At 38.3% G+C, this 144,179-nt stretch overlaps 1 long non-coding RNA gene across 1 annotated transcript; it reads left to right on the forward strand.

The window, feature by feature from the left end:
* Positions 1–2,899: 2,899 nt before the first annotated feature.
* LOC127449605 (uncharacterized) lies at positions 2,900–59,935 on the forward strand. The gene is made up of 3 exons (XR_007898761.1): positions 2,900–2,932; positions 4,990–5,062; positions 59,863–59,935. It is a non-coding gene; the product is annotated as an uncharacterized LOC127449605 (long non-coding RNA).
* Positions 59,936–144,179: the final 84,244 nt, after the last annotated feature.

A 144,179-nucleotide genomic window follows, 5' to 3' on the forward strand; every position in this document is an offset into this window, starting at 1 on the left:
GTTTTCATTGTGCGTATTCATTGAATTTATTTGCTTTAAAGAAAAGTTAACGTAAGTGAATGAGGGCCAATTTTTTAACGTTAAAATACTCACTTTTGCAACTGTATAGTCGCAAATAGTCGCAAGACATGAACAATATGCATGTAAACATGATTTTAGTGTAATAAAATCACTTACTAACCTTTTCTGTGAAAAGTTATTGCCATTTTTACAGTTTCATTGCCATGATGATGTAATGTCAACAAAACCTATAACCCTAAAATTACTGTAAAAATGACAATTTAAACAACTTTAAATCTCAAATAATACACAAGTTTTAACAGAAGATTTAATGTAAGTGCTTTTATAAAATTATAAGCTTCACATTTCTGCCTTTAAACCCTCCAAAAATTGGCCCCATTCACTTCCATTGTAAGTGCCTCACTGTAACCTAATTTTTCCATTTATGAATGAAATTAATGAAAATGAGGGACGAGTCGAAATACATTTTTGTTGTAATCAATTTTATGCCACAAATGCTGTCGGTTGAGCTTAACTGAACCTGGAACATTCCTTTAAGCATTTAAAATTAATCACAGGTGTTCACGTGTTATTCTCAACTGTTCTAGTTAATTAAAAAAGTTAATAATAATAATAATAATAATAACTATTATTATTATTATTATAAATCAAATATAATAATTAAAGAAATAAGTAATAAACTAAGGTAAAACAAATGAATTAAAATGAAGAATACAATTTATTTAATTAAATTATTATTATTATTATTTTCTTTTAGGGGTAGGTTTAAAGATATTGTGTAATTATAATTAGCGTAATGCTTAAACAATTAAAGTAATAGTTGACCCAAAAATGAAAATTCTGTCATCATTTACTCACCCTCATGCCATCCCAGATGTGTATGACTTTTTTCGTCTGCAGAACACAACTGAAGATTTTTAGAAGAATATTTCAGCTCTGTAGGTCCATACAATGCAAGTGAATGGTGACCAGAACTTTGAAGCTCCAAAAAGCACATAAAGGAAACATAAAAGTAATCCATACGACTCCAGTGGTTTAATCCATGTCTTCAGAAGCAATATCATAGGTGTGGGTGATAAACAGTTTAACATTTAAGTCCTTTTTCACTCTTAATCTCCACTTTAACTTTCACTTTCAGATGTAAAAGTGAAAGTGGAGATTTAGAGTAAAAAAAGGAATTACATTTTGATCTGTTTCTCACCCACAACTATTATATCGCTTCTGAAGATATAGATTAAACCACTGGAGTCGTATGGATTACTTTTATGTTTCCTTTATGTGCTTTTTGGAGCTTCAAAGTTCTGATCACCATTCACTTGCATTGTATGGACCTACAGAGCTGAAATATTCTTCTAAAAATCTTCATTTGTGTTCTGCAGACGAAAGAAAGTCATACACATCTGGGATGGCATGAGGGTGAGTAAATGATGACAGAATTTTCATTTTTGGGCGAACTATCCCTTTAAGGAAATGATTTATTGCAGTGATGTGGGTGTGTCCAGCAAGACAACAAAGTTGAGTTTAATATTATCCAAATGAGCTGCAATGGAACATGGCAACTACCAATGGGAAACTCAGCAAACAGTGTGAATGAGGCATAAAACATTGTGAATATAATCCTTTAGCAATGTATTGTATTTGAGTAAGTGCTTGAAAAATTACATCATCCGCAGGAAAATTAAACAGTTGCATAGATGTTTCAGCAATGTACGTATGCTATCTTGGTACAAATGTTATCTTCAAAAAAAAAATAAAATAAATCATTTTTGAAGTAATATTAAGCAGCACTGATTCTATGTTTTATCTTGGGTTACTCGAAAGTCACATGGCGGTCGCTAACAATAAATAATAATACTGCACAAATGTTTTTATTTATTTCTTTTTTTTTTTATAAGTATTTTTGTTTTGTTTTCCAGTTAAAGAGTATGTGCTGTGTATGTGTGTGTGTGTGTGTGTGTGTGAGAGAGAGAGAGAGAGAGTTATTTCAAACAATTAGTGTCTGTATTACTCATACAGTAACAATGTCTTCAATAAGTAGTCAAGGGCGTAGCAACCGTAGGGGACATGTCCCACGCACTCTTTAAAAAAGGTGATTATGTCCCCCGCAATTTTTCAAGCTAAACCCATATTGAGTTCAAATGGTGGATTTGTATACAGTATTCTTTGTGTTTTGTTACTTTGGGCTGACTGAGCGACCATCCAGCCAATCACACGTGAGTTTCATGAGTCAAAACAACCCTTACATAATAGGCCGTCAGTCAGACAGTCTAATCAATGTGGCTTCGTTCATTTCTACAAAGTTGCTTTCAAAAATGCTCATTTATCCATGTTTTTTATCGGCATTGATGTTGATCTAAATGAATAATCTAGAGATGAGGAACACACAAATGAGAGTTATTCATCGGCATATCGTTCTTGATTGGCAGCATTATGTGAAATGCACTGCAGAAAAAAAAACAAAGGAGAATCCTTCTTTTAAGCATACATTGTAGGTGGAGTTTATATCAGCGCATAAGTCTTCAGTTATGCTTTTTACATAATGTTTGATCGGTTGTTTTTGCCAATTTAATCAGATTACTAGATCTGCGTTAAATATGTGAAGCTATTTTTAATATCAGCTCCTGTTTTTTGTCGGTGTGCAGTCGACAAACTGAAAACGAAAATTTAGTAAAAAAGGACTTAAATATTGATCTGTTTCTCACCCACACCTATCATATCACTTCTGAAGACATGGATTAAACCACTGGAGTCGTATGGATTACTTTTATGCTGCCTTTATGTGCTTTTTGGAGCTTCAAAGCTTTGACCCCCAATTGACTTGCATTGTATGAACCTACAGAGCTGAAATATTCATCTTAAAATCTTTATTTGTGTTCAGCAGAAAATCATACACATCTGGGATGGCATGAGGGTGAGTATTTGGGTGAACTATTGCTTTGAGTTTTTACTCCCCAAAGATTAGTTTAGTAATGATTTATAATCATTTAAGGAAATACATATGGATACAATGTGGATCAAGCTTAAATGTCATTTGTCACTTTACCCATATTCACCCTATATTATAAAAATTGCAACATTTACAATCCACATTAAACATGAAAATACCACTTGATAGAGGTAACACAAGACTGCCCTGAGAACCGAAATTATATTAGACTTTTTAAATTACATCAGAAAACGCTCGGCTTTGGCAGCCATAAATAAAAATAAATAATAATAAAAATACTAAAACTAAAATCTAAACTAAACTAAAACTAACAGACAAACTGTGAAAAATAACAAAAATAAACGTTCTTTTTTTTTTTTTTTGACAATTTGAATATAAAATAGAAATAATAACTAAATAAAAAATCTAAAACTATAATAACACTGATGTAGAAATGCTTTTTTATACATGAAACTCATTATAATTATTATAAGACTATTATTGTTGCATTTTGATAAAAGTCACTCACAAACTCTAGGGAAATGATAGATTTGCTTTGTTCTTATAATGCTTAAAACCTCTACTAAAGTCTCTGTAGGTCTGTAAACATACACATTTTAAAGGATTACATTTTTCTTTTGACTGTTGATTCAGTGACTAACTCATTTCACACAAGACACTCATTAGTCACCACCTTCTGGCATCACCAGAAATGGTCACTGAACGCATCATTAAATGGATCTGATCGAATTTTGGTGAACGTAGTCAAAACACTCGAGCTACTTGGATACATTTAAATCCCACAATGCACAAGCACAGAGTAAAAATAAAATTGTGCACATGCACAATTGTCATTACTGTAATTGATTAAATTACTGAGCTTGTGCTCAGTGTTTTATTGTCATGTGTGAAACAGAAACAAGTGCTCTACAAGATGCCCTTATTTTTGCAGCTAATTTTGCAAGATTTTGTAATTTTGCAATACTTGAATCTTTAAAATACGCCAAATATTAAAAGCATATACTATGTATATATTAATATAATACTTATAGCATATATTAATATATACTGTAATATATAAATTCTACTCTGTAAGTGTTTGGTCTGTGGGAGCCAACTACTGACAGCTGTGTCCCCCCCACTTTTAAAATGACTGCTACGCCCCTGTAAGTAGTATTTTGGAATTAATTTCCATTTGCATCTTTTTTTCTTTCTTTTTTTTTTTTTTTCTCCCCAATTTGGAATGCCCAATTCCCACTACTTACTAGGCCCTCATGGTGGCACGGTTACTCACCTCAATCCAGGTGGTGGAGGACAAGTCTCAGTTGCCTCCGCTTCTGAGACTGTCAATCTGCGCATCTTATCACGTGACTCATTGTGCATGACACTGCAGAGACTCACAGCATGTGTAGGCTCATGCTACTCTCCGCGATCCACGCACAACTTACCACACGCCCCATTGAGAGTGAGAACCACTAATCGTGACCACAAAGGGATTACCCCATGTGACTCTACCCTCCCTTGCAACTGGGCCAATTTGGTTGCTTAGGAGACCTGGCTGGAGCACACCCTGGATTTGAACTCGTGACTCCAGGAGTGGTTGTCAGCGTCAATACTCACTGAGCTACCCAGGCCCCAATTTGCATCTTTCTTAATTAATTCGATATCATCACATTCCTTCCTTTTCCTTTTGAGCATCAGCAGCTCATTAACTGGAAAGATAATTTAGATTGCCTTAAGCTGGATAAAACAGTGCTTTATTATACTGTATGATTCCTGTGATAAGTGGATAATAAGTAGATTTTATTCCATGAGAGGGAAAAAAACGTTTTGATTTAATTAGTGATGTTTGCTCTACACCCTATAGGAACTGTTTAGCAGTGCAGTAAAATGACTCAGAACACTTTAGCAACCAAATAGCAACACTGTAGCAACATGGCAGAGATTTTAGCATGGGCAAGTGCCACTCACTTTATTTTTCTTTTTTTATATATATAAAATGAAAATCTTGTAACAGTTGTGTTTCCTCTGCTGTTACTCAGGGCATTTTGAGACAATGCAAACAGATGTAGAGAGAGTTAGAGACGTGTGGAGACATGCACAGTTTCATTAGAAGTAAGTGACTGTATTGAAGAAACTGAGAGAGAACACACACACACACACACACACACACACACACACACTGCATGAGTAAGCGGGCCAGTTATTATTTGCATGATTTATTGCAACAAGTCTGTGTTTGTTTGTGTAGTGAGTGCTGACACAAATTCTGTTTGCTCACAATATTGTCAGGAAAATTCTGTCATCATTTAAAAACCTCATGTCCCCTTACATATTGGTCTGTTTCACTTTTATGAACTTTTATGTTGCTTTTTTTTTTCTTCTCATTTTAGAACTTGACAGCCAGTATCATAATTAATTTTCGTTGTATGGAAAAGATTGGCCAGTGCAATCTTCAACATTTCTTCTGTGTTCCATGAAATAAATAAAGTCATACAGGTTTGGAATAACATGAGAGTGAATGAATGTTGACAACATTTTCATTTCGCACTGAACTATTCCTTTAAACACATGCAAACTGCTTTAGCCACACAGTGCATTACACTTCAAGAGTGAAAACCAAACCAATTTATCATAATTTGTCTCTTCTAATAGTTCCCATCAAGAGCGCAGCAAGCATTTTCATAATAAACATGCCACAACATCGTCCTTGTTTTATTTTCTGACAAGAGAAAGTCTCACACAACTGAACTGTATAGAATTTAATAGAACGCTAGGTCCCAATGCATGCTGGTTATCTCTGACTGGGTATTAAATAATAAACACTGCAAGTTTAAATGTAGTTACACATTACATGCAACAAATGCACCGCTGTTACAGATATTGCACAATGACATCCGATTACATTGTGTTTGTTATACTATTGATATTAGAGAGGCTTTAAATGCAGACTTAAACTGATAGTTCCACAGAAAGAAAAAAGTCATATGGGTTTGCAACTACATGAGGGTGAATAAATGATGACAGATTAGAACTATTTCTTTAAATGATTGTCTGAAGGAAATATTTTTTGTGCAGTTTGAAATGTACAGCTAACACGTATGCTATACGAGCCTTTTTACACTCTGCAAGGGGAAGAGAGGCGTATATTATGCAAGAGCCCGTGGTGTTGGAAGGGCAAATTACATCGCTGTCTCTTCCAGTGAGCGTCACATTGTCACACTCATACTCTTGTCCTACCCCAGAGCTCATTGTAGACCCGCAGAACACACACGGACATACACGCACACTATTTATCAGCATCAAGAAGTCATTGCACACCATAAAAACAATATTTCTATTCAAGTGTTATTGAGTAAGACAAAAGACATTCAGAAGAACTTTAAAGTCAACATGAAATTAAAATGAACTCTATTTATAACTGATAAATACGTAAATACGTGTTTCTGTTAGCATGATGCTAAGCTAAAAAGTGATATTCTAATTAGCATAAAAATACACAGCGCACACATACACTGGGTGAAAGAGTCTGATAATAATAATAATAATAATAATAATAATAATAATAATAATTGACCTATTTCTCAGCATTATGTTTTTTGGAATTAAATATTTTTTAGAATATGTCTCACATCAAGTTTTATCTTGGCTGATTTCTCCAATCAGAGCTGTGGGTGGTGGTTGCCAGCAGCAATGCTATGTGGTTGCTAAGGTGTTCTGAGTGATTTTACTGTGTTGCTTTGTGGTTGATGTGATGTTCTTGAATGCTTTTTAGCGTGTTGCTACATGTGGTTGTGGAGGTGTTCTAAGGATGTCGCTTTGTGGTTGCTAAGATGTTCTTGAGTGTTGTTTAGTGTATTGCCATGTGGTCACTAAGCTGTTCTGATGTTTTTTTTTTTTTTTAATTTTATGTGTTGCTATGTGGTTGCTAGGATGTTCTTGTGTGCTTTTTAGAGTATTAGTATGTGGTTGCCAAGGTGTTCTGCATTTGAGCATGTTACTGTGTGGTTGCTAAGGTGTTCTTGAGTGTTTAAGTGTGTTGCTATGTAGTTACTAAGGTGTTCTGAGTGTTTTCCAAACTTATTGCTGTGTTGTTGCTGAGGTGCTTTTTAGTGTGTTGCTTTGTGGTTGCTAGGACGTTCTTGAGTGTTTTTTTAGTGTGTTGTTATGTGGTTGCTAAGGTGTTCTGAGTTTTAGCATGTTGCTATGTAGTTGCTATGGTGTTCTTGAGTGTTTTTAGTTTGTTGCTTTGTAGTTGCTAGGATGTTCTTGAGTGTTTTTTAGTGTGTTGCTATGTGGTTGCTAAGATGTCCTGAGTGTTAACACGTTGCTATGTGGTTGCAAAGGTATTCTTGAGTGTTTAAACGTGCTGCTATGTGGTTAATAAAGTTTTTTTGTGTATTTTAAGCATGTTGCTAGGTGGTTGCTAAGGTGTTCTTGAGTGTTTTTTAGTGTGTTGTTATATGGTTGCAAAAGTATTCTGAATATGTTTTTAGCATGTCTCTATTTGGTTGCTAGAATGTTCTTGAGTGTTTTAAGCATGTTGCTTTGTGTTTGCTAAGGTGTTCTGAGTGTTAACGTGTTGCTGTATGGTTGCTAAGGTGTTCTCGAGTGTTTAAGCATGTTGCTATGTGATTACTAAGATATTCTGCGTGTTTTAGCATGTTGATATGTGGTTGCTAAGGCGCTCTTGAGTGTTTTCTAAACTTGTTGCTCTGTTGTGGCTAAGGTGTTCTGAGTGTTTTTTAGTGTATTGCTGTGTGGTTGCTAAGGTGCTTTAGTGTCTTGCTATGTGGTTGCAAAGGTGTTTTTAGTGTGTTGCTTTGTGGTTGCTAGGACGTTCATGAGTGTTTTTTAGTATGTTGTTATGTGGTTGCTAAGGTGTTCTTAGTTTTAGCATGTTGCGATGTAGTTGCTAAGGTGTTCTTAGTTTTAGCATGTTGCGATGTAGTTGCTAAGGTGTTCTTGAGTGTTTTTAGTTTGTTGCTTTGTTGTTGCTAGGATGTTCTTGAGTGTTTTTTAGTGTGTCGCAATGTGGTTTCTAAGGTGTTCTCAGTGTTAACATGTTGCTATATGGTTGCTAAGGTGTTCTTTAGTGGGGTTTTTTAGCATGTTGTTATGTGGTTGCAGAGGTGTTTTGAGTGTTTTTAGTGTGTTGCACTGTGGTTGATAGGATGTTCTTGAGTGTTTCTTTTTGGTTTTTTTTGTTTTTTTTACATGTTGCTATGTAGTTGCAAAGGTGTTTTGTGTGTTCTTAGTGTGTTGTGTTGCTTTGTGTTTGCTAAGATGTTCTTGTATATTTCTATGTGGTTGTTAAAGTGTTCTATGAATTAGCATGTTGCTGTGTGGTAGCTAAGGTGTTCTCAATTGTTTTATGTTGGACGTTCTTCAGAGTTGTTTTTTAGCATGTCTCAATGTGCTATCTAAGGTGTTCCTGAGTGTTTTCAGTGTGTTCCTTACAAAAATCTAGAGGTGCCACAAACTTGCTGCAAACAAATTTTGTGGCAAATCTAGATTTTTGTAAGGGTTGGTATGCGGTACGTTGTTCTGAGTATTTTTTTAGCATGTCACTATGTGACACTAAGGTGTTCTGAGTATTTTTAGCGTGTCTCTATGTGGTTGCTAGGATGTTCTGAGTGTTAACATGTTGCTGTTTGGTTGCTAATGTGTTCTCAAGTATTTAAGCATGTTGCTATGTGGTTACTAAGGTGTTCTGAGTGTTTTAATGTGTTGTTGTGTGGTTCCTAAGGGGCTCTTGAGTGTTTTCCAAACTTGTTGCTGTGTGGTTACAAAGGTGTTTTGAGTGTTTTTAGTGTGTTGCTTTGTCGTTGCTAAGGTGTTCTGAGTTTTAGCATATTTCTATGTAGTTGCCAAGGTGTTCTTGAGTGTTTTTAGTTTGTTGCTTTGTAGTTGCTATAATGTTCTCGAGTGGTTTTTAGTGTTTTGCTATGTGGTTGCTAAGGTGTTCTGAGTATTAATATGTTGCTGTTTGGTTGCTAAGGTGTTCTCGAGTGTTTAAGCATGTTGCTATGTGGTTGCTAAGGTGTTCTGAGTGTTTTTTAGCATGTTGTTATGTGGTTGCTAAGGTGTTTTGAGTGTTTTTAGTGTGTTGCTTTGTGTTTGCAAAGGTATTCTGAGTGTTTTTTAGCGTGTCTGTATGTGGTTGCTAGGATGTTCATGAGTGTTTTTTAGTGTGTCGCAATGTGGTTTCTAAGGTGTTCTCAGTGTTAACATGTTGCTGTGTGGTCGCTAAGGTGTTATTGAGTGTTTAAGCATGTTGCTGTGTGTTTACTAAGGTGTTCTGAGTGTCTTAGCATGTTGTTATGTGGTTGCTAAGGTGTTCTTGAGTGTTTTTCAAACTTGTTGCTGTGTGGTTGCAAAGGTGTTTTTAGTGTTTTTAATGTGTTGCTTTCTGGTTGCTAAGGTGTTCTGAGTTGTAGCATATTGCTATGTAGTTGCTAAGGTGTTCTTGAATGTTTTTAGTTTGTTGCTTTGTAGTTGCTAGAATGTTCTTGAGTGTTTTTTAGTGTGTCGTTATGTGGTTGCTAAGGTGTTCTGAGTGTTAACATGTTGCTGTTTGGTTGCTAAGATGTTCTCGAGTGTTTAAGCTTGTTGCTATGTGGTTGCTAAGGTGCTCTTGAATGTTTTTCAAACTTGTTGCTGTGTGGTTGCAAAGGTGTTTTGAGTGTTTTTAGTGTGTTGCTTTGTGGTTGCTAAGGTGCTCTTGAGTGTTTTTTTAGTTTGTTGCTTTGTGGTTGCTAAGGTGTTCTAAGTATTAACATTTTGCTATGTTGTTGCTAAGGTGTTCTTGAGTGTTTTTAGCATGTTGTTATGTGGTTGCAAAGGTGTTTTGAGTGGTTTTAGTGTGTTGTTTTGTGGTTACTAGGATGTTTTGATTGTTTTTTTAACATGTTGCAATGTGGTTACAAAGGTGATTTAGCATGTTGCTATGTGTTTGCAAAGGTATTCTGAGTGTTTTTTAGTGTGTCTCTATGTGGTTGCTAGGATGTTCATGAGTGTTTGTAGCATGTTGCTAAGTTGTTATTGAGTTTTTAAGCATGTTGCTATGTGATTACTAAGGTATTCTAAGTGTTTTAGTATGTTCTTATGTGGTTGCTAAGGTGCTCTTGAGTGTTTTCCAAACTTGTTGCTGTGTTTTTGCTAAGGTGTTCTATGTGTTTTTATTATGTGCTATGTGGTTGCTAAGGTGTTCAGCATGTTGCTATGTGGTTGCTAAGATGTTCTTGAGATTTTTTTTTAGCATGTTGCTATGTGGTTGCTAAGGTGTTCTTGAGTGTTTTTAGCATGTTGCTATGTGGTTGCTAAGGTGTTCTTGAGGTTTTTTTATCATGTTGCTCTCTGGTTGCTAAGGTGTTCTGGGTTTTAGCATATTGCTATGTAGTTGCTAAGGTGCTCTTGAGTGTTTTCCAAACTTGTTGCTGTATTTTTGCTAAGGTGTTCTATGTGTTTTTAATATGTGCTATGTGGTTGCTAAGGTGTTCAGCATGTTGCTATGTGGTTGCTAAGATGTTCTTGAGATTTTTTTAGCATGTTGCTATGTGGTTGCTAAGGTGTTCTTGAGTGTTTTTTAGTGTGTTGCTATGTGGTTGCTAAGGTGTTCTTGAGTGTTTTCCAAACTTGTTGCTGTGTGCTTGCAAAGGTGTTTTTAGTGTGTTGCTTTCTGGTTGCTAAGGTGTTCTGGGTTTTAGCATATTGCTATGTAGTTGCTAAGGTGTTCTTGAGTGTTTTCAGTTTGTTGCTTTGTAGTTGCTAGAATGTTCTTGAGTGTTTTTTAGTGTGTCGCTATGTGGTTGCTTAGGTGTTCTGAGTATTTTCCAAACTTGTCGCTGTGTGGTTGCAAAGGTGTTTTGAGTGTTTTAGTTTGTTGCTTTGTGGTTGCTAAGGTGTCCTAAGTATTAACATTTTGTTATGTTGTGCTAAGGTGTTCTTGAGTGTTTTTAGCGTGTTGTTATGTGGTTGCAAAGGTGTTTTGAGTGTTTTTAGCGTGTTGCTTTGTGGTTTCTAGGATGTTTTGTGTGTTTTTTTAACATGTTGCAATGTGGTTACAAAGGTGTTTTGAGTATTTTAGCATGTTGCTATGTGTTTGCAAAGGTATTCTGAGTGATTTTTTTAGTGTGTTTCTATGTGGTTGCTATTGTCTATACTTGCTGAGCCACCCAGGCCCCCATTCTTGAGTGTTTTTTAGCATGTTGCTATGTGGTTGCTAAGGTGTTTTGTGTGTTTTTTAGCGTGTTGCTTTGTGGTTGCTAAGGTGTTCTTGAGTTTTATTGGCATGTTGCTATGTGGTTACTAAGGTGTTCTTGAGGTTTTTTTAGCATGTTGCTATGTGGTTGCTAAGGTGTTCTTGAGTGTTTTTAACATGTTGTTATGTGTTTGCTAGGGTGTTTTATATGGTTGCTCTTGGCACTTCATGAAATGTATTTATAATCAATAATAATCTTGAGTCGTCCACAATCTTGGATAATTTTTTTCAAGACTGATACAAGTGGCGTTGCTGTAGATTTAGGCCAAAACGAGGTATCTTAGGAAGGCATCATATTTATGCAATATATGTTTTGGAACAGCCTCTGCATCGAAGCAATAACGCTTTAAAATACCGTCTAGGTACGCAAAACACTAGATTTTGTAACAAAGCTGTACTGTAAGGAAAGTGAAGGTCAAAATCTTCAAAAGAAACAGAATGATTTTTTTTTTTTTTTTTTTGTCTGTCTCTCCATCTCTTTCTTCTGCCTATGGCTATGCAGATGAGTCCTGTGAAGATTAATTAGTAAATTAAGTGAGCCTCCCTCCCTCAGGACTTAAGCCACATCCCCTGCCATAGGAGGTGCACTCAATTAGATCTAAACAGAAGCTGTTTCAAGCTCCTGTGAGGGGAGCTTTTAATTGAATTATCATTAAGGACTGTCCCGATTATTCTCTGTGCATTGTCCTCCATCGTGTTAGACATCATGCCTTTAGCGACAGCTTGTGAGCTTAATGTGAGTAGAAAGAAACACACATGTAACCCCACTTCAACTGCATGACCTGAGATATGGCATTGTGTCAATATTATGATTTTGGCTGTGTTCAAAATCTGGAAAATGCTGCCTTTGTGACTGTATATGGAGGTAATACATAAATAAGGTGCCTTTCAGATTGTTCTGAGAACAGTTTCCCTAAGAGATTCAATCATTCAAAACCAATGTCGGTTAAGCCGTTAACTGATTAGGCAGCAAGGTAGCTGCCTAAGCTTGCAGCCTTTAGTAAAAAAAATTAAAATTGACATTTTAAACATGGATGTGCACACTGCACAGATGTTCAAACATAAATTTAGACACTGCAATGTATAAGTTTAGAGTCAACAGTGTTCATTGTATGTCTGTTTCTGGGCTTGAGTTACTCAACATAGAACATGTCATTAGTTCTGTCATGTAAATGTATGACACACACACACAGGACAGGCTTAGGCATGTTCTTGCTCAATACGATAAAGTATGTGCTCCTGTGAAGAGTCAGTATGGTGCTGTTTGACAGGTGTTATGCTGCAGATGTTTACATTTGTAATGCAAGCTGCTGATAATGAGGATAGATGGATGGATGGATGGATGGATGAAAGTTGAATGGATGGAGGGACAAACGGAGGATGGATGGACAGATGGATGGAGGAAGGATGGATATACATATAAAATAGATAGATCGATAGATAGATAGATGGATGGATGATGGATGAATTGATGGATGGAAAGAAAGATGGATGGACGGAGGGAGGGAGGCAGGGATGGATGAACAGGCAGGCAGACAGACAGATAGACAGATAGATAGATAGATAGATAGATAGATAGAGCTGACCTTGTGTCTGCTTTTAGACTCTTTACATCTGCAACTGATCTCCACCAGACCAAAGATTCTCGGAGAGAGAGGGAAAGAGAATGCAAAAGAGTGTGAATGAAAGAAATAAAGGGGGGAAAAAAGTAGTTTACAGCATGCTGGTACATCCTGTCTTAATGAGAGCCCCCCATCAGTCCGCAGCAGGACAGAGAGAGAGAGAGAGAGAGAGAGAGAGAGAGAGAGAGAGAGAGCTTGTGCTGAACAGAGAAAGAGCAAATAAAGTAGGAGAAATGGAGCAGCCAAGGAAGGGGAGGTTGGCTCTGAGTTTTAGGGGCCCCATAGTGACCCCTGCGTATAGGTGCTTCTCATTAGTTTAAGCCGGGGGAGCTTGTTAACATCACTAATCGCAGAAGGAGCGCGCAGAAAGCGCTGAAATTTACTGCCAGTTTTTTCTTCATCAAAGGACAGCATGTTGTAGAGGACATGGGGGATATTTGTGTCTTTGTCGAAGGGTTTGTGTTGGCAAGACCACAAGATAATAGAGTGCAACAGTAGGGTTCCGGAAGAAGGTTTCTCCATTGAGGAATTTATTTTTATAACGTATAATCCAGATAGTTCCTAATGCTTCATGGAATGAGTAGTGGATTGCCTTATAAATGAATTTAAGTACGCTGTCTTGTACCTTTGTCTCTTTGTTGTATTTCATATACTTTTTTGCTCAATGTTAAATAATGTTCCGATTCATCTGGGAGCTGGTTGGTTTGATTCATGGCTTGAAATTCTTTATTAAAGAGAATATAAATAGGAAAAATACCAAGAATTGTCTTGGTTTGCAATTACTAAGCACTTCCATGTGGTTTATATTCATTACTATGCAGTTTCAAGGGTGTCCTGGGTGGTTGCTAGGCCATTGCTGGTAAATTGTGATTAAATTAGATATTTATTTATTTTTAATTTTGGGGTATGTAATTTTGTGAAACAAAAATTCTGTCAACCACTCAAAAATATTCTACTCCATTTTACACATTTCAGTTTCATAACAAAATTCCATCAAATTGTGAAATGTAAAATTGTAATGTAAAACAATATTAAATTAATGAAACTACATATTATATATATATATAATTCTTTTTTTTTAAATTAATATTACTTGATTGAATTTCATGGAATTTTGTTTGACAATTATTTTTTTTGAGTGTAAGTATGAGCGGTAGTAATAGTGATGCTTGCCTTATTTTATATACAGTACTGTGCAGAAGTTTTAGGCACTTGTGAAAAATGTTGCATAGTGAGGATGTCTTCAAAAATAATGACATAAATAGTTTTCATTTATCAATTAACATCATACAAAGTCCAGTAAACATAAAAAAGCTAAATCAATATTCGGTGTGACCATCTTTGCCTTTAAAACAGCACCAGTTCTCCAAGATATACCTGGACACAGTTTTTCTTGGTTGTTGGCAGATAGGATGTTCAAGCTTCTTGGAGAATTCACCACAGTTCTTCTATCTATTTAATCTGTCTCAATTGCTTCTGTCTCTTTATGTAATCTCAGACTGACACAATGTTCAGTGGGGGGCTTTGTGGGGGCGTGACATCTGTTGCAGGGCTCCCTGTTCTTCTATTCTAATCTTTTCTATTCACAAATGTAATGTTTGTGAGTCTAACATTTATATTCCCTATTGACACACTAAAGCTGAAGATATAAATAACCATCTGAAGACAAATGCTTTTGTGAAACATCTTATGTGCCTAAGACTTTTGTACAGTACTGTATATAATATGTGGTGCACGCATGTGAAAAATGCAAGGTATGTTGAGGAGAGCATCAGGAAGCGTTTTATTTATGGTTTTGAGGGCGTTAGAATGTAGCAGCAATGGCGCAATGAGTCAACCCATTAAAGTTTTACGACAGCACCTCGACGGACAGGATGGTTTGCGTGTTTTTTCCTCGACTGAACGCACACGCATAACAAATGGCTTTCTGCAACAAACACACACCACACACACTACAGACAAGTTGAACTCATTACATTTTCCAAACTAAATACACAAACTGGAGGTTATTAAATGCAGCTAAACTTAAAGTGCTGTCGCAGTGGCCATAAGAAGAAGAGTTGCACTCCTGTAATCCATGAACGTCGCAAAGCCTGCAGCAACTTGTCTTGTTTACCACAGGCATGCGGCGCGCTCCTTCCCGGAGAACTTTCCAAGGCTCACCTTGTCGCATATCTCTCACAGAATGTCACTCAAAATACTGCTCGTAGATCAGTTTTAATTAGTGATGTTTGCTAGAGGTGAGCTGCACGCATATCACAAGACCTTTCAACATTTAATCACATGAAGGATATGAATTGTAGATATCTAGGATTCAATTTTCAACTCTAGGCAGTGTTAACTTTAGATATCTTTAATGCTGTTGAAACTAGTGAGAAAGGCTTTAAAGAATTCTTTAATTACTCTTTAACTTATTAATATCTCAAATCCATTTCCAGATAACTAGTAAGAAATTAATAAAAAATATCTGTAATTGCATTTTAGTTACAAATGACAACTTTTACTAGTTGAAATTCCATTTTTTATATCAAAGATTAACGCTTTTACAAGTGCAAACCTAATTACTGATATCAAAATTAGAATTTTTGCTAGTAGTAATTCCATACAGAATTAGCATTTAACTTGTGAAAATTGAATTTTGCACATGATTTATTGACGAAAGGGCTTGCGATAGTTTGCGTGCACCGTGGTGCACTTCGGATGTTGCTCTCGCTCAGACGGAAAAGTGTGGGAAAACCTAGAGATGTCTAATAGGCGAGCTAATATGATATATATATATATATATATATGTCTAATAAGAGAGCTGCGTTTCAGTTGGGGTCTAAATATAAGAAATATTGGAAACTAAGTGCAAATACACAGGAACAAATTTGTGAAATTATGCATATGCAGTACCTCACTGTAAATTCAGTAATGCAGCTGCGTGCATGAGTAGTCAAATGCGTTTCATGGTCATAATGCCCGTTCTGCGAGGAATTAATCTAACAGTCGGTTATGTCTTGCGTGAATGCAAACAGGTGCTAAAAAAGTTAAGTATGTGTAAATCCTGCTCAGGTAGCGCAATATAAATAGGTTTTGTTCGGCAAGAACAAAAAATTAGAGGGAATATTTGATCAGATTTACAATTTTTACATGATGGGTGAAAATGGGTGAAAAAGTCCCATAGACTTTCATTTAAGGAGGGCCATATCTAGAAACCGGAATGTCATAGAGACTTTTGACTTGGTCTAATATGCTAAAAAGCACTATGCGACCTTATATCAATGCCCTAGCAACCCTCCACCACACCTTAGCATTGTGGCTGTGAGTTTTGCATGGGCAAGCAAGCACCACTCACATTCTCACATTCTGAAAATGTAAAACTGTTAGGATTTGAATAGCTTTTATCTGAGCTGCATTCGGGAGCTGTTACAACCCCCATGCTCAATAGAGTCTACTCTAGATTTGATTGTTCATGGGTCAGCTACTGGGTTTCAGTGCATTGTGGGAAATGTTGTCAGCATGGCTGTGTGCAGAGGGCAGCTTTTGTCACTTTGTAAACTCTGAAATCCTGAGGTGCAGACAGAAGTTGTGTGTACAGAACATGTAATCCATGTGCTGAATCTTATCTGTTGCTTTATAAAATCCCGTCTGTCATTTGTGGGGTGTTTGTTTTTTCTGCAGTCATCAGCACAGGTAACTCACCTTAAAAGAGAGAGAGTGGAAAAAACTGTTTTTGCATGCCTGCGTGCATACGCATGCTCACGCTCACGCTCACATGCATGCGCAAACAAACTCACATATACATGCATGCATGTGTAAACAGGCATGTTGTTATAAAATACGGCAGTCATTCAATGGAAACTTTAAACTGACGTGTGACATTTTTATGATGTTAAAAAATACTTTCTCAGTTTAATATGCAAAGAAAACTAGAAAGTAAGTCATTCGTAGGTTGATTTACCCGAAAAGTCTAAGAGACTGCATTCGTTTATTCAACATGCAGTCTGATATTTCAAAATATCTCAAATTTAATGTATGTGCAGGAAATCTATGAAACCCAGAGAGATGTTTAGCCCATGATATGCTCTGAAGATCCACTTCCTCTATGTTGTATACACTCGGGTCAAAATCATTTTCCTCTGCACTTATTGCTCGTTTCCTTCATCTCAGAAATAATCAAATAAACTATTTGAATGTCTTTGTGTCAAAGATGGCAGAGGTTATGCTTAAAGGGATAGTTCACCCAAAAATAAAAATTCTCTCATCATTTACTCACCCTCATGCCATCCCAGATGTGTGTGACTTTCTTTCTTCTGCAGAACACAACTGAAGATTTTTAGAAGAATATTTCAGCTCTGTAGGTCCATACAATGCAAGTGAATGGTGACCAGACCTTTGTAGCTCCAAAAACCACATAAAGGAAACATAAAAGGAATCAATAAGACAGCAGTGTTTAAATCCATATCTTTGAAAGCGATATGATAGGCGGGAATTCCTTTCTACATCCGTTGACCGTTGAGCGTGAGAGCTTCTTGGTTTGGCGTTCCAATTTCTCCCATTCATTTAAATAGAAGTGGCCCATCTCTGCTAAATAGTATCTGGTTAATAGCCAATTTTGCAACTTCATTACCATTACGATGTAATGTCAACAACTTTACAGCTCATATAATAATACAAATAATACAGTTTTAACCATATTACTTTAATGTAAGTGCTTTTATAAAATTATAAGCTTCACATTTCTGCCTTTAAACCCTCCAAAAATTGGCCTCCATTCACTTCCATTGTAAGTGCCTTATTGCAACTTTTTTTGCTTTGTATTTTGTTTTTTTAAAAAGGAAAAGAAGGGCAAGTCAAAATACATTTTTGTTGTAATCAACATTATGACACAAATGCTGTCGATTGAGCTTAACTTGCATTGAACCCGCAATATTTCATTGAACTATAGGTTTTTAACTGATTTTTCCTTTCCACCAACTTAGACATCCTTGTTTGCCATTGACCTAATCACACTGATTCTAGACCAGTATGCAGTTGACTGTCTACACTCAGCAGACTGCAGCCTAACAAGTTATAATGACTACACTCTGCGGCTGAGGCATCTTTACTCTGCCCATAATTTGTATTGTATGTGTATTAAAACAAACACTGGAAAATAATGTAATTGCTTCCAGTTTTAGTTCCCATATCTTCATTATGCCGGCACAAGCTATTTTTGGGACAGTTCATATTTCATTACACATCAAAAAACAGCACACACCCGTCTTTCTAGAAACTCTACAGCACAGTCTGGCTGTAATTCTGTGATATTTCATGACATAATGAGATGCTCATTGTTACCATGGCACAGTAATCAGATGATAATACTATTGAACTTCTACTGTGCATACTGTACGTCTAAAATCAATTATTTTTTTCATAGTCCATTTTTCATATTTTTCTAGTGAAGGCCCAATTTTGATATACGGTATTGACCGTGGTACTTTATTACTACCATATTCATATACCATGGTATTTACTTCAAGATACTTAAAAAATACCATAGTATTAATACTAGATGGTCCTTTTTTACAGCATTGTGGTGAAGGACCAGTAATAAATATAGAAGATAAACTTGATTCTGCACCATTCATTAATGCAGATGCGATGCTTATTGTCAGTTGTCTATGAAACAATTGGAGCAGCTCGATTTTGATAGTTCTCCATCCCGACACTGATTGTCTGTGAGGGGCCCCGAGGGCCGTTACTCTCTGTGTCTCTCTCTGGCCCTCGTGATGTTCCAGCGGTGGCCACCAGCATCACATATCTGTCTGAGCTGTCATTCACATCAGAGATACGACATTCCTTTGACCGTGACAGTGTGAGAAAGGCGCTACGAGCTCTTTGACGTGTGTCACAGACCAGATTCTGATGTTTAGTCTTGACTTTTTTTTTTACGTTAAAACAAAATGTTCCAGCTATCAACTTTAGTCGGGTCATATTTAATTTGAAAATGAGGCTGTGAGGGATAGACATACAGTCTTTTGTTCATTAGTGTTATATCTTCATTCCAATGTACAAAAATCTTCAGAAAACATAGGGTTGTGAAAATTTGATTTGACCTTAACAGAAAACACATGGAGTGGACTATAATGTATGTTGTTCCCTTACAGCCTCTTTTTCAGTTGCATCAAATTAAATATAGCTATCCTGACTAAGGTCAATTTATGGTACAATTACAATTAAACCTAAAAGTTTCATGTACTTCCATCTTTTTTTTTTTTTTTTCTTCTTTTAGATGTGGTACCATGGTTGCATGTTTTTTCAGACTTATTACATGGCAATACCACGTTTTTTCCCCCCAGGACATGGTACCATGGTAGTATTTTATTAGGCTGTTATTTGCACCCTTATGCAAATAATGATATATGCTATTTACATCCCAGTGCAAATGGTGTCAGATCCTATTTGCGCCCATATTTAAATACTAACATACAGTATGGGCATTATTGCAGTGTGTTTATTGTGTTTATTTAGAATCCCACAGACAAACTACATTAACCTCTACCCCTAAACCAAACCTTAACCTTACCTTAGAAAAAATAACCTTGTAACCATAGTTTCACCATGGTACTTTGTTGTTAATTTACAGTAACCACAAAATTAACCATGGTTACTATATTACTACCATCTTACTGTACTAACACCATGGTTAATTGCATTAAAACTATGGTTTCTGCCAAAAAAAAAAAAAAAACAGAAAAAAACATGGTTACTACAGCATTAGTAATACAGTGATGCAACCTACACACAAGCGATGCCGACCTGTGGGAATGAGTGCGATCGAGAAACCCCGCCTCCGGATCAAACCATTCTCTGCACTCCTCGAAATTCACCGTGAGCAAATCACTTTTATTTGTATCTATTATTTTAAGTAGAATTAAAGGAAATATTAAGAGTGGAAACAGGAAATTGGATGGGAAAAAAAGTGGGACAAAACGCAGATTGGAACTGCAGTCGTTAGGACAACAGTGCACATTCACACACCGTCTTTACACCCCATGCCACTGCAGCAACACCTAATGTTTAGTTTGGCATATATTTCTGTGCTTCCACCACACTATTGGGGTGCAAATAGCTGCACTGTGTGGCAGATGCTATTTACACCGGGGTGCAAATAGACACTCCGTTTTTGGTATTATTTATCATGGGAATACCATGTTTTGGACATGGATATACCATGTCTTTTGGGTATGATAGCATGGCAGTACCATGTTTTATGGACATGTACCATAGTAACACCATGGTATTTTTTGAAGTACTTTGGTATAGAAATAAGTTAAATGTATAAGTTAAGTTAAAATATCATATCATATATATATATATGTGTGTGATTATCACCAATTAATGGTATTACTATCTGATGACATTACCATGATACTGCCATTTCTGTAAGTATTTATTTATGTATTTATATTTGGAAGGATGGGGAATTGCTCTAAAAGGTGGATAAAAAAAAATACAATAAAAAAGAAAAATAATCAAAGGGTTAATATGTATTCAAGTCATCATGTAAATGCAACAAGAGAACAAAAGACGGCCTGTTTATACGTTTTTAAACTCTCGGTTCTTAGATTTTCACAAAGGTTGTTTAAGGACAGAGAAAATGTGTTCAGAGTCAGGGATAATCAGTGAATTACTCTGGAAATGTTCAGCTGGATGTCATTATGGAGCGCATCCTCATGTATGCGTCACTGCTCACTGCGCAAAAATCTTGCGCTATATACACGCTCCTAGCATGCTTTACAAATGCCAGTTGTGAAAATGTCAATATTACACAACTTTGATCATTTTGCATTTTAATGGTGAAACAATGCATTTTTTAGATCCTGTATGCTTGTCCTTTAAATATCACATTTAGTTCAATTATTGAATTATTGAAGTTCAAATTATTGAACTTATTTAAGCAATTATTTATTTACGACAAAGACATAGGCACATGCTATACATCTTAAACTACTTCAAAAATATATATATTTCTTGTATAATTACACATACATACATGACCTTATATTCATTGAGAGACTACATGTAATTTTTGCAATTTAACAAAAAAAAATAATTTCACAACGCATTGCATACGTGAATATATGTGCCTAAAATATGCACTCATACATTTAACCTAAAATATTGATGATGAAAAGATTCATTGATGTTTATTATTTTTTGTCAACTGTAGACGTCTGAATTTTTTTTGCATGCAACATGCTCCAAATTAGACCTGTGAAAGAAAGAAAGAGAGAGAGAGAAAGAAAGAAAGAAAGAACAAGCTGTCAGTGCACTTGTCACTTAAATCATGTTATGTTATAAAGGGAGCATTTGGAAGCCTCTGGCACTTTGACCTTTAAAAATCCAAAGCAAAGATTTCCTAATTAACCAAGCTCTCTCTCTCTCTCTCTCTCTCTCTCTCTCTCTCTCTCTCTCTCTCTCTCTCTCTCTCTCTCTCTCTCTCTCATACAAACTCATACTCACATACATGCACAATTTCTGTCTTGTTCATTAGCAAGACATGCAGATTAGCAGAATAATTTGCATAAATGCAAATTACATTGTTGGGATTACGTTTGGTCAGCTCTTGGGGGACGCCATTTGAAACGTCAAACGCCATTGACTCGTGCTTTATGAACTCGTTTGGTGAGAAAGCAACTTGTCAAAATGTCTCTGCTGTTCTTCTCACGGATATTAAAATCATAGCGCTCGGCACTTTGTCTTCTGCAATATTTGCTCAAATGTGACACTAATTAGTGGGAGTACAAAGTGTCTTAATTAAAACACTGTGTTCTGTAACCTCATCAACATGCAGAACATGAATAAATTAATACAAATTAACCTTGTGCATTTTCTCATGTTTTAAAAGATGTAAATTCTGGTTATTCTCAAGACACGAGTAGATATATATGGAGTAATATGAAACAGACCGTGTCATTAAGTGTTATTTATTTGTACAGGTACTTATTTCTTCACAAAACACCCACATTTTTAACTTTTGTTACTTCTACAATTAAAATAGAATGCTATTTTGCATATGCTATATTGTAATATATATATATATATATATATATATATATATAAGTAAATTCAAAGTGATTAAAATAGTGCTGTCAATTTATCACTCCAAGTTGTTTTACTTTCAAAACTTTAAGGCACATTGAACAGAGCAGCGGTGCCTTGATCCCACCTTGCAAACTGTAATTATGAGGCCACGTCCGCACTAATACTTTCTTGTTTAAAAACGCAAACATTTTGCTACGTTTACGCATCTCATCCACACTGAAACTGCATTTTCCTCAAACAAAAACAAGACTTTCGAAAACTCTCCATTACCGCATACTTTCAAAAACATTGACGTTAGGAAAGTGAAAATTGAAAGAATTAGTATGGACATGACCTGACTTTATACCTCACATTTCTGATTTTATTTCTCAGAAACTGCGAGACAGAAACCTTTATATCAAGTAATTGTGACATTACTTCTTGCAATTGAGATAAAGAATGCATACTTAGATTTAAAGTTGCAATTGCAAGAAATAAAGCAGAAATTGTGAGATATAAGTCACAAATGCGAGACATTTACTCGCAGTTGCTTGATATAAACTCACAATTACGACTTTATTTCTTGCAATAGCAAGTTCATATCATACAATTGTAACCTCACATCACGCAATTGCAAGGTTATATCAAGCAATTGTGACTTTATTTCTTGCGATTGATATAAAGACTATATTTTGAGATATAAAATTGTGATTGTGAGAAATTAAGTTGAAATTGCCAGATCGAAAGTTTTTATTGTGCAATTGCGACTTTATTTCTTGAAACTGATATAAAGACTTTGTATTGATATATAAAGTCGGAATTGAAGATACAACTATGACTTTATATCTGGCAATTTTGACATTATTTCTCATGATTGTGATTTTATTTCACACAATTGTGACCTTAAATCATGCAACTGGAACTGTATATTATTATAAAAAATAAAGTAAAAATTGAGAGGTAAAATCAGAATGACACATTTGATCATTTGTAGTTTTTTTCCAGCTTTCATAGAAGCAGCCGTTTTGGCCCTTTTTAATAAGAATGTTAAATAAACACTGTGCTTTTGTATCCTCACATTGCTAGCGCCGCCCCTTTAACAGCGGACAGGCGTGTGAAAAGCTGGACTCAGGAGGACAGAGCACTTCAAGCGAGAGTTTGAGTGTGTGAATGGAATAAGGAAGAGAATATGAATTGGGTGGTTGTGTTCATTATTGTGTGTGTTGGGGTGGGTGTGTTTGTGAGTGAGGGTCCTGAGAAGCATTTGATCCCCTACTGAGGGACCACTGAGATGCAATAGCTAATTATCATGATCTAATGGCTGCTCCATATTGACAGAGCCAAAACTAAACCCCCACTGTGACCCTTTAAAGACACACACACACCCTCTTTACACACGGTTCTGTGATACACACACGAGCCAAATGGATGAATAGAAGGGAGGTCAAGTTCAGAGAAAAAAAAAGTTAGAGGCACAACCACCCTTTAGCTTTCTTCCGAAACTTAGTGAGCCGCCTTGCTGTCTGTTGCCTACACAGGCAACAACCCTCAGTGTTCTAATTGAAATGGATCCTCATCCTTGATCCTTGCCTAAAGCGCATAGAAGACTCAACTAACAACTGATTTCAACTGAGTATGACTAAGTATGACTAATGACAAAAATTATAAACAAAACATTACACAAATATTAGGTAAAAAGTTTTTCTTTCAGTTCAACTACTGTTATGGCGGAACAACAGTTTAAAGAGCATCTTGCTGAGAAAGTAAGTAAAAATTTACAACTGTTGACATGTTTATAGCTAGCTACCAGTATAATAACAGTTTAAAGGCACAGGCATTTGAAGGAAACTCTATTGCCCCCCTTGAGGTCACTGCCACAGAAACGCACAAACTCATTATATACAATGTGTGTGCACACACATTGGCCATGCATTCGCTTCTGTGTTTGTGCACTTCCATAAGGTAGGTTTCTGGCCTTAGAATTTGCTCACAAGAAGGATATCTTAGAAGGCAGGATAATTGTGCACCTATGATGCCTTAAAATGCTGTCCTGCTATGCAGCTTATTAGGTTTTGGAACAGCTAGCTTCTTTATCTGTCTAAACATGAACACATACAAGCAATTGTTGTATATACTTATGGTTTATTCTTAAGTGCAGAGGCTTAAACCCTGAAAAAAATATTATACCTCAACTTATTAACAACGTTAAAATATGAAGCTGAAATGCATCACTATTACTATGGCTCATATTTAGGGTTTGGGATTTGTTCAAATTTGTGCTATTGACTTGAATGATCATGCTGCTTAGTTGGATTCTGTTGAACTGGGCCAGTGAGTAATCAACCACCTGAAACAGCAACCGCATAACTATTTGCAAAAAAAAAAAAAAAAAAAAAAAAAAAGAACTCATTAACAGCCAGAAACCAATGCCCTAGCAACCATCTAGAACACCCTAGCAACCACATAGCAATTTGCTAAAGACACCCAAGCAACCACAAATGAATTCCCTAGCAGCCACCTAGACACCATAGCAACTACATAGCAACAATCTAAAACCCAGTCAGCTAATGCATAGCAATGCTCTAAAAACCACTTAGGGCACCCCAGCAACCACATAGCAACCCTCTAAATATCACTCAGGACACCTTAGCAACTGCATAGCAAAGGTCTAAAAACCACTCGACACCCCAGCAACTGCATAGCAAAACTCTAAAAACTACACATAGGAAAATGCATAACAATGCCATAGCAACCACCTAGAACATACTTGCAACTGCATAGCACCGCTCTAAAAACCACTCAAGACACCATAGCAATCAAACAGCAACATTCTAAAATCCATTCTGGACAACTTAGCAACTGCATAGCAACAATCTAAAAACCCTTTAGGACACCTTAGCAACCGCAGAGCAATGATCTAAAAACCACTTAGGACACCCCAGCAACCACATAGCAACAATCTAAAAACCACTCTGGACAGCTTAGCAACCGCAAAGCAACGATCTAAAAACAACACAGTAACTGAATTACAATGCTTTAAAAACCACTCAGGACACCTTAGCAACCACATAGCAACGATCTAAAAACCACTCTGGACACCTTAGTAACCACATAGCAATGATCTAAAAACCATTCTGGACACATTAGCAACCGCATAGCAATTATCAAAAAACCACTCTGGACACCTTAGCAACCGCATATCAACGATCTTAAAACAACACAGTAACCAGATTGAATTGCTTTAAAAACCATTCAGGACACGTTAGCAACTGCATAGCAACAATCTTAAAACAACACAGTAACCAAATAACAACACTTTAAAACCACTCAGGACACCTTAGCAACTGCATAGTGCAATGGTGGTCAGCTGGTATGTGCTGTGCAGAGTGTGTAAAGCCTCACTCCCATGGCCTCAAGTGGCTCACTAGCAACTGACGCTAGGAGCTATAGCCTTTAGCCTCCTCGTTAGCGTACCCACCTCCGATGCTGGATGATGCAGGTTTGAATCCCGTTCAGAGCGGGTCGAGCAGGATCGGTTACAATAGCAATGATCTAAAAACAACACAGTAACCGAATTGCAATGCTTTAAAAACCACTATGGACACCTTAGCAACTGCATAGCAATGATCTAAAAACAACAGTAACTGAATTGCAATGCTTTAAAAACCACTCAGGACACCTTAGCAACTGCATAGTGTAATGGTGGTCAGATGGTATGTGCTGTGCAGTGTGTGTAAAACCTCTCTCCCATGGCCTCAAGTGGCGCACTAGCAACTGACGCTAGGGGCTATAGACTTTAGCCTCCTCGTTAGCATGCCCACTTCCCATGCCGGCTGACGCCGGTTTGAATCCAATTCAGAGTGTGTCGAGCAGGATCGGTTACAATAGCAATGATCTTAAAATAACGCAGTAACCGAATTGCAACGCTTTAAAAACCACTCTGGACACCTTAGCAACTGCATAGCAATAATCTAAAAACAACACAGTAACCAAATTGCAATGATCTAAAAACCACTCAGGGCACCGTAGCAACCGCATAGCAACGATCTAAAAACCACTCTGGACACCTTAGCAACTGCATAGCAATGATCTAAAAACCACTCTGGACACTTTAGCAACCGCATAGCAACAATCTAAAAACCACTCTGGACACCTTAGTAACAGCATAGCAATGATCTAAAAACAACACAGTAACCGAATTGCAATGCTTTAAAAACCACTCAGGGCACCTTAGCAACCGCATAGCAACGATCTAAAAACAACACAGTAACCGAATTGCAAAGCTTTAAAAACCACTCAGGACACCTTAGCAACCGCATAGAAACAATATAAAAAGCACTTTGGACACCCTAGCAACTGCATAGCCACTCCCTAAAACCACATAGGACAACTAGTCAAAGGCATAGCAAAGCCCCAGCAACAACCAAGAACACCTTAGCAACTGTATAGCAACACTCTAAAAACCACTCTGGAAATCTAGGCAACCACAAAGCAATGTCCTAGCAACCACCTAGAACAACCTAGCAACGACCCAGAATAACCTAGCAACCACCTAATAAAGAGCTTTAAACCAGTAATTATACTAATCTAATTTTACTCTCAATTGAAGTCGCTCCTTTTAATTTTAATATGGTAACTTTGGCTGCTGGCTGCTTTCTCTATATATTTCTCTCTCTCCACCTTTTCTCTATAACATAACCAGAGTTGGCATCAGGCGTGTGTAGGATGCCAGACCAGGAGGCCAGACCCTTGAGGTACATTAACGTCTGGGTTTATATGCTTGTGTTTCCATGACTTGTGAAAAGTGCTGTGTGTCCGACAGTAAGCTAGAGGGACAGTCGTCAGAGTGGCGGGTTTGTGCACCACTGACACCTGTCACCACAACTTACTGTGAAGACCTGCTGCTCAACACCTCCAGCATCGCCCTCACACAGCAGCTGGGCTGATGTATGCGGGATGGGGCGTTGCAGAGAGGGAGCAGGGGAGGTTTACACCGGCTCTTAGCAGGGTTAGCGGGCATGGATTGGAGAGGAGGGCGGTTTGGGATGGTCTGCCTTGGAAGAAAGCACGGTGGGTCCTTCAAAGGCCTTGAGAAGAATGAGAGATGAGAGCTAGAGAGAAAGAGAATGTTATTTTGCATTAAAATTTTATAACAAGTTATATCATAACAGATGGCCAAAATGACCTTAGATTTCTTTTAAGTTACTGCAGTCATTTGTAAATTCACCCTAAGGACAATTTTATTGCTCTTTGAGACCAAATTGGTGCTTAAATAAAATATTTAAATAGAAATATTTGTACTTAAATTAAATATAAGTATCACCAAGCTATCACCAAGAACTCCTTGGCAACTGCATAGCCCTTCCATTGCAACCTTATTAAACACATTGTAATGCCTTAGCAACCACCCAGAACACCTTAGCAACCACATAGCAACGCTCTAAAAAACACAGAGGGCACCTTAGCAAATGAATTATAATGCCTTAGCAACCACTCAGGACACATTAGCATATGCATTGTAATGCCTTAGTGACCACCCATAACACCTTAGCAACCTCATAACAACACTCTAAAAATCACTCAGGACAAATTAGCAAACACATTGTAATGCCTTAGCAACCACCCAGAATACCTTAGCAACCACATAGCAATGCTCTAAAAATCACTGTGGACACCTTAGCAAATGCACTGTAATGCCTCAGCAAGCACATAGCAACGCTCTAAAAACCACTCAGGATACATTAGCAAATGCATTGTTATTCCTTAGCTACCACCCAGAACACCTTAGCAACCACATAGCATGCTCTAAAAACCACTGAAGACACCTTAGCAAACGCATTGTTATTCCTTAGCTACCACCCAGAACACCTTAGCAACCACATAGCAACGCTCTAAATACCACTCAGGGCACCTTAGCAACCGTATAGCAATATACTAGCAATTATCAAGAACATCTATCTGTCTGTCTGTCTGTCTGTCTGTCTGTCTGTCTGTCTATCTATCTATAAATCTGTCTGTCCGTCCGTCTGCCTGTCTGTCTGTCTATCTATCTATAAATCTGTCTGTCTAATTCCTCTGCAGAAAAAAGCAATTTGAGATGTTAAAGAGATATAATTTTTGTCTTTTGGGATGAACTTTGCATGTAATACTGAATTAAAACATTGTTACCCAATGAAAAAGTTTATTGTTCAGAGGTTGCTCTTTCATAGCTTAGGAGATTTAATGGATCACTCAGTCAAAGTCTTTCTAGCAAGGCAGTCCACTGTCGGCCATCTTTGGAATGCTCTCTGGAGTGCAGCTCCTTTTTACTTGAAAGGGAAGACCAAAATCTCAAAAACAGTTGGTCAAAATTATGATAAAAGAACATATTTCAAATCAGCAATAAAATTTGATAATACTGGAATCATAAATTGTGCTTCTTTTCCTCATTTTACGCTACAAAATGCAATTTTCACGGCTTGTATAGCAAATGTGCATGCACGTTCTAGAGTTGATTGACAGGTGATGTCTGTATCAAAAAGGTGATTGACTCTTTTACCTGTAAGGCAGAACTTCCTTTCTACATCCGTTGACTGTTGGGCGCTAGAGCTTCATGGTTGGGTGTTCCAATTTCTCCCATTCATTTAAATAGAAGTGGCCCGTCTCTGCTAAATAGTCTCTGGCTCTGTTTCGTTCAAGTATCAAGTTTGTCGCAGATGTGTCTCATAAATTCGACAATTGTTGACATACAGTAAGAATTTAGAGCTATAATATTAATGTGGACATCATAGCTCATATCATTTGGTCTAGGAAGATTTTGAAGAGAAATGTTCATGAGATCTCTGACCTTTGATTGCAGACTTTGATATCTTGGTAATGATGATAATGCGAGTTGTTGTTAGCAATGGCATTGGAGTTGGTGTCGAGCCGCGAAGGCAGGGGGCGAGAGCAAAGACAGAGAAAAAAAGGGTTGTTTGGTTCAGGAACCATTTAACAACTTCCTCTGGAAATTGAAAAAGGAAATAGTTTGGGGAAGAATTGCAGGAGGGAGGGAGAAATGAAGCCCATATGAATTCCAGATGAAAAACTTGTACAGGGGGTGAGGAGAGAGAGAGAGAGAGAGAGAGAGAGAGAGATTGAATACAGACACAAGTCGAAACCATTCAGGAATTGTGTGTGTGTGTGTGTGTGTGTGTGTGTGTGTGTGTGTGTTTGAGGGTTGGTGAGACGGGTGTTTATGAGGTCATTTACCAAACTCATGTTTTCAACATTTCCTCTTGACTTTAAATTATAATTTTTTGTTTTTTTGTTTTTTGCTTTGTTCTCCTCTAATTGTTTCCATACCCATGAGACCAGAGCGAGAGAGTCTGAGAAATGCACTCTCTCTCTCTCCAATTCTCTTTCTCAATTACATGTACAGTAAAGTCCAAAAGTCTGAGACCACTAGTGAAAATGCTTTTATGTGACAATTTTTTCTAATTTACAGAAATAATAGTAAAATAAATCTATACAAATTATATTGTCAGCATGTCAAAGTGAAAAGTTGAATCGACAAAGTCAAAATGAACTCACGTTCCAGGTTTAATTGTGCATATTATTCCAAAGAAAAAAGATACCGATTTGTCTTTGTGATCTTTCAACAAAACATACTTTAAAACAAGCCCACATTTCATAATCCAATCAGTTCCTGATGTTTAAAATCAAGTCCCAGCCTACATTTTTTCTCGTTGTGCATCCTGTTTCATGTAGAATTACATCAGATTATGGAAGTAAAATGGGTTGCAAACACTGTTTCATGTTCACTTTAAAACTCTTATCAACAGCGACTGTTCAGTGCAACAGAAGAAATGAGAAAACATTTCCTTTGGTAACTGACAGCTTTATTTTTTTGAGCCTTCTTTTAAGTATCAAAAAATTATTTATGTTAAAAAAAGAAGCAACAAAATGTAGCAGCAATGCAACAATATTAAACAAATGAAACACAAATGTGTGCATTGTTTACACAGTTTTGCAGATTTGAAACATGAAATGTGTATCCATAAAAAAAAAAGATTAAAAAAAAAAAAAAAAAAAGAAAAAGAAAGCCTTTAGGGCTAAAGTCAGAGCTAAATGGAGTTTGAGATCCTTTTAAGCCAGCAGTTTTCTAACATTACATTCCTCAGGTAATTTCAACGGGTTATATAGCTCAGTGAAACATATTGCTCAAAATAAAAAAATGTACCTTAATACCTGCAATAAACTTTACTTGTCTAACTGCTAAACAAACTATAAACAACTAATGACTATTTCAAAACAGGCTTTCATTCAAGCATAAAGAATAGAGCTTGCCCTGAGGTGAAGGAGGTGAGCAATTGGTTTTGTTGTTGTTGTTGTTGTTGTTGTTGTTTTTGTAATCATTGCAGAATGTTTATTTTTATCAGGCTTATCAGAATTCGAACTTCAAAGAGAACTTCAAGACATTTATGCAGAACTAAGATATTGTATGAAAAAAGATACAGAGATAACTTCAAAATACTGTATGACAGCACGAGTAAACAAAAATCAGTAACTAGGTCATTTTAATAAATTATTTTTAACACCACCATTTTTTCCTGATGTGTTAAGGCAGCATGTTATTTCAAACTTTTATTTTATTTTATTTCATTTTAGTTAGTTTAGTTTTTTAGTTTGGTTTAACTTGAAACAAAGTATTAACCTTTAAATACTGCATTTCACTTCTCTAGTTCTACTTTATTTGCCTTGTCTCTGTTCTCATCATACAGAAAAAGTGACTAGACTCATGCCAGCATGTGTCTCATTACATCTACCATATTTAACTACATTTATACACCCACGCAGATTATTACATGTGTCTGAGAGAGAGAGAGAGCAGTGTTAAAGTGTGGTCTCACTGTAACCTGACTGTACTGTCATAAGAGTTCCCAGCACTTCACATCATGACGGACTGTTCACACGACACAACTCCTCCCTCAGCCTATATGGATCTGCCTTGAAAACGCTCCACACAGGACAGTTTAATGTTTCCGTGGCTGCGACCGCCAACCAGCTGTGATGAAGAACACTTCTTTAGTCACACACTTAAACTTGATCCTAATGTTATACACAGGGTTGGGAGGGTTACTTTTGAAATGTATTCCACTACAGATTACGGAATTCATGCTGTAACATATGATTTTTTCACTTGTTTTGACTATAAAAACTCTGCCAGTACAGTGAGACAAAATACACGTTAAAAATACATTCTCTGAAAAACCGAAATATCTTATGCAGTGTTGTTTCTAAAACAAGATCAATCAAACTGATCTTGTTTTATGGATTTTTAGATATTTTTACAGGAAAACAATACAAAAATTATTATCAAGAATATGATTTTTGCCCTATTATCAAAGGTCTTACTATATTCACAGTTACTTATATTTTGTATTTTAAATACGTAATCCCGTTACATGTATTCCGTTACTCCCCAACCCTGGTTATATATAAATATACATTATTTCACCACTTAAGATAATTATTTAACAATCAACATCTCAACACTAAAGTGGCATGTATCATGCTATTCTTTACCTTAGGCTTAGAGTACCATGTAGATACCGTGGTACATGGATATGGTAACCATTCAGTGCCATTTTATTTATTTAGCGAATGCAAAGTCCTCAAGACAAGCAGTTGCCTCCTGATCTACTAAATGGAAAGTGACTAATCCTCCTTTTAGTCTTTGAAGAGGGCAAGCTTCAATGATGTGTTCCATTGTTTGCTCCTCTCCACATGCACACAGTGGGCTTGGGCTGCTGCCCCATCTGTGAAGGCTGGCCAAGCAGGGGCCGTGGCTGGTCCTGAATCTGTTGAAGGTTGACCACTATCTCCTTGGGAGGTTGGTGCCAGGGACCTGTTGAGTGGGATCTGACACCAGATGTTTGTTTGGGGGATCCTTGGACTCCCATTCCTTTTCCCAAGCAGATTAGGTGATAAAGTCGGCAGGTGGGGTTTTCTTCCAAATTGGTCATCTAGATGGGAGATGGGCAGTAGGTGGATTGAAGATGTCTGCGTGGATTGGTAGATGGGGGGAATCTTTGACCTTTTGGAGCATCCTTTGAGTAAGTGTGACTCGTCGGATTTGTGGGCCTGGACCAGGCAGGGGCACAGTATTCTTCTGCAGAGTATGCAAGGGCCAGTGCTGAGGTATGCAGTGTGGGGCTGCTGCCCCCATTTTGAGCCTGTGAGCTTACAAAATAGGTTGTTTCTGGACTTCACCTTTACCACCATTCCTTTCAGATGTTCCTTAAAGGACAGAGTCCTGTCAAGGGTCACTCCCAGATAGGTTGGGTTGGGGATGTGCTTCAGCTGAAGTCCGCTCAGTTGGATGTTTAGTTCATTGGCAGCATTTGCGTTTTGAATGTGGAATACACTGGAGACTGTTTTTGCTGGGCTTGGTTTTAGGCTCCAGGTTTTGCAGTATTTGTCTAGTTTTGAGAGGTCTTCAGTGAGGACCTGTTTGAATGAATCAAAAACTGGTGCTTGGGCTGTCAGTTAGATGTCGTTGGCATAAATGAATTTGCGGGATTTAGTTTTGGGTATGTCGTTTGTGTAGAGGTTAAACAGAGTTGGGGTGAGAACTGATCCTTGTGGTAGCCCGTTTATCTGTGTTCTCCAAGCGCTTTTATTCTGTCCAAGGTGAACTCTGAACCTCCAGTTGGTTAGCAGTGTTTTGATAGTTGCTGTTGCCCAGGCGGGGAGTACTACTGTAAATTTCAGTAAAGGCCTTAGTGCTAGACAGTGTCATAGGCAGCTGTGAGGTCGAGGAACACTGTTCCTGTCTTCAGCTTGCTCTCGAAGCCATTCTCAATGTAAGTGGTTATGGCCAGTACTTGTTCCCCTGTGCTGTGGTCCTTGTGGAAACCGGCCTGATCTACACAGAGGATCTTCTCTATTCCTGGAGTTATATGTTGTAGTATAAGGCGTTCCAAGATTTTAGAGGGAACGCAGAGTAGAGAGATTGGGCGATAGCTTGCTGGTAGTTTGTGGTCTTTACCAGGTTTTGGTATAGCAGTTACTTTTCCTGTTCACCATTTCTTTGGGATTGAGTTTGTGTGTATAATCCTAGTGTAGAATTGGGTCAGCTAGGTTAAAGCTCGGGGGACCAGATATTTCATGAACTCTGGAGAGATGTTGTCATATCCTGCTGCCTTTCCACATTTCATACCCTTCAGGACTTTCTCCAGTTCAGAGACCTCAAAAGGCTCAGGGTTGCTTGCAAGAGTTGTCTGCGTTGTGTCTTTAGCTCACTCATAATTGCTCTTCTGGTGTATTTGTCTCGGGCTGCTTTTGCAATAGTGAGTAGGTGGGTCGAGACTTGATTTGGTGTGACAGAGGGTCGGCTTTGAGTAGGGGGTTTCTGTGCAGCTCCAAGGTGGCGGATGAGGCTCCAGCATTTCCTGCTAGAGTGGGTGAAATTCAGTTCTGCTACAGTCTCCTCCCATTTTTTGCGCCGAGCTATGGTTAATGATTCAATGAGATGGTCTGCTATCTCAGGGTCCCCTGATGTTTCGTAGGCTTGTAGGAGGACCGCACATTCTGTGTCCAGGCATGGGACATAGAGGGGTCGGTAGCCTCGAGGGATTGCTGTATGGGCAGCTTTGTAGATGGCGCCGCAAAAGCAGTTATATGCTTCATCTACAGTAATTAAAGCTTTATTTATCTATCTGTAATAAAGACAATACTCATTATTTGAAAATAGATACATAAATCTTAAAGGAATATTCCAGGTTCAACACATGTTAAGCTTAATTGACAGCATTTGTGGCAAAATGTTGACCACAAATTAATTTAGACTTGTCCCTCTTTTTCTTTAAAAAAAGCAAAAATCTGGGTTACAGTGAGGCATTTACAATGGAAGTCAATGGTGCCAATCTGTAAACGTTAAAATACTCACTAAAATACTCACTGTTTCAAAAGTATAGCCACAAGATGTGAACAATATGCATGTAAACATGATTTGAGTGTGATAAAATCGCTTAATAACCTTTTCTGTGTAAAGTTATTGTACTTCTTTGTTGCCATGACGACGTAACCCTGTAATCCCGCAAAAACTGCGATTTCAACAGCTTTACAGCTGAAATAATACACCATTTAAATGTGTACACCATTAAAATATATATATATATTTTTTTATCCCTTTTCTCCCCAATTTGGCATACCCAATTCCCAGTGCTCACTAGGTCCTCGTGGTGGCGCAATTGCAGACCTCGATCCGGGTGGCAGAGGATAAATCTCAGTTGCCTCCGCTTCTGAGTTAGTCAGCCCACGCATGTGTGGAGGCTCACGCTATTCCCACGTTCTCCGCAAACAACTTACCACACGCCCCAACCACAATATCGCGACCACGAGGAGGGTAACCCATGTGACTCTACCTTCCCTAGCAACTGGACCAAATTGGTTGATTAGGAGGCCTGGCTGGAGTCACTTAATAATACACAAGTTTTAACAGAAGAATTAATGTAAGTGCTTTTGTAAAATTATAAACTTCACTTTTCTGCCTTTAAACCCTCCAAAAATTGGCCCCATTGACTTCCATTGTAAGTGCCTCACTTAACCTCGATTTTTGCTTTTTTTTAAAAAGTAGGGTCGAAATACATTTTTGTGGTAATAAACATTACACCTTAAATGCTGTTGACTGAGCTTAACTTGTATTGAACCTGGAATATTCCTTTAAGTGCCATTTGTATGAAAAGATAAAGGCTACAGCCTCTGTGTCAGTCGCTAGTGTGCCTCTTGAGGCCAGGGGAGTGAGGTTTACACATACCGCAACATGGCTATCACGTATCAGCTGGCTCCCATTACACATGGACCAAATAAAATACCATTATATCTGAGTATGGTAGTGATGCAGAACCTCCTATATATATCAATGTACCTTGATATTACTATCTTATACATCACTGTACCATTTTACTGCCAAAGTAGAAACCTGCCAAAGAAGGGAAATGTCATGCAGTAAAATGTACGCCCTTATTCTGTTATGAATAATTTAGCAATAGAATTGAAAGTCTTAAAGCTTAACATTTGAATATAAATTCATCAACAGATCACAACTGAAATGTAACAGCTGATTACATCATAATGCCCTTGATGGGAAATGATGGGAATTAATTAAAGATGACCTTGTTGAGGTCATCATTTCCACTCCACAGACAGTTGGATGGCAACCTTTGCTTACTCACATTGGTTTTAATGGTTGTTGTAAGGCGCTGAAGCCTCCTCATTAATTAGAAGAGCATCATGGGTTTGGTGCTCAGAGGCAGATGTTGAGAAACGCTCTCCGCTCGTGTATCCAGGGGAATTTTGTGTGGATATCTGTCTGGGATATCCTCGAGACAGATTTCGTGAGCAATATTGCCATATTCTGTTAGATGCTCATTGGATTTAACATGATTTGGCCTCTGTGATGTGGATAAGGCTTTAAGTTATAATTATAGTTAATTAAGAGAGAGAGAGAGAGAGAGAGAGAGAGAGAGAGAGAGAGAGAGAGAGAGAGAGAGAGAGAGACAGAGAGAGAGAAGGTCTATGACTTTACATACGGGAAGTTCACATGATAATACTTTCCCAACCTTCAAAGATATATCAATTAATGTCATTATTCTGAATTCAGTCATATTTGTTATACATTTAAGGGGCTCAAACTTTGTGTATGCTGTATAGCTTTTCTAAATAAATAAATTCAATAAATAAAATGTTCTTATTCACCCATAGGAAGCAAAAACCAATTTCAATATCTCAGTATTTTCTCCTATGGATATTAAATTTAACAGAGCAAATGGAGACCTATGCTAAAGTCTCCTGCTCCTTAGACGCTTCTTCTGAGAAAAAGTAACCTCACATGTCTCGTCTAGAGTTTCAGAAGAGATGTCAACAATGTCTTAAAAATACCAAAGTCTGCAATCAAAAGTCAGTCAACTCAAAGATTTCTCATCAAATTCTGCCAAGAGAATGATCTGAGCTATGGTCTCCACATTAAATATCTCTACTCTTACTGTATGTCAACAATTGTCTCATTTGTGTCTCTTTTTATTTCTCCATAAGAATTTAAGGGGAAATATCAGAGACAACGTTGAAACTCATTGTCTCATGAGCTATAAAATCATAAAACTTTCCTCTGGGCACCCAACAAAAATCACAATCACGTTTCAATTGACCAGACTTGTTAAACAGCCCAATATTAGCTTTATATATTTTATATACAGTAAATGTCTCTTTTTCACTTTTTAAATAAAGCAGCCTTAATTTAATGTTCCCATTAAAAAGTATTTTCTCTTTTCCCATCTTTTATGCTTTTTTATTTATAGATGTTACTGAATTGATGTACATCTGTGGCCTATTTAAAAGAGTTAAAGTCAGATTGTAAATACCTGTAAACAATAAAAATTGTACAAATTGAAAGCAGTTGAAGGATGGAACTTTATTTTTTCAGTTTTATCCTACTCATTTATACAGCCCATAGTGAAGACCACTGTCTGGCAGAGAGGCGGTAACAGAATGAGAGCGTCCTCTAGTGTTCACAACTAAAGAAATCTCATAATGCTTGTGTTGTTTTTATGTTTACAAGCTCAAGTCCCACTTGGTGTGTGCATAGCATATTTTAAGAGAATTTAGCAAACTGCTAAATGCATGACCAAATCGAGCGTTTCTGCCAATATTTTGACTTGCTATTTTAACTCAGTCCTTTGAGTTCATGAAATAGCACAAATACTTTAACTTGAAAAGAGAAAAGTACACTGTAAACCCTAAAGTTGTCATTACTGTAAAAATCAAATTGTCTTAATTAAGTATTACTTGAAATGTCAAGTTTTGGAGTTATAACTCAAATATTTAAGTTTATTGAACTTATTATTTTTTATTAATTTTTTTAATCCATAAATATAAGATTTGAAGTGTTAATAACTCAAACTACTGAGTACAAAATTGAGGCTACAGGGAATACCCACAATCCCTTGCTGCTTGAATTATGTTTCCTCGGTCAGAGGGAACAGATTGGGGAATTCATAGATGTTTTAGCTCTTTTGTTGTATTATTTATGCTTTGTTGCAAATAGTTGTTTGGTGTAATGTCACCATTAGGGTGATCTGTGTCTCTTTGGTCAAGTTGGACCCTGGTCACACTATCTCAGTTCTCTTTGTGCATGTGCAGCTGAAGTGCATATATGCATTTCTGTAAAGAATTATTTAATAACTGACCTAGAATCAGTTATCATCTTTATTTAAGCTGTGCTGTTGTTTGATCTAAAATTGAATCAATTCAATTAAAATGTACAACAGTAGAAACGACAATATTTAAATTCAAATCTGAGTTAAGTCTACTTGCATGTAGTTAACTCAACTTAAATAGTTAAGTTCACTCTACTTGAAAACCAAGTTAATTGAACTTAAATACTCAAGTTTTGGGAGACCCCATTACTCAATGGAATTGAGGGAATTAGTTTACTCAATCAAATGAGTGCAATGAACTTATTAGGATTTTCAGTGTAATGCATTAAAACTGAATGTGTGTTTTTTTTTTTTTTTACTTGAAACTAAGTTTTAAGAGGCAAAATTCAACATATTCAGTCATGGTAGATTAGTCATATTAACAACAACAAAAAATAATATTGTGCATGATGAATTTTAAATCTACTGACAGTCTTGGGCTACATCTATTCATAGGATACAATAGTAAAATATTCCTGTTGTAAATTCTTTGAGCAACAGGGTCATTCCTTCTATGCAGTACACTTTTTTGATGGGAAAACAACAGTGCAAACATCATGGATTTGATAAATTCTGTGATGTTTTGTGGTAATTGTTGGTTTATCTAATATCCCATCCTCTTTGATAAAAAATGTCAAAGATGTTTTATTATAATATAAAAATGTTACCCAAATGTGAGCTAACTCTCAATCATTATAACTCTTTATTTAAATTCAGTTAAGTTCCATCCTAATTTTCTTTCTACTATTTAAATAATCATGAACAAAGTTGAAGTGCCTAAGCTTGTTGCATATTTCAGAAAGACTGCTATACCTTTTTACCTTTATATAAAAAAAAAATAAAAAAAACTTACAACAAGTGTATTCATTCAATAAAGGCTGCATAGTTCAAATGTTAATGCATAACAGGAATGACCCATCAACAGTAACCACAACAATAGCTGTTACAAATGCCCCACCAATCCGAATGGAATTCCAAGGTTGTCCCAGACTCAATTGTTGTGCATGATTGAGCCGGGGTCAGCAGGACTTTGACTTCTGCTCCTGAGAGAGTGTTTCAGGTGGGCCACTGAATAGCCGCCCTGGCCTGTAATTACCGGGTCCATTGCCCAGCCTATTGTCATGCACAGACGAGCAGGCACGACCAAGGGAGCGCAGACAACATGCCAAACTAAATGTGGGTGTGGTGGGTCACCTAGATCACCATCTCTTGATAATTACCCACAAGCCTTAGTCAGTAAAGGTGGGGGGGATAATAGCACACAGGTTCACACACAAAAGAAAAAACTATACTAAACACATAGCTACATAATGACTCATCTTACCTTGCCTTTTTTTACCTCCCTCCCAATGGAGCATACTCATTTGTGTTGCTTTATAATTACCATGAGTGAAAGCAGGTGGGGTGACGTTACAATTGAATTGCTACAAAAGTCAAACCTCCAAGATTTAGCCATGATAAAAGGAGCAATGTCTTTTGTTGAAGGTGTCAGTGTTGCAGACCGTCCGCATTTCAAAACTTTCTGCAATCAATTTCAAACTAACTTAAACAGTACGGTACGTGCGCTTGTATGTGTTTCTCTTTGGTGTTCAGAAACTTTTTTGATCACGGGATGAAAGTTACTGCACATCCCGTGTGGTTTGCCTTAAAAATTTATTTAAGGCATTCAACCACTTTCTACCCTCCTCAGGGCAGAAGTTACCAGGTGAGGCCAAAGAGTATAATTAACTATGTGGAGGTGAGACTGTTGCAGTTAAAGGAGAAAATCAGAGCATGTTAGAGAGACTTCTTTTGCCCTCGGCTGGAAACAGATTAAATTAGTCATAGGTTTCTCTTTATGCACCTACAGTATATGTAATTTGCCCTTTGCCAGAAGGCCTGTGTTATGAAGATGTGTGAGAATAGATAGATAGATAGATAGATAGATAGATAGATAGATAGATAACTGGATGGATGGATGGATGGATAGATAGAGAGATGGACGAACGGATGGATGGATGGATAGATAATTGGATGGATGATGGATAGATAATTGAATGATGGATGGATGGACGGATGGACGGATGGATAGATAATTGGATGGATAGATAGCTAGATAGATAGATAGATAATTGGGTGGATGGATGGATGGATGAGTAGATAGATAATTGGATGGATGGACGGATGGACGGACGGATGGATGGATAGATGGATAGATAATTGGATGGATGGATGATGGATATACAGACAGACAGACAGAGATTGACAGATAGACTCAAGTCATTTTTATTTTTATAGTGCTTTTCACAACACACATCATTTCAAAGCAGCTTTACAGAAAATCATGCATTAACAGAAAATGAAAACTGTAATATCTATAAAGTCTTAAGAGTCATCATTGTGTAGCTTGATTAATTATGAATGGAAATTGTGTATAAAAATAAATAATTAAAGAACCCTAGTGAGCAAGCCGAATCCGACTGTGGCAAGAAACACAAAACTCCATAAGATGTTGGTTAATGGAGAAAAATAACCTTGGGAGAAACCAGGCTCACTGTGGGGGCCAGTTCCCCTCTGGCTAAACAACATGAATATAATGCAAGTCATGGTTTAAGATTAGTAAACTAAGTAAGTGTTAAGGGTCAGTGTTTATATAAAGATTTTGTATGAACTGTTAGATTAATGATTAATGTCTTTGAAGTTCATCCTGGATTAACTGCAGAAGTTCACATTGATGCATTGTCCTTTGTTAGTTGGTTGATGAAGGGTTTTGTTGGCAAATAATTGATAGTCTATGTATTCCATTTCAAGAGTGTAGTCCATCATTAGACCAAGGTGATGCAGGCAGAGATCAATGAGGTGTATCGCAGTTTTATAAAATTACGTAACAGCAGAATAAGAATATGAACTTCCTAATAAGTGACACAGGCCAAGGCTATCACAAATATAGGCGATTATTTTTTAGTTATTGATGTTTTAATCAGTCTGCTTGTCCGGTCGGACAAGTAAAATTCTCTTTCACTTTCCCCTTCAAAAATCCACTTGTCTCAGACAAGTGTTAATGTCGAGCCCTGATTAAATATTGTATTCAACATTCTCAGATAAAATAATTTTATCAATTTTTTGTATAGCTCCTAAAGTAAATGTACATTGTTTTAAATGGGTTTTAGATATTATGTTGAAAAACAAGCCAAAAAAGACTAATCAAAAACATATTTTGTTCCAGTATAATAAACGCCCAGCCCTAACGTATGATTATTGCAATGAGTTGGTCCTGTCACATTTTGTCTGACTCCAAGAGAATTGAGAATATCGATAAATGCTAATCCCAGTGTGTCATTTTCATTATCTATGTGAATGCTGAAGTCACCAACAATTAAAACTCTATCTACATTAACTACTAGATTTGATAGATAATTAGCAAATTCACCAAGGAAATCAGAGTATGGCCCAGGTGATCTATATACTGTAGCAAGGGCAAAAGACGACAGAGATTTTTTAATTGTATCTGACGGTGTCACATTAAGCTTTATTAGTTCAAAAGACATAAACTTATATCCTGTCCTCTGAGTAATACCAAAAACTTCACTGTAAATCGCAGCAACACCTCCAACTCGTCCCTTCAGACGACTGTTTATGACAGTAACCTGGGGGAGTAGATTCATTTAAACTAATATATTAAGCCAGGTTTCGGTCAAACAGAGTGCATCCAAACTATGATCTGTAATAATTTCATTTACAACTAGTGCTTTGGTTGAAAGAGATCTGATGTTTAGTAGCCCTACCTTTATATGATGTTTATTTTCTAGTTAACCGTAGAGTTATTTTCAAGTTTTACCGTAATCACTTTTTTTCTAAATTATTTAGGTTTTGTGTTTGGTAGTTCGGGGAACAGACACAGTCTCAATGTGATATCTAGGTGATACAGTCTCTATGTGTTGTAGTTTATGTGACCTGTGTGACGTCTCAAGGCAGCTAGCAGACGTTCGGATTAACCAGTTTGTCTGCTTTCTGACCTGGGCCCCATTTCGTCAAAATACTATCACTATTAAGACTATGAGCCAAATTACTAGAGAGGAGAGTGGCACCTTTCCTGGAGGAATGGAGTCCATCACTCTTTAGCAGGTCAGGTCTACCCCAAAAACTCTTCCAATTGTCTATAAAGCCTATGCTATTCTCTGGACACCACAGCCATTCAGTGACACTAATCTACTATAAACCTCATCACCACGACAAGCAGGGAGAGGGCCAGAGAATAGTACAGTGTCTGACATAATTTTTGCAAGTTCACACACCTCTTTAACATTATCTTTAGTGATCTCTGACTGTTAGTGCCAACATGAATAACAATTTTAGTAAATCTACATTTAGCATTAGCCAGCACTTGTAAATTTGATCTGATGTCAGACGCTCTGGCACTGGAAACCCTAACAGGATCGGGAGTGTGGTGTCGCATTGCTGAGCAATTATGCCGCCGAGACATCACCCAAACGCCCTGCTGCGGGGGCTCTACAGCCAGAACCAAAGTGTGTTGCTCGCTGTACTACCCGCATCCGAAACAGTATCTACCAGCTTCTCTTTCTCACTGACCTCCACAAGCGTTCAAATGCGTGCCTCTAACTCGTTAACCTTCTCCGTCAGCCTGACTAATTCCTTACATTTATCACATGTAAACCCCTCACTGCTATAGTAAACATGTGGCATTCAATACAGGAAGCAATAATATGAGCGGATGCCATGAATTACGCAATTGTTTGTTGTTGTTGTTGTTGTTATGGTTGTTCTTGAGGGGGCAGGGTTTGAGATCGATGTGAATCCCTCATGAAATTGTTTGCTGTTGTTGTGTTCGTTCCTGATCAGCGGATGTTTGAGATTGATGCAATAATCCGTGTAAAACACAGAGGGGAAAACGAATGCACACAGTCGAAATGCGAGATGTAGACAAGTGGAAAAAGCAAAGAAAAGAAAGAAAACTGGTGCACAAGGTAATATACATGCAGTTGTAACAGTAGAAAAGTTGGGGGAAAACGAAACGTGGTAAAATAAAACGATGAGCGTAGAGGAATAAGCAATGCTAAGCAGGCTAGCAAGCTACAAAGAAATAGACTCGTGCAGCATGCCGGCAGCAACCGGAACAGCTCTGTATCTATAGAGAGAGGGAGGGAGGGATGGATGGATGGATTTCACACAATATATGGCATGTTTTCTAACCATCTACCAAAAGAAATATAAAGAGACAACTAAACACATTAGCCCCTTTCACACATGCAACCACGTAAACTACAGGAAAATTGTTGGGTTGCCTTTACTGGCAAATGTAGTTCACACATACCGTCAATATGGAAATTTATGATACAACTTCTCATTAAGGGAAATTGCCAGAGAAAAATTACCAGTATTTTCATCAAAGTTGTGTTCACACACAACCTATAACCTGAAAAATGCTGTGAATTTTCTGTAAAAGGCTGTATGTGTGAAAGGGGCTGACATTTGCTTTGGATTAAGCCATGTCTTCTCATGCAGTCTCTCTCATCTGGTGAAGACTGCTTTGAAACCTTTAGTACACAGTGTTGTGCTTAGAAAAAAAAAAAAAAAAAAGCACAGCTTCACAAAAGAGCCTCTGTTCTGTCTGGATGCATCTATGCAATTTTTGATTGTTTTTATATATATATATATATATTTTTTAAGTTGTGGCACATGAAAGAGGGAGGAGCATTTGACATTTTTATTTCATTATGTTCTTTGTTTCTCGCAGTTCAGAGAGGAAGAGAGCAGCCTTTCATCTGCGGGACACTGTCATTTAATCAGCTCTGTCAACTCAAAGCAACACAGTCAGATATGATCCCTTTTAGTGTTCATTTACCCCTAAACAAGCAGCTAAGCATATGAAAGCAAAAGTCCTGAGGGCACAGAGCTGTGAGAAGACAAACGCAGGCGCTTGGATTACTGAATTAGAGATACCTGAAACAACACATTATACAGAGAAACAAAGGGTATGCAGTTGAGTGCTGTTTGTATATTTAAAATAGCAGATGCGTGGGGAAAGAGGAAGGTGCTTCATAATATAATGAACTTCATAGTTGCTTAAGTAAATTGTGGACGACCGTGTGTTGGCATGACAGCTCAACTTTGTTTTCTCAAGCGCTGACTGACAGATAAATTTGGTTGTCATCTTTTGGCTAAAGAGTTCTGTGAAAGGATGGATACCTGTGTGAAGGGGATCGGGTCCGATTGCCTTGTCTCTTAAAACATGACAGCACTGCCTCTGGCCTTAACTGAGGATCCAAGTTCTGTTGGCATATCTGTAGCACAGCTACAAAATCGACTGAAATATATCCATGAAATCCATCACTTATTGAAAATCAGATGCAGATATAAGAACATAGACATGCAGTGGCCCCAAAAAATATTTGGACACTTAATTCACACTTCAAAATGTCTGAATGTCGCTAATAAAAAACTCATCTGCGCTCAAACGCCCCTAGATCTTTTCTCACTGACTTTTAATCAGCTGGTGTGGCAGTGATTTTTAAATGGATTTGTGTCTAGGAAAACCAAATTATTGAAATGAGCCGTTTCTTTTAGACAGTTTATGTAAATTAACTGTTTAAAATAAACGATTCCCATATATTTAGCATGGGAAACTCATTTTCATTTATTTTAGTGAGTTGGTTCTTTCAAACATATGTAAATAAACTAGTTCGCCAAGTGCAGCCTTAAAGGGATTTTGCCTTCTTTTATGAAGAGAAATATTTAGTTAACTGCTGCTGTTTATCACTATTTTTCGATTGAGTTATATAAAATAGGGGGTTTTCTAGTTATATTAGTGGTTAATATGTATAGATATATTTCGTCACCCTATTTGTTTAACCCTTATGAAAATAAACCATATTTTCACCATGGTTTCAATCCATGTCTTTTGTTGGTAACCATGGTTTGATACAGTTAACCATGCATTGTAAAAAAAAAATTGTATGGTAACCTAAAAATGTGCCCCATGTGGTAACAACTAATATAAATAAACTGTTTTTTGTTTTTTTTTCCAATTCAAATTTTTTATTTAATCTGACAAATTTAACATGACATATTAGGTTACACCAACAAAAGTAATGTTTATGGGTTAGATCAATTAGAAATAGATTCTTGAGTTAACAATTGCAGTTTACCACTTTTTTTTTTCAGTGTGTTTTTACTACAGTAATATGGTAGTATCCAAATAGTAACAATAATATAGTAATATTGTAATTACCAAGAATGGTTAATTTTGTGGTTACTATGGTTTTACTATAAATATTGTGGTTAACCTATGGTTACCATAGTAAAACTATGCCAAATTTCACAAGGTAATGTTACTCTAATTAAATATATAACCATCAGGTGATATTATTGAATTCTGCTATCAGAACATCCGGTTGCAGAATTAAATAATACCAAACCGATTGTTAAATACCTAATACCTTTCAAACCTCATAAAATTATTTTTGTGAAATGTATCGCTTGCAAATTGTGTTTGTGCTTTCTTTCTTTAAAACGAAATGTCACTTGGTTTGATATTTTGTTATATAAGATAAAGACATTCATGCATTTTTAAGTGAGGCTTGAGTGTCCAAATACTTTTCAACTACCCAAATGCATAAAACCTTGAAGTTAAAAATGAACAAGCAAAGCAGGAATGCACTTTTTAATTAATATGCAAAACCTACTTTAAAAGGCTGTTCTTATGAAGTGAAGAAAAACAGTGTAGGTAACCACATCACGTGGTAATTGCAGTTTGGCAGGTGTGCCATAATGACGAGTAGATATAAAGAACCCAACAGGATGCAAATGAATTTCGGCCCCAGGCTCATCCAGCCGTGATGCATTCACGGCAATTAAGACTTTGCCACTTTCTACAGCAGGGGTCAGATTCCATACAGATCATCTCAATATGACATGAAAGATCCAAGACAGTGAAGCTCAGCATGTCAAAACTTGATGCAAGCCAGGGTGGTGTTTCAGAGGAAGAATTGGATGAACCTTGATAGATCTGGGAAACAAAAACACATTCTATTTCTGCCAAGAAAAAGGGAGGATATAAAAATGGAAGGCAAATTATGCAACCGTATTTGGGTGGGAAATAAATTCTGGGACTTCAGAAAATAACGAGACAACTAAAGCTTTAAGGTTGACCTGATGTAGAAAATGTTTTATCCACTTCACTTTTAGCGTAAATCAAATGAAGAATGCTAAGGGCCAAAAATCTCTCACACACTCTTTTAAGGGTTTGACCGGACTGATTGTACTTCCACCCCACCCCATCCCATTATGCCTCCGGCTACAACACCACACCCCACAACAACACCCTCCCCCTCAATGGGTGGGAGGGTCCCAGTGCAGGTGGGAGAGGTAATTAAACATCAACTCATTTCTCTGTGTAAATCAGCTAACTGTCAGAGATCCATTGTCAGGAAAAATAGTTGGAAGAGCTTGAAATGAGAACATGAAGTAAGAACTGGAGTTAAAGGAATTCAAGGAATACAATTCATAGTGACCACATCTGTCATGCTGCATAAAGCATAAAAAACACCATAAAAGTAGTCTGTTTGACTCATGCACTATTCCAAGTGTTCTAAAGTCATGCGGTAGCTTTGCATGTGAAACAGACTGAAATTTAAATGGATAATTAATGATAATGTTCCCTTGGCTGCAGGATTAAATCTCATTCATGATTGCGTGCAGATTAAAAAATGGTGCTCTGACATGTCATTGAGCGCATGCACACCAATATGCTGCTAACTACCAAAAAACATAAACAAATTCGGACAATGCAAAAACATTACATTTACATTTGAAATCAGAATTACTCTCTGGTTTTGGTGTCAAAATGTAATGCCAAATCAGAGTAATGGGCAAAGATCTTTTGTTGCTTAAACCGTTTATGACCTTACCCAATAAAAGAAAACCGTTTAAGGCGTTTACACACATTGAGCACGTATACATGCACACCAATACAATGATAACTTTGTTAAATTTTTACCAAAAATAAGGTTTTCAAAAATCCAACAGTGCAAGAAAACCACGTTTATATGCGATTTGAAATCATTGGGTTATTCTCTGCTTTTAACGTGAAAACGTAAACAGTCATTTGCACAACACCTGCGCACATTGGATGAGAATGTGTTTATGTGCAACGCGAAATCTACCTGTGTCAATAATTTTTTGCTGAAACCATTTATGACCTTATTCCGTTAAAAGAAAACCATTTAAGGCGATTGCACACATTGTCGACTTATTAAGCAAAGTCTTTGTAAGAGCTTGGATATAAACGCCCTCAGTGATGTCGATAATATTCTGCACTATTTCTAGGTCACTTATTAAATAGAAGCCAATTTGTAACACTGACCAAGAAACTTTTTGCACAGACGGTCAGATTTTCTTGCTTCCATTGAAGCACATAAAATGCTCTTTGGAACATTCTCTTTTTCTCTTCTATCCCCTTTTTCTCCCAATTTGGAATGCCCAATTCCCACTACTTAGTAGGTCCTCGTGGTGGCGTGGTTACTCACCTCAATCCGGGTGGCGGAGGACAAGTCTCAGTTGCCTCCGCTTCTGAGACAGTCAGTCCGTGCATCTTATCACGTGGCTCGTTGTGCATGACACCGCGGAGACTTACAGCATGTGGAGCTTCATGCTACTCTCCGCGATCCACGCACAACTTACCACACGCCCCATTGAGAGCGAGAACCACTAATCGTGACCACGAGGAGGTTACCTCCTGTGACTTTACCCTCCCCAGCAACCAGGCCAATTTGTTTGCTTAGGAGACCTGGCTGGAGTCACTCAGCACACCCTGGATTCGAACTCATGACTCCAGGTGTGGTAGTCAGTGTCAATACTCACTGAGCTACCCAGGCCCCTCTTTGGAACATTCTCAAATCATGCTGGATAACATGATCGTCAGGTTTTGTTCAGGTCAGCTTCAGTGCAAACTGTCATTAAAGCAACTGTAGGACATACCAAATACTAAGCAATGTTTGCATTCATGTACACTTTTCAATGACACTTGTCATTCAAATTGTAAGGCTGTTACCTAGAATAATATGTGATGAAAAGTTTTGTAACAAATTCTAAATTGAAGCATTTTTCACTAGACCACTGGTCTAGTGTTAAAACATCTCATCTCACTTGTAACTCTAAAAAAACATCCAGTATAGTTTAAATTCTTTATTCATATATTCCGATTCAAGTGTTATGTGGTCAAATAGAAATCAAAGATGGCATGTTTCATTCTAACAGTGTTTTGTAATTGGAAATCATGTCTTTTAGTGTTGACATGATTAGCATACTTCTGTTTACTTCAAAGCCGTCTTCATGCAGCTGTGTTGACACTGATGAATTTACGACTCAAGAGCCTGAGGCGGTGTGTCAGATCACTGGGAATAGCTTGCATGCCGTTTATTTCACTAGAATTAAGAAACTAAGAGTCTACATAAGGATGTGCTGACATTGTACATTGGAAAGCAAATGTGTATCAGTACTGCGAAAACAAATACTGTATGCTAAAATGGATATGCAAATACTGCTTCTCACGTTAAAAATTATATAGATATTATAAAAAACAGATAGTATAGCTATTTACATATGCAAAGTTTGTGTATGTGAAGGCATAGTTTACCTGTGGAACTTGTGAAGGGGTTAGGCTGGATAGATAGATGGATGGATGGATGAAACCTTTTATGGTTTATTTAAATATATTTTTTTAACACTGGCAGTGCTCATTTGCATCACAGAAAACAAGCTATAAACTACTTACCAAATATGATCCGAGATCATTTGAATTGACCGCCAGGATGCTAAATACAGTGCATCCGGAAAGTATTGACAGCGCTTCACTTTTTCCGCATTTTGTTATGTTACAGCCTTATTCCAAAATGGATTAAATTCATTATTTTCCTCAATTCTACAAACAATATCCCATAATGACAACGTGAAAGAAGTTTGTTTGAAATCTTTGCAAATTTATAAAAAAAAAAAAACAATAAAAAAAAATCACATGTACTTAAGTATTCACAGCCTTTGCTCAATACTTTGTTGAAGCACCTTTGGCACCAATTACAGCCTCAAGTCTTTTTGAGTATGATGCTACAAGCTCGGCACACCTATTTTTGGGCAGTTTCTCCCATTCTTCTTTGCAGGACCTCTCAAGCTCCATCAGGTTGGATGGGGAGCGTCGGTTCACAGCCATTTTCAGATCTCTACAGAGATGTTCAATCGGGTTCAAGTCTGGGCTCTGGCTGGGCCACTCAAAGACATTCACAGAGTTGTCCCGGAGCCACTCCTTTGTTATCTTGGCTGTGTGCATGGGGTCGTTGTCCTGTTGGAAGATGAACCTTTGCCCCAGTCTGAGGTCCAGAGCGCTCTGGAGCAGGTTTTCATCAAGGATGTCTCTGTACATTGCTGCATTCATCTTTCCCTCGATCCTGACTAGTCTCCCAGTTCCTGCCACTGAAAAACATCCCCACAGCATGATGCTGCCACCACCATGCTTCACTGTAGGGATGGTATTGGCCAGGTGATGAGCGGTGCCTGGTTTCCTCCAGACATGACGCTTGCCATTCAGGCCAAAGAGTTCAATCTTTGTTTCTCATGGTCTGAGAGTCCTTCAGGTGCCTTTTGGCAAACTCCAGGCGGGCTGTCATGTGCCTTTTACTGAGGAGTGGCTTCCGTCAGGCCACTCTACCATACAGGCCTGATTGGTGATTTTTCTGTACCCTTCCCCAGATCTGTGCCTCGTTACAATCCTGTCTCGGAGGTCTACAGACAATTCCTTGGACTTCATGGCTTGGTTTGTGCTCTGACATGCACTGTTAACTGTAAGACCTTATATAGACAGGTGTGTGCCTTTCCAAATCATGTCCAATCAACTGAATTTACCACAGGTGGACTCCAATCAAGTTGTAGAAACATCTCAAGGATGATCAGTGGCAACAGGATGCACCTGAGCTCAATTTTGAGTGTCATGGCAAAGGCTGTGAATACTTATGTACATGTGATTTCTTTCGTTTTTTATTTTTAATACATTTGCAAAGATTTCAAACAAACTTCTTTCACGTTGTCATTATGGGGTATTGTTTGTAGAATTTTGAGGAAAATAATTAATTTAATCCATTTTGGAATAAGGCTGTAACATAACAAAATGTGGAAAAATTGAAGCGATGCACTGTATATTAAAACAAGGCAAATAATAACTTCTAGATCTATTCTAGGTACAAAGAAAAACCATGCAAGAGGAAATGGTATGACAAGTCAAGATTCCTTGTGTGATAAGTGTAACTGCACTGTAAACACCCAAACCATGCTGAAGCTCATGTGTCAGTGATCTTGCATACATATATATTGTCTGTTAATGGGCTTGCCTTCCAGGTTCAGGAGAACAGGTCTTGAATATCATCTGCACTCAGTCATGTCTTCTGTGTTATATTCATTCTGCTACTAAACACATTATCTTCTGTCTGTCCATCCGTCCAAAACAAACCATTTCTGATGAACCGCTGTGTCCTAGCCTTAAACATCAATTCTATTGCAGCACTTTATAAACCTTTAGACCTTTGAAGAATTGTGTTTACTGTGCAAGCTTAAGCCAATTGCTGTCTGACAATCTTCAAGCCTGACTTAATTAAACTTCAGTGAGTTTTTGGGCGGAGAAGCTGTCAGTTGTGGCAGGGAATTGGTGCATGATTATCACGGTTCCTGGCTCGCACTTAGCCGATTCTGAGTGTGACTCCTTAATGTAGTACGTTTAAAAAAAGTGCTAAGTACTGCTAAGGGAGCTGCCCCAACAAGCTATCCAGGGAGGGAGATTTAAGTGTAGTGTATGAGTGTGTGTGTGTGTGTGTGTGTGTGTGTGTGTGTGTGTGTGTGTGTGTGTGTGTGTGTTTGTGTGTGTGTGTATGCATGCCATTATGTGTGTCAACACTGTCATATGGTACTGAGTCTTATTTAAACAAACTATGCTCCCCTTAACAGCAATGTAAAGAATTAAAAGTATAAATTATGACTAACAAACCCACTCCAGGGTTTATGTCATTGTTTTCTGTGAGTATTATGTTACAAGGACAATACACATAGTTGTATTCCCATATTCATGTAAATGTCTATATGAATTTATATATATATATATATATATATATATACAGACATTTACTTGAATATGGGAATAAGGCTCTACTTTTATTAACCTGTTTTTAATTTTTGGATTAAAACAAATTCTGATATTTAGTTTTTTAAAGGCTAGATACTGTAATTGTAGTGAGAAAAAAAGTCAAATATAAAGGCTAAAATTATTTTTTAAAGAAACAAAATATAATTTATTTAAAATAATGTACTATATATATATATATAGTGCAGAGTGCACATCTAAATGCCAATGAAAGTACTTTGCAACCGTTAAACAAAATAAAAGTGTGTGTATATATGTTTACGTATATATTAAAGCTAGGGTGTGTAATCCAGAGAGGCTAGCAGTTAGCAAGCTAGCTTTGAAAGCATAGAGCCTGCCCTCGCTTTAGAGGTGTCTCCAAAGCCACACCTCCTCTAACACACATGAACACACACACACACACAGATAAGAGTTAATTCTGCTTTTAGTACGCTCTTGATCCAGACGTTTTTTCGTTGTAGAAGTTTCTAACACGTTCTTTCTTTTCTTGTTTCCTTTTACTGGTGGTTCAGGAGGAACATAAGGTAGCTGCGGTTCACCTTTCATTCTCGCGCTCACTCTGCACAGCGTCAAGGAAGCGCGCTGATGATGTGTGATTGATATAGATTGACAGACAGGAAGGACATCCTATCATTACATTCGGACCGAATGCAATGATTGGTCGATCATTTTTTAGTCCTGTCCCTTCCACAGAAGATATATATATATATATATATATATATATATATATATATATATATATCTTTTCTACATTTAGACCACTTAAATTATTGATTGCTATCAGGATGTGAAGAGACTTTCAACCAGTATAACAAAAAATGTTTCTGGAAAAGATTGCACACCCTAGCTTTAAGTCTTTATTTTTTTAGTCATATATACAAGATCTATTAAACTAGTATTCAAAAACAAAAACAAAAACACAGACCATTATTTCGCCTTTACTATTATCAGCATATTTTTAATTTCTAAATTACAATTGATTTTGTTCTGAGGTTTAAAGTAAAAACTGCGTAGGTGATGCAAATGAGATAAACTGTCCTGAGATAAAAATAAAAGAAGAAGAATGAATGAAGAATGAAGAACGCTAAACTAAATAATCTATGTCCTTTGATAATGATTTGGGTTGAATTTAATGGGAAATATGCGAGTTGAGCTCTGTGGTGCGGCAGAAATTTGAGCAGCCTCCGGAGTCGTAGCTGAGCGCCGCCGACAGACGGCGAGTGGTGGCGGTGGTGTGCATACCTTCATTGAAAACAACTGTTTCGAATTTTAGAACGCGCTATGTCGTCCGCCAGACGCGTCCGGTGTGCGACCCCCTTCAGAGTGGTGAAGCCATTTTGTTATGTCATGTGAGGAGAAAAGCATGAAACAGGAAATGATGTCACAGAGAATGACCCATATCAACTTTTATGACTTTGAGTCACTTAAAAATATCAGATAATTTGACCTGAAATGTTATTGTAAGGAAATTCAATGTGGAGCATTTTGTTACAGTTATAAATACAGGCACTGTGCAGTGTTATTTATACAATGCAAATAGTCATTTGTGATATCAGAGCGATGAAATCTCATTTGTGAATTGAGCTGACCTCGAGGTGATCATTTTCCATGCTTGAATATCACAAGACCTATAAATATAATAGTTCTCTCATAAATATAATCATTTATCCCTGTTGATAAATGATAAAGATTCCTTGTTCTCTTCATCTACATATGGCACAGAATCTGTGTGGTCCTTTTTTTTTTTTTTTTTTTGCAGCAGAACCACAGAAACCAACTTATAATTACACTGTTTGAGCTCATCCAGGCATTACCATGGTAAAACCTCATAGCAGGAGGGCTTGTGAGAGTTATTGAAAATGTTTTGCTCAAAGGTGCATAGCCTGGAACATGCATACTGCCTCAATGAGTCACAGGTTGACTTTGAATACAACAAACTGTCATGCTTTTGAAAGCAAAACTATGACTTGCTAGCTTATTAATTAGGGTTAAGACTGGGTGCTATGCTTTATGCTGTATTACAAATGTTTAGTTCTCCATAGTAGAAGAACCGTCTGTTCATTCTTTAAACAAAGCTGAAATTAATCTAAAGCCTCAATGTTTACTTCCACAAGTTTACAAACCTTACTTCCACATCTTTGTTACCTACAATTGGGAAAGACATCAGGAGAGCAAAATCACAAACGATAGCTCTTTAAATTTGCAATTGTTTCCCTTGACAGCAATAAGATTACATGGAGAGCAATTGGAGACTTTTGCTTGTCTTCTACTTCTCAGATGTTTCTCTTAAAAAAATAAATAAAAAAAAGACAGTATTCTCACATTTGTCTCCTTTAGTTTCCAAAGTCTGCGATCAATCAGACCATTTGAGATTCCTTAGCTGCCACACCAGCGGAACCCTCTGCAGATCCACCAGACATCCTTTCAGTTCACTGAGAAACTTACTTCTACTTCTGTCTCACAGACATACCCAAAGTCAGAGAACTCAATAATATCTCATAAACTTCTTCCAAGACCAGATGATCTGAGCTGTGCCATCCACATTCATTTTATGCCCATATACAAAAACAAATTAAGAGTTTAAATCTCTGAATCCTGACTTTATTTCTCGCAATTGTGACTTTATTTCTCATACTTATGAGATATAATCTCGCAATTTAGCTTATCATCAAAAAATCGAAAGTGTAAGCAATTGTCACAAGTGTGCAAAATTGCGAAATATAAAGTCGCAATTGCGAGGTTTTATCAGCTTTAGGCTATATCTTACATTTGCGACACTTTACCTTGTATTTGTGATTTATTTTTCATAATTACAAGATATAAACTTGCCGATTAGTTTATATCACGTAATTGCGATTTTATATCTCACAATTGCGAGGAATAAAGTCACAACTGACCTCGCAATTTCGAGTTCATTTCTCGCAACTGCAACTTTATTTCTTTATTAATAAGTCAGAATGACCCCTTTTAATATTTTATTCTGTGGCGGGATCCAGCTTCCATATATATCAGATTTCTGGACTGGAAATGCAGAGTTTAGTAATAGATACTTGTCATGCTCGAGTACAGCAGAGTAAATACTACAGATGCTCGTATTAAATAGTGCTAATATGTGCAGACCCCTTTCGAGGAGCCTGGCCCCCTTCTTTGCTACTTGTAACAGTTCGGGAAAGGAGGATGCAGGAACTGGAGTAACAAACAACAAGACTTTAATCTACATAAAACTCAGAACCGAAACACAATGACACATCAATGAACACACACAGAACGGCCACGTGTGTCTCTCTCCCTCTCTCTCTGGTGTCCTTGGCTCCTCCATTATCCCTCTCCCGCTGAGTGGGCAACTCGGCACCGGGTGTGCATGCTCTCGGCCCGGCCACGCCCTCCTCCTCGTCACATACCCCCACCGCCCGATTCAGGCTGGGGAAACCTCTGGTCTGACTTACTCTCCCCCCTCCCTTCCTGGAGGGGAGGAGTTGCCATTTTGGCCATTCTGTCGCCAGCTGGTCTTCCCCGCCTGCTGGGAACCTGGGTAGGACGAGGGGAGGGAGAGTGGAGAGAGAAAGAGTGTGGGAGAGACAGGGAGAGAGAGAGGAGAGAGAGACAGAAGAAAAGGCTCTTCTTCGGCTCCCGCGGGCACACTGCCCATCCTCAGCCGCTCCCCCACTCCCGGGCAGCTGGCAGCGGCTCCTCCACCTCCCGGCGGATGGCAGAGGTCCTCCGTCCCCTAGCGGATGGACGGCAATGGCTCCTCCGTCCCCTGGCGGACAGCAGCAGTTCCTCCGTCCCCTGGTGGACAGCAGCAGTTTCTTCACCTCCCTGCGGATGGCAGCGGCTCCTCCGTCCCCTGGAAGATGGCAACGGCCCCTCTGCCTCCCAGTGGACAGCAGCAGCTTCTCCTTTATCCCTCTCCCTCTGATTGGGCAACTCAGCGCCAGGCGTGTATCCTCTCAACCCGGCCACGCCCTCCTCCTCGTCACACTACTCTTACCCCTAGTCTTCTACTCTTCTAGGGAAATGTGCCTTTCGTGTTTCTAATAAATCAACTTGATTAATCATGCCTTTCAAGTTTGATTCATGACTCGGCTGACAGGTCAAATTGCCGGTGTGGATTCCTGGCACAGTATAAGACGAAATTGAGCTGGTTTTCTCCCGAGGCGATAATGGGGGGAGGTAGAGTGGAGCGGAGTGGAGCAACCTACTGCTGCTTTCTATCTTTTCTGATTTATGTGATGTGCAAAAAAACAAATGAAGTAGTGTAATAAGTGCCGATTCTTTCTCTCCATACAGTATACTGTATATTTACTGGCTGTTAAGTTTAAAGTGTAAATGTACAATTGCCTGTCTTCCTTTCCCAGGTTTTTTGGTTCACAAAGTCTTTGTTGTGTAAATGTATGTGTATATATATATATACAGTAAAGTACAATGTAGTGTATGAAACACAGCAAAGCTAATAAAACAAAGATCCGAAAATGTAGAATAAAGGGAAACATGACAGGAAAAATCATGTGAAAGGGGCTTGTAAAGTGTAAAATAGAGATAAGGTAGTTGTTGTTGTTTTGCTGTACCAAATAGATTATAATGACAAATAATGTTTTATTGTTGCATTAGCATAAGTAAGTTTGCTACGTAGTAGCTTGAAGTTGGTTAAAGGAATATTCTGGGTTCAATACAAGTTAAGCTCAATCGACAGCATTTATGGCATTAAACTGAAATTTAATTAGACTCATCCCTACTTAAAAAAAAATTAATTAATCAAAGCTCAGGGTCACAATGAGTCACTTACAATGGAAGTGAATGGAGGCCAATTTTTTAACGTTAAAATACTCTGTTTCAAAAATATAGTCACAAGACAAAAACAATATGCATGTAAACATGATTTTAGTGTGATAAAATCACTTACTAACCTTTTCTGTATAAAGTTTATTTAAAACTTCGTTGCCATGATGGTGTATTGTCAACAAACTCTTAAATCCCTAAAATGACTGTAAAAACAACAATTTAAACAAATTTACAGCTCAAATAATACATTAGTTTTAACAGAAGAACTAATGTAACTGCTTTTATAAAATTATAAGCTTTATATTTCTGTGTTTTAACCCTCCAAAAATGGGCCCCATTGATTGTGAGTATTTTAACATTTACAGATTGGCCCCACTGACTTCCATTGCAAGTGCTTCACTGAAACCTCGATTTTTGCTTTTTTAAAGAAAAGGTGAGACAAGTCTTAATTAATTTTTATGCTAATCAAAATTATGCCACAAATGCTGTCGTTTTAGTTGTTTAGTGGGGTCTCACAAAACTTGTCAGGAAAAAGAGTCCTGGTTTTGAAATCAAAATAGCAAATAAGAATTTATTTTTTGCATATATTAAATGAAGACTATTTATGCCCATTGAAGGGATAGTTCACCCAAATATGAAAATTCTCTCATCATTTATTCTGAGGTCTTACACCCTACGCCGCATTCACAGCAACACATGTGACTCAAGCAAATTAGCATGTACTTGGCTAACCCGAACCCTTCCCTGTATCTCCATTTACACAGACCGCTTTCTATTTCCACTCTGCTCTGATTTCTTTACGGTAGGGTTTCACAGTTCATTGACTCGACAGCTTGTTTACGTGCAATAAATTGATGTGAAAATTGGTGTTGAGGCAGCCGGTTACATTTGAAAGTCATTAGACGGGATACTGATGATGGGGCGGCTTTATAACCTCATAAGGCCTAGCTGACTCAAGTTTGCAATTATCCCAGGGTGTATAAATCAACTTTAACTTAGTTTGGTAAAAGAAATGAGCACTTGTAGGCCAAGTGAGGTTGGTCGGCTGAAACTGTGTAGGAGGAAAGAAAAAACACAAATGAGATCTCTTTAAAATCTCAATTGGTTCTACTAGACAGCATTGATTTTAACAGGAGGTTTTGTCTGAAGATCCCAGTAATCTCACATGTGTCTCCTCTAGTTCATATACATTTATCCAAGGACACTTTACAGTTTCATATTTTATCAATGCGTTCTCTGGGAATCAAACCCAGCACATTTACGTTGCAAGTGCTAGAAGAGATAACAAAAAGAGATAACAAACTTAGCCCTAATTTATGCTCCAATGAGAGATGTAAGTTTGGTAAATGAATCATGCATTTGAGTTGGACAAGATTTGCAGAAAAACGTTTCATTCAAAAATCGGACATTGCTACTCTTCTCATGAGCACGCCTGTGAATTAAGATTTGAGATCTGAGAGCAAGAGTACAGGCCCAAACATACTTCACGCAAGTATGCAAACACAGACGCATCTTGCTACGCAAGCTCAACTTCACGCATCGTTGCATTGTGAAACGCGTCAGAGCACAATTCATAACCTAACGAAAGTACGTGCTGTATTCACAGTGTTGCCGCAGGGGTGCTACAGCAGATCTTCTTTTTTCAACTGTCATGGCGGAGCAGCAATTTGAGGAGACTCGCCGAACTAGTTAGATTATACAAACATATTTTTTCTGTCGTCTTTTCAGCAAATAAAAAAGCACACACTCCTCGACTGTCGACATGTTGACTCCACCACATCCAGTTTCGTGGCGCCTCAAAAACTCTTTCGCCCCCTTGTGGTCCGAGCTTTGTAACCGCCAGAGCAATGCAAGAGCGCATGTACAGTAATGTATGTACAACGGAACCACGCGTTGGCCATACATTGGCGAAGCGCTCACGTCTGCATTTGCGTACTTGGATGAAGTATCTTTGGGCCCTACGATTTCTTAGGTGTTAGCATTAGTGCTAGTGCACTAAAAAACTAATTCTAATTTATTTAAAAATAAAACATGTAAAAAAATATTACTGTTGGCCCTCAGAAACACTGGATTATTTGGGTTCCGAGGACTAACAGTAATCATTTTTTCCACTTTTTTTTTTAATCGTAACAGTTTTTTCCTCTCTCTTTTTTTTTTTTTTGCATGTAGACTGTAATGCGCATCCAGCATTACCGTGACGCTGATGACTCGTCCACAGCATCCTGTTAAATTTCGAGCGCTCAACTTTTGGCATTAGCACAGCAGACATCAGACATCAGACAACATTGTACATGTTCTTTGTTGCAACGCTCCTCATTGGCGGAAATGACACTTAGCGACAAATTAATCTTAGCGTTAAAATGTTTTGTCTTATTTCCCAACTTTTAATCGCAAATCTGAGCAACACTGTTGCACTGTACAGCCCTGAATTCACAGTATAAATTGTCTCTTTCTTATCCAAAGCTATAGTTTTGAGGTGTATGATCTACTTTCATGATACTTTCATTTGTTTTTACATGCTATTCAACACTGGAAACATCTTCTTTTGTGTTTTACTGAAGAATGAAAGTCATACGGTTTGGAACGACATGAGGATGAAAAAAAATAATTTACATTTTGGTGAAAGATCCCTGCAAAACAACAACAAGCCCATTTAGTACCACAGAACGACCTTGCATTCACTGTGGCCTACTGTATATTTTTCTTCCATGGCCTTGCTTATGGTATCTTAGTCAATTTGTGTGGATGTCTTTGAAATTTGTTATGTGTCCTAAACGTAAACAAAAAGTAAAGAACCAGGAAAAAATAGATTTTCCGAGGAGGCCCCCGGTGTACCGTACAGTAAAAGACACAGTGCCATTGTTAAATCCCGAAACTCCATCTCGAGTTTTTCCAATTAGCGTTTGCTCTGAAAGATGCCAGTGTTGTGTACAGAAAACATGTTTTCACTAAAATCGTTCCTTGCTGCCTGGAATGGAGTTTCACTGGCTTGTGCACACAACGGGCAGAACGCAGCCAGACCTCCAGGGGCTTTTTGTGGTCCGTTTTCCCACATTGAGAAACAGAGCTTTGCTGACAAATAACAGGGCCCAGCTGTCCCTCGGGCCAGTGGATAGGCTTCATGGTTCCTATTGTAATTGCAAAAGCCATGGAGATCAGTACGGAGACTGGGCGGTAGACTAAGTGGACGTCCGTACCACCGTGAATGCTCAATGGTGAGCTGCAGTGCGGGCTGGTCTTCAAAAAGCTCAGAGCTGTCTAATTTAGCCGTATGACGCTGAGGGTAAATGTCCCAGACAAAAATATGTCATTTTAATGTCATTACGGATATTTTATTCACAGCGTTTTGCGGTTAGGGCAGGGACTGTGGATACTGGGAGGGTTTTTCCATTCTCTTTTTCTTTTACAATTAATTTCACATGTTCATGTCATGTTGTGAGGCTGTGTATTTTAAGTGCAAAGTAGGACAAAAATGCACTTAATATGGACAGAATGAATTGCAAATTACATTGCATTGTGGCAATTTTGTTTCAAAATTGTATGTAGTGTACACCACTGAAAAGTCCAAATGTATGCCATATACTGTATATACAGTACAGTGGCCCCAAAATATATTTGGACACCTAATTTACACTTAAAAATGTCTGAATATAATTGCTTTAGATAACAAAATATGAAAACAAGTGTAATCTGCACTCAAACTGCATCTTTTTTTTAAATGTCTGGCATGAAAAGCGTGTTAAGTGAGCCATCTTACTTTAGAACAAATGACACTTTAGATATTTATTTAGCTAATGCAGTGACATTCATATTTTAGTATGTGTGTGGCTTAAGTGTCCAAATACCTTTTGGGGCCACAATATGTAGGTGGAAAAGAGGTACAATAACAATGCACATTTTATAATAAATAAAATATTAAATAAAATCATTGGTGGAAAATTTAGAAAAAGAGATTACTTAACCCTGTAAAGAATGACATATGAAATTATTGTCAGAAAATTCTATTTTTTTATTTATTTATTTTTTACATTAAACTGTTTTTAGTAACATTAAACAAAATATAAAAAGAAATAATAATTTAAAAAAAAAACACTTTTTTTTTTTTTAATTGTATGTATCATATTTGATACTTTAAAGGTCATTATTCTCCTGAGGCCCAGCGATTCATTTTTGTGTAGGACATTTATTATTTAAGTTTTTCTTAGCGCATTCATGCTACAGTGGTAAATATTGGGGTATTATCAGAGGACTCCCTGGACTTTTCAGAGATACCAAATGTTTGAGAGTTTGGCCATGACAGCTTCCTCTCTTTGGTCTATAAATATAGACTGAAATGTATCACAGTTTAATTCAGCACATCAAATGAATAAAATATTCTTTTTCAATAAATATTATTTATCATGTGTATTGTTTGCACCAAACACTATATTGACATTTAAAAAAGGGAAATTTCATACATGTTTGGAACAAAATGAGGGTGAGTAAATGATGACAGAATTTCCATTTTTGGGTGAAATATTCCTTTAATTCACAATGCAAAAAAAAAAAAAAAAAATTGAAAATAAACAGTATTGCATATCCTACATGAGCTTTGAGTAATTATATGCCTTTATAGAGAAAAAAAATTATATAAATCTAGATATACTAAACTTAGACACTAAACAAAAAATGTACATTTTGTTGTTTAATCTAAAAATTATATTTGGTGTTTTTGAGTATCGTCATCTATAATCAACAAGGCAAGAAATGTTCAACACATTAAAGTCTGCTGTTTCTGTGTCCTCTATGTATGCCCCAAGAGAAGACACTGATGAAAATTCACTCAAGAGCAACAGATAAACTATGATTGAGACTGACCATGGTAGACAAAACACAAGACATGTCATCAAAGTTAGAATCATCCCTTTTTTCTCATCTTTTTTTACACACATCCTAGAGCAACTCGCATTCACACATTATGGCCCATTTTTCTGTGGCATTTGCATGGAAAACCAAACCCCTGCGGTCTACAATGCAGCACTGAAGACAAAAATATCAAAGACAACATTGTTTTTGTCAAAGCTTTTTTAATGCTTGCCATTTAGACAGTTTGGAGTTGTGTTTCACCATTATATTCCCAACAAAGTGAGGTTTGTTGGGCCGCACCAGACTTTGGAAGCAAGTTTTGAACCGAATGCCACTGAGCCAATTTCGGATCCAAGTTGAACAGAGTACCCCGTTAAAAAGTCGAATGTGTGGGGGCCTGGGTAGCTCAGCGAGTAAAGACGCTGACTACCACCCCTGGAGTCGCGAGTTCAAATCCAGGGTGTGCTGAGTGACTCCAGCCAGGTCTCCTAAGCAACAAAATTGGCCCAGTTTCTAGGGAGGGTAGAGTCACACGGGGTAACCTCTTTGTGGTCGCTATAATGCGGTTCTTGCTCTCGGTGGGGCGCGTGGTGAGTTGTGCGTGGATGGCGCGGAAAATAGCGTGAAGCCTCCACATGCACTACATCTCTGTGGTAACACGCTCAACAAGCCACGTGATAAGATGCGCAGGTTGACGGTCTCAGACGCGGAGGCAACTGAGATTCGTCCTCCGCCTCCCAGATTGAGGTGAGTCACTATGCCACCACAAGGACTTAGAGCGCATTAAGAATTGGGCATTCCAAATTGAAAAAAAAAAAAGAAAGTCGAATGTATTACATATTTAGCAGTAGCAAACATCACTATTACTATTGCTCATACTTTGGGTTAGTGATTTGACCAAAATCTAACCCTAAATAATGATCATTTCTCGTCCCACCGCACGGTTTGTGCTATGGCATAAATCACATGGCTTGTTGAGGAGAGGTGTGCTATAACTTTGAGGCAATATGTGCTTAAAAATTACAATTTTCGCCATAGACTACACTTGTTTTCTAAAGTCTCTCAAAATTATTGCCAAATCAAAATATGCTTATCAGTAGCTTCCTAAAAATATGATCAAGGAGGGAAATAGAGAATATATCATCTATGCTTGGGTCTCTGAGGGTTAAAGTCACACACCTCAAAAATGAACTGAATGCAATTTATAATGTCGGTTGTTAATGTCTTGTTTTTGCCGTTCACCACAATTCAGTCGGACTGACACGCTAATCCTCTCAGGCTATTTCCGTTCATAAAAACAGGAGTTGGGACAGTTGTGTTTTGGGTAGCAAATGGGGTCAGATTGTGTGTCCAGCAGTACAATGGCTTCTGACTCTGAAATCAGGCTTTGGTGAAAGAGATCCACGACAAGTTCGACCCCCGTCTCCATCTAGTGTGACCTCTGGGCTCTGGTTCCAACACCCTCTTAATGTCCCAGATGACCACTGACGCTCGGCTTGACCTGTGACTGGACACCAATTTGCTAGTCACTAAGTTGCATCTCGAGTTGCATCTGTCAAAAAGACAAATTATTTAAAGTATCGTTTATGTGTGTGGCACAGTGTTGGGGAAGTGACGTTACTTGACAGTAATTTCGCTATTTTTACTATAGTGCAGCTTTTCCAGTAACAAACTAAATTTTCCAGCGAGTAGCGCTGTAGCGTCACAAAACGCTACATCTGTCATATTATATGTCGAATGCAGCAATGGAGCCGAGGGAGGAATCAGACAAGGAATTTTACTGAATGTGCTCAACATCTAGACAACTAAGTTATTTGGCAATAAAGTATTGATTGAGCTGACCACGCCTTCTTCGCCCGTGGAATTTCACCATGCAAAGGTAAATGTGACCACGCCTTTTGTGTGTCGATTCGTTCAAATGGTTTATGTTAATGAACTAGTTCATATAAATGATTCACTGATTTACTTGAGCGCTTGCACAGCTTTAAAGGGACATTGCCATAAGTTACGTCTTTGTTTTTTTTAAACGAAATATTTAGTTAATTGCTACCAGTTTATCACTATATTTCGACCTTCAAGTTAGGCTATATAAAATAGGGTGTTTAGTTGGTTTATATTAATGTATATGTAAATTTAAAGGAATATTCCGGGTTCAGAACAAGTTAAGCACAATCAACAGCATTTGTGGCATAATGTTGATTACCACAAAAATGTATTTCGACTCGTCCCTCCTTTTCTTTATAAAAAGCAGAAATCCTGGTGACAGTGAGGCACTTACAATGGTAGTCAATGGGGCCAATATTTGGAGGGTTTAAACACAGAAATGTGAAGCTTATAATTTTATAAAAGTACTTACATTCATTCTTCTGTTAAAACTTGTGTATTATTTGAGCTGTAGAGCTGTTTAAATTGTCATTGTAGGGTTTTAGGGTTTGTAGACATTACATCGTCATGGCAACGTGGTTGTAAAATTGGCTATAACTTTACACAGAAAAGGTTAGTATGCAATTTTATCACATTAAAATCATGTTTACACGTATATTGTTTATGTCTTGTGGCTATACTTTTGAAAAAGTGAATATTTTAACCATCAAAAATTGGCCCCCATTCACTTGTGCCACGCTGTACTGTAACTCAGATTTACCCAACACTTGAGCACAAACGATGCAAGTTACGCATCTAAGTGCGTAAGTCTTTGCCCTTGCAAACAGCACTAAGAAATTCCTTTATAGAATATTTAAGATCTTCTTATTTTCTAAATAACCTTCTTTATAACATTTGTATGTAACATACTAATTTATGCACAATAGACTGAAAGTGTATGTGATGTGTGTTCATGTAAGGAACAAATTCTTGTATACCAACATTCTCTGTGAACTTCTAAATCCAGTTTTCCATGATGCAGTTTACACACAAACACAATGTGTTTTTAATCTCAAGTGGAAAACCATGCAAAATGTGCACAATCCCAAGCAGATCTTTCTCTAAAGGGCAGAAATGGAGATGAGAAATAAAAGCCACACTGAATGAGACCTTGCAAACTTTTAAGAAGGAAGAAGAGGACGATTGCTGATTAAAGAGGAATAATACCCATTTAACATCCCCAAAAAGAGTGTTTGTGAAAGATTTTGTTAATCTAAGGGTTGTGCTGAAACATAGTGATCTGCAAATTTGCCCTGTAAACCAGTTGGGTAGAAAACCAAAGTAATATGTTTATTTAATTATCTGGTTTCCCTCCAGGTTACCTCTAAGTGTATGGGTCTGATTACAGCTGTCCTTCATGTTGAGACACACGTCCTTTACGGATCTCGTCCATTCAAAACGGACTTCAAGAATTCCACTAGGAAATGAGATTACATTCTTATTTCCGAAAGCAGAATACGTTACAGGATCTTTGTTGTGTTGGTTGCAAATGGGTGATTTGTGAAGTTGATCCTTTGAATCGATCATGTATTGCTCTTAATAAAAATACAGTAGAATGCTCATTTTAATGGTTAAAAATGAATTTAAAGCCTTCAAAGCGTACTATGAATGTCTGAGATACAAAAGCCACAGCTGCTCATGAACTGATGATAAAGTGGAATTAAAATCTGGGCAAAAATGTCTGTCAATCTTTAAATAGTTTCCTGAGTCTGTCCTGAAATCAAGTTTGAACAGATCAGACCAGTGAGCAGCTCTTTTTAAGAGATCCTCGGGCACTTTACACACTGATCACAGATACTGTAGAGAGAGAGAGCTTGTTAAAAATTATTGTTATTATCTATACAGTAGCCTACAACTGTGCCAAACTTAGCACTTTGGGGAAACAAAGTTACCATAAACACAGTTGCTCACACCCTTTAAATGTACAACTTGAAAAAAGAGACAAAGCGTCCAGCTCTAGCAGAGTTTATGGTAAAGATGAGCAAACATACAGTATAGATTGGACATCATCTGACACATACAGTTCTACCTAATACACAAATATAAGGCAAACATCATTTGGGAATGTATGGCAAGAGAAATGTGAACATTTGTAATGTAAACAGGAAATGGAGTTTCTGATGGCGTATATTTAGCATTTGATTTGATTGATTACAACAAATCTATTTCACAGTAAAGCACATTTAATGTTTTAATGTGTACATATAGGCTATTTCTTTCAAATAAACAAAACATGTACCATAAAATGTTTTTGAAAGTCCATTAAGTACCATGTAAAATGTAAATACCATGATACTGAATGATTTTGTACCATGACATTTAAATGTAATACCCTGTAAAGAATTAAAAATGTATATTTTTTTATGTAAAATAAATAACAAATCTACTTCTTCGTTTGATTGCGCGACAGGACCAAAGACTAGTTAGCCCGAGACAGAGAACTTGTATTAAAAATAATTTGAGAAATTCGAACGCCCAATATGGCGGATGTAGAAGAGAAAGTCCCGCCTCTTTCAAATACATACATTGCCTGTCAGTGAACTCGAAAACGCGCATGCGCATTAGCTTGACCTGCCTGAAAGAAGAAGAAGAAGAGAAAAAAGCGTTTTTTGTTTTTGTGTTATTTAACGTGATCTGAACTAACAAGAAGCACAATTTATTATACCATTGTTGTCCGATTTACCTGCTGATTTATTTAAAATATGTTCTTTGATCGTAATCTTGACCAACCATTTTGGAGATTTCGCTCTATCCTATTCAAGTAGAAAGAAGCTGTCGCTTGTAATCATAGAAAATAGCTGCCTGGGAGTGCTTCAAAGATGGTGGCCGAGTGGACTGACTTGCCTTGACAGCCACTTTGATAGGACTCTCTGACGTAGAGTTGATGATAAATATTTACCTGCGGGTGACATCTAGTGGACAGACACTGCAACTTCAAGCTCACCGGTTTTTGTGTTTTATTGAAAATATATGATGATAATACCATGTCAGAGTAAAACGGCGCTAAAATACCCGAGGTAAAAGGCCTTTTGTACATTTTGGGTTTTTGAGGTAAGCTGATTTAACATGTAATGCTATTTAAAACGTTGCAGATGTAGGTTGCTGGAAAGGGTCAACTACATAATGAAGTTTGAAAGGAGTTTTTAGGACATATGTACTTCTCAGACATGCCAGGTTGGGGCAGGATGTCGCATTTTTATTGGGGAAAGTGTTTTTAAATGTAATTTAATACTGTGTATTAGTTGCAATATCTGATGTCTACAGCAATAATGTTTTTTTTTTTTTTTTTTAATGATTATTATTATTATTATTTCTTTTTTAAAATTTTGTTTCATTAATTGTTTTGTTCATATATATTTTTAAACCATTTAAATACAGCTGAAAAGCCTGTAATAGGCAGTTAATGGCAAGTTCCTATTGTGACAACTTACCCCATCTTCTGAGGTTACATGCTACTGAAGGCAAGATATGTCAAATAGCGAAGATCTCAAGGTATTCTCTCCACAGGAACTGACTCTCAAAATAGGTGTGACAACTAGCCCCGGTGTCCCTTTTCACTATATATTATCCCTTATATATATATATATACCAACCAACTTCTATTATTAGTACTGTTGACACAAATTATGCTGCTTCATACAGCATTTATACAGCATAATACATTACATTATCGTTGGACCAATTCTGGTCTTCATTACACAGTTTGGCCACTTGGTGGCGACAACGTCCTGAAAAAGGCGGATGTGCACAACCAACACAATCAAGCGCTCAAGCAAATAGCATCTCAAGAGTGCAGCAATTACACTGCATTAAATGGAGCCTCATATTATAAAGCATATATTTATACTAGATATTTCTGCGATAGTGTGCTTACTATAGCATGAAACCCCCACACACTGACATTCCAGATAAAAGAAGATATTTTTCTTACTTGAATGCTAGTGAGATCACACTGTCCATATACACTGATCAGCCACAACATTAAAACCACTGACAGGCGAAGTGAATAACATTGATTATCTCATTACAATGGCACCTGTCAAGGGGTGGGATATATTAGGCAGCAAGTGAACAGTCAGTTCTTGAATTTCATGTGTTGGAAGCAGGAAAAATGGGCAAGGGTAAGGATCTGAGTGACTTTGACAAGGGCCAAATTGTGATGGCTAGACGACTGGGTCAGAGTATCTCCAAAACGGCAGGTCTTGTGGGGTGTTCCCGGTATGCAGTGGTTAGTACCTACCAAAAGTTGTCCAAGGAAGGACAACTGGTGAACCGACGACAGGGTCATGGACGCCCAAGGCTCATTGATGCGCATGGGGAGCGAAGGTAAGCCCGTCTGTCCGATCCCACAGAAGAGCTACTGTAGCATAAATTGCTGAAAAACTTAATGCTGGTCATGATAGAAAGTGTCAGAACATACAGTGCATCACAGCTTGCTGCGTATGGGGTTGCGTAGCTGCAGACCGGTCAGAGTGCCCATGCTGACTCCTGTCCACCTCCGAAAGCGCCTACAATGAGCATGTGAGCGTCAGAACTGGACCATGGAGCAATGGAAGAAGGTGGCCTGGTCTGATGAATCACATTTTCTTTTAGATCATGTGAACGCCAGGTGTGTGTGCATTGTTTACCTGGGGAAGAGATGGCAGCAGGATGCACCATGGGAAGAAGGCAGGCCGGTGGAGTCAGTGTGATGCTCTGGGCAATGTTCTGCTGGGAAAACTTGGGTCCTGGCATTCATGTGGATGTTACTTTGACACGTACCACCTACCTAAAGATTGTTTCAGACCACGTACACCCCTTCAAGGCAACGGTATTGCCTGATGGCAGTGGCCTCTTTCAGCAGGATAATGCGCCCTGCCACACTGCAAAAAATTGCTCAGGAATGGTTTCAGGAACATGACAAAGAGTTCAAGGCCTCCAAATTCTCCAGATCTCAATCCGATTGAGCACCTATGGGATGTGCTGGACCAACAAGTCCGATCCATGGAGGCCCCACCTCGCAACTTGCAGGACTTAAAGGATCTGCTGCTACCGTCTTGTGCCAGATACCACAGGACACCTTCAGAGGTCTTGTGGAGTCCATGCCTCGACGGGTCAGAGCTGTTTTGGTGGCACGAGGGGGACCTACATGATATTAGGCAGGTGGTTTTAATGTTGTGGCTGATCGGTGTATCTAATTAATGTAATAAGCCATGATGCTTTCAGTCTGTTGCTATGTGAGTGTCAAGTTAATAGCAGACTATCATACTACTCTTATTATTTCTGCAGTATGAGATATACTGTTTCTCACAATGCAATGTGCTCAACTTAAACCTTCCATTTCCAGTGCGATGAATGAACCGGAAGTTATATCAGCAGTGATTTATTTATTTATTTATTTTATTTTTTTATCAGCCGTCTATATTCTGACTCATTATTTGAGTCAAGTTGATAATTAGACATCACCCAATGAACTAAACAAGCACATTTGAGGTCATATGACTGTTTGAATAATTTCTTGTGGAATAGTGCCTACTGTTTCAATTAGTGTTTTTCTAAAGTATCCTACATACTGTTCATTATTCAGTAAGTAGTAAGCTAGTATTCCATTCGGAAATATTGCCAAAGTCAATACTGGACAAAATGCTGTTTGCAACCCATTTTTTACCTCCATAATCTGATGTATTTCTGGGTAAAGCAGAACATTAAACAAGAAAGAAATGCAGAGCGGGACTTGATTTTATCCATAAATAACTGATCGTATGGTGAAAAGTGCTCCATAAATCACAGGTGGTTGGAGGGGAGGGGTTTAAAAGTAAGAGTGATTTGTGAAATCCACCAAAAAGGAAAGTAGTTTCAGTAGCGGAGAAAGTTCACATTTTGATAATCACAAAAACTTTGAATAGAGCACAACAGTGCCCGCCCACTTTTTAAGACGTCTTGGTTCATTGCAAAATATTCATATATATATATATATATATATATATAAGTAGTTTGAGAGTGTAGCTGGTCGCTGCAGAGCTCTTTTGGCGTGCTTTGTTGGTCGTGATTCTCTGATTGGTGGATTTTCCCCCTTAGGATCATGGGTAGTGTAGTTGAAGACATGGCATAAGCATATACCATCGATTAACAACATCGAAACTCACAGTAGGTCTGTCATTAAAGGTTTTTAAGTTATCGTAAATAATCAATTCCCCTGTGGAAAAAACAAATGGGATTTTTACTTCTGGAACCAGACTGTTGCTCTCGATAGCGTGTACTAAAGAATCGTACACATTAGGCCCAGGAACATGGTTTAAAGCTGCTGTATCTATGTGGCTTTTGAAATACCATGCACAAAATGTCCTACAACCTGACAGATATTACTGAAATAGCTGTCTTGAGAAACCACACCTGTCTCTGTGACAGCAAAAAGGAGACTGGGGGCTACCTGTCAATCATTTTGCATTTTTGGCATTTCCAAGAGTACCATCCCCTGTTGGTAGATGCCGTAACCACACCATTTGGCCCAAAAAAAAAGCATCTGTTTTTCATTGATGGCCATTAAAAAAAAAAAGTTGTGCATACTGACAAAATAACATTTCAGCCTGTTCTCATGAAAATGCCGTAATTTTTGCTAAATGAGATTACGTGGCTCCTTACAAATATTGTGGCAAAATGTCCACTGTGTGGCTGAGTTTTAAACCAACAAAACTGACCTCCCTACCTCAAACCTTAAACCTAATCGATACGGTCAGAAAAAGCAAATGTGAGATGAAAAATGCAACCACTTCATTTTGTGGTGTTTTTATGACACTTTCGGCTCAGGTCACTTTCGGCTCAGAGTCGTACCCCGCTCCTTTACATCACAAGTGCAACAATCAGTTGAGCTACCACACATTTTGATCATACTCGAACATGCTTGTAAATGTAAATTGCATGTCATACACTATAGTAAAAGTATTTACCAGTAGATGCAAGACTGTAAAATAGCAGATTGTGTGAGGAACAGGGCGAAAACAGGGTGTTTATGAACTGATAATCAGCTGATTACTCATGATTTGTGTGAAAGCAAATAAAAGTCATTGTTGCTATAGCGCCTCTACAGTTAATTTCACCAGGAAATTGACGCGATACGTCATGTAACAGTCATTTTGCAAAAATAATGGGATTCTATGAAACCAGGTTGAGAAAAGCATAGTATCTCACAGCTACTTGCCAACAATGCCTTCCTTTGGTATTATTTTCAATCAGAAGTGTTTGTGTCTTTCATATAATTACAATAAAGAAAGCTCGCTAGAAATATTCTAGTCTCCACTGTATAAAGAGTGTTGGTCATATTACTCCGGTCTTAAACTGCTGTAGAGCTCCGTCTCACTATATGAAGGTCACACCTCCTCAACCAATCTTGAAGGCAGTGCCTGCTTTGTGCTCCCTCAACAAACCAATCGCCTTCACGTCCTTCACGTCCTCCCAGCAATTTACCTCTGATTAAGCAATTCATAGTTTCTGCGACACGCTCCCCCTAGCACTGCTGCTGTGTGTGCCCGGTTAAGCCCTGTTGCTTTGAATGTGTCTCCAGAGGGGAATTATCTGGGAGACGGGTGCCTGTGCAGGGAGAAAGGCCAGATTTCACCGGCTTATCTTTTCTCTCCTTCCCGTTCCTGATGGGGCAGAAAAGGAGGAAGTCTTCAAAAGCCCTCCAGAAAACGGCAGGCGGTTAAACTGGAGGCCCAATCAATTTGCCTCCTCTGCTGGACACAGAGCGTGGAAAGCAGGCCGGCTTTGCTGAGAAAGTCTACGCTTTTCCCCGCTCCGTTCAGCTGGGTGCTTCACCTGTCAGGATTTCCTCTGGATTTAAAGTGGTGTGAGGAGTTACAAGCTTTTGTACAGTCGTTTCTAGAAAGGTGCATTAGTGTCGGTCAAAGCATGCAGAGTTATAATAGCATTTGGAAAGTGGTGGATTTTGAATAGACTCTTCTATCTACACAATGTTTCAATGAGGCATTGCCTCCTTGAAAAAAATCAGGAGGCAAAATAATTGACAGCACAGAAATAAAGTGAAACAAATATCGAAATCGTCCAGGAATTGTTAGTGTATGGAATACAATCCTGAACGACTGACTAATAGGTTTTTGTGGAAAACTTTCGTTTTCAGTTTCCTAATGTCATCGTTTTCCAAAGTATGTGGTAATGGAGAGCGTTTTCAAAACATGGAGGAAAGGTGGAGGAAAAACACATTCCTTGTGGCCTCGACCCGATTGAAGAAAGTAAGAAAGACTTCCTTTACACCTCGCCTCATGTAACACAAGATCTTTATCAGATGATCTCAGAGGCCTGTCTCCCTCAGCAGATTGCCGAGCCGGATCCCTGTGAGCTTGCTCAATTTCCAGCTCATGGCCTGCTATGTCGAGCAGACTCGGAAAGAGCCCATCCAGGAATTCCACCATATCCCGTCCCTCTACTCCCTACGGGATTCCCATGATACAGACGTTATTCCGCCAGCTATGGTTTTCCATGTCCTCCAACTTCTCCCAGACACGCTCCAAATCCACCTTGGTCGCTAGCGGATTAGCAGATAATTCCCTCTCTGATAACTCCAGATAATCGATCTGTTTCTCGACATCCCCCACTCTTGTGACCACATCAGTAAATTTAGCCTCCATTTCAGTGATCGCTCAACATATCACAGCAAGATCTTCCAAGTCAGCAATGACCTTCGTCAGCATTGCCGACATGTTCAACATCTCTCACCGCATATTCCACATCTCTCTGGCCAAATCGACTCCCAGGCCTGCGGCCTGCTCAGGGGTGTCAGCTTGAGCATGAAAGTGTCTTTTAATGTCTCTAGAGCCCGAGGATTTTGAATTCTTTGACAAATTGTTCTCCTAGAACAGTTATGGAACAGAGTGTATCGAATCTCACCGGTTTATGTCATAAAAGGTATTAAAACTAGCAAAGTGCGCAGAGCTCGCTGCTCACATGTCTGATCCTCGCATGGTGTCCATCATTGTGTTTTCAAACAAAAGCATATTAGCGCTGATGTGTCTATATTGTTAGCCTAAGAGCAGCAATGTTTTGTCTTCTCGATGACTTAAATGAGAAACATGGATGTTTCGATTTAACACTTCAATTCAGTGCGAAACATTTATGCAATTAATCATGTACCTGGACTGTATTAAGGAATACTATAGCATATTTGAGCAATTCAAGCTTGAAGTACCACCTGTTTTCAGCAGGGGGCAGTAAGCAAAACTCCAGGTTTATAGGCAACACGGAACTGCACAGAGAACAAATTACACTCAACTCACTCAGGCTTGCTTGACACAAGTGACAGCACAGGATCAGGACGCGTTCTTGCGTTCAAACACAGCTGAACGGAGCACAATTTCTAATGCAAGATCTCGAGACTTGTTTTTCTTAGTTTTAAACTATGTTTAATGTAACACAGCGACCTAAAAATGCTGTGTCTATGACACAGTGCAACCAAGTGTCCGTCTCCGTCTGACGCATGTGTACATTGAAGCATCCTTAAAAAAGCCCTTATAATAAATTCATCTCGGACAGATTGACAAATTAAATTGCAAAAGGGATTGCTGTGGACTGGAGGCCAATGATAGGCTTACAGTATGTTCAATAATATGGAAATAACCAATTAATGCCTTCTAAAGCCACTTTTTGTATTGCCCAATCAAGGTTTTACTTATCTGCCACAATAATGTAATGTCTGAATTATTATATTTATAATATATATATATATTAAATTCATAATTATTTAAATATAACTACAGTATAATTATTAAATCATTTTATATTAAATTATTATTGGAAAGCCTTTCTCAGCAAATATTTATATATGAGAGCAATTGCACTTAATTCAATGGATTAATCGGCATATCATAAACAATTTGAATCGATTGGCAGCCCTATATACAGCTCATTTGGTGTCAGATATTTATGATGAAATTAGATTTAGTGATTGGAGGCGTATTATTGTATTGTAAGTATTTAATTACATTATACAACATAAGCCTAGTTTCCATCCACTTTTCGCACTATTTTGCTATCGACAAAGTGAAAATGCGTAAATTTGTTTTGGCAAAATTTGCCGTTTTCTGCCTGTTTCCATTCAAATGGCCTTTTATTGGTAAAAATGGTGTGCGTGGTGACGTCATGCCTAAAAAAACACTTTGCCGCAAAAAAAATCTGCCCTGAAGCCGTTTCCATATAGATGTGTGTGTTTATTGCTAATTCACCTCCCAGATGTCCCTGTTTTTTTTTCCTCCAAAGTTTTGGTAAAATGGGGAGAGTATTGAGACAATTCATTGAAATTAGACAGCTTACTGTCATTTTAATTTCACAAATAAAAGCAATAAGACGAGGAATTGCAATCAAAAGGGAGCAGTTATCCTTCTGATAGGACTGTAATATTGGTCCTGATGTTGCGCCTATCGCAGGTTGCCACCGGTTCTGACCCGAAAGCGAATCGTCATGGCCCTGTTCAAGCTGGCAACCTGCAAGTAGTGGGGGAACTTTCGGTCTTAGTATAAGGACCATCCATCAACGTGTATGCTGTGTGCACAGCTATTAAAGAAAAATGTATGCAGTGTAACATCAGTGTTTATGATACATTCCTGATATTCAGTAGGCTATTTTGAACAATCATCTAATCTAAAGCATTGCCATCACAACTGCATTATGTCCCGCATATTTCTCCAGCAACTTTTAATGACCAACTGAACTTGATTATCATCTAAAATTAATTTAATGTCATAATGCAATTTACATTTTCTGAAGAAGCTCAGCAAATGCGATCCGAGGTAAAGAGGGTTAGATTTAAAATATTTTAACGTTTTAAAATGCTCAAAATCTCATTTTCTGAAAGTGAACTCATTGGACAAATAGTTCTGATAGTTTATAGTCTTGAAAAAAGTGTAGAACATTCTGAGAATGTCATTCAGACGACTTTTTTCATCTACAGAACAGGGAAAGGCTCATTTAAGTTTGTGTAAAGAAAAGGCATATATAGGTCTAAAAATATGTATTTTTTTTTCGTTTGGTAATTAATTTTTTTAATTTAATGCTTTTTTGTTTGGTAATTTATTTAATTTAATACAGGGAATTTTGCCAGCATTTTTTCAAAAGTAAGCTAAGTGATAATTTTAAAGAATTGGGCTATATGTTAGTGTTTCAAAAAAGCACACTGAAGCATTTCTCCTAGTATTGTGTATTTATTTTTAATTTAAAACATCTTTGTGCACAGAAATGATATGTTTTTTTTGTATTGTGGGCTAATTCCGTGACTACCATCTATTATTTTGAATGGTGTGGAAAAGCAACTTTAATAAATAAACGGATGGCTACCGTGATTAAATTAATCGCAAAGAGTGGCCATTCATTTGTTCTCCGTGCACTTGTCCATGTGCATTATACGAGATATTTGTGTTGGCACTCCTGGAAGTGTCATGTTTGGAGCATCGGTCTGTGCAGGTATGCCGTTAAGATCAATCCATAATCACATACAATAAATTGGCTTTCAAGGATGTATACTGTCATCATGATTAACATAGGCTAACCGTTGGGGCAAATTCTGTCATGTGACACTATATTTTTGCATTAATGCCCATTTTCTTGACAAAAAGTGTTTCCAAACCAGTTTTTCGCGACATTTGATGTATCGACATAGAGTTTATGCTCTAGAGTTAAACTTAAATATATTATGTCGACACTTGTGAAATTTTAGCGATAATTTGCATTTCCATCAGCTTAATTTTGATGCACTAAAACTTGTTCCGCAAAAAATCCTTGGATGGAAACGTAGTTAATGTTTACCATTGGAAGATTTTTTGCAATGCTTTTAAATGCGTAAAATGGACTTGGACAGCCTTATCAGGACAACATTTTGTCTCAAGAGTAATCAGTCACATGACATTAACAGCTCAGGTGATTGTCTCAGAAACAGTTGCATCCATAACTCCAAGATGACAGAATTAAAATCAGGTAATTCCGAGGATTCATGTGCCAGCCGAGCAACTGCTATTGAGATGAATGGGAATGCTAACATGTAGGTAGACCTCCTTGTTGTCACTGTAAAAATCCAAACTCACGTATAAAGCAACGAAAAAGGAGTTTCAACTGTATTTAGCTGCAGTGTGAATGCAGTCTTTGAATTTATTTGAATGAAATACGACAGACCATGTAAGTCCATTTTAGCAACATTAATCAATGTATATTTATTATTAGACAAGAAACACTGACCTTTGTACACAAAGCGGAGTTTAGATATTACCTCACACATTGATAGCAAATCTATAAAATTCAGACCTTTTGAATTAACGAAATCTATGTAGTCAGTAAATATACATAAATTCTCATGTAAGAAAAACCAGAAAACAGCTCTGATATGGGACACAAGGCTGCAACAGATCAGCACTTCTGCAAGCTTTTCAAACAAGTCGAAGAGAAAACGACTAGCTGTTTACAGACACGGAAGTATTGCCCTATGAGACTGTAGCATGAGCAACGCTGCAATGTTTGCATGAAGCAGCTGCTCGCCTGCCAACATCAATCATAAGGAGACACCACAGGGACGCACCGAGCTGATGAACACAGAAGATACTTGTTTGTGGTGAAAGACATTCAGAGCTGCGCTGCAATAAACACACTCTTGCACACATGCGCAGTCTGAGTTGTTACACTAGACAGCCAGTATGTTACTTCACTCTTTAAAGTACTTGTGATGTAAACATTTGAACCTCCCAAAGCACAGAGCTGCAAGAGTCTGCCTTTATGCTTGTGTGTCAGAATGCGAGAGATTGTGTATTTATTTATAAATAAAGCACAGACATAATGATCAATGCGTTGTTGTGAGAGAAAAGACTGCGCCCTAAACTACTTTGCATGCAACGCATTTCAGCACATTTAAACGGTGCAATGCATATGGCCTTATTTGTTTTTGGGGAATATTGGAAACGAAGATATTATTCAGGGAATTGCAATGCTTATTTGTTGATTTCATATTTAGCAATGTTTCCCATAAAGAGCAATATTACTGTTATGAAGAACATTTCCCACAAAGGCTTCAATCCCTTCCGTGTACAACTCTGAGAATTATGGAAATGAGTCGTTGTATATGTTGCATACAAGTATATATAATAAGTGTTTATTATATAAGTGTTTTTTTACATTTTCTGAAATACAAGTGACTTGTTCTTTTCCAGGTTGTCAGAGCGTTGCTATGCAGTTGCTAGGGTATTCTGAGTGGTTACCAGAGTGTTGCTATGGGGTTGCTAGGGTGGTTTAAAGGGCATTGCTAAGGTTTGCTTAGGTTGCCAGAGTGATACTGGGGTGTTCTTAGGGGTTTTTAACATGTCATTTGCAGTTGCTTGGGTGGTTACAAGGCCATTGCTATGTGTACAAGGCCATGCTATGTGGTTGCTAAGGTTTGCTGAGGTTGTCAGGGTGTTGCAATGGTGTTCTGAGTGTTTTTTTTTTTTTTAGCATGGCGGTTGCTAGGGTGTTCTGAGTGATTATCAGAGTGTTGCTAGGGTGGTTTCAATGGCATTGCTAAGGATTGCTGAGGTTGCCAGGGTGTTGCAATAATGTTCTGAGTGATTTTTAGCATGGCGGTTGCTAGGGTGTTTTGAGTGGTTACCAGAGTGTTGCTATGTGGTTGTTCAGGTGGTTTCAAGGCATTGCTATGTGGTTGCTAAGATTTGTTGAGGTTGCCAGGGTGTTGCTATGGTGTTCTGAGTGTTTATTAAAAAGCGTTTGCTAGGGTGTTCTAAGTGGTTAACAGATTGTTACTATGTGGTTGCTAAGGTTTACTAAGTTTGCCAGTGTGTTGCTATGGTGTTCTGCATGGTTTTTAGCATGACGGTAATTACTGTGTTCTGAGTGGTTACCAGAGTGTTGCTATGTGGTTGCTAGGGTGGTTTCAAGGCTGTTGCTATGTGGTTGTTAAGGTTTGCTGAGGTTGCCAGGGTGTTGCTATGGTGTTCTGCATGGTTTTTAGCATGGCAGTTGCTGAGGTGTTCTGAGTGGTTACTAGAGTGTTGTGTTGTGGTTGCTAGGATGATTTCAAGGGTGTTGCAATGTGGTTGCTTAAGTTTGCTGAGGGGTTTTTAGCACATTAATATGTGGTTGCTTTGTTCTGAGTGGTTTTTAGCATGTTTTTTTTGTAAATTAATATGGTATTATGTGTGATTGCCAGGGTGTTGCTATGTGGTTACTATGCAGTTGCTATGGTGTTCTGGGTGTTTTTTATAGCATTGCTAAATATATGTGGATATGGCTCAGGTCCCTTCTTCAATGTAAGTCTTTGGGAATTTTCTCCCACCTTTTGTCACCTGCCACACAAAAAACGTAAGTTTGATCACTTAAAGTAATCTATATCCATAACCTCAACCTTGCTGCAATCTCATGTGTGTGGTCCAAGATAAAAGACATCAAAGCATGCAGCACTAATTTTACAATAATGAAAGCAATATCTTAAAAGCTACAATGTACCGCATAAAAAAGTCAATATGTTTCTTTTTCATGTCACGCAGCAATGCTCATTATGTCACATACTGGAAGAAATTCACAAGCGAGTTAGAACCGTAACAGAGAGTGGCAAGTATTCAGAGATTACAGGGAAAAAAAAGTATGCATACAGTGGCCCCAAAAAGTATGCTGGACACTTAAGTCACACTAAAAAATGTGTCTTTGCATTACATAACAAAATATCAAAGCAAGTGTGATCTGCGCTCAAATGCTGCTGGAGCTTTTCTCAGAATCAACTTTTCTGAGATATTTTTGCTCACTGACTTTTAATTAACTGGTGTGGCAGTGATTTTTAGTCAATGTATGTAGTCTGTTCCCCTCAAGTTCACACAGGTATCCTAGCAGAGTAACTAACACATGTGTTGTTCAGCACATTAACTATCAACATGTTACATGTGTGTTCCACTACACAAAGTGTCACATTACTTCTTGTCTTCATTTTCAGCACTGTCAACTTAGCATGTAAAACCAAACAAGCGTCTTTTTGTGAAATGTTTTAATTAAAAAAGTTTGCTTGTGCCATCTTCCTTTAAAATAAATGACAATTGCTTTGACATTTTATTTAAAGCCCGGTGCACACTGTATAAGTTTGGCCACGATTCTACCGTCTGAGACAAATTTCAGGAATCCTAAAGGATTTCTGTCTTCGTAGGGCAAAATCGGAAATCTTACAACGTTTAGTGTGACATGCGACGGCCGATTAATAGCCTTTGTGATGATCTTTATCCTCTGACGAAATTCTGGCAGTGTCAGAAATTTAGCATTGCATTCGTATACTGTAACTGCTATTACGACGGCCAGAGGAGATAGTCCGCTCCTCTCTCGCTCCCTAATTCACTGTTTTCAGAGAAACCACACTGAGCTCCTTGGAATTAAACCTGCTCCGTGTCTGCACCCTAGCAATATCTGTGCCCAGTTATCACTCTACTGAAGCTCTTTCAATGTTTTTTCTTTTAATTTTATATAAAATTTTTAATAAATAAATAAGCAGAACATACAGAAGAACATCAGGTTTCTGAAAGCACAGAGTGCTTTTGCGACTTTCAGGCCAATTTTGGGTTCTAACCTGTATTACTAAAAGCCTAATTATAGGGATGATAATTTCTGATCTAAAGTACAACCACTGCCATGAGCATGCTAACAGAGCCACACAGGAGGTCCTGAGAAATGTAAGTTAAATTTCCAAATGTTGGGACAGTATAACATTTTTTAATAAAAACAAAAAGGAGTAATTTGTAAATGTGCTATACTGAAAGCATTACAACAACACATCATTTTATGTTTAACCTTTTTTTTTTTTGCGGAAAATATACAATTCAAATCAGATGATTGCAACACGCTCCAAAAAAGTCGCGATGGGAATAAAATTTCATATGTTGTTCCTGACAGGCTCCTCAGCCTTACAGGCTCCATATGGTTAGGATTAGGGCGGGGTTAGGGCATCTGCTGCCTGCCAGGAACAAACTGAGGCCCCTTTGTTCAATGGGCCAAAACCAAAAAAAATTGGATAGTTGAGTGTTTACTACTGTGTAACATCACCATTTCTTCTAACGACACTTATTGAACATTTGGGCACTGAAGACACAAGATTGTTAAGTTTAGCAAGCAGAATTTTCCCCCATTCATCCATTATGCAGGTCTTCTATGCAGCCATGCGCTTGTAATCCGGGCAGTATGTGATTTGCCGTTGTCCTGCTGGGAAATGCAGGGATGTCCCTGGAAAAGACTGCGTCTGGATGGCAGCATATGTTGCGCCAAAATTTGTACATATCTTTCACAGATGTGCAAGTTACCCATGCCATGGGCACTGACACACCCCCATACCACGAAAGACATTGGCTTTTGGACCTGATGCTAATAACAGCTTGGATGGTCCTTTACCTCTTTGGCCCGGAGAACACGACAACTGTTTTTTCCAAAAACTATTTGAAATGTGAACTTGTCGTACCACATAACATGATACCACTGTTCTGCTTTCCATCTCTGATGAGACTGAGCCCAGAGAAGTCTGCGGTGCTTCTGGACAATGTTGATGTATAGCTTCACGTTATTAATGTCCTGACTATACATTGTGATCAGTTGAATGCCACTTTGGTGAATAAAAGTACCAATTTCTTTCCATAAGAGCAAAATCTGTACATTATTCAAATTTTTGGCCGCCAGTGTATCTATAGGGAACACTTATATTGATAAAGAGTAAAGATTGGATACACTGTAAGATTCTTTAGCATCTGCTAAATAAATAAACATAATGTGTAAATGTAGTAAAAATATACTGTCAAAACAGTGAGAAAAAGCAACTTTCTATTCTTTTGTGTTGTATTGCTAAGATGTATTTTATATAGATTTAAGGCAGTAATTATACATTCTACATATTCTTTAATACATATTAAATATATCTTAAATTATACAAAAAAATGTTGGAAAAATAAATAACAAAAATATTCAATAATACATATAGGGTGCATACTGTACAGTATGTTACCATTATATTGTCCAATATATTTTGGACAATATAAATTGTAAATTGTATATATTTGTTCATCCCAACCCTTTCAACTATTCTTCTGCGGCCAGCCTCAGGGCCAATTAGACCTTTTATGTTTATGCATTTATCTGTTCATATGGTACAAAAACAATAGCATTGCCCGACTCTTGAACAGAAGAACATCAGGTTTCTGAAAGCACAGAGTGCTTTTGTGACTTTCAGTCAATTATGGGTTCTAACCTGTATTACTAAAAGCCTAATTATAGGGATGATAATTTCTGATCTAAAGTACAACCACTGCCAAAAAAAGGGCACACAGGAGGTGCAAAATGCCATAGGACAGAAATATAGCAAATTAGATCTCTTTAATATCTCCATTGTTCCTCCAAGACAACAATGACATGACATTGAGAGCAAATGAAGTCTTTTGCTGAAGTCTCCATTCTTGTAGCAACATTATTTTGAGGGAAACTATGGTTACCGTTGTTCTGATCATTTTATTTACATTCAGGTTAAGTTTTCCTCTCCTTCACAGTTTTAATATACAAAAATATTGAAGCAATTTGAGGCAAGACACAACAAATCTCAACATTCGACAGTTACGCCATCTGCAGTTGAGCATGTGCACTAATGTCTCATATTCATCATGCTTTTCAAAACAAAAAAAAGAACTTGAGCCATTATGGCTTTTTAGAAGAGGGGCATACATGTTTCAATATGATAATATTTATTTGTTTGTTTGCTGTGGTAATGCTGATGTCAGGAGAGTATTTTATCATGCAGAAGTGTACTTAGCTACTTAGACGTTGTGTGTAGTTTGAGTGCATTAGTGTGTGTGTGTATGTGTGTGTGTCTGTGTTGAATAGTAAAGGATATTACGTAACCATGAAATCAAAATGGACCCTATTTACATTCTTAAAGGTGCTGTTAGTGATTTCCAAGTTCTAATGTACCTGGAGAGAGCTATCTGTTAGCAGTCCCATTCATCTCAATGGCAGTTACTCGGCTGGTATGTGCAATCCCCCTGGAAGTAAGCGATCTGTTGCAATCTTTGCTTATGGGCCACAGTAAAACAATGTCATGACAAAGCTGATTGACCACAAGGACACGCACAGTCCCAAACACTTCACTAGCTACTATCATGAGAAATGTAATTTAATTGTGCACTTACATCTACAACCCCAATTCCCAAATTTTGGGACAGTATAAACAATATTAATAAAAACAAAAAGGAGTAATTTGTAAATTCTATTCACCATGTGCTATATTGAAAGCACTACAACAACACATTATTTGATGTCAATAATTCACCTTGTGAATTTATTTATTTTTTGCGGAAAATATACAATTAAAATCAGATGATTGCAACATGCTCCAAAAAAGTCGTGATGGGAGAAAAATGTATGTCCTCCTCAGCCATACAGGCTCCATATGGTTAGGATTAGGGTGGGGGTGGGGTTAGGGCATCTGCTGCCTGCCAGGAATAAACTGAGGCCCCTTTGTACAATGGACCAAAACCAAAAAAGTTGGGACAGTCGAGTGTTCACCACTGTGTAACATCACCATTTCTTCTAACAACACTTATTGAACATTTGGGCACTGAAGACACAAGATTGTTAAGTTTAGCAAGCAGAATTTTCCCCCATTCATCCATTATGCAGGTCTTCTATGCAGCTATGCACTTGTAATCCGGGCAGTATGTGATTTGCCGTTGTCCTGCTGGGAAATGCAGGGATGTCCCTGGAAAAGACAGCATATGTTGCACCAATATTTGTACATATCTTTCACAAATGTGCAAGTTACCCATGCCATGGGCACTGACACACCCCCATTCCATGACAGACACTGGCTTTTGGACCTGATGCTAATAACAGCTTGGATGGACGCTTTTCCTCTTTGGCCCGGAAAACACGACAACTGTTTTTTCCAAAAACTATTTGAAATGTGAACTTGTCGTACCACATAACACGATACCACTGTTCTACTTTCCATCTTTGATGAGACCGAGCCCAGAGAAGTCTGCGGTGCTTCTGGACAGTGTTGATGTATAGCTTCTCCTTTTTTGTCTTACAAAGTTTTACTGAAGTATTACCGAGCCCATGTCATGATATCCATTACAGATGATTGACGGTTTTTAAGACAGTGACATCTGAGAGATCAAAGATCACGTGCATTCAGAAGTGGTTTTCCAGTAGGATAATGCAAAATCACATACTGCCTGGATTACAAGTGCATAGCTGCGTAAACAGAGAGTGCGGGTGCTAGATTGACCTGCCTGCAGTCCTGACTCATCTCCAATTGAGAATGTGTGGCGTACTATGAAGTAGGGCTGTCAACTGGGCAGATAAACTAAGTTCGAATTTTTTACCTGAAATATTTTCAAAATTCGAATAATATTTGAATTTTAAAATCAGCTGATTTTGTTTTTAATTGACGTTGTTTCCTTAGTCCACAAGAGGGCGCATTAAATACATAAACCATACAGCACCATTATATTACTGCAAATAACATTCCTGGCTGTTAAAAAAAGAGCATTCCATTTTCAACTAATGTGCATAAAATAAATAAATACAAAGTTTTAGCCGGTCCATATTTTCAAATGTTAAGTCAATAGACAGTTCACATGGTGTTACACTTACTGATGCCACAGTATACTACCCCAACTCAAACTTCATAATAACAGCAAAATACCATATTTTTTTATTCATTACAGTGTATGTAGAGTAGCAATATTCCCAGATAGCACTGGTATTCAGATGAACTCGATGGTGGAGCGGCTCAGACTATGAGCCCAGGCCAGAGGCTGTTCAAACAGACGAAACACAACAGACTGGAACCAAACGCGAGGATCTCGAGACACACATTTCCAAGTTGAACTCCTTTCCTGACAAAGTGTTTAAACAACTCATTGCTTAATCTGAGAAATGCTTATTAAGAGAGCAAGATGCAACTGTCAAGTATCTCCACCAACTGTACGGTGCTGTTCACACCGAACGCTTTTGCAACCATCCATTTATTTTTCTATGTAAACGCGCTAGACGAACGTCTTTTTTTTTTTTTTGCTTTGCATTTGTTTATTCAGCTTCTCATGCAGGTGCGCTGTTTTTTAGATGCTGTGTCTAATTACAAAGAAATTTAAAAAGCATATTGAAACACCTGCTTTCTGTTAAACTTATTTTTTGTGCTATCTAGCGTTTTTTAGCACAAGAATGTGATTGATCTGAAGTCATCGTCAGTTCTTAACACAAATCCAAAATTCGAATACACAGTTTTAACATTCGAATGTGCATTTTTTTATTATATTTGACGGATATTCGAAATTGTAATTTTAATATGACAGCCGTACTATGAAGCGCAAAATACGGCAACAAAGGCCCCGTACAAATGCTCAGCTGAAGACCTGCATGATGAATGAATGAGAGGAAAATTCTGCATGCTAAACTTAACAAACCAGCAACATTTACATGCTTGTTTAAGTGTGATCAAAATGCATGGTAGCTCAACTGATAGAGCGCTGCAGTTGCGATGCAAAGGACCAGGGTACGAGTCCTGAAGAGCATGCGAGTCGACATGTGAGCCGAAAGAATCATAGAAGCACCACAAAATTATGTGATTGCTTCAGCAATTGTGTTTTTCATGTCTCAATTGCTTTTCTGACACTATCAGTTAGGTTTAGGTTTAGGTTTAAGATTTAGGGTAGGGAGATTGGTTTTGTTGATTTAAAACTCGAGAGAGCGTTAACCTTAAAAACCTCATCTGTTTGGGACAAGGGCGTAGATTTGGCTTGAACATTGGGGGGATTATTGTGTGAAGAATTTACATGTTTCCATTGATCATTGTGTAAATACTGGGGGGGGGGGGTTGGGGGGGGTTGTACTTGATGTTTTGATACATTTACCTCCCCCCATCCCCCCTGGAATCTACACCCCTGGTTTGGGAGAACATTTAATTTGCTTTTAGTGCCTTGCAGTGGACATTTCACCCTGGAACTGCTACAATATGTAATAAACCATGTAATATAATTTTGCAAAAATATCGTCACAGTCACGTAATGTTCATGAGATTAGGATGTGAGGGTTGAACAATCTGCATTTTTATTGTTACTGTATGGCTTAGCATAACCAAAGTCTTTCTAGCAAGTCAGTCCACTGTCGGCCATCTTTGGAACGCTCTCGGGAGGCTATTTCCAGTCAAGCCAGTGCAGCTCCTATCTACTTGAATGGTGAAAGACAGATGGTCAAGATTATGATCAAAGAACATAATTCAAATCAGCAATAAAATCTGACAATACTGGAATTATAAATTGTGATTCTTTACCTCATTTTATGCTAAAAAACACAAATTTCCCTGCTTGTATATCTAATGCACATGCACGTTAGCGAGTTGATTGACAGGTGATGTCTGTATCAAAAAGAGGATTGGCTCTTTTAACTGTAAGGCAGGACTTCCTTTCTACATCCGTTGACTGTTGGGCGCTCAGAGCACCTTGGTTGAACGTTCCAATTTCTCCCATTCATTTTAACAGAAGTGGCCTATCTCAGCTAAATAATTTCTGGCATAACACCGCTCTCTGATGAAAAGCATGTATCTCCAAAAAATAAATTTTCAAGAGCATCAAAAAACTCTTTTTCTCATAAACAATCTTAAAAAATGAATCGAAAATAACATAATGGTCACCTTTAGCACCATAAATACAATTCTATCACTACACATCTGTAAGTAAACTGTTCAATATTTTAATTGGACTTTTACATTGGATTTTTGTAAGCGACCATTGAAAATACATGGTTTTCTTATCATGGGTTCCAATGGCGCATGTTCAGTTACAGACTCAAGTCTAACTGTTCGCAACATAATGGCGGGACATACGCGGTTTTTAATGGACACTTCTCAAGGCCAGTGGAGATACTTGTTAAACAGATAGTGTGATTAAACATCTTTTCATTGGTCATTTCAATGCACAATTCAAACAGTAGGAAGAGGTCATTCGGTGCATTCCGTCTATAGTAAAAAGTCAAAATTGCCAAAAGTGGAGATACTTGTTTTTCATTGGACAGAGACGATAACTGAAGTACCATGGTGTTTTTGTATATATACCATGCTAATATTATGGTATTCTTCAAAATAGGGCTGAACGATTAAATTTGCGTAATTTCACATACCTTTATGTTTGGCCGCTACAATTTACTATACACATTTAAAATAACACCCATAACCCTATAAAACCCAGAGTGGGGTTTTGTTGACAAGAGAGCATTTCACTGCATTAAAGGCTGTTGGCAACTCAAGTACAAACAACAGAAACATCCGTTCCTTCATTTTTCAAAATAAAAGCTTCTGCTGCGTTAGGTTTCACAAATTGGATTTTTTTTTTTTTACAAAGCAGACAGATGCAATGTATTTGTGATAATTTTTTTATTTATTTTTTTTAAACAATCGCAATTTGACTTTTTGTCCAAATCATTCAGCCCTACTTCAAATGACCTTGGAGTGCCATGTAAATACCAGGGTATTACAATCTGACGCCATCATGCCAAACAGTAATTATTTTATAAGGATATGCAAAATTATTTATTTTTTAATTTTTTTAATTTTCTTCCCTTTTCTCTCCAATTTGGAATTCCCAATGTGCTCTAAGTTCTCGTGGTGGTGTAGTGACTCGCCTCAATCCGGGTGGCAGAGGACGAATCTCAGTTGCCTCTGCGCCTGAGACAGTCAATCCACGCATCTTATCACGTGGCCCGTTGAGCGTGTTAGAATAGCATGAGTCTCCACACACACTAGGTCTCCGTGGCATCCATGCACAACTCACCACGCGCCCCACCGAGAGCGAGAACCACATTATAGCGACCACGAGGAGGTTACCCCATGTGACTCTACCCTCCCTAGCAACCGGGCCAATTTGGTTGCTTAGGAGACCTGACTGAAGTCACTCAGCATGCCCTGGATTCGAGCTTGTGACTCCAGGTGTGGTGGTCAGCGTCTTTACTTGCTGAGCTACCCAGGCCCCCATTTATTTGTGTTGTTGAAATTTTATGTGCGTACACATTAATATTTAGTGTTCCTCATGCACTTATTTTTCCACAGAAAGTCTAATTTATGTGTAAATTTCTCTTTTAATTTAAACCTTGTTAAGCTGAGATCATACTCATTTGACATCTTGATAGACAGTCTATCTGAGATAGCTTTGTTTGATAAGTCTCTATCTTTCTTTTGAAGGAGGAAGCGAGGGCCGGGTAAAATGTCCAACATAAATACTTTATTGCACACACAAAGACCTGCTTTTCAGCATAACATTAAATGTGCACACGATCACTGCTGCGTGCATCTCTCTCTCTCCCTCCGGTGGTCTGGATTGCCCTTTTTATCCCTCTCCACTCTCACGGCAAATACAAAACTGCTGATAGAGGTGATTTCCCACAGGTGTCAATCCTTACCGTTCTGTCTCTCCTGGCATCGCTCTCTGCAAACATCGCTTGGCCACGCCCCCATCACCACACTCTGTATTTTTCATTTGAATAACATCACAACTCATCTTAGTTTTTATCATTTACAATAAATAAATAAAAATAAATCCTTTTAGTTTTGTCATCGTGGACCGGTATTTAAAGCTTCCTGAAATGAGACAGTAAAACCTGAGCAAAATATTCAAAGTACTGTTAAAGGAAAATGAAAATTCTGATTATTTACTCACCCCTAAACTGTCCCAAATCTGTATGCAGAACGACATGAGGGTGACAGAATTTTTGTTTTTGTGTGATTTATTCCTTCTATTCTTTTAATTGAATCTAATTTCAAGGGCTAAATGGTTAGTGTTCCACACACCAGGTGCAGGAACCAGATGGTGAGGTGAAAACCTGAACCAGTGGCTTTTGGCTCTGGATGCGGTATAGAGGAACCAGAGGAAGATGAAGTGAACTTTGATGTCTCATTCAGCGCTTCGTTTGATGTCACTCCGTTATCCTGGATGAAAGATGGATACGGTGGTAAGAAATTCTGAAAACAGACAACTGTCTTTTGAAGAAGAACTGTGTGATCCTCATAATCTTAATGGAGTTATATTTTCACTTGTTCGCAAGTAAACGGAACAGACAGGCTAAAACATTTGTGCTGGAGAAGACAGGTCTCATTACTGTTAAAAGAAGTGTTCCTTTGTCTTTGGTGAAATATGTGTTAATAATGACAAAATGTTTAGACAGCAAGAACAATACTAGAAAGGTAAAGAGCAACAAATATGCCAACACTGAAACAAAAAAGTGGCCAAAGTTTTTTGATTGTTCAGCCAAATGTGAATTATCAAACTATAGACTATGAGTGTACTGTGGAAGTCAAATCTGCCAAAACTCAGTTTCGACAAAACATGTAGTTGCAGCATTTTGTATTTGCAGGGCAGAATAGTCCTTTAAAATGTGTTTAATGTGAAATTTAACTTGTGGATTCTGATGCATTTCCGAGTGAAACGGGATACATAACAAGGGAAAATGTTCATTGAGACTTGTACAGTATTTATATTTTAACCTCCTGAGACCCAAGTGCGACTGCTGTGTGCATTTTCCATTTCCCTTTTTGATTTGTAATTGGTAGCCCCTAATAAACATGCAAAAAAATATTTTTTTGAAGAGCAAATAGTTTTCATAAAAACTGATGTCCTCATATGTGGACAGCGGGACTAAGTTGTGAAATTTTAAATAATACCAAGCTATAGAAAGTAAGATGCCAGCTGAAAAGAAAAGTCATTTCGGATGTGCAATATACCTGTTGATGACACATTCGGTCTGAATGGCTCCTTAAAAAAAGCTTTAAAAGAATAAAAAAAAAATGATATAAATAGGAAATGTCTGTTTTGTTCCAAACAAAATCACTTTAACAGACATCACGTCGTAAGTTTCAAACCAAGTAACTTCCCAGAAGGGTTTGAAGGCAGAATCAATCACCTGTGTTGCGTTCTGTTGTGTGTTTTGTTACAAATAAGTCCTCAAGTGCTGCTTTTCCTCAGATGAGCAAACTCAAAAAGTACATGTACTTCTGTGCTTTCATCATTTGATCGTAGAAAAACGAAGTGAACATCACTGTCAGTGATTGGTTGACTCTATTTCCAAACCTTTAAGCATTTGTAAAAAGGAGCTGTTAAAAGTGAAATGCTTTGTAAAAGACTAAAGAGACTTTATTGCAGTGTAAAATGAAAAATGAAGAGCTATTTATGAAAGTTGTATTGATTTCGACGATAAGTGCTTAGTTCGCTAGCGTACAGATATTTTCAGCCTGATTGAGCGGAATGAGGTCGTATTCAGACGTGGTTTTTAAGGTGAATTTTAGATGGTTTTAATGAGTAAATCTCACCTCCCAAACCTAAAACTTTACCCTAAACCTAACCAATAGTGACCTATTAGCAAATGAGAGGTGAACAAATCAGACATCCTTACTTTAAACCAACACCTAACCCTAACCAAAAGTGTTTTAAATTGCCAATTCGAAATGAAAAGCACATTTTCTGAAGCAACCACACCATTTTGTGTCACTTCTATGACACTTTCACACGTCTTTGACGACTTGAACCGTGGTTGATGAATCCAAAGTCAGTTACAAAGAAATTTTTTTATCAGGTGAGCTACCAAGCAAGCTATTCATATTGGAATAAGTGTGTATATGTAGGTTGGTCTGTAATAAAAGTGTTAAAATGTATCGTTTTTCAAATCATGCGTTAAAGAAAAAGTGTTTTGATATCATAACATAGCGGGGGGTGAGTAACAGAGTGAAAAATACATTTTTATATAATCAAAATCAGCAGTTGTACTCGTAATTTGTGTGACAATGAATATAACGCACAGTTGATTTAGCTCCTCAAGTGTTCATTGCACCAGGAAACTATGATGAAACGTAGAAAGCGGTACATAAAAATCAGTTTGCAAAAATGTATATGGAGTAACGTTTATTTTATGAGACCAGGTTGGATTTTTTAGCTCAGTCTGTGATTTCATGGCCATTCTTTGGTGGGTTTTGACTTAATATTGTTTCTCTTTTCCTTACGAGAAGAGATGAGACATGACAATCCAGAGAATTCCAACACTCTTGGCTCCTGCGGGCACATAGTTTTCAGTTTTGGAACAGCGTTAGCCATTCCATTTGGGAATTCTATGGATGGAAAAAATGGTGAACAGTTGGCATGGGTGAAGGATAATACTGTCTGCATATCACAGGATTGGCATTTGCCAGTGGGGATTACGGAGTGTTTGTGTTGAAAGAGAGCTATTTTTTTATGAATTTTTTGAGAAATCTGGAAAAAGCAAAGCCACATAGAAATTCCCTGATGATGATGATGATGGAGTTGTTAAAACCTAGTGTTCTGCCTATATAGGCAACATTTTAAGGCATCATAGGCTGATAGTATAATTTGTTTGGAAAAAAAAACTGTATGAAGTTTGGAAAAAATTCAAAATAAATGGTTTCACAAGTACTGTAGAATCAAACTTTTTAACCCCACTGTTATATTACAAATAAAGAATGCAAAATATTGGTGCATTTGCCTCTCACAAATTTAGCCTTGGTTATACAGTATTTCTAATAAAGTGATATAAAATTACTCATACCAATTTGGTATTCCCACCAAACCCAATGGTGAATTCAAGTTTGTTTTTCTTCTTTCATGCAACCCATGTAGTGCTGAGGGTGCAGTCTAAGACAGTGTAAAAGAGAGAATGGGACAGACCTTGTTTTCGTGCTGACTCTAAAATTGAAATAAGACAAATGAGTCAAGGAGGGTGGAAAAGATTGTAATTTATTTTCTTGGGTTTTCTTTCCACTTTCATTGGATGGCAGATCCAATTAATCCCCAGGGAGTTGGGACGAGAGGAGTTGCAGTCGACACAAAGACGATGCTTGTTTTACCTCAGATCAGGGGAAACTGAAACATTAGTCTCCAGAGTACTCCTCCTCACTGTCTCTGCGAAAGCGCCTCTCTTGTGTTCTTCTGTTGTGCTGGTTTCATCCTCAATGACAGAATGTGCCAAGACAGGACGAATGCTTTTAAACGGCACTGAAAAATGACTTTGCACGGCAGGTGTTTGCTGTTTGTTTTCAATTCCCATTAGTCACTTCAGGTACGCCTCCTCCCTCTAGTCATTGTAGAAATATGCTTGTGATCAATGAGTTAGTCTGAAATGTGGTAAACTGGGGTAAAAATATCTTTTGCTTAGAGATTTAAAATGGAAAGTAATCAGATTGTGGTCATTGTTTTTTGGAATTAATTGAACTGTTTAAATGTAAAACCAAGTAAATACTGGTACTCTGCGGTGCTATCACAACATGGTTTGTTTAAATAGCCCAACCAGCACGACACAGCAGGGCCGTGCACAGACATTTTGGGGGCAGGTGCTCAAGCGAAAAAAAGGGCACCCCTCTCATAATTATTTATAAAAAATAAAGTTACATACAGTAGCACATCTTTTACTTACATATTTTTTATATTCATTATACAGATACACTCATGCAAATGTTTAATACTCAACAGATTTCTACAAAATTATCAATTCACACAGAGACGATGGTCTTTCACTATTATCACTGTTTCCCATAGGATTTTGTGAGACTGTGGTGGGTGGACCTCAGACTCTCTAGGGTGGTCCGGGGGGCATGCTCCCCTGTAAGAAAAGTTTGTACATTTTAAAGTTAAATGCATCAATCTGGTGCTCTTTGAGAGCAAAATTAAGAGGCTAGATCTATGAAGAACTTTGCTCTGGTAAACAATTCTGTGCTGTAGTAGTAATTTAATCATAAACACATTGGCTGTATAGATATGAATGGTGATGACACGACAAAAAAGTCACACCCACAAAGCATGGTAAATGAGACGAAGTTTAACGCAGTTCACAAATGGTCAAAACACAAAATCGACTAGAGCATACATTTGAGCCATCAAAGAAATGAAGCAAAAGTGGTTACCTGTGTTGAACTTGCTCCTTAGATGCGACTGGGAGTGAGACAGTGGCGGCTGGTCCATAGGGGGCGCTGGGGCACCGCCCCACCTGGTGGAAAGTGTTTTTTTTTTTTTTTTTAAACAAACATTTTTAAATAAATTTTTTAAAACGTATTTTAAATATGTGTGTGTTTAAAATGCATAATAACGTGTAATATATAAAATATAAATCATTATGTGGTGGAAAATTAGCTTCCTTTTCATCCCTTCTCTCATCAAGAATCCCGACCACCACCAACTGCACATGCTTGGGGCGCTTTTTCCAGCGCCCCTCGGTGAGCAGTGCCAACTGAGATATTCACATGTGCAAAATACATTTAGCCAATCAGTGGCCTTGATATTATGGCCTGAGGGGTGCTGAGAGAAGCGCCCCAAGCATGCACAGTCGGGACTCTTGACATAGTCACGTTCCCTCTCACCATCGTCTCATTGGACGACTGACAGTCTCTGCCAATAGATTGTAATACTATAGCAATTAACGCGGACACAGGAGCAGGATCTCAGCTGCCTAGTCTGCCCCCAAATTCAATAAGATCTCTTCAGCAAAATCCATTTGAGACGAGAACTTTGGTGGAGAAACTACGGAAAAAGAGCTTGGCCCAGATCAACCTGACATCAACATCAAACAACAGGCTAGCAAAAAGAGCAAAACGTACACACGATGCTTCTCCCGTACTTGGTACAGCAGACAGGCTTGGCTAGCTGGATATAGTCATGCAAATGCCTTATTTTGCTTTCCATGTCTACTTTTTAAAATTACAGGGACAGATGGAACATGGACTGTTTTAGGATTAAGGGACCTAAAATATTTATCAGAGAGGATGAAGAAACATGTGTCTACAAGAGCACATATGGACAATAGTGTCAAGCTAGCAATCCTTGGCAGAGTCAACATAGCTATGCAACTGGACATACCACATTGCGCATGCTTTAGTGGTCTATAAAATAAATAACCATTCAAAATCAACAAATCTTTGTACAAAATTGAAAAAGGCTGTTCTGTGAATAAATAAAATAATAAACCAACCAATCTACCCTTCAAACTACAAAGTAGGCCTATGTTCAGTTGCAACAATTAGGCGTTTTGTATACTGAGGGGAAGAGAGAAGGATCATTCTCCTGCTTTTAAAATTAAAATTAGATGAATGGTTTAACTTTCAAATCTGAGCTTGTAAAGGCCCTGGACTGTTGTATTGAAATGACAATCAGTTGGCTTGCCTACAATTACCAGTAAATTTTGTGTCACAGGAGTAAGAATCGATAATTTACTAGGCTATATCTTAAAACTTTTGCAAATCAGTATGAGCATGTAAACAGTGGACGAATCGTACATATATTTGCACATTTTCTTGTGATGGGTGACAGGTCGGCTTATGTTTTTGATATCCAAATATGATTGACTATTAACCATGTAATGCATATTTATTTGTTTCAGTTACCTGACAAAGGAACTAGCCTACCGGAGTTCACTCGTGTTTCATTGACGATGGCATCACAACGCTATTTTACGCCAAAGCCAGGCTAGCTTGCTTGTTGTTATACTTAATAGAGGACTGCTGCCTAAGTTAGTCTGGCTGTATTGAGATGTTTTCATAGTGGTTTAATTTCACAACAGTGACAAACATTGCAGAAGCTTAGGGCAAACACTATCGTTACCTGGCTGTCACCAATGAAGGCAGGTCAGAGAGGCATGGATGCTGCTCCGCAGGGTGCTCGATTTGCGTGCGTTAACTGTGGTGGCTGTGACAAGGGAAGTTGAAGACGGAGGGACCACCTGGGGTTTTTCTGTGCATGCAACACAGCAACATTGACTCAACCAATGATGTGAGTTTGGGGTAGGACCATCTGTTCTTTGACCAGTGGAAGATGTGGTAGTAATTGGGAATCCTGTTTGAAAACTAACTAATATAATTTTGGCAATTCTGTTTGGTGATGCTGGTGAAACAGGAATTACACACACTTCACCCAAAATGGAAAATTCTGTCATCATTTACTCACGCTCATCCAAATTTGTTCCAAGACTTCGTGGAACACAAAATGAGATGTAAGGTAGAATGTTGGCCTCAGTCATCATTGAGTGCTATTTTATGGATAAAAAATGCAATTAACCATGGATGGAGACTGAGGCTAACATTTTGCCTAACATCTCCTTTTGTGTTTGATTAATAAAATAAATTTGTATGGGATCTGTCCTTCTGTCCTTCCTTCCTTTGTTCTCTCCTTTCCTTTCTCCCTTCCATCATTCCATCCTTCTTTTCTAGGTCCATTCTTTCTTCGTTCATTCGTTCTTTCTTTCTTCCATCCATTTTTCCTCCCTTCCCTTTCGTACTTCCCTCCCTCCTCCTTTCCTTTCTTCCTTCCTTTCTTCTTTCCTTCCTTCCTTCCTAGTAGCATGCAGGGCTGATAATGCTTTTCAAGTACTCTAAAGCTGAGATGTTCTGAAGTCCAATATGAATAGAGCATCAGTTGATTTCTCTGAGCCCTTCGAAATGTGAATTACCTCTTGTTTCATTCTGACAGTGATTGTGTGACCTGGAAAAGGCTTAAATCGCTCGCAGTTTGAAAAGCCTGATGACCTTAAGAATGCACCTTGTATAGAATTTTCAAAGTTCACCTGAGGGAAAGGGCAAGTGTCTCAGGGATTTCTAGTGCTGCCGAGGTTCAGTATATTCAACAAGGTCCAGATGCAGTGCAACTGGTTTACAATGAAAGGATGAGCGCTTTCCATGCTAAACGCCACCTCCACTTGCTCTGCATGCACATCCCAAGGCCAGCCAATGTAGCCTCTGTCTCTGCAGTAAGCTCTGAACAAAACTCCTGCTGTTCAGAGAAAGCATGCTGCTGAATATTGATTATTCAGCAGCTCGAATCAATGGGGCAGAAATGGATGTGATGGTGGCCACTGGAGAGCCAGGAAAACATAACTTCCAATAATCTAATTACATACACAGCATATAGTCTGACCCTGGGTCCAGACTAACATATAAGAGTGGTGGCAATGGAGCCAAGAAGTTCTACAGATGGTTGCTTTGGTGGAGGGCATTAAAATAGGTGGATGTTCTTCACTGGTTTTAGTTCAGGATCCAGATATCACATTGGACAAGTGGTGATCCAACACAATACAACAGCTGTTTATTGCACAAAAGTTACAAAAGTTATGACTTAGGTTAACCTAGCATTTTGACAATATTGGAAATGCATAAACAACAGAAGATGTGATAAAGAAGATTTACTGTGGAACAAACACTGGGCCAAATATTATGTTTGTTTTAGCCATATTACCAAGTGACAAATGAATGTGCAGCAAAATAGCATACTTTTTTAGCATACGTGTTTGATTGGACACATGGCCTTTAACGTCAACAACTAAAGATAAGGAAAGCATTTTCTCTTCTTTTTAAAAGTTGATAAGTCTGTTTATTTTGCTATCCTAATTATATGAGTAATTTACAGCCAGTTGGTTAGTTATACAGTGTTTTTCTCATCAATGGAAATATTATTCAGAAATATTTGACTGCTGAATGCCGCAGTGGCACAGTCAAAACTGTTCTATATTCATCCGGTTTAAGCCAGGTTTCAGTCAAACAGAGTGCATCCAAATTATGATCTGTAATAATTTCATTTACAATTAGTGCTTTGGTAGAAAGAGATCTAATGTTTAGGAGCCCTACCTTTATATGATGTTTATCTTCAGTTGTTTTTTTTTTTCATGTTTGAAAAAATCGCACTATCCACTTGGTCCGCTTGCAGTCATGTAGTACAGATACATTTGTTATGCTGTTTTGGAGTGTTTGTCCTTTGGTGTTTCTTATATGCAATAAAAAAAAATTGCTATGCATAATCAATGACAGTTGAGCCATTTTGTAGTTGCACCAATGCAACCTCAAGGAAAATTAATTGCACCAACTAAAATAATGTTTGCATAATGTGACAGTGGAGCCCTGCTCACTTCACGACTACATCACTAATAGCATAAAATATTAACAAACAAACACTTTTCCCTAATGTTTTTTGTCACAGACTTCAATTGGCAGTGCTATGCTTCACTAACCTCAGCCAGGCTAGCACATCTCGCTTTTTTTTTGTGCATCTCTGGATTATAGTTGGAATTGGTAGGGTCTCTGGGTAAACGCACACCTCTCAGCAGGTCCCAGCGAATCCCTTTGAAGCTGTTGGTGTATGATCCTGGCAGCACTACACAAAGGCACCAGACAGGAGTTTATGCTAAACATATTTCCAGCATGAAATCACTTTGTAGTAGTTGCTTCTGCTTCCCCTGACTCACGTTTTGAGCATGTGCTTTCGAAAGCAAATGAAAATTAAATGTAGGTGATACAGTAAGTTGGTATCCACATGGTATTTAAAAAAAAAAATGAAACCTGATATCACAGAAAATATTTCCATCGGCTGAAATTGAAATCACTAATGCCCACAGATTAAAAATTGGTATGTTAATGCGACTGTAACAGATTCACACAATGGGCAAGGAGGAGGCGGGATCCGGCTGAGCAGTTAACATAAACTTTTAATAAACAAATGAACAAAACACATCATAAAACTGCTATCCATCATAACACAAAACACACAAACACAAGACTGCTGCGTGTGTCTCTCTTGCGTCCCCGGCTCCTCTTTATCCCTCTCCCAGCTGATTGGTCTGATTCAGCACCGGGCATCCATTGTTACGGCCCGGCCATGCCCTCCTCCTTGTCACATACCCACAACGCCCGTTTCAGACCAGGGAAACCTCCGGCCTGACTTACTCCCCCAATCCCTTCCTGGAGGGGAGGTGTTGCCCTTTCTGCCGTCCTACAACCGGCCGGTCTTCCCCTCTTCCTGGGAATCTGAGTAGGACGAGGGGAGCAAGATTTTCCCTGAGTTCACTTAAAGAATGCACTTGTTACTCCATTAAATAAACAAGCTTTGTAAGTACAGAATGCAATTTAACACATTTAACACAAGAAGGAACAATATAGCCACCGTGTGTACATGGCCTATATGTGCTGTAGTCATAATTATGAAACTGTCTTGTAGAGTAGGCTTTTAGGAGAGCTTGGATCCTTGAAAGTGTGAAATAATATATTTATCTTAAATGATATAGAGTGGACACGCTTCCATACGCCACGGGTATTTTCAGTAAAATGTGTCACCACAGTGTAAATGTAAGGAATTAGTCAGGCTGATGGAGAAGGTTAATGAGTTAGAGACACACATCCAAACACTAGTGGAGGCCAGTGAGAAAGAAAAGCCGGTAGATTTCGGATGCGGATAGAACAGTGAACAACACTCACACTTTGGTTCTGGCTCTAGAGCCCCTGCATCAGGGCATTTGATTGACGTCTTGCCGGCATACTCGCTCAGCAAAGTGACATCACTCTCCCATTCCTGTTAAGGTTTCCAATCGATTCTCCCCACTTAGTGATGCACCCAATGAGAATCATGTTGAAAGAGCCTTAATAATTGGTGATTCTATTGTAAGGAACGTAGAAATAGAGACTCCAGCCACTATTGTTAAATGTATTTTGGAGGCTCGGGCATCTGACATCAGATCAAATTTACAAGTGCTGGTTAATGCTAAACGTAGATTTTCTAAAATTGTTATTAATGTCGGCACTAACGATGTCTGGCTTCGCCAGTCGGAGATCACTAAAGATAATGTTAAAGAGATGTATGAACTTGCAAAAACGATGTCAGACACTATAATATGCTCTGGCCCCCTCCCTGCTTGTCAGTGTGATGAGGTTTATAGTAGATTCATGTCACTGAATGGCTGGATGTTTGAGTGGTGTCTGGAGAATAGTATAGGATTTATAGGCAATTGGATGATTTTTTGGGGAAGACCTGACCTGCTAAAGAGAGACGGACTCCATTCCTCCAGGAAAGGTGCCACTCTCCTCTCTAGTAATTTGGCTCATATTCTTAATAGTGATAGTATTTGACTAACTGGGGCCCAGGTCAGGAAGCAGACAAACTGGTTAATCCGAACGTCTGCTAGCTGCCTTAAGACATCACACAGGTCACATAAACCACAACACATAGATACTGTATCACCTAGATATCACATTGAGACTGTGTCTGTTCCCCAAACTACCAAACACAAACCCCTCACTGAATAATTTAGAAAAAATTTGATTAAGGTCAAATTTGAAAATAAAAAAAAACAAAAAAATTGAAGATAAAGATCATATAAAGGTAGGGCTCCTAAATATTAGACCTCTTTCTACCAAAGCACTAATTGTAAATGAAATTATTACAGATCATAGTTTGGATGCACTCTGTTTGACTGAAACCTTGCTTAAACCGGATGAATATATTAGTTTAAATGAATCTACTCCCCCAGGTTATTGTTATAAACATAAGCCTCGTCTGAAGGGTCGAGGAGGAGGTGTTTCTACAATTTTACAGTGACGTTTTTGGTGTTACTCAGAGGACAGGATATACGTTTAAGTCTTTTGAACTAATAATGCTTAGTGGCACCATCAGATATAAATAAAAAATCTCTGTTGTCTTTTGCCCTTGCTACAGTATATAGATCACCTGGGCCGTACTCTGATTTCCTTGGTGAATTTGCAAATTTTCTATCAGATCTAGTAGTTAATGTAGATAGAGATTTAATTGTTGGTGTCTTCCACATTCACATAGATAATGAAAATGACACACTGGGATTAGCATTTATCGATATTCTCAACTCTCTTGGAGTCAGACAAAATGTGATAGGACCAACTCATCGCCATAATCATATGCTAGATTTAATTCTGTCATATGGAGTTGATGTTGATACTATAGAAATTCCACCGCAGAGTGATGACATCTCAGATCATTACCTCGTCTCTTGTTTTCTGCGATCAGCTAATGTCACTCAATATATACCATGCTATCGTTCAGGTAGAACTATTCTTCTGACCACTAAAGATAGCTTCACTATTAATCTTCCAGAAATGTCTCACTCAGTAAGCCAAAAAGTCTAGAAGAACTTGATATAATAGCAGAAAATATAAATACAGTCTTCTCTAACACTCTCGATAGTGTTGCCCCCTTCGATTAAAGAAATTTATAGAAAAAAGCCCCACACCGTGGTACAATGATCACACTCATGCTCTCAAGAGAGCAGCTCAGAAAATGGAGCGCAAGTGGAAGAATACAAAATAAGAGCAATTTCGCGTTGCATGGACGGATAGTGTCTGTAGCTACAGACAGGCACTAAAAGCTGCCAGGTCAGCATATTTGAGCAAAATCATAGAAAATAACCACAACAATAGTGAAAAAAGTGTTTATTCAGTACTGTGGCTAAATTGGTTAGGAATAAAGCATCGACTGAACCAGATATTCCATCGCAGCACAATAGTAATGACTTCATGAATTTCTTTACTGATAAAATTGAAATAATCAGAAATAAAATTGGAACTATGCAATCAACTGTCACAGCACCTCAGAAAACAGCATATCATAATTTTCCTCATGAGCAACTTCAATCCTTCGCTGTCATTGGTCAAGAAGAGCTAACAAAACTTATCAAAAAATCAAAAGTCACAACGCATGTTAGATCCAATACCAACTAAGCTCTTAAAAGAGGTATTCCCTGTAATCTCAGAAACTCTTCTTTATATTATTAACTCCTCGCTGTCCTTAGGACATGTCCCAAGAAACTTTAAAATGGCAGTGATCAAACCACTTATTAAGAAGCCACAGCTTGATCCTGTTGAATTGGCTAATTACAAACCGATTTCAAATCTACCATTCATGTCGAAAATACTAGTAAAGGTAGTGTCCTCCCAACTATGTTCATTTCTACAGAGAAATGAAATATATGAACAATTTCAGTCAGGATTTAGGCCCCATTACAATACAGAGTCTGCACTTATCAGAGTTACAAATGACTTGCTCTTATCATCTGATCACGGCTGCATTTCTCTTCTAGTGCTTTTAGATCTTAGTGCTGCCTTTGACACAATAGATCACGTCATTCTCTTGAATAGGCTGGAGAATTATGTTGGCATTAGTGGACTTGCATTAGTATGGTTTAGGTCCTATTTATCAGATCGCTACCACTTTGTATGTGTAAATTAGTAATTGAGGAATAATTTGAATCTCGATGGATGTACTATTATGTCATCTTCTACAGCGAAGAATTTAGGTGTTATATTTTATACCAATCTGTCCTTTGAAAATCACATTTCCAGTGTTTGTAGAACAGCATTCTTCCACCTCAGAAATATTGCCAAGTTACGACACATGCTTTCTGTTGCTGATGCCGAAAAACTAATTCATGCATTCATGACCTCAAGACTAGATTATTGTAATTCATTACTGGGAGGATGTCCAGCAAGTTCAATAAATAAACTTCAATTGGTTCAAAATGCAGCTACCAGAGTGCTGACTAGAACCAAGAAATATGATCATATTAGCCCCAATTTATCGTCGTTACATTGGCTACCTGTTAAATTTTGTATTTATTTAAAAATTCTGTTAACTACTTACAAAGCTTTGAATGGTCTAACTCCACAGTACTTAAGTGACCTTCTACCATGATATATTCCATCACGTTCACTATGATCGCAAAATTCTGGCTTGTTAATAATTCCAAGAATATCAAAATCCACAAAAGGAGGTAGATCCTTTTCATACTTGGCTCCTAAACTATGGAATAGTCTCCCTAACATTGTTCAGGATGCAGACACACTCACTCAGTTTAAGTCTAGACTAAAGACTCATCTATTTAGCCAGGCATACACCTAATTTATCCATCAACTCACAATTAGGCAGCTTTAGTTATGTCTGCCAGAACCAGAAACATCAATCATGATCTATAACTCTGCTTAAAATTGAATGGCATCTATGCTAATATTATTCTATTTGTTTCCATATCCCAAAGTTACCAGAGCAGGTCAGATCCAGCTCCTTTCCTGCTTGGTATCGGACTCCACTGCTACATGTTGCTGAGTGATGACAAACTACAGCCAGTGCTAGCCAGACATCACTTCACTCTTTTGACTTCAGAGGATGAACTTATGCCAACTCCAACTGTAAGACATCGGATACTTCATATGCCACTGCCTGAACCTTGGATTTAGGATGGACCCCACTGAACCTCACCGAAATGACCTGCCGGTTGAACTGCGATGCACCTCATTGATCTCTGCCTGCATCACCTTTGTCTATTGATGGACTACACTCTTGAAATGGAATAAATAGACTATCATTTAATTGCCAACAAAAGCCTTCATCAGCCAACTAACAAAGGACAATGCATCAATGTGAACTTCTGCAGTTAATCCAGGATGGACTTCAAAGACATTAGTCATTAATCTTAAAGTTCATAAAAAAAACATTTCATTTGTTTTTCTTTTTTACACTGGACCTTAACACTTACTTAATTAAAATTTTTTAAACCATGACCTGCACTGCACATAAATAACTAATACTGACATTATATTCTTGCTGGTTAGCCAGAGGGGAACTGGCCCCCACAGTGAGCCTGGTTTCTCCCAAGGTTATTTTTCTCCATTAACCAACATCTTATGGAGTTTTGTGTTTCTTGCCACAGTCGCCTTCAGCTTGCTCACAGGGGTCCTAAATAAAATAATTATGTAATTTTTATACACAATTTACAATCAGATTTAATCAAACTACACAACGATGACTCTAAGATTTGTATTTTTTTTCCTGTAAAGCTGCTTTGAAATGATGTGTGTTGTCAAAAGCGCTATACAAATAAAAATGACTTGACTTGTTCTATAATGCAAATCTTTTGCATTTAAAACATGCTCACAGGAGCTACAACACTTTTTTTGATTAGCAGCTCTAAATGGGAGGATGAAAGTGTTTAGTGAGATGTTGTGAAGCTTAATTGAACTGTGTCACCTCTTAAAATGCATGCGGTTTGGATTGACAGGTGTGGTAGAGTGAGTGAGCAAGAGTGGAGAGAAAGATAGAGTACTTCATTAAATTTCTCTACTAACTCAGGTGCTTTTCCTTTCTCGTGGTAAAGAGGATGTAGTAAAGCTGTGTTTTCAATCTACATCTATTGGCCAGAAACAAACTTTACTCAAGTATGTACGCAAATGCCAACGTGCGGTCCTGTTCATGTGCTTAATGTGCGTTCTAGAATTACTGTGGCGATAACAAACCTCAGTCCTCAAGGGGGTGATAGAGTTGCCTTCAAAACTGTGTGCCAATAAGCCAGATGTGTTATTATTCAGGTAAGTTGCTATAACTTACTTGTTCAGTAATATTTTCTTGACAGTAGTGGCCTGAAAGAGAAAACTCACCACAGAAATGGACAGTTCACACTAATGTCGGCTTTAGCGCCCCTTGTGGCACTTTCAATGCAACGTGTACTTGTGTTATGTTGTTAATCACTGTTGTTAATGTTGTCTGACACATTTTGTAACGCAACAATGCACACAATCAAGCTTGCAAGGCTAGAGGCGTCCACATTCACATACTTGTGTAGAGTATGTTTCTACCTTTCATGCATTGCAATTTGGGTTGTCAGTCAATTAAAGAATGTATTCAAAGTAGTTAAACAATACGCTGACAAATTAGTCTGAATAACCACAATATCAATATTTGCTGAGAAAAGCCAGACTTTAACATCAACCCAGAAATGTTTTCCATTTAGCTAGTCTCTCTCTCTCTCTCTCTCTCTCTCTCTCTCTCTCTCTCTCTCTCTCTCTCTCTCTGTGTTGTTAACACATGGCGGATGGCCTGAGGGTTTCGTCAGGTTTCTGTAGTGGTTGATAAAGGCTGTGATGAGCTGCAGGCATCCGTTGATTTCACACGCTCAAAGTGCACTCAGATTGCTGCGTTATTCCCACGTCCAGGCAGGATGGCACCACGGAAGGGAGGGATTATGGCCATGTGGGAATCTCAGTGAAATTACAGTTTATTTCCAGGCTGGTGAAAATGGGTTTAGGTTGATCGAGACAATCAACTCACAAAGTTACTTTAATGTTGTTTTGGGTGAATCACATCAAAATGTATGGGTCATATTTTAGACCAAAATCTAATTTCAGAAATAAGAATAACATTTGGCATAATAAAAATGAAGCCTTCTTTGAAGCCTGCAGTGTTACAATATTTTTAAGACAATTGTATAAATTTTCTCCACAAATTCTTACTACCCTTATATATATATACATATATATATATATATATATATATATATATTGGTAATTCTCATTATTCACAATTGTGATTTGATTATCAATCATTAGATTATTACTGTAATACACTAATTTTAATTTATATTATTATTATTTAAATGAACATAAATCAAAGGCAGTACAAGAAATACTACCATAATTTATAAATACTTTACAGTTTAAATAATTTATTTAATTTAATTTATTTCATTTTTTTGCATTATGGTTTGTTAGAATTTGGGGGGAGGAATTGTCCTTAAAATAGACTTTATTTTCTTTTTGCAAAGTATAATTTCTTTTGATTTTGGTGAAATATGACCCAGACACTTTCTTGACAGGTTTTGTCAAATTCATCTTATTATAGTGAGTTCCTCTTTTATCAAAATGCTCAGTTTGTGGTTGCTTAGACATGTAAGTCTTTATGAAATGTTTATTTACAGAATCTCTCTTTTATTTTTTTATTTTTTCCCCCCCCCGAGAATATCTGGATAAGTCGTTAAAAATTTGAGCAAACGGATATGTTTGAATTACTTGTGAAATCTGCCTGTTCATGTCAATTTGATTGAAAATTTCCTTGGTTTAATTTGGCTATATTTCGAATGAGCATTTCCCTAAAAGAAAAGGTGCAGTCACTTAAATTTGATTTTCTTTCGTACTTTGTTGGTCTGCTTGACATGACACACTGTTTTACTCTGTGCAAGGCCTTCAAAAGCTTTATGTTTTATGATTCGACAATTAAATAACATGGAAGTTAAGTAAGAACACTGTTTAAAAGGAAGATTTTTATGTTTTCTGAAGAAAACGGGAAGTTGTGTCTTATCCTTTACTTCAAATGTGAGTCGATTTCATATAGCAACCTGAGCTCTGTGGAAAAGAGGCGGAAAGCCGAGAGCAGAAAGTTAAGAGGCAGAGATTGAGTTATCTGACAAGATCAAAAATGTTGAGAGGTGAAGCTTTAATACTGAGAAACAGGCCAAGAACACCACATGACTATTAAGTGGAAAAGAAAATAAGGGAGAGAAGTATAGATAGAGAAATGTTACAGTGAATTGAGCACATTTTTCCTTTCTATTGGAGTGGGAGAGGCTCCGCTGCCATCAGTGTTTTGATTCTGCTTTATAGTTTTCTATTGTATCTCCACTCAAAGGAATGAATAATACAGAGAACCACATTAATGTAAATGTCCTTTAAATTTAGTCAATATTTCATCGTCATATTCATTCAAGTCAATTTTACTCTGAACTTGCCATAAAATGGCACTTACTTTAAAATGCCATATCATTTTAGTCAACTAAAATAACATATTTTAGTTGACGATGTGTGCAAAAAGACAGAAACATGTATCAACAGACAAACTTTAACCACATATTCAAGATAATTAAATACTTACAATTATTTTAACATGTAGCAAACATATTAAAGATCAATGTTTAATATGTATATTAAACAACATGCAAAAACTGTCCTGAAAACCTTACCTCCTGAAATATTTCGACAGTACAAGGGATATTGCATTACGTGTAGTGTGTTTTTAAGGAAATAGCATATTCACAGCGCAAGTTACACATTACACACGTAACTTAGTTCAGGTTCATCTGTTCACTGGCTTCATTATCTGTGCAATTGTAAGTTGTAATATGACATTTTTGTTGTGGATCTAGCTGATTAATATCATTTATATAGGATGTGTTTGAGTGAAATGAAAATTCTCTCATCATTTAATCACCCCCATGATATCCCAGGTGTGTATGACTTTCTTTCTTCAGAAGAACACATTTAAAGAAAATGAGAGAAATATCTCAGCTCAGTAGGTCCTTAAAATGCAAGTGAATGGTGAATTCTCTTTTGAAGCTCCAAAAATCACTGACAGTCAGCATAAAACTATAAATCATGCTTCTGGTCGGGAGTGGTATGCACGTGTGACGTAATCGCATTGGCATTTGAAACACGTGAGAACTGATGCACGTGAGCCACAGCCAGAAGAGCAGCGCTGTTTAAAAGTGAGTAGGAGGGATGCTCTACAAAGCTTCGTGGGTTTTGGTTTAGTTCTGTATTTGTATCTGTTTCTTTACTCACAATGATGCGTTTGTTTGCTTATCCTGGATGTCTCAACTGAGAGAAAAATATGAGATTACATCTGTAACACGGGGGGGGGGTTGTACTTACTTGTTTTGATTATTGGGGGGGTTACCTCCCCCCATCACCCCTGGAATCCACGCCCCTGATCCGATAAAATCGGACAGTGCTGCACAAAGATAAAAACATTTTGCCAAGGGATATTCAAGATATATTCTTTGAAAACATGTTCATATCTTAATAAATAATGTTTCTTCATGGTGTAGCATCTAACCTTTGGGCACATGTGACATTTACAGTCTTATCTCTTATAATACAGTTTCTCGGACAACTGAACGCAGTAATCACGTCTCTGGATGGTGAAATTCATATGGTAATTGTATGCAGATGGGGATATGCATAGTAAAAACAGGCACCGTACACTCCATATGATTATTTTGGGGAGGAGACGGGATGGGGAATGAATCACGTGCATGTACGCATAATCTTCCGCTAGCTGGGATTTATTAAGGGAACTATGTGCAGGTTCTGGCGTACTTACGGTTTTATGAATCAGATTTATTTTTTGTGCCTACGCAAAATCTGACTTTTGTGCTTACACACACTTTTAGGAAGAAATCTAAGCAGAGTTTTATACATACAAGGCCCATGGTGTATCAAAGTATCATGAGGGTGAGTAAATAATGAGAGATTTTTCATTTTTGGTTGAACTATCCCTTTAATGTCTAATCATATTTATTATCTACATGTATTTTTATTTTATACAGTTGAAGTCAGAAGTTTACCTACACTTAGCCAAATACATTTAAACTCAGTTTTTCACAATTCCTGACATTTAATTGTAGAAAACATGCCCTGTCTTAGGTCAGTTAGGATCACTACTTTATTTTAAGAATATGAAATGTCAGAATAATAGTAGAGAGAATGATTTATTTCAGCTTTTATTTCTTTCATCACATTCCCAGTGGGTCAGAAGTTTACATACACTGTGTTAGTATTTGGTAGCATTGCCTTTAAATTGTTTAACTTGGGTCAAATGTTTTGGGTATCCTTCCACAAGCTTCTCACAATAAGTTGCTGGAATTTTGGCCCATTCCTCCAGACAGAACTGGTGTAACTGAGTCAGATTTGTAGGCCTCCTTGCTCGCACACGCTTTTTCAGTTCTGCCCACAAATGTTCTATCGGATTGAGGTCAGGGCTTTGTGATGGCCACTCCAATACCTTGACTTTGTTGTCCTTAAGCCATTTTGCCACAACTTTGGGGGTATGCTTGGGGTCATTGTCCATTTGGAAGACCCATTTGCGACCGAGCTTTAACTTCCTGGCTGATGTCTTGAGATGTTGCTTCAATATATCCACATAATTTTCCTTCCTCATGATGCCTCTATTTTGTGAAGTGCACCAGTCCCTCTGCAGCAAAGCACCCCCACAACATGATGCTGCCACCCCCATGCTTCACAGTTGGGATGGTTTTCTAAGGCTTGCAAGCCTCACCCTTTTTCCTCCAAACATAACGATGGTCATTATGACCAAAAAGTTAAATTTTTGTTTCATCAGACCAGAGGTTGATTTTTGCCTTTTGCTTAAACCAAGATCTTTGTCCCCATGTGCACTTGCAAACTGTAGTCTGGCTTTTTTATGGCGGTTTTGGAGCAGTGGCTTCTTCCATGCTGAGCAGCCTTTCAGGTTATGTCGATATAGGACTCGTTTTACTGTGGATATAGATACTTGTCTACCTGTTTCCTCCAGCATCCTCACACATCCTTTGATGTAGTTCTGGGATTGATTTGCACTTTTCGCACCAAACTACATTCATCTTTAGGAAACAGAATGCGTCTCCTTCCTGAGCGGTATGATGGCTGCATGATCCCATGGTGTTTATACTTGAGTACTGTTGTTTGTACAGATCAATCTGGTACCTTCCGGCATTTGGAAATTGCTCCCAAGGATGAACCAGACTTGTGGAGGTCCACAATTTTTTTCTGAGGTCAATTTCTTGTGATTTTCCCATGATGTCAAGCAAAGAGGCACTGAGTTTGAAGGTTTGCCTTAAAATACATCCACAGGTACACCTCCAATTGACTCCAATTAGCCTATCAGAAGCTAATTGGCTAATTGCCGAAAGGTTTGACATCATTTTCTGGAATTTTCCAAGCTGTTTAAAGGCACAGTTAGTTTAATGTATGTAAATTTCTGACCCACTGGAATTGTGATATAGTCAGTTAAAAGTGAAACAATCTGTCTGTAAACAATTGTTGGAAAAATTACTCATGTCATGCACAAAGTAGATGTCCTAAACAACTTGCCAAAACTATAGTTTGCTAATATGAAATCTGTGGAGTGGTTAAAAAAATGAGTTTTAATGATTTCAACCTAAGTGTATGTAAACTTCTAACTTCAACTGTATATATATATATATATATATATATATATATATATATATATATATATATATATATATATACAGTATTCTAAATATATATTTAGTATATTTATTGTTAATAATCAGATTATTGTCATCATACATTTTCATCTTGTCCTCATTATTATTAACAAAATCAAAAAACCCTTCGTCAACAAACATTTTCATCAATTAACAAATTAAATTGTTAATTGTTAATCACTGACAAAATTAACACTGGTTTGGAATGACATGAGGATGAATAATTATTGGCTTAATTATTCCTTTTAATCATGTTTCCTGATACAGGTTCATTAAATCAATCATTCTATTCATCGTAACCTGATTTATGTAGAGTTCTTCATGAGACTCTTAAAAAAATAAAAATAAAAAAAAACCTGGTGGCATATGCCATTTTCAAGCATATCTCTAAAAACACATTATTTTGCCCATTTTCTCTCTCTCTCCTTTTTGTGGCCAGAAAACACAGGATGAGTCAGAGAACTGGACAATTATCTCTGTCAGTGTGATGCAGTTAGTATTGATAAGAAATATCCATCTACATTTGACTAGCCATTACCTCTGTGTGTGTGTGTGTGTGTGTGTGTGTGTGTGTGTGTGTGTGTGTGTGTGTGTGTGTTCTACTGTCTTATCCTGGCCTGTCAAGTCCACCTAGTACACATGATGGTGCAATTGGGCCAAATGGAGATGAAAGTGGTGGCAATCACGGCTCATGGCATTAAAGCCATTTCTCTCGGTGAAGAGCTTTATGACGATGGACATCTCAATGGGGCCTGATTGTTTCTTTCAGAGGGTAGAGGTGGGAATCCGAAGGGACTTGGCGATACAATATTTATATCGATATCTGGTTTGGAAGCACTGGGTGATCTGACAGTATATGGGTCATTGACCAATAAGGTTGTCTGAGATGAAAATGTGAAATACACATGTGTCTAGTTCAGAAATGTAATATTTGTGACTATGTGGGTTACATACACTTTTTAAAAAAAGTCAAGTGTTGTTGTGACCATCAAGTAAAAGGTATTAAAATACTTGCACTTTGAATACTTGTGAGTGCATACAATGTAATCATTCATTCAAAAGCAGTTTTGAAACATATTTTTGTTTAACAGAGAGGAAGATTATCAGAATAACAACTTACATTTCTGTCTTTTCCTCACACAAAGCTATTCAATGGCTTCAAATGGCTTGAAATAAAGCAAATAAGTCATTTGGACTACTTTTATGGTGTTCTTTGTCCATTTTGGAGATTGACTGTTGTTCACTTTGAGCAAAGGAATGTTTCAGGTTCAATACAAGTTAAGCTCAATCAACAGCATTTGTGGCATAATGTTGATTAACACAAAAACTAATTTTGACTCGTCCCTCCTTTTCTTTAAAAAAAGAAGAAGCACAAATCAAGGTTACAGTTAAGCACTTACAATGGATTAATTCTTCTGTTAAAACTTGTGTATTATTTGATCTGTAAAGTTGTTTAAATTGCCATTTTACAGTCATTTTAGGTTTAGTTGACATTACATCGTCATGGCAAACTGTAAAATTGGATATAACTTTACACCAAAAAGGTTAGTAAGTGATTTTATCACACAGAAATCATGTTAACATGCTTATTGTTTATGTCTTGTGGCTATACTTTTGAAAAAGTAAGTATTTTAATGTTCAAAAATTGGCCCCATTCACTTCCATTGTAAGTGCCTCACTGTAACCACGATTTTTGCTTTTCAAAAGAAAAGGAGGGGGATGAGTTAAATGGCAATTAAAGGTTAATTTCCCACACCTGTGGCTTTTTAAATTGTAATTAGTGTCTGTGTATAAATAGTCAATGAGTTTGTTAGCTCTCACGTGGATGCACTGAGCAGGCTAGATACTGAGCCATGGGGACCAGAAAAGAACTGTCAAAAGACCTGCGTAACAAGGTAATGGAACTTTATAAAGATGGAAAAGGATATAAAAAGATATCCAAAGCCTTGAAAATGCCAGTCAGTACTGTTCAATCACTTATTAAGAAGTGGAAAATTAGGGGATCTCTTGATACCAAGCCAAGGTCAGGTAGACCAAGAAAGATTTCAGCCACAACTGCCAGAATAATTGTTCAGGATACAAAGAAAAACCCACAGGTAACCTCAGGAGAAACACAGGCTGCTCTGGAAAAAGACAGTGTGGTTGTTTCAAGGAGCACAATATGATGATACTTGAACAAAAATGAGCTGCATGGTCAAGTTGCCAGAAAGAAGCCAATGCCACAAAAAAGGCCGGTTACAATATGCCCGACAACACCTTGACACGCCTCACAGCTTCTGGCACGCTGTAATTTGGAGTGACGAAACCAAAATAGAGCTTTATGGTCACAACCATAAGTGCTATGTTTGGAGAGGGGTCAACAAGGCCTGTAGTGATAAGAATACCATCCCCACTGTGAAGCATGGTGGTGGCTCACTGATGTTTTGGGGGTGTGTGAGCTCTAAAGGCATGGGGAATCTTGTTAAAATTGATGGCAAGAAGAATGCAGCATGTTATCAGAAAATACTGGCAGACAATTTGCATTCTTCTGCACGAAAGCTGTGCATGGGACGCTCTTGGACTTTCCAGCACGACAATGACCCTAAGCACAAGGCCAAGTTGACCCTCCAGTGATTACAGCAGAAAAAGGTGAAGGTTCTGGAGTGGCCATCACAGTCTCCTGACCTTAATATCATCGAGCCACTCTGGGGAGATCTCAAACGTGCGGTTCATGCAAGACGACCAAAGACTTTGCATGACCTGGAGGCATTTTGCCAAGACGAATGGGCAGCTATACCACCTGCAAGAATTTGGGGCCTCATAGACAACTATTACAAAAGACTGCACGCTGTCATTGATGCTAAAGGGGGCAATACACAGTATTAAGAACTAAGGGTATGCAGACTTTTGAACAGGGGTTATTTAATTATTTTTTTTTTGTTGCCATGTTTTATTTTATGATTGTGCCATTCTGTTATAACCTACAGTTGAATATGAATCCCATAAGAAATAAAAGAAATGTGTTTTGCCTGCTCACTCATGTTTTCTTTAAAAATGGTACATATATTACCAATTCTCCAAGGGTATGCAAACTTTTGAGCACAGCTGTATATGGCTTTGGGGTGACATGAGGATGAGAAGTTGTCTTTTTGGGTGTACTATTCCTTTAACTTTGAAAGAAATGTTTGTGTGTTCTGATAAAGATGTATATTGCGTTCCACACTGATTTATGATCAAAGCAATGAACTGGCTCCCTTTAGACTTTAGAGGTGAGAAATTATTCAGCTTTACAAAGAAGCCATAAGAGACATGCATGCATTTAAATAAAAAAAAATAAAAAAATGAAAATATGTGAGACTGAGCCAGTGAAATGCATTGAGAGATCCCTTTATGCACAAGATGGTCTAATGAGTGTTTTGTGCATGCATAAAACCAATTATTTTTTGCTTAGATGATGACTTGAATTACATCATTAAAAGAATATTGATTAGATTTGAAAAACATCCTTGAGGTTGTTTAATTGCTTTTTTTTTTTTTTTTTTTGTACTCTTGATGCAAACACAATTCATATGCCTAAAAAAAAAAACCTTTTCTTGCGAATGCATTTTATAGGCTACATAGTTTTTCAGGGTATTTGGAAAGTATTTGTACATAAAGTGTACGCATACATATGTTTAAGTTTGGATAGACACCAAAAAATGAACATAATGACAGCATCAAGGGTAATCTAAACCCTACAAACTGAAAATGACCATAAAGATGACGATTTAAACAGCTTTACAGCTCAAATAATCCACAAGTTTTAATAGACGAATTAATGTAAGTGCTTTAATAAAATTATAAGCTTCACATTTCTGCCTTCAAACCCTCCAACAATTGGCCCCATTGACTTCCATTGTAAGTGCCTCAATGTAAACTCGATTTTTGCCTTTTGCTTAAACCCAGAATATTCCTTTAAAAACAAATACTGCACTTGGCCACTTTATTTGTCTATCAGATGGTCTCTTCCTTTTTTAGGTGGTTCTTGGCCAGAATGAGACTTTATGCTGTGAAAGTTTGACTGAGCGAGACTAAAGAGTTGTTAACATTTTTTTTACAATTCCTGTGGGTTCCTGGGGTTTATACATATATCTATATCTATCTATCTATCTATCTATCTATCTATCTATCTATCTATCTATATATAAGTTTATTTTCAATAGAAAGGATCAGTGGGGGTTCGAGACTTGGATTTACAATGAATACACTAGATACAGCCCCACCTCCATTTGTCCTCTCAACCACACGTGTGATCATTCTCTGCGCCTGGCGCCGTTCACTTTCGCCAGGTGCTGCGTTTGTAATCTCTCATTTTAGCAGGCCTCTAGAGAGAGCTAAATAAGCAGGTTGCAGTTTTAGCATGCGACTCACACCCCTGTCCCTGATGTATATTCACCATGCCGGTTTTAACCAATCAGTTCCAGTAGGCGAGATAAGCGCAGCTGCGTAAGTGTGTCGAATAAGGTACATCCTCAAATGAATTTGTTATTTGCTGATAACCCCCCTTAGGCTTGTTTCTCGCTCACATCTACTGCAGCAATATGAAAATATAAATTAGTTCTGCACCACTGACATCGTGGCTGCACTTTTTCTCGATGAGTCAACCGTGCTACCTGCTTAGGTACAAAGACTCAAAACAACAGACATGATACCAAAGAATTGATACAAAGGAATGTTGTCCTTTGACGTATTTGTCATCCAATCAGGAGGTAGCGCAAGGTTGCAATAACTAATGCGTGCAGCAAACACGCAGGGTGGACATATTGTCAAGGTCTGTAAATCGCTCAGTTTGGGTTGATTAAGAGTGCATATGGACCGTAACTTCCATGCCACACCATCTGCTCGGGATTGGTGAGGGTTTTTAAAGCTTTATGGGTGCAAAAATCTCCATGTTTATGTGCTGCTGTTGAGTTTAACTAACTCGAGCACCCATACTTTTTTAGATACACTTTTCTACCTTTTCTTTTTTTTTCCTGAAACATATACTCTATATATGTGTTTGTGTTTAAATATTATATATAATATTTAAACTATATATATATATATAGTATATATACACACACAATGGCAGCCAAAAGTTTGGAATATTGAACAGATTTTGCTGTTTCGGAAGGAAATTGGTACTTTAATTCACCAAAGTGGCATTCAACTGATCACAAAGTATAGTCAGGACATTACTGATGTAAAAAACAGCACCATCACTGTTTGAAATAAGTCATTTTTGATCAAATCTAGACAGCAGCCATCACTCCAACACCTTATCCTTGAGTAATCATGCTAAATTGATCATTTGGTTCTAGAAAATCACTTGCCATTATATCAAACACAGCTGAAAGATATTTGGGTCATTAAATGAAGCTTAACATTGTCTTTGTGTTTGTTTTTGAGTTACCACAGTATGCAATAGACTGGCATGTCTTAAGGTCAATATTAGGTCAAAAATGGCAAAAAAGAAACAGCTTTCTCTAGAAACTCTACAAATAATTAATAATTTATAAATAATAATAATTTTAAATAATACATATTATTAAATAAATAATAGTTTCCAAAATTACAGCTTGATTGGAAATGACCGGCAATAAAAATATTCTACTCACAAGTGATATTTCCCTTGATATTTCTTTGTTTTGTCACATATTTCATCTCAAGCATGCTCTTCACTGATACTTTTGTTCACTTGCTACACTAACTTTTGAAAAAACTTTATCATGGGCAAAATGTTTGGTATGCTGAAAATGACAGCAATTGTATTTTTGAACAATTGATAGAAATCATTTTTACACAATAAATACTGAAATGGTTTGTTTATTTTAGATTATCATAGTTTTAAACATGTAATCATTTTTATTTTGTATAATGGATTTTTATATTTAAAGTCTGCGTCTGAGACAAGTCTAAAACAGTAAAACTGTACATAAAAAGCATTTGAAAAGTTCCAAAGATAAATGATAAAGGCCTGTTTTAGTCAGTTTTAGTGACCTTCATATAACAAAAAGAATCAAGGTTGAAATCGGTTAGTTTTATTTAAATGCCCGAAGTTGAACAAACACCAAATTAAAAAAAAAATAAAAAAAAGTAAAATTATACCTGTATATTAAACGTTTTGGTTGTAAAAGATAACATGAGAGTCACAGAATAATTTCCATTGTGGCCCTTGAGATTATAATAGCTGCTTTAACAGTTATGGTGCAGATGATGTTTGGTCTTTAAAATTTTCAAACATACTGTAAGCAACAGTTAGGATTAATTTGGCAGTGAATGATTTCTTTCTTGTTAAAACTGTCATACAGTTTCAGACCAAAGCTTGAATGTAAAGGTGAAGGACAGAGTTGGATGTTATACAAAGAGATTTAGCTGAAAAATGCTTTTGTGCATACAAGTTTAACTGTACAGAACTCTGAATTCAAAGTAAAAAGTCAATAGCTGATCTTCGTATTTTTGATATCACCCTACTGGCAATAGAGCACATCAGTTATACATCTCAAGAAGTAGATTGACTTTTATATGACAAAAAATAAATCAGTCTTATATTAAAAGGTTAAGTGTGTCATTTCTGTGCTACTAACAGGACCTAATGGAATTTCAAATGTAATGATATTTTCCAAGCAAGCAGGTTTCCCAAAAACGTTCACGTAGTCGTGTTTGTTTCCTTGTCTGCTGCCTGTCTCTTTTGAGGTTTTAGAATAAATTATTAGTGAAGTGTGGTATTGCTACTTTGACAGAAGCAGATTTCGTCACATTAGTTGCATTCTCACAAGTCCATTTTCCTAAAAGACTTGAATCAAATGCATGGGGCATTTAAGAAGGAAAAGCTATAACAGATGAATAACTGAGAAGCTGATACCAGAATGATGGCAGACATTAAACACCAGCCTACTGGAATCGACTGGACCTGATGTGCCATAAGCTACAGGCCTAATGTAAATAATTAGTTCTGTCCCCCAACACTCCAATAATCAGTCCTATAAAGCAGATGATGACTTGCATGTGCATTTAAGACTGACTATAAAATTAGTTTGAAAGAGGCATTGGGGTGCCCTATTGGGACTTGTGTGGGGGGATGTGTAGTAATGGAATGGAAAATGAACATTCTGTCAGTATTTGCTCACCCTCATGTCGTTTCAAGCCCCATAGGCTGTTATTTTTTCGTGGAATACAAAAAGAGATATTTTGAAGAATCCTCACCAACCTGGTTTTCAAAAATCATGCTAATATATACATTTTTGCTTAATGATTTCTATGTGGTTCAGAAACACTTACTTTTCACTCTTTTCCTGAGTCCTGAAGAGTACGGGTGCGTTTTTCATGTTTCGTTTGCTTTTTCTGACACTATCGTTTAGGTTAAAGGATTAGCGTAGGGAGGTCGGTTTTAGTTAATTCTCCATAGAGCATTAACTTTTAAACCTCATCTGTTTGGGAGAACATTTAACTCTCTTTTAGCGCCACACAGTGGACATTTCACCTCTGAACTGCCAAAAGACGTGAAACGTTGCTACAGACACATCATTTTTATGAGATCATTTACACAGCTATTTTCCAGTCTACCCACCATATCAAGTTCCAAAAATAGTCAAATTAATAATAATAATAATAATAATAATTCAACCATACAAATCATGCCATCTAGTCAGTCTTCTGAAACTGGGAATTTAAAAGCTCTGAAATATCACTTGCGATTCACTTCAGATTCAATAATCAGCGTGTGTCATTTCACTCCAAAACACCACTGATTGCTGCATATGTCATAACCAAACACCATGCACCAGTTTGAAAATGCAGGATTCTCCGTCCCACTTAGTAGAACTGGTGCTTTACATGCAAATACGAAAATGTAATGCGAGAAACAATAGTCCCTTTTCCACCATCAGGCTGAACGTTTCTGAGCACGGTATGGAATGGTTACAGTAGCATTTCCACTGGAGCACGGTTTGGCACGGCACTTTTATAAACTGTTCTCGGCCTGAAATGCTTGGCACAGTTAGCAACCATACTCAACCATTCTCAACCGTGCTGGTGGGATGGCTTTAGTACGTGGTGGCTCATTTAGTGTATCTTCATGATTTTATTATCATGGTTTAACATATTGTGGACAACATTTATTTTTGAACACGCTTTTTTCATCAGGGAAGTAGATTACTATCTCATTTGAACTCAAAATACATCAATATATTCTCATATACTATTTTCATATAATAGTTATATAATATTTTATCAATAAATATCCTTTTTATCTAGTCTGGGAACTTTTACCTTTCTGCATGTTCGTGTCCGGTGGTAAACACAAGCCCTTAGCCAATTGTGGTAAACCTCGCGCCTTTTCCACTTTACTTGCCTTTTTGTGACATGGTCCGTGTCTATGCTGTTTGTTAGCAGAGTAAAAACCAGAAAAAAAAAAAAAACAATCCTAAAACCTGGAATATGAGATCATTCTCCGTAGCGCGCTGCACTCGCTCCAATGTTTACCTCTCACGGCATCGCCAAAAGACGGATCTGTGATGTACCACAGTGGAAAAAGAAACCTTAACCACGCCAGCTGGCCGGATCAGCACAGAACGGTACGGTTTTGCGATGAGAACTGTTTGGCCTGATGGTAGAAAAGCGGCTAATGTCTTTTTAGCATCAACGATGCATTGGCATGGCATTTTTGAATGTGAACGCAAATGGCAGAGCTCGACGGAAGAGGTAAAGATTATCAGTGAATTAATACTTACATTTTGGTCTGTTCCTCAAACAAAACCATGGCTTCAGAAGACTAAAGCCTCTTGACCGCGAGCCCATGTCCCCAGGCCAGCTGGCGCAGTTAAGGTTTCTTTTTCCAATGTGGTACTTAACAGATCCGTCTTTTGGCGACACCGTGAGAGGTAAACATTAGAGTGAGTGCAGCGCGCTATGCAGAATGATAGAATAGGTCCCTAGCACCCCCTTGCTGATCATAAGAGGAGACAAATGGGGCAACTTGTCTTGCCGTGAGTTGCGACCCTTTTCAATGGAGAAAAAGATCCTGGCACTTGAGGACTTTGACATGCTGCGGCTGTCCCAGGTCCAACACAGTTCTTTGGCTTCTAATTCATGTAGACAGGTGGTTGGAAGGGCCCGGTCCAGTCAATCGGCTAGTCAAGACTTGCCCTGGGATATTTTCTAACAACAGTTCCAGTCATTTTTACATTCTCCCAGAAGGCATTGGCTGAGGATCATTTGAGTAATGTAAACATTTTGTGTGCTTACTCGAGAATATCATCCCTATATCCTTGATGCATATCCAGAGGATATTCACGGGTCTGTGCATCCCCTTGTTGGGCTCCGATGTGGGAGGGAATAGGGGTGATGAACTAACTATCATATAAACATGGCTAACAAACCAAACCCTAAAAGACCAGGATTTGGTCCGTGAATTAGAAAATGGCTGGATGTTTCTCTCCAAGTGATAACTGGCAGAGGTTCATACTTTAGAGTCTCTATTACCTGATCCAAGCTGTCCCCTTTTGCTATACATAAATGTATTTCAGGAATAGCAGGGACAGTGAGAGACGTAAAGAAGCTGAGATCTGACCAGATCTTGGTAGAATGTTTCAAAAAGTTTCAACTATGTGCCAGTACTCTAGCTGTTGTTGCTATGAAGGCCTTTCACCATCCATCTTTAAATAATAGTAAAGGAGTAATCTGCACCAGAGAGCTAGAAGATATGTAGGAGGCTGAAATAACTGCAGAACTGACAACACAGAATGTGATAAATGTGAAGTGGATAACGATCAAGAAAGAAGACTGCTTTATCAAAACAGGCACTTACTGTATATCTTAAATATCCTAGTTGTATCTTTTCTGGTGGATGAGGTCTATTGAAGGTTAAGTGTACCTGTTGATATATTCATACCTAATCCACCCTTCAGTTGCCAGAAATTTGGACATGGATCTGCTGGATGCAAAAACAAGCCCATTTGCTGTAACTGTGGAGAGGAAAGACATGGAGAAGATTGCAAAAGACCATCAAAATGCAGTAACTATGCAGGGGATCATACAGCCTCATCAAAAGACTGCCCTACTTGTATCAAAGAGAAAGAAATACAGAGGATGAAATGTGTTAAGAAAGCGAACTACATGGAAGCACGGAAACGGGTTGAGAGCTCTCCTACCTTCAAACTAGGGAAAACTTTTGTGTCTGGTAAAGCCATCCTTATGAATTGTTGATGTCCAAACAGACTTGACATGGGTAAAAGACCAATCAAAACTTCTTGATAAGACTTTAGTCTTAACGAATGGTAAGACTGTAAATATCCCAAGTCAGACTATTTTCAGTCAGATCCAGACCAGTCAGAATTAAAATTCATCAACAGAACAAAGCCAACGAAGTAATAAGAGCTGTAAGAAGTCAGTTTCACAAAAATAAAAAAAAAATAAAAAAAGTCAAGAAAGTAAAGAAGACTGAACTATTGAAATGGTAGAGGACATGAGCTCTCGTAGCTGTAGCCTTTCTTCTAAAGTTAAAAAACAAGGGCCATGCCCACTGAAGTTTGGTAGTCATATTATTCAGTGGAATTGTCATGGTTTTAAATCCAAATTTGCAGAATTGCAGCGGTTAGCTGCTGTTTTTAACACTCTTGCCTTCTGTCTTCAGGAGATTCATCTTATTCCAAATAGTCATGTGTCTCTGAAAAATGTAACTTCTTTCAATGCCTATGGTCCAAATATTCAATGCCCCTCTGGAGTTTTACCCATCTTAATAAGGCATGATGTAATTAATGGTCATATTACAATAGATACCAATCTACAAGCAATAGCAGTTCGTTTAACTCTACATAGAGCCATCACATTGTGCTCTATTTACATACTTCCTGATGTCGTTGTAACACATCAAGACTTGGATAAACTTGGGGGCTGGGTAGCTCAGAGAGTATTGACGCTGACTACCACCCCTGGAGTTCGAATCCAGGATGTGCTGACTGACTCTAGCCAGGTCTCCTAAGCAACCAAATTGGCCCAGTTGCTAGGGAGGGTAGAGTCATATGGGGTAACCTCCTTGTTGTCCCTATAATGTGTGGTTCTTGCTCTCGGTGGGGAGTGTGGTGAGTTGTGCATGGATGCCGCGGAGAATAGCGTGAAGCTCCCACACACACTATGTCTCCGCGGTAACACGCTCAACAAGCCACGTGATAAGATGCGCGGATTGACGGTCTCAGACGCTGAGGCAGCTGAGATTCGTCCTCCGCCACCCGGATTGAGATGAGTCACTACACCACCACAAGGACTTAGAGTGCATTGGGAATTGGTTATTCCAAATTGAAAAAAAAAAAAAAAGGGTATACTTGTTGGTCAATTGCCATCCCCATTTATTCTCATGTGTTGACTTTAACAGTCACAACCCTTTGTGGGGAGGGGATCATTAGAATACAAAGGCTAAGAGGATAGAAGATTTTATTAGTAACAATGATTTGTGTTTATTAAATGACAGCTCAGATACCTACCTGCATCCAGGGCATGGAATGTATTCTGCCATTGATTTAACTATTTGTGAAGCTGAACTTTTGCTTGATTTTTCATGGCATGTTTGGGATGATCTGTGTGGGTGTGACCACTTTCCCCTAATTATAACATCAAAAGCAGATGTACAACAAAGGCCTCAAAAATGGCAACTTAAAAAACTGATTGGTATTCTTTTCAAACCCTTTGCTATGAGAGATTCAGTGTGAAACCTCATGACCAAAAGGATCCTATAAAGAGGTTTACTGATATTTTAATTGAAATAGCTGGTGAAGTTATCCCACAGACGTCAACAAAACCATTCTGTTGGCCAAATCCATGGTTTGATGACCACTGTAGAATGGTTATTGAGGCACGTAAAAACGCATATGAATTTTCAATAAACACCCAACAACAGAAAAGCTTACTAGATTAAAAATCTGCCAAGCACGTAGAGTTATTAATGAGATGAAGTAACAGAGCTGGAGACAGTTTGTATGAAGCTTGACAACAAATACGTCAACGAAGAGGATCTGGAATGCGATTCGGAAAATGAAAGGCAAGAGAGGTGGACTTCAAATACAGCACATTCATTCTGGAAAATCTCAATGATGTTTGGATATCAAGAAATATACCATCTTCCTGGCATGAGGCTACAGTTATACCTATACCTAAACCAGGCAAGTATCATTCTGACCCCAATAACTACCGCCCAATAGCTCTAACAAGTTGCTTGTGTAAAACCATGGAGAGGATGGTAAATAACCGTCTTGTCTGGAAACTGGAATCTGATCATCAGATAAGTGACTTTCAGTGTGGTTTCAGACAAGGAAGGAGCACTTTAGACAATCTTATCAGACTAGAATCATATGTGCGTGATGGTTTTATTAAAAAAGAACATGCAGTAGCTGTTTATTTTGATTTAGAAAAAGCATATGACACAACCTGGAAATCTGCCATCTTAAGAGACCTGCATAAAATGGGGTTCAGGGGACATTTGCCCATTTTATTTCCCAATTTCTGTCCAATAGACGCTTTCGATTCCAGATAGGAACTACTGTGTCAAATTTACATACACAGGAGCAAGGAGTGCCTCAGGGTAGCATTCTTTCTGTTACTCTATTTATGATTAAAATCAATAGTATTGTAAATGTTATTGGATCCAGTATATTGTGTAGTCTCTATGTTGATGATGTTTGAGAGCTCATCAAAGTTGTTAAGGAAACCAAGTTCTTAGGACTCATTTTTGATAACAAAATTACTTTTATTCCACATGTAAAATCTTTAAGGAATAGATGTCTTAAAGCTTTGGACATTATTAAGATGTTGGCAAAAAAAGAAGAAAAAAAAAAGGCCTATACAGACTGCTGGTTTGTTCCCGATTGGGCTATGGGAGTATATTTATGGCTCTGCCAGAAAATCTTACTTACAAATGCTGGATGCTGTGCATCATCAAGGACTGAGACTTGCTTTGGGAGTATTTAGGACTTCTCCTGTTCAGAGTCTGTATACAGAATCCAATGAACCATCTCTTTATAACAGATGCTTGAAATTGGCTCTTCAGTATGCGCTCAAGCTAAAGACAAACCAACACAACCCAGCCTACTTTTTAGTTTTCCACCCCCAATATCTGCATTTGTATGAGGTCAGACTCAATTACATCAGACCTTTTAGGATACACATCAAACCTCATTTAGAAAACTTGGATATTAATCTTGATACCTTTAGCCAGACATATTTATGCCCTATTCCTCCCTTAAACATCAGCTTGGATTAAACTCGCAATAAGAAGGCTGTTACTATTCAAAATGTATATCAACAACAGGTCTTTGACATAAGAAAGCCATTTTCCTCATCATAAACCTATATACCCAGATGGGTCTAAAGTGGACAATTATGCATCTGCAGTGGCAGTGATTGGTTATCAGCGATGTGGCATTCACATTCCAGGATAAAGTTATATTTTTACAGCTTTGCTTTTAGCCCTGGAACATTTTGATAATGCACAAGAATGGAACTTTTAAATTTTTACCCATTCAAAATCTTGCCTCCCAATCACTTAAATCATTAAAGACTGATCACCCTATTATTGTTCATATTTTAGTTAAAGTAACCCTTTTACAGAAACAAAGTTACAGCTTAGCATTCTGTTGGATTCCGGGTCATAGCGGTCTTTTTGGCAGTGAGCAAGCAGATATTGCTGCTAAAGAGGCCCTAGCAACTGTGAAACATATTGTAGCATGGAGGAGGGAGGGGCCGGGCCGGAATGACGCACGCCCGGACCCAATCACCCTGATGAGGCGAGCGAGGGATAAAGGTGACCGGAGATGACAGTTCGAGAGAGAGAAAGAGAGAGAGCTTCAGGCAGCTGTCCTGCATGTTTGGTTGTTATTTGGCTTTTGCTTTAATTCACTATTAAATTATGCGTTGCACCTTCAAGCCGGTTCTCGCCTCATTCTTTTCCCTTTGAACCCCTTTACACATATTCTTTTGGACTGTTCAGCTTTTAATGTAATTAGGCAATGTTTCTTTTCAGATAATATTTTGAAGGACTTGAGTACAGGGTCACCTGGAAAACTTTTAGAATTTTTAACACATGTACAGTTAAAGAATCGTATATAGAATTATTTATTTATATATTTTTATTTTGTTTTAATGTATTTGATCTTTTTGCCACATTTATTGATTATTTGATTATAACTTGCTATTATATAGCCCTTATTGCTGATATGGCAATAAACATACACACACACACACACACACACAAAAAAAAACACTGAGCCCATGCGGACAACACATGCGCAATGTGCTGATGACAAAACTTACGTCATGCACATTGTGAGAAATAGTGGCACACTGAAAACCAAAGTGTACTTCGGCCTGTAGAATAGAGCGAAAAAGTTATTTAGACTGCATTTATCATGCTTTTATGGTCCTTTTTTTGTCCTTTTTAAAGCTTGACAGCAATGGTCAATTTAAACTGTCATTGCGAACAACTGAGAGGATTCTTGAAAAGTTCTCTTTCCATGTTCCAAGAATAACAGCTTATGGGGGAGTATATAATGACAGTATTTTTTATTTTTGAGCGAACTATTCATTATACCAGTGCTACAAATACACAAGTTGAGGATAGTGCTGCTTTTAAAGTACTTTTCTCCAGCAAAAAGAGATCCCTCTTCGAAGTGTCAGCAAAACTTTCAAGGTGGCAAATTGGACTGGACTCGCTCAGCTCTTTTGTATTCAGAGTATTTGCATGAATCTCACTGTATTGAGAGAACAATTTTAATTTCAAAAGCATCTCTCGCCTCTCAAGACATCCAGCCTCTCATAAAGAAGTCATATTAGCTATATGAGCACAAAATCAATAGGTGACGCTAACGAGCCAACACTTTTAATGAGAGTAACCCATTAGAGAAACCTTGTCAGGTAGAAACTACACTGAGGGTCAGACCTGTCTTTGTAAGTAGTCAGGGTTCACGTGAAAGTGGGCCATAGATTGGTGCGAAGGGCACGGATATACGCTTCACTGTCTAACTCCCCTCCCGGCTTTCAAAAGGAGCTGTCAGCAGACTTCAGCTCTGCTTTTTAATTAAAACATTAAAATAATTGAAAATAATTATGAACATCATTAGTGGAGAAACACAGTAAATGGGGCCTTTTTTAGAGTTTAATTGTTCTTGGCTAGTTGAAAAGGTCATTTTTAGACTCCCTCCCTTCCAACTTTGCACTTTTTCCAAGAAAGCAGTTACAAATATGTCTGATTAGCGAGATTAAAGCATTTAGGAAGGACGGCTTTGTAGATTACTGTAGCGAACACTGGCCCGGCTTGTTCAGTCGGTTCTATTTGGATTAGAGGCAAGACAGTTTATTGAGAAGGGAAATGGGTTTTCCGCTTATACGTGGTTTGGTGACGACCTTGAGATTTGTGGCATCCAGGCAGCACATTTGCTGCCTGTTAGCGTTGTTTGTGTGTGTGTGTGTGTGTGTGTGTGTGTGTGTGTGTGTGTGTGTGTGCAGGGGCGCAACTACGCATTTCCGAGCGGGTATGCAAAACTAAATTTTGTGCCCCATGTATCTGTCAAGCGAGGGGGAGGAAGTGTAATCCATTACAAGTGTTGAGCGTTGGTGGATGTTGGAGGGGTCGAGGAGGCCGATTGCACCACCTTTAGTGAGCTGCTGGTGCCCCCTTTACATGGCGCCCCTATGCATTGCATACCTTGCATTTGGTTTGTTCCTCTGTGTGTGTGTGTGTGTGTGTGTGTGTGCGTGTGTTTGTTTGAATCATTCTCGGTTACTGCCATGCACTGACTCATATTTTTGTTAACTAAAGTTTGTTTATTTATGCTTTGTAATTTGGTAACAAAATGTCATCAAATTGATTTTAATAATCTTAACTAAATAAAATGCTTTTTTTTTTCTTAATTAGTATTTTTTTTTTCTTGTTTTCCAGTAAAAATATCTAATTATTCTTAAAACAAGATAAATTTAGTAGACAAGCAAAATGGCATATGATATTTTGTCTTGTTTTCAGAGAATTTCTACTAAATTCAGTGAGATTTATACTTAACACAAGAAAAAACTAATTGCCAATGGGGTACAATAAATAAACTTAATTCAAAGGGAAAACTAGTTTATATTTCGTACCCCATTGGCAGATTTTTCTTCTTGTTTTAAGCATTAAGTTTATAAAATGTTTTCAGATTTCTCTGAAAACAAGACTTAATATCTTATGTAATTTTGCTTGTCAAGTAAACATATATTGTTTATGAATATTTAGATATTTTTACTGGAAAACAAGCAAAAATACTCATTAAAAGATTTTTTTTACAGTGTAAATATTTTTGTAAAAGTGTAAAAAAATTTTTTTATTAATTTAGTTACAGATTTGACAATTCAATATGATGGAATTTTGTTATGAAATTGAAATGTGTTAATCTTAAAAACTGACAACAAAATGGGCCTGGGTAGCTCAGTGAGTACTGACGCTGACTACCACCCCTGGAATAGCGAGTTTGAATCCAGGGTGTGCTGAGTGACTCCAGCCAGGTCTCCTAAGCAACCAAATTGGCCCGGTTGCAAGGGAGGGTAGAGTCACATGGGGTAACCTCCTCGTGGTTAGTGGTTCTCGCTCTCAATGGGGCGTGTGGTAAGTTGTGCGTGGATCGAGGAGAGTAGCACGAGCCTCCACATGCTGTGAGTCTCCGCACTGTCATGCACAATGAGCCACATGATAAGATGATAAGAAGCGGAGGCAACTGAGACTTGTCCTCCGCCACCCGGATTGAGGTGAGTAACCGCACCACCATGAGGACCTACTAAGTAGTGGGAATTGGGCATTCCAAAACTGGGGAGAAAAGGGGTTAAAAATTAAAAAGAAATCAGTATGTTTTCCAGTATATCTAAATATCTAAACATTCATAAAACCAAATCAATTTACTTGAAAAATTGCATACGATTAAGACTTGTTTACAGAGAATATGTCTTGAATTAAGTTTATTTTTCTCACTACATTGGTAAATCATTTTTTCTTGTTTTAAGCATAAATGTAACAAGATTTATTGAAATTTATAATACAGGCTTTTACTTCTCGAGCAAATATACATTTTACTGATGTTTAGATATTTCTTCTGAAAAAGTGGACAAAAATACTGATTAAAATAATGATTTAGTGATTTGGTGGCTTTTTCCTACCTTGAAAAACTGACTATGGCACAAACAAACAGCATTAGGGAGACGAGCCGGTGCGCTGGTCAAACTCCGATGGCTTTCAAACAGCCCTGCCGAGCATTCATCTTGCGAATCTCCGCTCTCTTCCTAACAAAACGGACAAAATACATCCCCTCACCCGCACAAACAAGGACTTTTCAAACTCTGCTGCCTTGTGCTTCACAGAAACCTGGCTGAGTGAAGCCATTCCGGACAGCGCGTTACATCTGCCGGGCTTTCAGCTGTTCAGAGTGGATTGCATCTCGGAGTTAACGGGGAAAACGAGGCGGTGGAACATGCTTTTACATCAATGAAAGTTGGTGTACAGATGTAACAATGTTAAAGAGGATGTGCTGTCCTAATTTGGAAGCGCTCTTTATTAACTGTAAGCCTTTCTTCTTGCCGCGGGAGTTTTCCTCGTTTATTCTGGTGAGTGTGTATATCGCGCCAAACGCGTGTTTGAATGCGGCACTGCAACAGCTGGCTCATCAAATCACAAACACGGAACAACAAAACCTGGACTCGGTTATTATTATTCTTGGGGATTTTAACAAAGCAAATCTCACATGTGAACTACCCAAATACAAACAGCACATTACATGCCCCACCAGAGACAGAAATATACTGGATCACTGCTACACAACAATAAAGGATGCATATCGCTCTGTCCCTAGAGCAGCTTTGGGACTCTCTGATCACAGTCTGGTTCATCTTCTTCCAACCTACAGGCAGAAATTAAAATCAGCCAAGCCAGTAGTAAGGACTGTAAAGAGATGGACCAATAAAGCAGAACGGGAACTACAAGCCTGCTTTGATTGCACGGATTGGAGTCTTTTTGAGGCTGCAGCCACAGACCTGGACGAGCTCACAGATACTGTTACATCATATATCAGTTTCTGTGAGGATATGTGCATTCCTACTAGGACTTATTTAATGTTCAACAACGACAAACCGTGGTTTACAGCAGAGCTCAGGCAGCTTCATCAGGCCAAAGAGGATGCTTACAAGGGTAGGGATAAAGTCTTGTACAATCAGGCCAGGAACACACTGAACAAGGAAATCAGAGTGGCTAAAAGAAGATACTCTGCGAAGCTGAAAAACAAGTCTTCAGCTAACGACCCTGCATCAGTGTGGTGTGGCATGAAACAACTCACAAATTACAGGACTCCTACCCCCAACCCTGTGGTGGACCAACAACTGGCTGACAACCTGAATGTGTAGTCCCATGCTGCTTCAAATGCTCAATCATTATTCCTGTCCCATAGAAACCAAAAATCACAGGACTTAATGACTACAGACCTGTCGCCCTGACGTCTGTGGTCATGAAATCATTTGAGAGACTGGTGTTGGCCCACCTGAAGAACATCACTGGACCCTTTCTAGATCCCCTTTAATTTGCTTATCGAGCAAACAGGTCTGTGGATGATGCAGTCAGCATGGGATTACATCATATCCTGCAACATCTGGACAGACCAGGGACATATGCAAGGATCCTTTTCGTGGACTGCAGTTCGGCTTTCAACACCATCGTCCCAGCTATACTCCAAAATAAATTACACCAACTCTCTGTTCCCATGTCTAACTGTCAGTGGATTACCAGCTTTCTGATGGATAGGCAGCAGCTTGTGAGACAAGGGAAACTCACTTCCAGCACCTGTACAATCAGTACTGGTGCCCCCCATGGATGTGTGCTCTCCCCACTACTCTTCTCCCTCTACACCAATGACTGCATCGCAAGGACCCCTCTGTCAAGCTCCTGAAGTTTGCAGATGACACCACTGTCATCTGCCTCATCCGAGATGATGATGTGTCTGCATACAGAAGGGAGGTTGAACAGCTGGCTGTCTGGTGCAGTCAAAACAATCTTGAGCTGAACACGCTCAGAATGGTGGAGATGATTGTGGCCTTTAGGAGGAACACCCCAACACTGACCCCCCTCACCATTCTAAACAGCACTGAGTCATTCAGTTTCCTGGGCACTACCATCTCACAGGACCTGAAGTGGAAGACACACATTGACTCCACTGTGAAAAGGCCCAGCAGAGGTTGTACTTCCTTCGCCAGCTGAGGAAGTTCAACCTGCCACAGGTGCTGCTGATACAGTTCTACTCAGCGGTCATTGAGTCTGTCCTCTGCACTTCAATAACTGTCTGGTTTGGTTCAGCTATGAAATCAGACATCAGAAGACTACAAAAGACAATTCAGACTGCTGAAAGGATTATTGGTTGCCCCCTGCCCCCCCTTCAAGAACTATACACTTCCAGATTGAGGAAAAAGGCTGGAAAAATCACTCTGGACCCCACTCACCCTGCCCATTACCTTTTTGAACTGTTGCCTTCTGGCCGACGCTTCAGAGTTCTGAGCACCAGAACTGTCAGGCAGAGGAACAGTTTTTTCCCTCAGGCTATCCATCTCATGAACAGTTAAATTGCCCCATTGAGCAATAACCCAGCAGTTCTCAGCGGTGAGGAAGCAGACGGAGGCTATACAACACATCTTGCCCTGGCATGGCTCAAGATCCCATATCCCGTCTGCTCACCGAGGGCGTCCCCCTGCGGTGGCAAAAGCCCAGGTGGCTTCGCCTCAGCCCGAGCCCAGTTCTCAGCCCCAGCGTAGAGCCCCCCGCAGGAAGCTGACGCCCCCCGCCTCATGGGCCGGCACAAGGAACTGGAAGGCTCCTAAGCGCCCCTGAGATGGACGACCCAGGGAGTGAGATGTCTGCTGCAAACCCAGAGCTGGTATCCAGACCACTCCATCCCCCGGGGGGTGGGCCGGGATGTAAATCCTTGGTTTCCTTTTCTTTTATGTATCGCTTGCGTATAGCGCCTTTCCCCTCCAAAGAGGCGAAGATGTGCGCTCTTTTCCCACGCGAGTTCACAAACCCGTGAACCCTGGATGTCCTTCCTCCCTAGCCCTGTGGCTCACAAATTCAGCGGAGGAATTCACAGCTGGAACCAGTACGTGTGCTAATATGCCCTTACTGAGGTAGGTGCTCCACAGGTGCCGGTTACTCCGGTAACACCCTGTGATGTATTTTCCGCAGTGCGGTCTCCCTTTCGGCAGACCTGCGTCTCCCTTCGACAGAGCCCTCTCTGTCCCAGTCGCTGTGATTGTAGAGCTCCTCCCCTTTCAGGCAGGACCTACCACCGCACCTCTTCCATGTGCGGCTCTGAGCCCACATGACGTGCGGCTGGCGCGGCCTGCTTCCATACTAGATACGTCTCTTCCCCCCGAGGGATGTGGGGAACTATACAACGTATTGGGGGAGGCTACGTGCAGACCGGTGCACCTGCTCCTACGCACGCTGCAGCTTGCTTGCACCTGCACCGGCAGTCCACGTAACACGGTTCAGCTAGTTGTGGCATTTCGTATAGGGACCCCTAGTGTCACTACATCGACACAACGTCGAGTGAGTGACAGAAGGGGAATGTCTTGGTTACTGTCGTAACCTCCGTTCCCTGATGGAGGGAACGAGACGTTGTGTCCCCCCTGACACAACGCTGTACTACCCACTGAAATGGCCGGGACCCTGTCTCGGCTCCTCAGCACAAAACCTGAATGAGTGGTTGCGAGCCAGCTCCTTTTATACCCGTATGTCCGTGGGAGTGGCATGCAAATTCCACTCGCCAATTCTCATTGACCTTTTCTCAAATATCTGAGGTGTTTGGGGCTCCCAAGGGCGACCCCTAGTGTCACTACATTGACACAACGTCTCGTTCCCTCCATCAGGGAACGGAGGTTACGACAGATAATTTGCATATTGTGTAAAACGAAAATATATACTTTAATACAAATTGCAGCTTTTATACTAAGTACAATCCACATTAGTACTTAAAAGCTTATTTACCATCCTTTGATTCTGGTATCATTTAGTTTTCAGTAATTTTAAGTAAACATTATTTGTGTTATATTTATATGGTGAAACCAACTGGGGTCATTTTGATCCCAATATAAAATAATTGAAATTGAAACCTACAGTCATTCAAACTTCAACAGTTTTTTATTTTATTTGTCTTTCAATACAACATTAGATAGAGACCTTGGTCTCAGTATGACCCCCTGTCAAAATAAAGGTTGAATAAATGTAATTCACATTTAGATTTTTCAACTTGTACATAATGAAAATGAATGGTGTTTACATTGAACTATGAACACCACATGCTACAGGCAGTTATAGCACACGATTTGGCTCATGCTATGCTCAGGGCATACTGGCATGTGACAGGAGGAGCAAACATTTGCTACCTTCCTGTCTGTGTTTCGGGAGCAAAGGCTACACCTTTTTGAGTAGATTTTCCAGCCGATCGCTGGACATCCACAGCAGCAGGTGGAGTTTTCCTCACTCCCATGATGGTCATTGCTGCTCGGATTGGGGCTTGGAGCATGGCAGTATCAGCTCTCCTCTTCGTGTGTGGCATGACCAGGGCATGCCCCAGCTGTCTCAGGTAGATCCGGTGACATTGGCCATGTTCTAAAAACTTCCAGTCTGGGAAGTTCCCCATCTAGATGTTGAAGGCAGCATTGGCAGCAACATCCACCATGTTCATAAACAGCAGTATTGGCCATCTGTTTATTTTTCTTCTGGTTGTGAACATTTTGGCTAGATGATCCAGATTATCCAAAACACTTTTGGTTGCATTGTAGTATAGTATGATCTCTGGTTTCTGCTTCTCGCCTTCAACCTTCGTGTCATGGTGCATGGAGGACAGCACCAGTACCGCTGTTCCTTTTGCAGGTACATATGACACCATGGTAAGCTGCCCATGAAAACCAAACCATGAACTTTCGATCTCTCTGTCATTGTTAGCCTTCATCTCCTCTGGGATATGTGGCTTGTTTGACATTGTTTGGCTTCAGCTAATGGAATGGATGTAAAGAAATTGTCGGCTGTGACATTTCTGCCACTTTTGCGCCAAAGCCCCACAAGCTCTTTGAATACACTGGCCCCTTGACCTACTTCTCGTTGCTGTCCAGGTTGCCTGCCAAGGTATACCTCACCTTTGAGAGGGTAGCTGGTCTCTGCATCACAGTTCCACCAGATCTTTATTCCATATTTGTCAGGCTTGGATGGGATGTACTGTCAGAAACTGCACTTGCCTCTGAAGCCAACAAGCTGCTCATCCACACACATGTCTGTGCCTGGAATAAAGTATTTTGAGAGCTGGGCTACAAACATGATCCATATATTTCTGAAAGGGGCAAGCTTGTCTGTTGCCATTCGCTCTCCCCTTGTTGCTTTGTTGTCGAACGTCATGTATCATTCTTAGTTCAGCTTCTCTGTTAGTTTTATATTTGTGCTTTTTCCCACACTCACACCATGGCCTGATCATGCTCTGACTGCATGTCAATCATATGCATGAGACACTATTTTACAGTCTTATCTTGTATAATAGAAAATAAACATTTAGTTTGATTGTCATAAAACATTTTATGAAATTATGTATTGTATTTCTGAATTTGAACATCATCTTACCTTAGAAAGAGCAGTATTTAGGGTCATCAACAGAGCACATGAGGAAATCTGTGTCTGCTGCATCTGTGTCTGTCTCCTTCAAAATGACTGACAGAGTGCCCCTACACCCCCTGATAGTTTGTGATACTTTATGACCTATGGGAAACATGAACTCAATAAATAGTTCCATTTATTAAAACTGCATAGGCGGAATTGAGTGCTTTTGACTGGGGTCCCCCAGGACCCCAATACATTGGTATTTTTAAAAAGCACTAATTAAAACAGAAACTTAAAACAATGATATGAAGTCATTAGGAACAAATTGATTGACAAAGTCATGAAAAATTGGAATGATAGAATAAAGCACCTGCGAGATATGACAAAACGTACACCTCAGCGGTCTGCGGGTACCCCAGTCAGTATGATGAGTTAACAGTGATTGTATCGGCACACTTTTTAAATTTATTTTTGAAAAATTAATTTATTAAAACATGAAAATATTACACCAAAAATATTTCTAAATTGAAATTACACTTCAAACAAAATGAAAATATAATAAAAATAATGAAGAAAAAAAATCACACCAATTCCAAACATTTTATCCTTTCCAACTTCTTTCACCGGCCTGTTTAGCAGTGACTTAAAACATATAAAAAATAATTGAAAAATAAACCATGACATATAGTTTAACACAAATCTCATACATTTTTTTCATAAAAAACAGCTACAACTCTGATGGTCAGGGACATAATCTGATGTTCCACAGTATTTTCAGAGTTCGGACATGAGCTTTATTACCACCTGCTGGTGGAAACTCCAAACTGCAAATGCAGGAACTGAATTTAGACTTTGAGCTAAGACATGGTTTTCAAACGTCTAGGCGCAGTCACCTATTTCTCAGGAAAATAGAAATTGCGCTTGCACCACTTCATCAACATACAATACACCCACAGTTTGCACGCATACACCCACAGATAGTGCAAACACTCCCAACCATGTACACTTGGTCATCGCCCATAGCGCTGCGCTTTGCGCACTCACGAAAATGAAGCCCCCAGTCCGCGATCAGTTCTGTATTTACACATTTCAATTTCATAACAAAATTGTGGGGGAAGAACTTCAACTAACTGAATTGAAAGTAATTTGTAACAATTAAGAAAAACTATTTAGTTGTTTTATTTTTTTAAAGATTACTCAAAGTTTCAAACTTTAGTGTGGATGTGGCCTTAGTAAGGTGGTCTATCAGCAAACAGAACCAAACGTCATGAAAATAATTTGGTTCCAGTATTTTTTTTTTTTTTTATAGAACTTGGAATTCTGAATTAGTTCTCAATTTACAACCCTACAGTAACTTTAAGTAAATTCATTTTCATATAGTGTTCCATTTTATGCAAAAGAAAACAAGTATACCCGCAGAGGTAGTTTCTCTTTTTTTTAACCAAAGGAGTCGGGCTTAGGGAATTATTGATACAGCCATTCATGAAGAGGTGTGTGAGAGCTGTATATTTAAAGGCATCAATTGAGCATCCTTCTCCAAGCAGGCTGACTGATGCTGTAGCCCGTGGCCACATTCACCACAATGCTGAATAATTCATCCGCTGCATTTGTGAGGCATGAACAGAGAATGAGAGAATTTCAACATTATTTGCTGAAGGTCCCAGTGCTGCATGGCTACTCCACCTTCTAACGGGTTCTCCTTGAGCTCTGCTAATTTATTCAACATTTATGAGTAGCGAGGAGGAGAAAAATAGACCTATTGAATGGGTGCCACTGAAACCTTAATTAAAAGCAAGCATGGAGTGTGTGTGTGAAGTCTTGTTGAGGTAATGGCTCTACAGAAAGACCTCAGTTCAAGCACACTTACTATTATGGGCTGGGCTTGTGTAAAGTAAATTTGTTCCCCCTCTTTCAAAATGTAGTGTTCAATTCCTCTTTTAAATTAATAATTCACTCCAAAATGAAAAAGCTGTCATTACTCACCCTCATGTTGTTCCAAACTTGTATGCTGTTTTTCCCCCCAGTGGAACACAAAAGGAGACATGTAAAAGACAACTCACATAGCTCTTGCCCTACAGTGACAGTTAATAGTGACCACACCTGTCTACAATCTACAAAAAGGACAAAACACCATTAAAGCACCAAGTATTTAGTCCATACAACTTGTGCACCATATTCCAAGTCTTCTGAAGGCATATGATAGCTCTGTGTGAGACACAGACCAAAATGTAAGCTTTTTATTCACTGAAAATCTTGCCCTCTGCTGTAGGTCTTAATTTGCTCATTGTTTTTTTTTTTTACACTGAAATATAATCTTTACTTTTAACTTTCTACAAACCTTGCCTGCTAGAGTTTGTATCAGAGTGAGACAAAGAGACCCAAGAGCAGAGGAACCGTTCAAATGATTCATCAACAATAAATGATAACTTTAACTGTGCTGGTGAAGACTGGAGGTCACGGCACCTGCTGCAGTTGAGGGAAGGAGTTTTGGGGATGAGTGCGCGCCGTAGCCGCACAATAGGCAGATCTGTGAAGAGTGTTCGTAGACGAGTGTGTGTGGTGGAAGTCAAGAGCAGATCCGTAGAAATCCTCCACAGAAGCATAGTGAGGTGCAGAGAACAACACCCAGCAGATTAGAAGGCAATCACTTTCCCAACACGCAGGCAGAGACGAGGAATCCTCTGTTGAAGATTTGTGAGTGTACAGCAAGCTGGAAGGTAACCACACTCCTGACATGCAGGCAGAGATGGGAAACCAAACGGATACACGAGACAGGACCAAATGGCAGAGCGGGAGTGAGGTAAGTTACTTCACATCAAACAACAATCTAGCAAGGATAATGAGAACGGGAAGGGTTTAAGTAGGGAGTGAATTAGAGGAAAACCAGGTGTTGCTAGCGCGCTAATTAGTGGCATGATCTGCGTTCCCCTGGGAACAATCAATGTTCCCATGGAAACACTGAACATGCATGCTGGTTTCACCTGTGAGACATGAGGGAGAGGAAATAACAAAACACACAGAATAAACTGACAAACTCACCAGAGCTGTGACAGTTCCATAATAAGTTTTATGTATTGTATATTTTTAAGTTTGATTGTGTATATATATATATATATATATATATATTATATTACTTTTAACATGCTTTCCATTCCATTAAAAACTGAGGGATGAGTTGAAATCATTTTCTGTGATAATCAGGTGTATGTCACAGATACTGTTGATAGAGCTTAAGTTTGCTGTATTTCTAGCATCCTTTTAAGTGTTTATGTGAGAGAAACAGATGAGATAAAGATATTGAAAAAGTTTTCAAGGCCCACAGGTTAAACGTTGGATTGATGTGTGAACATGGAGTCTACAAGGTGACGGTGCAGGGATTATTTTTTATCTACATGATATTGAGGAGGGATTGCGTAATCTCTATTGTTATTACTTCTACAGCGGCATGTAAATTATTCTACACTGACAGCATGAAGTTATAGTGATAATACATCAGAGAAGACATGATTGAATGCACTGCGTGTGGATGATATTACATATGACAGAGATGGGTCCTGGGTTCCATGGCTGAATTATTTAATCTTCAATAGTTCGCTGTTCATACAAACAAATTGGTTCGCGAGATCACAAATGACTCTCACAACAATTTTACTTGCACAGATTTTAATCAGAGTAAAATGTTCATTATTTGACCCCAGATACTGACAAATATAAAAGTGAATTTGGTTAAAAACTTGTGTTTATAACTTAGTTAATAACCATGCATAAATAGAATAGAAATAAGAAAGACAGACAGACAGACTGATACATAGATGGATAAAAAGATGGATAGACAGACAGACGGATAGGTAGAGAGACGAACGGACGAACAGACAGACAGTGTGTTCGTCCAAAGTGTGCTCAACTTATATGTTTTTATTAAATGTTTAAATATTTGTTTTTACCTTAAATTAGCTTCAACTTTTAAATCTGATTTATTTTTTCTTCTTTTTTTCCCTTCTGCATGGAGCTTGCGGATATTGCATTTCATTGTCTGCATTTTCTGCTGTGTACTGTATTGTTGTGCATAAATTTAAAGACAGAAAGAGAGAGAGAGATAGATAGATAGACAGACAGACAGACAGACAGATGCATAGACAGACAGACAGATAGATAGATATATAGATAGATAGACAGACAGACAGACTGATGGACTGACGGACGGATAGATAGACAGACAGACAAAAAGAAAGGCCGACAGACAGACAGACAGACAGAAGGACAGAAAGATAGAAAGGCCGACAGACAGACAGATAGACAGACAGACAGATAGATAGATAGATATTTTTTTATAAATATTTTTAAATACATTTTTTAAAAGATTAACTACACCGATCAGCCACAACATTAAAACCACCTGCCTAATATTGTGTAGGTCCCCCTCGTGCTGCCAAAACAGCTCTGACCCATCAAGGCATGGACTCCACAAGACCTCTGAAGGTGTCCTGTGGTATCTGGCACCAAGACGGTAGCAGCAGATCCTTTAAGTCCTGTAAGTTGCGAGGTGGGACCTCCATGAATCGGACTTGTTGGTCCAGCACATCCCATAGATGCTCAATTGGATTGAGATATGGAGAATTTGGAGGCCATGTAGGTAGGTGGTATGTGTCAAAGTAACATCCACATGAATGCCAGAACCCAAGGTTTCCCATCAGAACATTGCCCAGAGCATCACACTGACTCCACCGGCCTGCCTTCTTCCCATAGTGCATCCTGCTGCCATCTCTTCCCCAGGTAAACGACACACACACACACCTGGCGTTCACATGATCTAAAAGAAAATGTGATTCATCAGACCACGCTACCTTCTTCCATTGCTCCATGGTCCAGTTCTGACGCTCACATGCTCATTGTAGGCACTTTCGGCGGTGGACGGGGGTCAGCATGGGCACTCTGACCGGTCTGCAGCTACGCAGCCCCATACGCAGCAAGCTGTGATGCACTGTGTGTTCTGACACTTTCTATCATGACCAGCATTACGTTTTTCAGCAGTTTGTGCTACAGTAGCTCTTCTGTGGGAAGAGAACAGATGGGCTTGCCTTCGCTCCCCATGCGTATCAGTGAGCCTTGGGCGTCCATGACCCTGTCGCCGGTTCACCGGTTGTTCTTCCTTGAACCACTTTTGGTAGGTACTAACCACTGCATACCGGGAACACCCCACAAGACCTGCCGTTTTGGAGATACTCTGACCCAGTCGTCTAGCCATCACAATTTGGCCCTTGTCAAAGTCACTCAGATCCTTACCCTTGCCCATTTTTCCTGCTTCCAACACATGAAATTCAAGAACTGACTGTTCACTTGCTGCCTAATATATCCCACCCCTTGACAGGTGCCATTGTAATGAGATAATCAGTGTTATTCACTTCGCCTGTCAGTGGTTTTAATGTTGTGGCTGATCAGTGTAAATTGTAGTTTACTATAGGTTTGGTTTGAATAATTTTGATTTGCTGCGTAGGGTTCACACATCCTCTGTGAGCAGGGCGTGAGCATATTAACATATTAGACCGTTCTCCACTGCAAGCGTGAGTCATGAGGTGACGCGTCCCAGAAGCGTCTCAGACGTGGTAGTGAGCGGATAGTTTCGGCGTTGAGCCTATTTTTGCCACGGGCTCATGCTGAGCTTAGCAGCTCTGGGTGCAGTACAACACTAAAATAATCAGGAGATTATAGAAAATACACAAAAGCAAATACAAATTATTCAAACCAAACCTATAGTTCATTTCAATTTATATGTCTGCATGCAAGTAAACTCAAATAACTTAAAGGAAAGAATTAATAAACTGCCAGAGCTTTTGCCATTCTGTGTATATAGTTGTACATTATAGACACAACATTAACCAATCACATCCAAGTGTGCTGATAAAGATGAAGTGCACGTGACTGCCCATTGTTGTCCTTGAAGCAGCAATAACCTCAGCTTATTATGACCTTTTTAAAGAAAAAATTGGCTTAGGACCCCATAGATAACTTTATTTTCTGCGTAGAGGCACTGCTGTTTCTCGCAGAAGAGACGTAGCCAATGTGAACGTCCAACGTGAGCTCATGCCACACTCACGGAGGACGTGTGAACCCGTGTTAGAATACAGAGTGACTTCACAAGACAGCTCAATAAAAAAAGACACCAGTTCTTTACATTTTCTGAAAGAAATGTAAGTGGTGCTTGTCTGTGTAAAAATTATCTGCCAAAATGCTGCCTTATTGTGGGTGGTTGCCAGGACATTGCTATGCAGTTTCTAAGGAATTCTGAGAGGTTTTTTTTTTGTTATTATTGCAGTATTGCTATGTGGTTGCTAAGGTGTTCTGAGTATTTTAGCACATTACTACTGTATATGGTTGTTGTTGGGGTATTCAGAGTGGTAGCTCAGCTGTTGCTATGCAGTTACTAAGGTATTCTGATAGGTTTTTACTGTGTTACTGTGTGATTGTGTTGCTAGAGTGCCCTGGGTGGTTGCTATGGGAACGCTAGATGTTTGCTAAGGTGTTCGTACAGCATTGCAGTGCGGTTTCTATGGTGTTCAGGGTGGTTGCTCTGCTGTTGCTATGTAGTGACTAAGGTATTCTGAGTAGTTTTGACAGTGTTGCTGTGTTGTTACTAGGGTGCTCTGGGTGGTTGCTAAGGTGTTCTGAGTGTTTTTGTGCATTACTATATGGTTGATATGATATTCTGTGTGGTTGCGCAGCTGTTGCTTTGCAGTTGCTAGGGTATTCTGGGTGGTTGCTCGGCTGTTGCTATGTTGTTACAAAGGTATTGGGTATTAGTAGTTGTTTTTTTTACAGTGTTTCTGTGTTGTTACTAGGGTGCTCTGAGTGGTTGCTAGGTTGTTGCTAAGGTGTTTGAGTGTTTTCCGTGCCTTACTATGTGGTTGCTGTGGTTTTCTGGGTGGATGCTCATTTGTTGCTTTGCTGTTGCTAGGGTGTTCTGGGTGGTTGCTCTGCTATTGCCATGTAGTTACTAAGGTATTCTGAGTCATTTTTACGGTGTTGCTGTGTTGTTGCTAGGGTGCTAGGTAGTTAGTTAGTTACTAAGGTAATATGAGTGTTTTTTTATAGCATTGTTGTATGGTTGCTAGGGTGTTCTGGGTGTTGCCAAGGGATTTCCAGGTGGTTGCTGAGGTGTTCTTGGTGGTTACTATGGGATTTTTAGGTGGTTGCTAAGGTGTTCTGAGTGTTTTAGTGTATTACAATGTGGTTGCTAGGATGATCTGAGTGTTATTAGTGTATTACTATGTGGTTGCTCAGCAATTGCTAGGGTGTTAAGGGCAGTAGATCAATTGTTACAATGCAATTGACAGGGTTTTCTGGGTGGTTGTTTGCCTGTTGCTATACTGTTACAAAGATATTCTGTGTGGTTTTTACTGCGATGCTTTGTGGTTGCGAGGGTGCTCTGGGTGGTTGCTAGGGTATTGTTAGGTGGCAGCTATGGTGTTCTGGGTGTTTGCTCTGTTGCTATGCAGTTACAAAGGTATTCTTAGTAGTTTTTACTGTGCTGCTGTGTTGTTACTAAGGTGCTTTGGATGGTTGCTAGGTTGTTGCTAAGGTGTTCTGAGTGTTTTTTATGCATTACTATGTGGTTGCTATGGTGTTCTGGGTGGTTTGCTCAGCTGTTGCAATGCAGTTGCAATTGTTTTCTGGGTGGTTGCTCAGCTGTTGCTTTGCTGTTGCTAGGGTATGCTGGGTGATTGCTCTGCTGCTGCTATGAAGTTATTAAGGTATTCTGAGTAGTATTTATGGTTTTGCTGTGTTGTTGCTATGGTGCTCTAAGTGTTCGTTTGTTAGTTACAAGGTAATATGAGTGGTTTATATAGCATTGTTGTGAGGTTGCTAGGGTGTTCGGGGTGTTGCCAAGGGATTTCCAGGTGGCTACTGGGGTGTTCTGGGTGGTTGACAGGGGATTTTTAGGTGGTTGCTAAGGTGTTCTGGGTGTTTTAACATATTACAATGTGGTTGCAAGGATGATCTGAGTGCTATTAGTGTGCTACTATGTGGTTTCTCTGCAATTGCAAAGGGATTCTTAGTGGTTGCTGAGGTGTTCAGGGTGGTTACTATGGGATTTCTAGCTGGTTGCTAAGGTGTTCTGAGTGTTTTTAACACATTACTATATGGTTGCTAAGGTGTTCTGAGTGTTATTAGTACATTACTATGAAGTTGCTTGGCAGTTGCTAGGGTTTTCTGTGCGGTTTGTTTGCCTGTTGCTATAAAGTTACTAAAGCCTGCAATATTTCCAGACATCTGCTTCTTGAGCGGTCTAAAGAATATGGGTTGCGAGAGTTCACTGTCACACATGATACAAACGGAAAAATCTATTAAGAGAGAAGAAAACTTGAATATGCTCTGCCTCTGTCCTTTCTTATGTCATCAAAGGGATCAGCTCACACATTTATTTTAAACTTTCCAAACAGCTTCAGGTGATGTAGATCGCAAAGTATGAGGGAATTATAATGCAAAAATACAAAATAAGTAAATACAGAAACACTCCCGTTGTGGAATAAGTGGAGCTGGAGCTGCTGCTCCGCTGAAGCAAAACTTGCGTGTCGAGCGTCTTTAAAGGAAAACATCTTTAATGCAGTTATATTTAATGCATTATAGTTTTATTAAAGTTCAAATAATACGGAAGCAGATCATTTAAATAACTACAAACTCCAAAACTGGCATTTCTCTGTGCGGTCAGCGCCTCTTCTGTGAGTTGCACGAATGTCCCGATTTAAAGGGGAGAGATTGAAACTGCACCCAACTGCAACAAATTAATTTTCTTTCTTTCTTTAATTTATTTTACAATTGAGTTGAATATTTGGGCTGTCAAAAAACTGATTTAAAAGATAATAACTAAATTATTAAAATTGTTTCAAATACAACATTTTGACAGAGGGGGCACAGTGGTCTGGCTGAGGGAGTACTGCCCCTGCTGCTGACCGGAAGCGATGAATTATAGTTAAAAAGTACTTGGATATTTATCTTTTTCACACCAAAAGTGATTGTGTTGCTCTAGAAGACATTAATTTAACTGCTGGTGTTGTGTGGATGACGTTTATGACTGTCTGTGATTTTTGGAGCTTCAAAGTTCTGGTCACCATCCACTTTAATTTTAAGGACCTACTGAGCTGAGATATTTTTCTATTTTTCTTCAAATGTGTTCTGGTGAAATAAGAAAGTCATACACACCTGGGATATCATGAGGGTGAGTAAATGATGAGAGAATTTTCATTTTTGGGTGAACTATCCCTTTAACACACACATTGTTTACGTCTTGTGTCTATACTTTTGAAACAGTGAGTGTTTAGTGTTTACAGATTGGCCCCATTGACTTCCATTGTAAATGTCTCACTGGAACACAGATTTGTGCTTTTTTAAAGAAAAGGAGGGACGAGTCGAAACAAATTTTTGAGGTAACCAACATTATGCCACAAATGCTGTCAATTGAGCTTAACTTGTACTGAACCCGGAATATTCCTTAACCAAAATCACACACAGTAATGTCATTCTGAGGTTTGAAACAAACTCAAAGAACCAACAGCCTTACTAACTTATTCAAAGCTTCATTTAGACTATATATTTTTTCATCTTTCTATGTCTCAAGGGACTGCGTGCTCTGAAATGACAATTTGCGAGCGCTTTCTCCCAAGCAATGAATACAATCGATTGTGAGCATGCGAAATGCGAATTCTATATGCATTCCCAGACTTTTCTAATACTTTAACTTTAAAGATGCCCCCCCCCCCCATCAACAGGCCTATGCTATGCCCTGTTACGCTGCTTGTCAATCAAATCGTTTATTCAGCCGAGTTGTGAATGCCCATGACTTTATGTATAGCATGAATCAAATTAAATGGCATCCATTGGGAATCCTGCATGTTTTTCTTCCCCGCACCCCTTCGATCTTATTATCAGAGTCTTGCTAAAAATTGGACAGTGAAACAAAATGTAATCTTTGTATTAAATCAGCTGCTATGAACGCCACTCAATCGATATACGTGCCACTCTATCTGTTCCAGCTGAATGCACAGGCCAGTGGCAAACTATTAGGTTATTATAAAAGCAAATCAGTCAGCAGAATTCCTTTTCTTGAAAAACATAACTCTTTTAACACTATAAAGAATTAAAAGCACAAAAGATATGCTTTTGAGTTTACCTTACCAATACCAATTTGGACCATCATCAGGGTGTATAAGACTTGTGGAAAACAAATGCCCTGTGAACCTTTAGAAAATAAACTCCCATAAAAAACACACGTAAAATGTTAAAACGTCAAACTGCTTTGTTGTTTTGAAAAATATATATTTTTCCACAAATGATATTTACCTTTATTATTTTCTCTGTTTTCTTCATATATTTTATATTTCGGATAATTCATCTCAAGCAAGCTCTTCACTGGCACTGTTGTCTCCTTGGTAACCAAGTATGTTTAATTAAAACTTTATTAGTGGCAGAATTGTTATTTGTGGTGGAAATAACAATTCTGACATCGAGGGACTGATGTACTATTCTTAAAAGAAAGGGTAATATTATACATAAAAGGTTGTATTTGTAAAATTAGTTAAATACACTAGTTAACATGAACTAACAATGAACATAACCTTTGCAGTACTTATTAATCTTGGTAAACGTTAATTTCAACCTACCAAAACATTTTTTAAATTAAAGTTGTATATGTGAACATTAGTTAATGCATTATGAACTAACATGAACTAACAATTAACTTTTATATATACAGGTGCATCTCAATAAATTAGAATGTCGTGGAAAAGTTCATTTATTTCAGTAATTCAACTCAAATTGTGAAACTCGTGTATTAAATAAATTCAATGCACACAGACTGAAGTAGTTTAAGTCTTTGGTTCTTTTAATTGTGATGATTTTGGCTCACATTTAACAAAAACCCACCAATTCACTATCTCAACAAATTAGAATATGGTGACATGCCAATCAGCTAATCAACTCAAAACACCTTCAAAGGTTTCCTGAGCCTTCAAAATGGTCTCTCAGTTTGGTTCACTAGGCTACACAATCATGGGGAAGACTGCTGATCTGACAGTTGTCCAGAAGACAATCACTGACACCTTTCACAAGGAGGGTAAGCCACAAACATTCATTGCCAAAGAAGCTGGCTGTTCACAGAGTGCTGTATCCAAGCATGTTAACAGAAAGTTGAGTGGAAGGAAAAAGTGTGGAAGAAAAAGATGCACAACCAACCGAGAGAACCGCAGCCTTATGATTGTCAAGCAAAATCGATTCAAGAATTTGGGTGAACTTCACAAGGAATGGACTGAGGCTGGGGTCAAGGCATCAAGAGCCACCACACACAGACGTGTCAAGGAATTTGGCTACAGTTGTCGTATTCCTCTTGTTAAGCCACTCCTGAACCACAGACAACGTCAGAGGCGTCTTACCTGGGCTAAGGAGAAGAAGTACTGGACTGTTGCCCAGTGTTCCAAAGTCCTCTTTTCAGATGAGAGCAAGTTTTGTATTTCATTTGGAAACCAAGGTCCTAGAGTCTGGAGGAAGGGTGGAGAAGCTCATAGCCCATGTTGCTTGAAGTCCAGTGTTAAGTTTCCACAGTCTGTGATGATTTGGGGTGCAATGTCATCTGCTGGTGTCGGTCCATTGTGTTTTTTGAAAACCAAAGTCACTGCACCCGTTTACCAAAGAATTTTGGAGCACTTCATGCTTCCTTCTGCTGACCAGCTTTTTAAAGATGCTGATTTCATTTTCCAGCAGGATTTGGCACCTGCCCACACTGCCAAAAGCACCAAAAGTTGGTTAAATGACCATGGTGTTGGTGTGCTTGACTGGCCAGCAAACTCACCAGACCTGAACCCCATAGAGAATCTATGGGGTATTGTCAAGAGGAAAATGAGAAACAAGAGACCAAAAAATGCAGATGAGCTGAAGGCCACTGTCAAAGAAACCTGGGCTTCCATACCACCTCAGCAGTGCCACAAACTGATCACCTCCATGCCACACCGAATTGAGGCAGTAATTAAAGCAATAGGAGCCCCTACCAAGTATTGAGTACATATACAGTAAATGAACATACTTTCCAGAAGGCCAACAATTCACTAAAGATGTTTTTTTTTATTGGTCTTATGATGTATTCTAATTTTTTGAGATAGTGAATTGGTGGGTTTTTGTTAAATGTGAGCCAAAATCATCACAATTAAAAGAACCAAAGACTTAAACTACTTCAGTCTGTGTGCATTGAATTTATTTAATACACGAGTTTCACTTTTCCACGACATTCTAATTTATTGAGATGCACCTGTATATATATATATATATATATATATATATATATATATATATATATATATATATATATATATATAATAAACATTAACCAAGACTAACGAATGCTGTAAAATATGTTATTCATTATTAGTTCATACCTAATGCATTAACCAATGCTAACAATTAAACAACAAATAAAACGTAATCAATATTCACAGTGGTATTATTTGTGATTAGAGAATACATTGTTGTAATGCAACAAATATATGATATGAATTATTAGAAAGGCTGCTTTTTTAAAATTTAAATCAGTAATCTGCTGTGGCAAAAAGTTCACTCTATTGACTTTCAATGTTTTTCATTGTTGTGTGGATAAAACCATTCATAAGGACGAAACATTTCCCATACCGTTGTACAAGGACAACATTGTTGAAGTGCTGCACACTATTGAAGGTTATAGTTGAAAAACCTTGAAGACCTCTGTTCTTGTCACAAAACAGATGCTTTATTTATTTTACAAGCCCAATATGAAACTCCAAAGCCTGATGCCCATATGACTGATTCTGTTTACCAGTATCCCCAGAACATGCAGACAAATATGCACTCCATCATAATGTATGTTGCAGAGTACACAGAAAGATCAATGAACTCAACATTTTTCTAGGGACAAAGGTAAATCTTTCTTTTGATAGAATACTTGCATTTAAAGTCCGCATCTTCACAGGTTTGAACACATTTAATGTATTACAATAATGCTGAAAAGAATTACAATTCTGTGATCATAACTAATCTTTTCTTTTTTTTTATCTGTTGCTCAGTTTTCCCTTAATTTGGATGACTAAGATCCAGTAGCTGATCCTGGAATAGGTGATATAGGCAGGCGCCTAGGTCAGCAACGCTCTATGGTGAGGCATGACAGAGTACCTGCTCGGCCGCCCACACACAGAGCTCACAAGCTCGTGATGGGATAAAGGTGCCCCGAATTATGGTGCCCCACCACTGGCTCACAAGATCGCGATGGGAGAAAGGTGCCCCAAATTGTGCCACCCCTCCCCCGCACACAGGGCCGTTTCTAGGCATAGGCGAACTAGGCAGTCGCCTGAGGAGGCTGCTGCCACGCTCCCCAAACACCCCCTCACCCAACCCCCCCCCCCCATAGAACAGGGGCACCAACAGGGATCTCGCCTAGGGTGCCAGAATGGTCATGCCCGCACAGACCTCGCAAGATCGCAGTGGGAGAAAGGTACCCCGAATTGTTACTGTCAGGCTACTCAGCCTTAAAGGCTCTATATGGTTAAGATTATGGATGTTATCATAATGCATTCTTACATTCTGAACAAACATAAGATAACCATGATCAACATTACAGGTACACCATGACACAGCATCGCCTCAGTGGTCTTGAGAAAATTAGTATCAACCATGTGATTGCTGGGCAGACATGACAAAGTCATTAATGATTTTGCATCAATGAAAATTAGGAGGGGAGGGTTACAATTTAAATTAGGGATTAAGTGTAATAGCACAAGCAGCAATCTGTAAGTACTCTGCCATTTTCTTTCTTTACTGACTATAATTTATTTGTGCAATTTAAGTTACAGTATGTACAGTATATGCAAAGTAACCCTCTTGCTATTCCAGAAACATGGCTTTCTTTCTTTTTCAGAATACAAATGAAGATTTTTAGAAACATATCTTGGCTCTGTAGGTCCATAAATTGCAACTGAATGGTGGCTGGAACTTTGAAGCACAAAAAAGCACATAAAGCCAGCATAAAAGTAATCCATAAGACTCCAGTGGTTAGATCTGTCTTTAGAAGTGATATGACTGGTGTTGGCGAGAAACAGATCAATATTTAAGTCCCTTTTTACTCCAAATCTACAATGTGTGAGCGAAACTAAACAGGCATCACATGTGACTTTCAGATGTGAAAGTGGAGATTTAGAGTAAAACCTAAGACTTAAATATTGATCTGTTTCTCAGCCACACCAATCATGTAGCTTCTGAAGATATGGAATTTAACCACTGGCATCATATGGATTACTTTTATGCTGCCTTAATGTGATTTTTGGAGCTTCAAAGTTCTGGCCACCAATCACTTGCATTGAATGGACCCACAAAGCTTGTGTCCTTGTGTTATATTTTGTGTGTTAAAGCATATTTCTGTAATAATAATAAGTTATCAACATTGTAAAAATCCATAATTATTTTGTGTTGTGTTATTTTTGGGGGGTGGGGGTTTAAGGGGGGTGCCACGTCGGATTTTGCCTGGGGCACCAAATAAGCCAAAACCGCCACTGCTAAGATTTATTACTAAAAAGATCTATTTAGTACCCCTAAATAATTCCTGTCTATTGCAGACATTTACCCATTCACATATTCTCTTTAAAAGATGCCATTAACTGTGAACTGCATTTAGTTCAGATTTAGCTCAAAGTGATTGCCTCCACAGGGCTGATGTACTTGACATCCCTGCAGGTCAAATACACACTCAACATTTGACCCTGGGGTTATGCCCTGGTGCAGGAAATCAATCGGGTGAATATTATATGAATACCTCAGGAGACCTGTGTACAAATGCTGAACCGAAGGATGTGCAAGGGTGGCTTGACAGAATTCCAAATCATATAGATTTTAGTTTCTTTTTTTCTCCTGGGTAACATGATAAAGATGAAATTACATTGATTTATTCAAAGACGAGCACAACTCCACATTTTCTGGCAGTGCAGTTTGCCTTTCCCATGGGATTAGTTTTTGCTAGATGAATGCATTTAAATCCAACGCTCACATATTGAAAGAGCAGATACAATTCTGTTATTTGTAACGGAAAAGCACTGCTATGTTGTACATCATTCTCCCTGAGAAGGACATATTATAATCATCAATTTGTACAGTATGTAGTTGACCAAAAAAACAAAACAAAACAGTGGACTAACCAAATGGCAGTGTGCTAAGAACTATATAGATCATAGAACACTTTAGCAACCCCATAAACACCCTAGCAACCACATAGCAACGTGCTATCAACAGCTTATCAACGTGCTAACAACTACAACTGAAGTCTGAACACTTTAGCATCCATATAAACAGCCTAGCAATCCCCATAACACCCTAGCAAACACATAGCAGCATGCAAGAAATAAAAAACAAAAATAAACCCACTCAGAACATCTTTGCAATCACATAGTAATGTGATAACAACTACTTAGAACATTAAACACTCTAGCAACTGAATACCAATGTGCTAGCAACTATTCAAAACACTTTAGCAATTACATAAATGCCCTAGCAACCCCTTGAAACACCATAACCACTGCGCAGCATGCAAACAAATCGTAATGTGCTAGCAACACACTTTAGCCACCACATAAACATCCTAGCATCTGCAAAGAAACGTGCTAGCATCTACTTATAGCCCATAGGCATCCACATAAATGCCATAACCCCACAGAAAACTCTAGCAACTGCAAAGCAATGTGCTAACAACAACTCGATACCTTTTAACATCACCACATAAACACCGTAGCAACCCCACAGGATCGCCTAGCAACCGCAAATCAACGTGATAGCAACTACTCAGAACACTTTAGCAACCACATAAACACCAGAGCAACCCCCATAACACCCCAAACACCACTAATCACCGTGTGAAAAAAACACTCAGAACATCTTTGCGACCACATAACAACGTGCTAACAACTACTTGGAAAAGTTTAGCAACCACATAATCACCCTAGCAATGGCATAGAAACATGCTAACAACTACCCAGAATGCTTATGCAACCACATAAACACCCTAGCAACCCCCACTACACCCTAACAACCACTTAATAG

Source organism: Myxocyprinus asiaticus, chromosome 12 (genome assembly GCF_019703515.2).
Source record: "Myxocyprinus asiaticus isolate MX2 ecotype Aquarium Trade chromosome 12, UBuf_Myxa_2, whole genome shotgun sequence".
Taxonomy (NCBI): Eukaryota; Metazoa; Chordata; class Actinopteri; order Cypriniformes; family Catostomidae; genus Myxocyprinus; species Myxocyprinus asiaticus.